At 40.4% G+C, this 144,179-nt stretch overlaps 4 protein-coding genes and 3 long non-coding RNA genes across 19 annotated transcripts; 5 read left to right on the top strand and 2 right to left on the bottom strand.

Annotated features, from left to right (window-relative positions):
• Positions 1 to 631: 631 nt before the first annotated feature.
• Positions 632 to 10,809, top strand: LOC114564516 (uncharacterized). Its single transcript, XR_003693762.1, has 3 exons — positions 632 to 757; positions 1,479 to 1,527; positions 10,097 to 10,809. It is a non-coding gene; the product is annotated as an uncharacterized LOC114564516 (long non-coding RNA).
• On the top strand, positions 2,949 to 4,391 carry LOC114564515 (uncharacterized). Its single transcript, XR_003693761.1, has 3 exons — positions 2,949 to 3,527; positions 4,104 to 4,168; positions 4,301 to 4,391. It is a non-coding gene; the product is annotated as an uncharacterized LOC114564515 (long non-coding RNA).
• Positions 10,810 to 33,721: 22,912 nt separating the features above from the next.
• On the top strand, positions 33,722 to 64,593 carry LOC114564181 (probable phospholipid-transporting ATPase IH). 8 transcript variants are annotated; one of them, XM_028591401.1, is made up of 31 exons: positions 33,722 to 33,872; positions 33,972 to 34,211; positions 42,782 to 42,904; positions 43,160 to 43,249; positions 44,912 to 44,992; positions 45,611 to 45,718; positions 48,139 to 48,267; positions 49,057 to 49,160; positions 49,283 to 49,333; positions 49,482 to 49,546; positions 49,659 to 49,740; positions 49,847 to 49,997; positions 50,101 to 50,298; positions 50,415 to 50,588; positions 51,300 to 51,466; positions 52,651 to 52,722; positions 53,747 to 53,820; positions 53,933 to 54,036; positions 54,196 to 54,377; positions 54,867 to 55,100; positions 55,852 to 56,029; positions 56,126 to 56,228; positions 56,657 to 56,802; positions 57,212 to 57,271; positions 58,328 to 58,455; positions 58,561 to 58,696; positions 59,191 to 59,214; positions 60,023 to 60,088; positions 60,380 to 60,483; positions 60,576 to 60,741; positions 63,567 to 64,593. In XM_028591401.1, exons 2-31 carry the CDS (start codon positions 34,173 to 34,175, stop codon positions 63,837 to 63,839), a joined length of 3,612 nt encoding a protein of 1,203 aa, XP_028447202.1. In that variant the 5' UTR covers positions 33,722 to 33,872; positions 33,972 to 34,172; the 3' UTR covers positions 63,840 to 64,593. The 8 variants fall into 8 exon arrangements, with proteins under 8 accessions (XP_028447202.1, XP_028447201.1, XP_028447206.1 ...); XM_028591400.1 differs by having other exon boundaries at positions 33,722 to 33,880; XM_028591405.1 differs by adding an exon at positions 61,357 to 61,471 and having other exon boundaries at positions 33,722 to 34,211; positions 63,567 to 63,653.
• Positions 64,594 to 67,092: 2,499 nt separating this feature from the next.
• Positions 67,093 to 119,767, top strand: mcf2lb (mcf.2 cell line derived transforming sequence-like b). Of its 5 annotated transcripts, XM_028591795.1 has the most exons (34): positions 67,093 to 67,182; positions 69,537 to 70,138; positions 93,269 to 93,352; positions 96,806 to 96,920; positions 100,955 to 101,045; positions 104,448 to 104,567; positions 104,775 to 104,891; positions 105,331 to 105,480; positions 105,594 to 105,718; positions 106,763 to 106,877; positions 106,985 to 107,104; positions 108,647 to 108,838; positions 108,929 to 109,120; positions 109,644 to 109,803; positions 111,173 to 111,234; positions 111,336 to 111,421; positions 111,607 to 111,673; positions 111,759 to 111,874; positions 111,976 to 112,045; positions 112,124 to 112,216; positions 112,300 to 112,392; positions 112,481 to 112,606; positions 113,130 to 113,351; positions 113,458 to 113,550; positions 114,051 to 114,129; positions 114,317 to 114,374; positions 114,523 to 114,629; positions 115,413 to 115,505; positions 116,674 to 116,739; positions 116,904 to 116,981; positions 117,461 to 117,570; positions 117,779 to 117,888; positions 118,046 to 118,149; positions 118,674 to 119,767. In XM_028591795.1, the coding sequence occupies exons 2-34, from the start codon at positions 70,060 to 70,062 to the stop codon at positions 118,751 to 118,753; spliced, it is 3,573 nt and encodes a 1,190-aa protein (XP_028447596.1). In that variant the 5' UTR covers positions 67,093 to 67,182; positions 69,537 to 70,059; the 3' UTR covers positions 118,754 to 119,767. The 5 variants fall into 5 exon arrangements, with proteins under 5 accessions (XP_028447596.1, XP_028447598.1, XP_028447597.1 ...); XM_028591797.1 differs by lacking the exon at positions 115,413 to 115,505; XM_028591796.1 differs by lacking the exon at positions 116,904 to 116,981.
• On the bottom strand, positions 114,979 to 120,860 carry LOC114564453 (uncharacterized). Its single transcript, XR_003693747.1, has 2 exons — positions 120,741 to 120,860; positions 114,979 to 117,912 (listed from the first exon to the last, which is right to left on the bottom strand). It is a non-coding gene; the product is annotated as an uncharacterized LOC114564453 (long non-coding RNA).
• Positions 120,861 to 121,321: 461 nt separating this feature from the next.
• On the top strand, positions 121,322 to 131,006 carry phf11 (PHD finger protein 11). Of its 2 annotated transcripts, XM_028591802.1 has the most exons (18): positions 121,322 to 121,617; positions 123,180 to 123,284; positions 123,389 to 123,522; positions 123,641 to 123,675; positions 123,765 to 123,850; positions 124,277 to 124,347; positions 124,472 to 124,521; positions 124,600 to 124,682; positions 124,786 to 124,808; positions 126,016 to 126,092; positions 126,720 to 126,808; positions 126,934 to 126,941; positions 128,472 to 128,506; positions 128,594 to 128,658; positions 128,963 to 129,089; positions 129,394 to 129,528; positions 129,625 to 129,696; positions 130,125 to 131,006. In XM_028591802.1, exons 1-18 carry the CDS (start codon positions 121,507 to 121,509, stop codon positions 130,199 to 130,201), a joined length of 1,383 nt encoding a protein of 460 aa, XP_028447603.1. In that variant the 5' UTR covers positions 121,322 to 121,506; the 3' UTR covers positions 130,202 to 131,006. The 2 variants fall into 2 exon arrangements, with proteins under 2 accessions (XP_028447603.1, XP_028447604.1); XM_028591803.1 differs by lacking the exon at positions 129,394 to 129,528.
• Positions 131,007 to 131,749: 743 nt separating this feature from the next.
• Positions 131,750 to 142,413, bottom strand: LOC114564451 (RCC1 and BTB domain-containing protein 1). The gene is made up of 12 exons (XM_028591801.1): positions 142,272 to 142,413; positions 139,758 to 139,998; positions 138,476 to 138,626; positions 138,224 to 138,390; positions 136,873 to 137,031; positions 136,676 to 136,783; positions 135,225 to 135,367; positions 134,937 to 135,127; positions 134,272 to 134,398; positions 134,017 to 134,168; positions 133,782 to 133,912; positions 131,750 to 133,314 (listed from the first exon to the last, which is right to left on the bottom strand). The coding sequence occupies exons 2-12, from the start codon at positions 139,881 to 139,883 to the stop codon at positions 133,174 to 133,176; spliced, it is 1,596 nt and encodes a 531-aa protein (XP_028447602.1). The 5' UTR covers positions 139,884 to 139,998; positions 142,272 to 142,413; the 3' UTR covers positions 131,750 to 133,173.
• Positions 142,414 to 144,179: the final 1,766 nt, after the last annotated feature.

Below are 144,179 nucleotides of genomic sequence, written 5' to 3'. Positions count from 1 at the left end.
TGCTAACTGTTGCACAGACTGGACTAAAACTTCTCATTGGTCAAGCACGCTCGTGACAAGTAGTTTATGGGTTACTGATGACTCATCAGAATTTCAAAGCTGTAGATTTTGTTTGATTTTGGTACCTTTGTTAAAAACCACCTTCATTGCGGATCAGACGTGTTTAAGAAAAAAAGATCCCCATGTCGTTCAGATTATAAATCCTTTCAAAATAATGAAAAATTGTTCTGACTGTAGCTGGTTTTGACATGTACATGTTGATTGCCTGTAGGCCTCATAGATACAGGCTAATAGCCATACACATGCAAATGAGGGAAATGTATGCCTACTTAGGCATTTTGAAAAATCAATTAATCTCAAATACATAGTTAAAGGGTCTATTTCACACTGATGAAGACTTGCATGGTATGTCAATTAAACCTGTTAGGCCTCACAGTAAAGCGTGTAACGTCTGGCTGCGCATTAATCTGTTGAATAAAAATCAGAGGAACAATGTCTGGAAATTAGTTTAAATTCCAAAACCCAAAACATCCGCATGGAGACATCTCTCTGCACAACGGCGCGTAGCGTAGTATGGAATGGGATGGCCTCCTCGTGTGTTTTGCATCTGTTTCTATCTTATCTGTTGATGTGAAGAGATGCGGATTAACACTGAAAGCCCGGAGAGGCGGAGCGCGTCACGGCGCATCGCCAGGCTAAAAGAGGAGCGTTCTGGCAAATTTAACCCGAATAAATTACACCTTGAGGTGGAAGAGGGGTAAGTGTAGGGTGCAACGTAAAAGGCAGATGTCGCAGTGGTGTGTGTGTGTGTGTGTGTGTGTGTGTGTGTGTGTGTGTGTGTGTGTGTGTGTGTGTGTGTGTGTGTGTGTGTGCGTGAGTGTGTGTGCGTGTGTGCGCGTGTTCATGTGTTTAGCTGACCGGCCAATAAATCTCTCCACCGTGCGATACTCTTATCTTGTAGCCACCGATATATTCCGTGCTAGGAGGCCATCAGCTCCAGCGCACACTCGGTTGCTCGTAAAGCCCCGATCCCTTGCACTCCCTGTCCTAAATGGGGATAATTAGCGTCACTTTATCACGCCTCTGCATATTTTCTCCACGTCTACCCCCCTTTCCTAAAAAAATTACCAAGCAGGCTGCTCTCGTCGCCCGCTCTGTCACAGAAGATTATGGAGACAGATTGCACAGAGCAAATGTGCCGGGCGAGATTAGCGCGGAATAGAGAAAGCAACTGGGCCAATGAATTCCTCGGAAGGGCCTTATCGTGCAATTACACGTTGACATGTTTAACAATCTTGCTGCCTCTTAATCCTGCAGTGCTGACTATCTACCCACAGCTACCACGCTATATGCCGGCACACAGACTTAATGCACCGAAACGCAGCACAAATGTCCTGAAAGTTATGAGAAATTGCTTTATTTTCAAACTTTGGCACGCATTCAAACGCTTTTTTTATTTTCTATTTTTTATTTTTCAGATTTCTCCGTTGTTGGAATAGCATCTGCACTGGAACTTTTTGACAAAAGGTGATGTATTAAAATGAAAAAGATATATGTTTGGTTTATTGTTGACCATAAATCACTTAAACAACTAATGGAAAAGTGACAAAAAGTCAAGAGATGTTTGTTCAAGGTCCAGCCAGAGTGGCGATACCGCAAAAAGTGGCCGTTTTGTTCGGAGTTAAATGTAGACTTTTCCATCTCAATGCCCAACACACACTCACCACCACCCCATCCCGTCTCACCGCCCCCCTCCCCGTCCCTCATGTCTGGCGGTATATCGGGGCCTGTGTGGGAGTGATTGTGGAACGCCACTGTAGGAATTTGGCAGCGGCCGTGGTTTGGAGAGCCGCCCCACGCTGAGCCCCATTCAGCGGCCAGCGCGCTGTGAGGTTGGGAAGTTTTAGTCAGCCGTACAACTCAATGGCCCCCACAATGGCGATTACAAGCCCCAGCGCATTCCTGTAGGGACCTGGGAGCAGCGCAGGTGCGAGGGGGACCGGGTAACTCGTCAGAGAAGTGATAAAAACGGGACAGTGCTGGGGCCACACAAAACCAGCCACTCCACAGGAACCGGTGAGATTTTTGAGGAAGGAGGAGAAAGGAAAGAATAAGTTTGAAGAAGATGGAAGTTTAGGGGGTTGGGGTGCAGCATACTGAGTGGGCTCACTGTCCATCACTGAATGAAAAGAGAGGAGACTCTCAATCAGCAAGGATTTTACTGAGGTCATGAGTCCAAAGTCCCCCAGCACAAACCCACCCACTTATGAAAGTTTAACTAGCGATTAAATATCTCTATTTTAAAAAAAACAAACACACCATTTTATTTATTTATGTATTACGTGTTCAGTTATATTCCCATTAAACGTTATTATGGTCTAAATATTTCAAAGCTTTTTCTACGAATGTTATTCTGGTGAAAAATACTTTTAATACGTTTTGATTTTAAGAAACTTAGTCTGAAAGTATTAGAATCTCAAAAACCCAACATGTGTTGAAACAGAGTGTAAACTCCTGCTGTCAATAAACCCTCCAAATTCCCAAAAATGTTGGAGAAATTTAGGGGTTGTACTCAGTGGTATAGCTTCAGCCCGGTCGCTTCTATGAAACAAACAAGTGCTCTGAAAAATCTGCTGAAAATTAACAGCTTTTATATTCAATCTGCAAACTATTCAGAGTGTCCATACTGGATATAATTATAACTTTCACTTAATTTATTTTGTTTTCCCTATAATATTTGAAGAATATTTAAAGAAGGTCAAGATTTGTATGTGTTCAACAAGTCTGAACAACATAACAGATCTACATCGCCTTCCAAAACAATGCTTATGTATATTATTCATAGTTTTGATTTGCCACCTCTGTGCTTAAGAATGGTTAAAGCTGCACTAATCAACATATTTATAGGAAGAAGTTGATCAAATGGCTGTGTTAATCATTGAGGTCACTCATGGTGACAAATCCACCGGAACTTATCACCGAACTATGCAGTTCCTCTCATCTCTATCCGCCAATTTGCCTGTTTAAATTAACTATTTTGGTTGTCGTGCCCACTAACTCTCACCAACTTTATTGCTAGCCCCAGCAGGGAGTTTTTTTCGTCAAACCAGTTCTGATAAACCCACTACCCGTACTCTACCTGTCCAGCACCTGACAGCAGACGGACAAATTTAGCGACCATAGCTGGTGAACACAGGGGAGTATTTAGCAGCTAAAGAGACAAATGTTTCCCCTCCGGCAACAGGCAAAAGTTTGCTAAACTGTTTGCCAATTTTATAAGTTGATAACGTGTTGTGTTTTGCAGCTTGTTCCACTGCCCCCAAGTGGCCAAAAACGTATTCATGCAGCTTTAAGTGGAGTAGCAAATAGCTGCAGCACCGGAGGCTGCACTTTCACACATTTTCAGGATCACAATTCTAGGACCCTATCTAGAGGGCGGGTCTTGCAAAGAAAGCGAGTGGGATTCATAATGACGCAACAGGACCGCATTTCCACCAAAAATGGAAGAAGAGCACGTCAAGCCAAGTGTGAGTAACATTAGCTACTGATTGTGAATAACGTTATTTTTATTTGTTTAACGTTACTGTGAAAACCGTTGGTGTCTTGAATTGGACAGTAAAGTAACGGTAGCTGTGTAGCCGAAGTGTGAGTGAGTTAACTAACATAAACATTCTATTAAACGTCTTAAAGTTCCTAACGTTACAATCATCGTTAGCTTGCTTGCTAACTGTTAGCCTAAAGTATTTGTTTAATGAAACGTAACACTTTAGCTATCTTTGGTGAGCCCAACTAGGTGTATTATATTACTTGTTAACTTTATGACTATAATAATTAATTATAGCCGGCACCTTACTTCAAAAGATATAAATGCCTGTCGTTAGGATTGGTCTTCACTGTCTTCAGTGTACGTGACTTGTTTAATGTTCATTGTTATACCTGGGACTTTTCAGTTTTTTTTCACACAATGTCATGCAATCTTTATCAACTATTCACTAATATAAGTTAAGACCTTAATTAAGAAGTAGTAATGAATGCATCTTTTTTAAGTGTTACCAATATGTTTATAACCCATCACTGATTATGTTGTCCACTTACTATTTCAGTGAAGTGGAGGAATTCTGCAGACGATCGAAAAACAAATGAGAAAAGAAGACCACTCAATTAAAAGGTAGTGCTCTTAACTTCTTCATAATGTGGATTTCAATATTGAAGGGTCAGGAAAAGTCAAATGTTAATAAAATGTAATTTATATTGTTTTCTTGCATCTCTCTGTCTCTCTGTCTCTCTCTCTCTCTCTCAGAAACGGCAGACAAGAAATAATTAAAACGGTCATTCTCCTGTTTGTCTGTATTTCATTTGGAAATTGCCAAAATTAAAAACTTTTTGACTTATTTGCTTGCTTTTTTTCTTTGTTGGGGGGTGGGTTGTGCAATGTGTTTAATATATTGTTCTCAATTTAAATACATTTTGCCCAACATGCAACTCTAAGCAACAAAGTTGAATTGCAAGACAGAAAGTGGTATCTGGGTGGAAAAACCTTTTTAAACTTAATATTTGGACAGAAAGTAGCTTTTTGATGGAATTAACCTTTTAACCCTTGAGAAACTAGGGTCCTAGAAATGCAGTCCTGAAAACGCAGCCTCTGGTACGGCGCTGGAGTAAAGAAAAAACGGTAACACTTTACTTGAAGGTATCTACATAACAGTGACATGACACTGTCATGAACACATGCCACTGTCATGACACAGTCATGACCATAGACTGTATATTAATGGACAGCGCATGTGTGGCGTCACCCATTGGTTTGTGGAGATCTGCTATCCGTCGTTAAGTTTCCCGTTACGGGCACAGCCATCCTGGTTGCGGATGTGATGATTTTAGACGAGAGGGAGTGAGGGAGAAGCCACGTTGCGTTACACACTTTCACTGGCAATCACATCATAGCCACGCCCTAAAACACCCCCTGCTTTATCGGCAGTTTTAAAATCAACAAGACCATAATTCAAAAAATGAACATCATTCTGTGTTGCAGAAGACTTAAAACTAGCGATTGAGACCATAAACTCATTATGAAAATGTTTACTAAGGTAATAAATCAAGTGAGAAGTGGATCACTTTCTCATAGACTTCTACAGAAACCAAACTCCTTTTGCAACCGCACGTGTCGCCCCCTGCTGGAATTCAGATAGAATGCAGGTTTAAGGCACTTCCGCATTTGCAGCACTTTGCCAAACCCGGATGCGTTGTCCATTAATATTGACAGTCTATGGTCATGATGACACATGAACCCTAACCCTAACTATAACTTGTTATGACAAAAACCAAATGACACTTACTAAAAAAAGCATTATGTCATAAACGTTTATGAGTTGTTTATAATGTTTATGACACGTTCATCATGACAGTGTCATATCACTCTTATGTAGATACCTTCAAGTAAAGTGTAACCGAAAAAACTAAGGTCCTGAAAATGCGGTCATATAAATGTGGTCCTGAACATGCAGCCTCCGGTACTGCAGGAACATACTATTGTTTAAGTGTAGGCAGCTATAAACATCTTGGTTAAGATTAGGTAAAGATCATGTGTAAAAGAAACCAATGTTGGCAGTTCGTAGGAGGAACAGCAGTCTCCAATGTCAGAGTCAAACACTTTGTATGGCTTTCAGTGTCCGAGTTGTGTGTTTTATATGCCAAACCATCCACCCCAAGCTTCTATGACTTCTTCAAATATTAAGCAAATAAAATCAGTAGTATACACACAGGTTTATAACCAAAGATACAGATGGTTTTATTGCACACAACTATGAGCTACTGGTAAGAGTGGGATTTATTTTAATAGCAGCACTACAACTAGTGCAAGCAGCACAACGACAAGTTGATTTTTGCTGCCCTTAAAATGCTGTTTGGTATTTTTGTGTTTGGTGCAGAGATGGCACACAGGCGAGAAGAAAGGTGCAAAGAAGTGGGCATTTCATTAAATTCTTTGTGTTTTTTGTGGTGATTAGTCTCGCACTGCCAGACCTATCTTAACAGCGCTGTGTCAGCGCTGGAGAAAAGTCTGGCTGCACCGGTTAACATTCTGGGCTAGGGGGAAAAACATTCTGGCTTGTTTTTATTTCTTTATACCAATCACAATTGTCTTGGGCAGCGCAATGCCCCGGATGCAGCAGCAGTGCCCTTGCAAAATAGATATCGGAGATAGTGGAAGGTTAAGGAGAATGCCAGCTGAAATAGGTGGCCAATGGCAGACTTTATCCCTACGGTCAGTGAGTCAGACTAGGTGGTAATTGAGTCTTTGACATTGCACTGACAACAGATGTCTCTCAGCTGAATATGAAGTGATTCTTCCGTCAAAAATGTCAAACTAAATACTAAAAGGAAATTTGCCACACAAACAGAAAAATATAAACAATTTTGTTTTTAGGTAGCATTACATGTACATGTGGTATTAGCAGGAATGTCAGTAAAGCAGTCTGTATTGATCTGTGAAAACCTCTTTCAGTCACTAGGCTAGCAGGACGACATACAGTATATGATAAACCTCCAGTTTAAGAAGTGCCATCATCATGCACAATGATCCAGTGTGTTCAAATCATGTGGGTGCTACCAAATAACCCCACTCACCTCCACACATATCAACCTGGTGGCTAACAGCTCAGTATTCTCTTAGTTCATGCAGGAGATGCCGGACTCATTAATCATGTGCGCCATGGCCTCCTTTCCAACCTCCCTGGAAAAATAGCATTTTGTGTTTTATTCTCAAAATGCAATTTTATATAGTAGTTATATGAAGTGAATTATTTGAATTATTTGAATTAACTGAACATTCTTTTCACCATTATTGATGTAAAAAGCTTAAACATATTGTTGCTATTATTTATCTATATATATAATAGATAAATATTATATAATTTATATTTTATTGAAGCCTAGAAGAGAGTCAGCAACTGCATATAACAAAAATTCCGTTTATACAATTTTAGATCGCTATGTGTTGCAAAATAAAACTGGCAACGAAAACAGAATGACATGCTCTCCGCAAACAAACTCAGTTGCAGAAGCCACCATCTGCCCTTGGCGGCAGATGTTTTCAGGTCTTGCTGCTCTGCACCGTCACAACAATGGTACTCTCTCGAAACCAAATGTCTCTTCATTGGGTGTGCCATTTTTGCCATATCCCCTCGTGATTAACACAACTTTATTAGTGGTATGAAACCAGTAACGTGACTGGCTGAGAGGTTAGTGATTATTTACCATATCCTTCAATTTAAATTGTACTTTACCCATATATTTTGTATACAGCGCTGCAGCTCTTAGCATGTGTCTTGGAAAACTGGAGTTTATTACAACTTGGATTTTTACTTTTGTAGCTCTGGTCGTCAGTTCTATTAACATTGAACTCACCAAAGTAATTGATGAGATCTCCGAATGCAGGTAAGTTGCAAAAAAATAAGTCCAACAAGGCAAGAAACACAAGCAGTCAGACAATCAGACAAGACCCCAAGGACGAGTAATCAGTATAACTAGAGCAAGGGTACCTCTTGTCCCCCACCAGAGTATCATAATGAAGTGGCATGGATCGCATGAGAATGACCCGCACTGGACTACCTTGTTGGACTCACATAAATCTATAATATGTGACATGAAAAGGCACATGAACAATGAAGTATCTCCTATGAAGACAAAATCAGTCATTTGCCATTTAAAAACGTATGCTGTGAATCAGAAGAATTATCACAGGAGCGTGGGTCTCCATGTGCCTTTTTCAGTTCAGTCAAACACTTTGATACCAGTCATCCGAGGCAAGCGAACAACAAGGAGGGGTCACACCATAAGTTTTAAGTATCCTCTGCAATCCTCCTAATTTGTATGCTTGAAGGAAGGATCTTTGGCCCAGTATTCACTGTTTTTTTTTCTCTTTCAACATGAGTGGCTACACAAAGAGTTTCTTTCATGTAGACAAACAAACTTAAGGGTTGTTTGACAACGCTGGTCGGACTACTACAGGTGCCCATGAGCAAAAGTAGACATCAAGAATAAAATGTCAATTACGTGAAGTGGCTTCCTGTGGCTTCCTTCCTCACTTAACATACACAATAGACCCTGAGTCGGAATTGCATAACCAGAATTTTTTATTATCGCTTGCAAGAGTAATTCTTTTTTCAGACTGACCTAAATGTATAATCCGCATATTAAACGGCGCCTCCTGCAGACTACTATTACTTTCTTTCTTACTGCTTTGTTTTTCCATATCTCCCATTTGAACATGTATAATTTCAGCAGGTGAAATGCTTTAATTCAGTTTCTCTGTGAGTAGATGTCTGTTTTTTGCCGTGCTAGTATGGATGGCAATGTTTGTTGGTTGGTCCACCACTTTGGTCCAGACTGAAGTATCTCAAAAACTATTAAATCTTGTCATGAAATTTTGTTCAGACATTCCTGGTCCCCAGAGGATGAATCCTAATGATTTTGCAAATCCCGACTTTTACTCTGGCGCCACCAACAGGTCAAGGTTTCCACTGATCCAGTGAAATATCTCAACATCTACAAGATAGATTTACACAACATTTTGTGTTCATGGTTCATGGCTCATGGCGGGAGCATAAAGTAAATACAGAAAGAAGGTCCTGTGTGCATATTTTGTATCTCCATGGTCAAACCAGCTCATTTCATTTAAATAATTTCCCTGTCATTGTTTGGCGAGCAACGTTACTACATCTGCTCTGCTCAACCAGACTTCGCTCTGTCGGCATCTGTGTCCAACCGACAGCTGGTTTGACCACAGAAATGCGACTGAAGGCGAGCTGGACCGCAGTCTATTTCACACCTGACTACAGGAGCCATTTAGTTTAGACTTGTGGAATACACATATTTGGGGCATCTAGGTGGGATCACCTTTTCACCACAAACCAATCACTCCAGAGTTACTTTGAACGCGTTTGGTGGACATCCACATTCTACTTGACTTCTAAGGTGATTTTGCTGCACCTGTATCCAACAAATCTGAATCTGAAACTCCAAGAATATAAATTTATTGATTTTGCTATACTACAGGCAGAAAGGACTATAGCTCTCATTTGGTTAAAAATTGTATTTGCAATGAAAATTAATAAAAAAACGATTGGATGGATAGCTACAAAAATTGTTACACAATTGCCACTTAAAAATTGCCTGTTAACAGGTGAATCTGTCCTATCTCTACGATCCATCCCATATAATGCGTACGCATGTTTAGCGTGTTAGTATTTTCATTGTGAGAGTGTTAGCTTGCTGAGGTTAGCGTTTTGCTCAAAGCATCCCTGTACCAAAGTAGAGCTTTCTTGTTCTTATACACATTGCAACCGGCTCACCGACAGTCTTATACTCTCGCTGACTCTCACTAACTCGACAATTCACTCAATAGAGTGTGGTGTTCAACACACCTGCAGTGTTTCTCTATCACTGGCTCGCACACATGCGTTCCCACCAGATGCTGTAAAGGATTTCTTCTCCTCTGTGGCAGGTGATCATTCTCGGTGCAGTAGAGAATGAGGTTAATGTGGGGTCAAAGAGTTCAAATAAGAAACAGCAGTTTTATAGTGCCTGCTGCATGCTGATAGCTATTAGAACCAGCTGACCTTTAAACTCTGCAGGGTCAAGTGATCAACAAACTGGGTCGTTTAGATAGGTCAGATTGGAACAAGTGAAAGATGTGTATGTCACAGCAATATGTCCAAGAGGTACAGATAAATTGTTCTTAATGATTATAAACCTACTCAATTTGTTTCCAGAGCCATTAGATTGTTGTCAGCTATCAGGCTGTTCAAAGTGTGGGATAAATTTGAATAATTTGTAATTGAATTGATAACCTGCTGGCTATTATGTTTTCAGCTAATTGAACAATGTTCTTATGTGTCTCTTTCTATCTGTGAATATATACAGTACATGTACATATTGTGCATTTGTTATATTATAAAACTATATATGAAACTATAGTGTTCTGTTTGCTCTGTTCTGCTGTGTCTTTATTTATTGACTTTTGACATTTGATATCCCTACGAATCAATATCCTCTCTTTGTCCATCTCCCTCTTTCTCTGTCTGTCTCTTTCTTCCAGCAAACTGTCCATCATGGCTATCACCAGTGGACATGGATCACTGTGGGGCCTGTGATTAACAGATAGCACCTCGTCTCCTCTGCTGGCAGGCCATCATTACGGAAAGCACTAGAAGATAGGTGCTGTGGGCGAAGAGACCTTTAGGAAAATGTCAGCGACAGTCAGAGCCCCAAATTTCCTCTATTCACTCTTTCCCATGTGGTGCTAAACCCCTTAATTACACAACCCATTTCTCCTATTGCCTAATGTATCTAAATACAGTGTCTGATTTCAGAGCATGTGGAGATTTTATTTTATCTTATGTGGCTGTTAAATAAAAAAAATAAAAAAATAAACAACCACAGCCGTATATTTCACCCATTTCAGCAAAGAACAAAAAAACACCCAGCTCCCCTTTCCCATTCCCTTTCACTGGAGCCAGCTTCTCTGTCTTAATACTCTTAGTCCCTCAGTTGGCATGTTTTCCAAGAACCCGCTGCATTTTCAGATTTGTAAAATCCGTCAAAATGCCTGTAATGAATATTTCTACAGCAGTGAGTGTATTTAATGTGCTGTGTGACCAGCCCAATAAGAAACCTGTACTGATCTGGCACTAGGAACCAGAGTGTCAGTAGACAGAAGCCTCAGTCAGTGTAGAAAACAGTATAAAACAGATAATTTTCATTCAAACACAAACCTCTTTTATCAAGAGAAGCTGAAAGGAAAACATTTATTATTCACATATCATCTTAGGTGTCAATTAACATCTTTCTAGTGCATGAAGCTACATGTCATGTATATTTCTATTTTAAATTTTCAAAAAAGAAACTACTATTAGTAATTCTTTCTTCATGGATTAACGTCATCTTGTGAGCCAGGTCTTTGTTATATGCTTACAATGTACGGTGTGGTTTACTGTTGTCTTAGCTTTTGCTGAAAAAAAGAGAAAACATATTAAATAAAATATTGCATCTTATTGCTGCCTAAGACAAAAAATATTGTGCTTCCTGTCCTTTTTTCACATCCAATTTGGGAAGTAAATTAACACTTCAAAGTGAGAAGTTATTGGAAAGTTTTAATGTTTAAACTATGTATTAATTTCAAGGCCTAAATGTGCCCTCAATTATTTTACCATTGCCCCTAAGTAATTGATTTTAAGTAGAGAGAAAGAGAGAGGTGGGGGGTGATCTGTGTTGATGTGCGAAAACCACAAAAGCCAACAAATGAAAAATAACTAACAGCATAATTGCTATGGTGACCTCACTCTTTTTTCAGCAAGGCATTTTGCTAACCTCAAAGTTAGGCCCATAATAACACTAGTTGTTTCACCGCTGGCTGTGATCATTTATATTTTGTCCACTTGCTCAGCCTCTTGGTCTGTCGTTGACTCGTTCAGGTATGTGCAGCAGGCGCACAAAGGCAAACACTTGTGAGACTTGAGTCCAGCAGTGTGTTGTGTTTGCTGAGGTAAAGACTCAGTGAACAGACACAGACAGAACATGTACGGGGACTAGATAATGAGTATCTCAGGTGACTACATGCAGTGATTACCAGGTTGCTGGTGTTATAGGAACTATATCACATAAACATACACCCCCACTCTGTGCACACACAAACACACACATTCAGACACACACACACACACACACACACACACACACACACACACACACACACACACACACTCTTGAGAGATCCTTGGTTATCACACCCTTCCAGATTGTTCTGAACTACTTATGGAAAACACACACACACACACACACATCTCAAGATGTGGCCACTCTTGCCAATATGAGCCCAGTGTTAAGAACAGTTGTTGTTGTCGTTGTCGTCGTGTGGTTTTTTTTTAGCATCTCTAAATTCCTAGCGTTGCTAAGGTGCTTTGGGAGGGGATTAACAGAGGCTGGCGCCGATGAGCAAGCCTTGCAGATTTCCAACTAGCAGGAAAAAGACAAAGAAAGAGGGGAAGGAGGAAAAACAGCAGTGGGTTAGACAACAGGGAAATGGCAGTAACAGCTTGTGTAAACATGATGACTTGAGAGAGGTAAAGAGGTAGAAATGAATGAGGGCTGAGAAATGGAAAGTGAGACTAAATAACAAGTATCCTTAAGAGGAGGCCTCAACTTTCACACAGATGAGGCAGAAGAGACTCTCCCCTTCGCTCTTTCTCTATGTCCTCTTTCCTTTTTCTCTGAATCTGCTGAATTTTTCTTTACCCTGTCTCTCTACATATCTCCATCTCCTTGCTCTTTTTTTAATGTGCTCTCTCCTCTCTATTTCTTCCTATCTCTTTATTCCCCCAAGGGGCAGTAGTTTCGGATCCAGACATTTTTGTCTTTCTTTCTCTCTGTCACAACTTCAAACAGCGGCGGCGTTCAGGTCATACTGATGTGCCCGGAGCATCAGTGACTGCGCCGTCTCAGGTGAACGTCTCCCAGCGTGTCCTTAATGACACTCTCTCCCTTTCTCCCATCTCGCTGCTTTTAATTAGTGTAGTGAGCAGTGGAGGCAGCAAAGACAGCTGAGCCACATTTACCAATTATCAACCTGCTCGTAGGTGCCTCTGCGACGGCAAAGCAATGCTTTTAATACTTCTGCGGTTGAAAAAAAACACAATTATTCATAAACTGACTCGTAACAATAGAGCATGTCTTGATTTTCACTAAATCCCTGGATACATGCTCAGAGAAGAAATCAGAATGTATTTTCTACGAGTGAAATCTCCATTAGCCAAAGAAGGCAAACCAAAGGGAGGGAGGTCCACATGCTTTTCTTTGAATCCTCTCCTCGGGCTCTGTGTCTCAGGTAAAGTGTAACTGGATGCGGGCTGTTTGTGGAATACAAGGCACTTGACCAAGGGCCAGCACTGCTCCTCCCTCCCCTCCCCTCCCATCCCCTCCCTCCCCTCTCCTTCCCCTACCTGGGTCAGGTTACCCCTCAGCGCCCCCCCACCTCCTCCTGCTTTCCTTGAGTGATGGCAGGTAGTGTGTTTTGCAGCCGCATCGGTGTCTGTGGATGTTGAAAAGCCTGTGTCTGTATGTTTGTACTCTACCCAGACAGGTGTTTGTGACTCTGTTTGGGCTCGGCAGCTGGGCTCCTGTAACTTTGCCCGTCTCGGGCGCGCTGGCTAATGTGACTGGGTTGGCTGAGGCGCGGAGGCGGCTGTCTTTCAACCACTGATCCCTCAGAACTACTCATCTGATCAGGCTGGATCTGCGCTTCACGGCTGCCAGGGTCACACAACCCAACCCCAGGGTCAACCAGCTAATTACAGACCCCTGTGTCCTCCGTCTCTGTCACCACCGGGGAGGTGGGGAAGGTAGGGTAGAGAGGGAAGAAGCCTGAGAGGGAAAAAAGAGAGAATATTGACATAGACATCAAAAGGTCAACAGTGAGCATAACCAAGCTGTACACATTTCCCCCCTTCAGTTCTGTGAACAGAGAAAGAGTGTGAGGCTCTGGTTTGCAGCATCTTGGTCACACCCTTCCCAGCCCTCAGGCAGAGATAGAAGCTTAGACCCATGGGAGCAGAGTTGCGTCAGTGTATGTGGATTTATGTATCAGCCTGCCACTAACTTCACATGCAAGCGCTGTGCCAGTTTTCTGTGTCTTTGTCTCCAAGATTTACTGTTGCAAGAAAAACCCAATATTTCGCCCCTATCATGACTCCACAGTGAGACAGACTCTGCTTTTAAGACATGGAGAGTCCAAGTGTTTGTGCGTGATTTCCTCGAGCCTGAACTTTGGCTGTGACCATTGACTGAACTGGGATTTGAAGGATGCTGCACGCTGGTAACAGCCATAGAGAGAACACACATGCACAAGCACACACACACACACACACACACACACACACACACACACACACACACACACACACACACACACACACACACACACACACACACACACACACACACACACACACACACACACACACACACACACATACACACAAACAATATGTACCAAACCATCATTATATTATATTAGGCTGCAGGTTCATTAATCACAAATGCGACGGCTTCTCAGCCAATGTAGGAAATGAATCAAAAAAGGGGACATTAATCACATGCATGAACAGCAGTAGTTACACCTGTGACAATGCCATCTGATTTAAACGTGTTACTCCAGACTGTGTTAATGATGCCACCCAGGGCCAGGAAAAGCAACCTCTCTGTGATCACTGAAACAATATTGCACTAACTATGAAGTAATTTTCTTACATGTAGTCACGGTGTATGCTGGTGCACATTGCACAGGGGTCAGTGGGTGTTGCAGTAATTATCAGGTGCAGCTTTTTCCTCACAGCTTGACCACTGGGTTTTTCACTCTGACTGTTGAAATGTCGGTACAAATTAAATAAGTCATACTTTTTTTGTCTCTCTCTCTCCAGCCATTTCGTCTTGACAAATATCATTTGAAAACAAAAAATAAGTTGCTACTTGAAAAGTTTGATTTGCAATAAAGAAGAGTGCAACTAAAATAGATGTACATGTGGTGTATATAGTAACATTCTAAGCGAGATATAATAAAATAGAGGAAAGCCTCAAGCAAACCCTTCATGTGTGGTTACACTGCCCTCTTTCGAATGCACTGCAGTGCATCCTTGTGATGTGCTGCAGCTTAAACTTAATCAGAATCCAACACTGCTCATGGTATTTTAAATGAGACAGACTGAATGAGTCTTTAAGGACAAATGATAATATCATAACAAATGCTGCACAAGAAAATACAATTCTAATTGAAGTTGTAAGGCAGTAATACTGCTACATGTGCTCATGCAAACACTTCCATGGGTTTCCTCTTTTTGTCCCTGACTTGCAGAATTTTATATCTTGTTCCACTCGAAAAAGAAAAAATGTGCCTCAGAAGAAAGAAATCCTTTAGTTTTCAGATGAGGCTTAAATCTATTTTAGGTGAAAGATGTTCGGTGCTAAACTCCTTGTACACGATGGAACAAAACTGTAACAAATGTAACATTGTAAATAACTAATTTTTTGCGCCCAATGTCATAATGTCCAGACATTGTTCTACAGTGGTCATACATTTAAAACAGGTGTTTCCTGAATTATTCAACTCAAAGCATGAGACAAAACTAAATATTTGAATAAAAAAATGACAAAACTGTTCCAAGAAAGAAAGAAATAGTCGAGACAACCTGTATTTGTGTTCCTTCAGAAAGGCCAAATTCTCTAGTATCAATTCATATAAATCTTTCTGAGAATAGAGAATAAAACCTTCAAATAAAAACAGCAAAAATGAAGCTCAAGTGATGTTAGACATCAGTCATCTTCTTCTTAGTTTTTTAAACAGAAAACTACAAAAGGTCAAATACAAACAGACTATTTACTGTTTGATGCCCGTTTTGTTCAATACAAAGTGCTTGAAAAAGAAACTGCAGGTATTAAATTAAAAATCATTTGAGGGATAAAAGTGAACCTTTGAGTTCTCAGGGAACCTCTTTCTTTTAAAGACTAGTCTTCAAACATAAAAAGTGTTCAGCAGAACACTTTTCTATGAAAATCTGTGAAGTGTTTTTATTAAATGTCACATCACATACAACATGAGATAATCTTTAGCTTTATTCAGTTAAGCTTTGAATGAAATAGTAGGTCTAGTGGTACTTGCTATGTTTACTGCTATTGTAGTGGTAATAATGAAACGGTTACATACTGTACAGACAGTAGCTGTAATATCATTAAGTAACCCCATAATGAATTCTCGTCTTCTGCTGAGCCTTTTAGCATGCTCTGAGCTTAAAAACAAACCACATCTCTTTTAGTTCTGATCTGTCAGCTGGTTTGCTTTTCTCTCATGGCTGAGTTTGTGCCGTGGCTCAGGCTGCAGTCTGGTGCAACAACACCGCTCTCTGACCCCTTCAGCCTGACAGACAGCTCTGATAAACTCATATCACACATGACAGGGAAACCGAAGACCTGGCCTAATTAGCAGGTGGGACAAGAAAGATGGAGTGAGAGAGAGGGAGAGAAAGGAAGGAGAGAAGATTGAAAATCAAAACGAGGAAGACTTTATTAACAGAGCTGGTGACCCCTGGTTATTTATTCATGGGATTACTAAAGAGGACTTTGGAACAGAGTGCCCTGCCAATTTCCCATCGACCATTTTGTGCCTTGTGTTTACTGTTTTGCTCTGGATAGGTTGCTAAGCATTACAGACTATCCTCTCTTTCGTTCCCTCTCTCCTTCTCGGCCTCACATACAAACACATGCATGCACTTGACACCTCCCTCAGTTGACTTACCTGTCCAGGTATTCCAGTAATCCAGGCCAAGCCTTGTCAGGTGGAAGAAAGTCTATCCCAGGGTGGAGACAGAGGTGGTAGGAGGAGGAGGGGGGGGCAGAGTTGCAGTAAGTCTAGCCGGTGGTAGGGTGGAGGAGGGAGGGAGAGGACCAGGGACAGGGGGCAGGTAAAGGGGATCGTATTCAGGCTCCTGGGGACAGGAGGTTTGGCGTGGCACCACACTGCCCACCCAACATCAACACTCTCAGGTTCCCTGGCTCAGATGGGCCAGATAATCACCCTCTCTCCACAGGGACCATCTGGAGGCAGGGAGGGAGGTGAGGGCCATATTTTATTTCCATAAAACATAAATTCACTCATCTGCTGGCGAGTTAGATAAAAAAAAAAAACACTTTCTTTTCTCCCCTCTACCTGACACTTGATTCACACACAACATCAACACATGTAACGCCGGGTCTGGAGAAAATATCATACACGTGTTCACGCTCACAGCAGTGTTCCCTCTGATCTCTGAGTGTCTCCAGTTTGATTGACGCTGCTATCCCTGTAGAGATCAGAGGACAGCCACTGTGATTATCATCTCACTGTGGTAACCGAGACACCCCTAATCCCATAATAATCCTTCACAGTCGTCAGCACAGTAGTGTTCTGACCTCCTGCGAAGGAAAACAACATGCACACAAATACATGTGTGCACACACACACACACACGCACGCACGCACGCACGCACACAAGAAGATCCACACACTTTTTTACACATTTAAAAAGAAACTAATACTAGACAACACATGCACTGCCTGACACTAGTTTTTCACGTCTCTAGTACTACCATTTAATTCTATAGATGCCAAGAACTGCAGACATGAAGCAACACCTCTATTTTTGTCTCATTTTGTCTCGTAGTGAGAAACACCTCCTCCAAACTTTGGTCATAGCACAGCCAGGTTCTGAGCAGACACTTGCCTGCTGCCTCTTATTTCCAACGACAACATCTGCTGTATTATTTATTACTCTGGCTGTAAGGTTTGACACGTCAGAGATACTGTTGTACACTTACTGAACATAGACAGTAATGCCTGTATACATTCTCCCAGGTAAAATATCATGAAACTTCCTTTTGACTTATCATAAATAAGACATACATCTATTGAAAATAAGTACACAAATAAGTAGATTAAATATTGCATTCCATTAGCACATATGAGCCGTCAGTGGTCTAATAGCTTTTAAGTTACTGAAGTTGTTTACGTGATGTTGAGAGCTTCGGATGTTGATAAGAGTGGTTCCATCTTACAGACTGTAACATCACCAGCCTAATTGATGCAATCAACCAGCACACCTGTTACTAGCTGCTTTTTCCTAACACCTCTACGCGCTCCTGATGATGGTTTGAAAGTTAAATTGAAAACTTAAAACTGCAGCAGTACCTCTGTCCTTTTTTTGGAGTAACTCTAACAACTTTTCCCAGCATGGAAAAAAAAACATTATTAGCATCATAAGTAAAGTATTACTGTTGGCTGAATACATTTGACAGACTATTTCTTTAATCCAAAAAAACATTAGAGCCTCCCCTCTTGTATTATACAAAACAATTTCAAGATGCTTGTAATGTTTTCTCATGTAATACCTTTTGAAATACAATCTACTTTAATACGACTCCCTTTATTACTGTAAGACCAGTCAGTCAGTTGAGAGTGATACCAGGTTTAAATTCTGTGTTTTCAGTTTTAAAACAGGGGCTACCTCATACATATTTCAATTGTGCATTTAGGTTTTTAATATTTGATTATGCTACTTCTATGTGCCTTTATGGACTGGGATGGCAACTTTTGAAAACTGGTTCAACTTACAGTAATTATGATTGCTGTAAAGTCTTATTCAGTTATTTTTATTGTGTAAGACATACATCCTTTCGCAGTGCAGTGTGCAGTGTAGTGAGCCAGAGTAAGACTGAGACTAAGTATGACTTTCCACTAGGGGTTTAGTGAAGACCTAAAAACCTAGAAAACATCACCAGTATGTTGTGAAAAGAGGGCTAAGATTTCAGATTGTACACTTCATTACTGATTACCATAATAACCACTACATATGCATGTTTCCTTGTTGATTCAGTTGTTTTCAGGTGTGACATTGGATGTGTTAAACAGGTAAGGGGGCCCGCTAAGGCAGCATATGTTTGGGGCACAGATCTTTGTGCTTTGCCACTCTTGTTATGTTATGTTATGTTATGTTATGTTATGTTATGTTATGTTATGTTATGTTATGTTATGTTATGTTATGTTATGTGTTATGTTATGTTATGTTATGTTGTGTTATGTTATGATATGATATGTTATGTTATGTTATGTTATGTGTTATGTTATGTTATGTTATGTTATGTTATGTGTTATGTTGTGTTATGTTATGTTATGTTATGTGTTATGTGTTATGTTATGTGTTATGTTATGTTATATTATGTTGTTATGTTGTGTTATGTTATGATATGTTATGTTATGTTATGTTATGTTATGTGTTATGTTATGTTATGTTATGTGTTATGTTGTGTTATGTTATGTTATGTTATGTTATGTGTTATGTGTTATGTTATGTTATATTATGTTATGTTATGTTGTGTTATGTTATGATATGTTATGTTATGTTATGTTATGTTATGTATGATGCAATCAATGAGGAGTGAACCTATTAGGAAACTGTGGGATCTGAATTTAGATGTAAAAAAAGCGTCAGAAACAGCAGCAGTGTTAAGACAAGCTGTTTTATTTAAGTGGCAGTAACATCTGTTAAATTATTATACTCTTTTTCTTTTTGTATTGTCTTTTGTGCTTTAAAAAGTGGACATTTTGAATAATACTTTAGATAGTAAATCCACGAAGAACCTCTGTGCATTAGCAGCGAATGAACAGGGAAACACGAGGTGAGAAGTTCAGATCAGTCTGATAAAATCCTAGGAGCGACTATTCCATTTTGAAAGCCCAAATAAAATGTATGCATAAATATAAAATAAATACATTGCACTGCACATGGACTGGTGAAGTCAAAAGCTGGTGGCTTTTTTTCAGACAACTACATAAGTTTTAATTCTTGCAAATTCACATTGATAATAATAAAACACATTTTATGTTACCAGCAGCAGTAGCAATTTATTTAAGCGCTGAACTATCATTTTCTTGGTCGCGGTTCATCCTGCTAGCCAAACATTCTTCTGTCTCCCAAGCAGGTGTAATTTAGAGTCGTCATTAAGTAACAAAACAATCGGGTCAGTAGGAATATGACATCCTATCACATCAGATATTATTGATGTTGTTTAATTCCAAAACTCATGCACCTGTTCACACTCCCAGACCATGTGCAGGAAAGTTCCAGTTTGTTCGGGTTGGCAGAACGTGCAATAGGGAGTAGGAATGGCTTTAGAGACATATCTCTTCTGAGGAGTCCAATATGTCCTATGGCATATGTTGAAGTGGATCTGCTGGTGATTTGGGTTTTTGGAACAGTGGGAAATGTCCCAAACTGTTTCCCAATTAATTACGTTCCCCTCCGGGCTCAGCTTTCGCTCCCATTTCTTTAGTATTGGGAGTTCTCCTACAGATACTTGTATTCATTTAGCATAAATCCTGGACACTAATCCTCTCACCGGAGAATCAACAAGCCATTTAATGATTGGGTGGGTCTCAAGACTGTTCCCACATGGTACTCCATAACATTTTAGGGCTGATCTTAAGCGAAGATAAAGAAAGAAGGATGTCCTAGGGATCTCAAAGCTAACTCTCAGGTCCTCAAAACTTAACATACCTTCATCTTTGTATAGCTGGTCTAGAGTATAAATACCTCTGTCACTCCACTGGTTATAAACAAAAGGTTTGTTACCAGACATTAAGTGTATGTTGTGCCATATTGGGGTGTTCAAATGCCACTTATTGGTGTAGCGTAGTTGCTCCTCGACCTGTTTAAAGTTGGTCAATGTGTTGGTGATAATAGAGCCATAGGCTAGCATACACTTTTTTTTAGACACACACCTGTAAAGGTGAGGTCTTGCAGTCTTAGAGACTACTGACTTTCTGAAGAAGTGGAGTGATGAAGCCCTAACTGCCTTTGACTAACTGCAGAGATAGGTGCCCAGGGTCTGGGAATCAATGGATGTCAGTGTTTGACCAGCATTGGTCTATAGACAAGAAAACCTACAGAAAGACCCTGCATGTGTGTGTGTGTGTGTGTGTGTGTGTGTGTGTGTGTGTGTGTGTGTGTGTGTGTGTTTGTGGCTATGGTATTAACACGTGACTAAGGTTAGGAAGCTGAAGGGGCACACACCCTATGCACACACTATGGGGGGTCCAAATGGGTCATTATTTCACCTCCTAGGAAGAAATTGGTTGCCCTGCTTTAAACATCTCTTGTTTTAGTGGCAAAGTAAGCCACAGTGGCACTCTTGATGTCCAGAGATACCTGTGATTACATATGACAATTTGGATTTCACTACAATATAATTTAATTACAATACTTGAGAATTTGATATCCCCAAACCCAAAAGATCTGCATCTATGGAGACATCTCTCCGCACTACAGCGCATAGCGTAGTATGGCAAGGGATGGCCTCCTCGTTTTGCATCTGTTTCTATCTCATCTGTTGATGTGAAGAAATGCGGATTAACACTGAAAGCCCGGAGAGGCGGAGCGCGTCACGGCGCATCGCCAGGCTAAAAGAGGAGCGTTCTGGCAAATTTAACCCAAATAAATTACACCTTGAGGTGGAAGAGGAGCGAGTGTAGGGTGCAACGTAAAAAGGAATATGTTGCAGCGGTGTGTGTGTGTGTGTGTGTGTGTGTGTGTGTGTGTGGCTATGGTATTAAAACATGACTGAGGTTAGGAAGCTGAAGGGGCACACACCCTATGCACACGCTATGGGGGGTCCAAATGGGTCATTATTTCACCTCCTAGGAAGAAATTGGTTGCCCTGCTTTAAACATCTCTTTTTTAAGTGGCAGAGTAAGCCACAGTGGCACTCTTGATGTCCAGATATACCTGTGATTCTTTATGACAATTTGGATTTCACTACAATATAATTTAATTACAATACTTTGACTTTGAGAATTTGACATCCCTGCTGTTCTTTTATTCCTTACACTCATGACATTGTAAAGGTTGATTCATTCTCATTAAGTTTTCTAGTATTGTAGAAGTTAATGGTACACACAGAGAGGAAACTTATGATGGTGGCTTGAGATAGATTCCTCTCACAGGCTAGATTAGATTGCTATAAATGATTACACATCACACACAGAGTAACATAGAGCAGTAAAGCTGCCAAAACTATATAGGTTCTGCAGTGTTCACAAATAAGTAAGGTGAGCATTCACTCATTTTCTTCCTTTTAAATAAATAACAGTCCACTTACACAAACACAAATGTTTTTCTGATTCTGCTATACTTGTATGTTTCCAAGGTTTCTGGTATCAGTGATTATAATAACTTGAGCTCTGCTCCTCAATAATCAATCTGAGCCATCATCATTTCTCAACACACATTTTTCAAAGAAGTCAAAGGCAATTATGTTCTACAATGTTCCCATCCATGTCCACCAAGTTAGGTTTTCTGGAATTTTGTCTGACTGACTGAAATTATCTGTTGACTAAAGTGATCAAAAATGTGTGCGATTTTGAGTGTCTTTTTCTGCCCATGGTAAAAAAAATAAAAATCATACAAATGATCGCATATGTTAACATTTGTACTGAATTTTCAAAAACATTTTGCCTGCAACAATTATTAATGGGATATTACTTTTACTTTTAAAGTCAGTAATTTCATGTAACAATTTGCATGTTTGAACTAAAGGGCTGCAGTAACTGAAAAAGTGTCTCGGGATTCTAAAAAGCCTACCAACACTCTACTTTTATTTTTTTTACAAAGAATGTAAAAATTTAACAAGTGGCACCACAAAGGCTTACGTGTGAGGTTTTCAAATTTAATACAATTTCATTCACATGTTCTTGGCAAAAGTAATGATACATAATAATTTATCTTACCAGTGCAAATGGATGTGATTATTCTTTCTATTCTTTTTTCTTTTTTTTTTATCAAGCCATTGGCCTGAGTCATAGCTTTTAGTAGTGATTTATGAATGAAGGTGCATAACCCCTACAGAGTTCAAGTGACGTCAAAGTTGGTACATGTAGAGTATGTAGCTCCTTAAGACAGGGGCACTGTTGTTGAGGAAAGAAAATGTGGAGCAATTACCGGTTGTGTGATTTGATATAAAGTTTTCAGAGCTTAAATATACAAATTATTTTGTTGAAATTATGAATTAATTATCAATTCTGATTTAGAAATGCCAAAAAGTACAAGAAAACTATAATTAGCATCCCTTTTAAGATCATGGACAATTGTGTATTCTTTTCTCGCCTTTATAAAACATTTGCCTAACATAATATTGTTGGCTGTTTTCATTACATGCTTGACAAAACTACATCTGAAGAGATGTAATTTAGCCACTTTAAGCTGATACTGACATTTTAAAATATCAAGAACAGTTTTCAGTTTGCATGATGGTGACTTTACAATGCACCAGAAAGAAAGTTGAGGTTTCTCTGAATTATATGATATATAACACAGGATAATAACTGAAAGAATTACCCCTAACCCTAACCCTAATTCCACATAGCTGACGAATTGGTTGATTTGTCAACCAGGATTTAAACTGTGGTATAAATGCTGTATTCCAAAGCATTAGAAATTATCTCTTAGCTATTATATTCAATACTGAACTGCTACAATATTATATTATACATTAATATACAACCATCACCTTATTGTGGTGGAGAGGTTTGTGTGTCCCTATGAACCTGAGGGCTGTGTTGTCTGGAGCTGTGTGCTCCTGGTAGGGTCTCCCAAGGCAAAGTGGTCTCAGGGGAGGGGCCAGACAAAGAATGGTTCAAAAACCCTATGAAACAACGTAGAAGAGGTGAAGTTACCCTGCCCGGAGGAAGCCCGGGGCCCCCGTCTGGAGCCAGGCCCAGATGGCGGGCTCGTCAGCGAGCGCCTGGTGGCCGGGTTTGCCACGGAGCCCGGTCGGGCACAGCCCGAAGAAGCAACGTGGCAACTCCCTCTCCATCCCATGGGCCCACCACCTGTGGGAGGAACCGCTGGGGTTGGGTGCGCTGTTACACGGGTGGCAGTGAAGGTCAGGGGCCTCGACGGACCAGACCCGGGCAGCAGACGCTGGCTCTGGGGACGTGGAATGTCACCTCTCTGTGGGGGAAGGAGCCGGAACTGGTGCGGGAGGTGGAGTGCTACCAGTTAGATCTGGTGGGGCTTACCTCTACGCACAGTCTCGGTTCTGGAACCATACTCCTGGATAGGGGTTGGACTCTTTTCTTCTCCGGAGTTTACCCCAGTGGACGAGAGGGTCGCCTCCCCATGCCTGCGGGTTGTGGGGGGGAAAACTCTGACTGTTGTTTGTGCATATGCACCAAACAGGAGTTCGGAGTATTCGGCCTTCTTGGAGACCTTGACTGGAGTCCTGCATGGGGCTCCAGTGGGGGACTCCATTGTTCTGCTGGGGGACTTCAACGCGCACGTGGGCAATGATGGAGACACATGGAGAGGCGTGATTGGGAGGAACGGCCTCCCTGATCCATCTTTGTTGTTGGACTTCTGTGCTAGTCATGGATTGTCTATAACAAACACCATGTTCGAACATAGGGATGCTCATAAGTGTACTTGGTAGCAGAGCACCCTAGGCCAAAGGTCAATGATCGATTTTATAATCGTTTCATCTGATCTGAGGCCGTATGTTTTGGACACTCGGGTGAAGAGAGGGGCGGAGCTGTCAACTGATCACCATCTGGTGGTGAGTTGGGTCAGGGGGTGGGGGAAGACTCTGGACAGACCTGGTAAGCCCAAACGGGTAGTGCGGGTAAATTGGGAACGTCTGGAGGAGGCCCCTGTCCGACAGACTTTCAACTCACACCTCCGGCGGAGCTTTTCGTGCATCCCTGTGGAGGCTGGGTGCATTGAACCCGAGTGGACAATGTTCAAAGTATCCATTGCTGAAGCTGCGGCGAGGAGCTGTGGTCTTAGGGTCTTAGGTGCCTCAAGGGGCGGTAACCCACGAACACCGTGGTGGACACCGGTGGTCAGGAAAGCCGTCCGACTGAAGAAGGAGTCTTTCCGGGATATGTTATCCCAGAGGACTCCGGAGGCGGTTGCAGGAGAAGACATGGAAAAGGACTTTCGGTCGGCACCAAGGTGCTTCTGGAAAACTGTTGGCCACCTCAGGAGGGGGAAGCCGGGAACCATCCAAGCTGTGTACAGTAAGGATGGGACACTGTTGACCTCAACTGAGGAGGAAATAGGGCGGTGGAAGGAGCACTTTGAGGAACTCCTGAATCCGACTAATACGCTATGTTAGAGGCAGAGCTGGAGGATGATGGGGGATCATTGTCAATTTCCCAGGTGGAAGTCACTGATGTAGTCAAACAACTCCACAGTGGCAAAGCCCCTGGGATTGATGAGATCCATCCAGAAATGCTCAAGGCTCTGGGTGTGGAGGGGCTGTCCTGGTTGACACGCCTCTTCAACATTGCGTGGAAGTCTCGGACAGTGCCAAAGGAGTGGCAGACCGGGGTGGTGGTTCCCCTTTTTAAAAAGGGGGACCAAAGGGTGTGTGCCAATTACAGGGGTATCACACTTCTCAGCCTCCCTGGTAAAGTCTACTCCAAGGTGCAAGAAAGGAGGGTTCGGTCGATAGTCGAACATCAGATTGAAGAGGAACAATGCGGATTCCGTCCTGGTTGTGGAACAACGGACCAGCTCTTCACTCTCGCAAGGATCCTGGAGGGAGCCTGGGAGTATTCCTAACCGGTGTGCACTCACTGGATCGGTTCGCAGCCGTGTGTGAAGCGGTTGGGATGAGGATCAGCACCTCTAAATCTGAGGCCATGGTTCTCAGCAGGAAACCGATGGAGTGCCTACTCCAGGTAGGGAATGAGTCCTTACCCCAAGTGAAGGAGTTCAAGTACCTTGGGGTTTTGTTCGCGAGTGAGGGGACAATGGAGCAGGAGATTGGTCGGAGAATCGGTCGGAGAATCCGGTGCTAAATCGATACTTTTAAAACGGTGCCGGTGCCTAAATGGTGCCTGAACCAGTACTTTTCAATAAAGTTAAAAAAAATAAATAAATAAGGGTAGTAAACAACAGTCAGTGACTTGTTTATTGCTAAGGCCATGGTCAAAATTAAAGATTTAATAATAACGTAATAACTATAACAATAACAATAACTTATTTCACCAGTAAATTGCTGTTGAACCCCAGATGGGAAAAGGGTATTTTACAATTACTGTCAATGCACCACGAGGCTACCAGTTTTAAGTGAATCTGTGTTGTTTAATTCCGACAATGGCAGCTGCAAGTGAACGCCTCGTCTGTGTTGTTTAATTCCGACAACGGCAGCTGCAAGTGAACGCACCGTCTGTGTTGTTTAATTCCGACCATATAAACATACTGTATATCTATGAATTGCGCATAACGGCAGCTGCTGCGCTGCAGAGCAGACTGTTACATCCCGCTGTTGAAGTCCTCCACAGTGAAATACAGTCACACTTTACACTGTTTAACGTTAGCTGTCAGCATTTTAACCGTGATTAATCCAGCTGCTAGCTAAAGGTAGGCTAACGTTACATGCTGTCAGGTGTAGTGTAAAGTCAGGCACTGAAATGAGGCACCGAAACTTTCGTTCTTATTCGGTCTCGTTACTACCGTTTACGTCGGCACCGGTTCCCTATTGGCACCGAGTTTCGGTACCCAACCCTACCCCTGGGCGCCTCCCTAGGGAGGTGTTCCAGGCACGTCCAGCTGGGAGGAGGCCTCAGGGAAGACCCAGGACTAGGTGGAGGGATTATATCTCCAACCTGGCCTGGGAACGCCTCGGGATCCCCCAGTCGGAGCTGGTTAATGTTGCTCGGGAAAGGGAAGTTTGGGGTCCCCTGCTGGAGCTGCTCCCCCCGCGACCCGACACCGGATAAGCGGATGAAGATGGATGGATGGATGGATGGATTAATATACATTCTGCTCATTTTGGATCTGGACTGAATTCCATATCATACATGTCAAAGTAGTACTGGAATACCTCTGACCAGAGATATTTTGGGACAAAACCAAAACTGGTAGTGATCCCTCACAAGACCTGCAACTTGATATTGTCTCACTGGTTATCATTCTTCCCCCCACCTGAATCCTCTGAAACCTGCAGCTGTTGATTGAATCTACACTTTGCAGATTAACTTTGATCACAAATGCAAAACTCAGTCCCCTCGCATGCTATAAAGGGCAGAGCATTGTGCAAAATAAAATGTGTCAGACTGTAACAACTGCTAGACTCAACCAGCATAGTACAACTCATTTATTTTGGCATGGTGCAGACCACACAGACACATTTATTAAGAATGATCAGAACCGGCCTGAATTAAACAAATACAGTCCACTTGGCATATGATCTACACGTGCATTTTCTCTATATTGACAGACAGTATGTGATGCTCAGCGTCACTTTGTTTCGCTCCCCTCTTCTTTCTGTGCCTCAGGTACACACACAAACATGCAGAGACACACTTTGGGAAAAGCATGCACATGCTCAATTACACCACAGGGTATCACATTTTTATGACTGGTCTCAGTGGTGTAACTACAGTACACATCCATCTCTTAGGCATTAGTGTGATAGATGTATTTTTCATGCTGCCATTAGGGCTGATGCAGTAAGCTGTGCAAGGCTTGTGTATGCTAATGTGCCCTCTCACACCTGCAGTTTCCAATTACCCCTGAGGAATGAAGCCAAGACTCGGTTTGCAGCCACCAGCAATAATATGAGTAATGGCAAAATTGCACAAGTCCTTTGTGGAAATTTGAAAAAAGAAGAAATCATTCAAGGGGGGTTGGAGAGGGCATGGAACAAGAGGCAAGAAAAGGAAAGAGAAGTGAAGGCTGGGAGAGAAAGAGGAAGTGTGAGGAAGAGAGTGATGTAGGGGTTCCACTGTTTTGCCTTGAAATTTCTGTCACCACACTTCTGCTTTGTGCTGATTTTCCCCTCTTTGAACAACATTTACAGCACAGTCTAGCTCAGAAGCTATCAACGTTGCGGTTTGGTGCTTCCCTCAGATCAGAATTCAGCACAGAGATAAACAGAAATATGTGATCAGAAATAGAAATTTCCAGAAGCATACACTTAGATACATCCTTCTTGCTTTTCTGAATCATCTCAGCTCCTTAATCATCTGTGCTCGGGTTTGTAACTGATTTTGTTTTCCCTTTCTTGTGCTCTGTCAGCTACAGGCAAACTGAGCCAACTATGTTTTCTCTTTCTTCTACTCTCTCTGCTCCATGAGAGCCAACTATGCTGATTAGATATTTGTTATGACAACGTGAGAGAGAGAGAGAGAGAGAGAGAGAGAGAGAGAGAGAGAGAGAGAGAGACAGAGACAGATGAGACTTGATAGGCCTATTTTCTGGGTATTTAGCTGCTGATAGTGTGTGTGTGTGTGTGTGTGTGTGTGTGTGTGTGTGTGTGTGTGTGTGTGTGTGTGTCAGACAGGGGGGTATTAGGGGTCCTGGTGGCTGCTGGCCTCGATAACAAGGGGCGGAAAATCAATCACTCCTTTTGACAGCCATGTGAGTAGCCCCGCCTATCTATTTCCCCCCTCCTCCCTCCTGTTTCTCTCTGTTTCTTGTCAACCTCTGTCTGTAACTTATAGAGGATGATCTAGCAACATGCATGCAGAAACCATAAGCCCATATAGGCACACACACACACACACACACACACACACACATATATATATATATATATATATATATAAGCAGGCACGGGGCACCTGGTAAAAGCCCTTGCAGGATTAGTGAATTGTATAAGTTGGTTACGGTGAGGAACACATGTTCAGGTCACCGTCTCTCTGACTACACTATGTTATTGCTCCAAACACTGTTCCTCTTAGTATACTCCCCTCTTTGCTTTTCTCTCCCTCTACATCCACAATTCCCCTCTCTTTCTCTCCCTCTCTGCACATTAGTGTGTGTGTGTGTGTGCATGCGCACAAGCTGAATATGTTTAAGGGGTGAGGAGGGGAGCATCAAATCCGTAGAGAGGACTTGGCAGTTGCTCTTCTCCCGCTCGCTTCATTGCTTCGGTCCTCCCCAAATCCTATTTCACGGTGCCAAGCATCCGCTCCCTGGGATCTCCACAGCTCCCATCTCCAGACGCAGGTTTAAGCCCCTCTACTGGCACCCGGACTGGGCATAGAGAGAGGAGGCATGTGACGCACATCAGCACCGCGAGAGACACAAACACACCTATTATCTCTGCTCAGAGAGGGACCGGCGTCTTGCAGTGTACGCAGTGCTTACTCACACAACCTTAGTCTCACAAGCTGTGTTAAGCTACATTCAGTAACACCTCTGACATTAGTCAGGAGGTCACACATGAACCTGTAAAGCTGGTTCACTCAAATGCACATTCACTCATTCGTCAACTAAATCACTCAAGCAATCACCAAAAACTCATTCAGTCAAGTAACAACAAATCTGTTGAAGCTTCATGAATAAACAGTAGACAAAACACTATAGGCCTAATTGTTACCTTCTGTTAATTTGTTCCCCCATGATACAGGGTGAACTCATGCTTTAACGATACTCCAATTACAATTAATCAAAGCAATTAATTAGCTGCCAAATTACCTGAATCTACACAAACAGGGCTGTGTAGTAGATCTGATGTTGCATTTAAGAGGCAACTATTGTGTTTTGGGGTACCGGCCACTAGATGGCACCAAATACCTGAGTTTATTTCTCTGTTGCACATAAGCAGCCATCAAATAAGGTCCCTAAATTGCCCTAAATAATACATTATTACCTGAAGTTGATTTGTGATAAACCTTTCAGTTCATTTGCAAGCTCATGATGCAAATTAATGAAATCAACTAAGGCAGTCCTAATTTTATTTAATTAACAACTGGATTTAGATTCTTGTAGATATCTTCACCAAAGCAAGATCAGACAAACTAAAAAAAGGGCCAGTAAGGCTCTGTTGAGACAGAAAACACCTATAAATACTTATGAATTTAAATGAATGACCAGGGAACCCAATGAGTTAGAATTTACTGAGTAAAGTTACTGTTAAAAAATATGAATAAATATGATATATTTGCTCTTTCAAGCTTTCTGTTTTACTTTAAGCCTACCATTCAGAAGCAGCAACCACAAAGTCATGAAACATTTGTCTGTATGTATTCATATGTTTTAGATTTTAATTTGGTTTGTTATTAGGCTGTTGCTATGAAACATGCTGCAAATATCCAATCAGTTATACAAAAATATCCCTACCACTTTTTGTACCCAACAACTGATGTATGGTCAGTTTAAACTAATATTAATCAAACTAATTCCCAATTGATTGATAGACATGAATTATGTATACAAGCCAGGCACCACAAACACAATAATCTCTTTTGAAATATAATGATAGAACTGCAGTCATCTCTGTAGCATTTTATACTCAAGGCTTTTATGCTTTTGGGTTTGAGGAATATCCATTGATCCCTTGCAGCAATATCTGCTGATCCAAACTACCTGCGGCATGTTCCTCACAAACCTCATCCCATGCCCCATATTCTTTATTTTCCACAGCCAGTGAGTTGATACAGGGATAAATTCAAATCTACAGCATAATAGGATCCGCTGATGGTGCTGACAATAGTACAGAGTCAGCTGCTCGCACTGCAACAAGAGCTGTAATGATTAAACTACACATGAACAAATGATGCTAAAAACCTGTTTACCGCTGAAAAAACTTCACTGGAAAGCAGTTTGATGTTTAAGCTAATAGAAAACAAGTCAGCATTTAGACATCAGTTGATTTGATCTATGTTGTCTTAAGTTTTATATTATATTATAACAAATGATGATCTTTGAACAACATATCCAGTAAATTATCCTGTAAATTAGCAATCTTAAGTCAGCACATATGTTTTATTGAATTGAAATACCTTTTAAAAGTTTTTGCACTTTAATGATGCTTATTTTACTTATCAGCTATGTGTATTGTAGGCTATAGACTGTATATATAAAAATGTGTTTGGCCCCTATTGACCCCTCCTTCTGGCGCCCTATGCGCATAGTGTATATACCCAAGTTCCCAGTACAAACACAGCAGACTATGTATGGAAACCTTATATGCTCCAACACCTACATTCTAATCAGTACTCCTATATTGGAATACTACAACCTGGCCCCAACTTTCCTGTGTGTCACATAGTTGGTTGACATTTGATTGAAATAATATGCACCATGTGAGCACTATATAAACTAAAAGATACAGGGGATCTCAATATGACATAATGAATAATGAATTGTAGTTATTAATTGTAGTTAATAATCAAATTACCAAAACCCACTGACATGCAGTGAACCTTTTGGGTTTTGAGGCACCTGGGAATATATCCACATGTCTAAAAAATGCTCAAAAGTTTATGCTTTACTGAACCAATAATTGAAACCTGACATGTCAAATATTAAATATTATAATAGGTTGTAAACATGACTTATTATTCCACCATCATCTGCAGTCCTGAGCGTGTCCCCTGAATATCAGCAGCTAAATCTATTTGTAAACTAATTTCCCATGTCTTGATTACTACCATAACACTCATTACTATGTCTTATTAATGTGAAAAACTATTCCAGATATGCAGATGGCAGATTCTTCCCACGCAGAACTGATGGCAACATGAGGAAAGTAACCCACTGCCCCACAGAAGACAGTAGGAAGGAATGAACAATGACCCAGTTCCTCCACTCAGATGGAACAGTAATAGTCAGTCAGCTATGTGATAATCATAGCAACAGCAGTGGAAAACATCAACCTATGCTTCAAACTGAGCAGCAATTTTGGCCCAGTTCATCTGGAAATCAAGGCCAGCTGCTTTCGAAGGAAGAGAAAATCAGCTACAATCAGATAAGTATACGATCTGATGTTTTAGAAATTTAGATTCAAACAAAGAGTTAGAGACGTTATTCAGCCAGAGATTTAAGATGCTTTTATTGCAAAAAGTCAGCTTTTCTGGTGTTCTTATTATAGCACATTATGGCATTCTTATATCTGCTGTGGTGGCACTGTAAAAGCTATCTTTGATTGCTATTGTGCTTTTTGTATGTGTGACCAATAAGTAAAAATGAGAGGCTCTCCTATCTCCACAACACGACAATGACATAAAACACAACATGCATATAATTATCACAACCCATAAACAAAGAGCATGTTGTAATCTGTCCACTGAGGCAGACTCATCACGAGACACTAAGTGCCCCGGGGTCTTGAGGGAGGTAAACAGCAACATCAAGCATTAGTCGATCAGAGCTGAAAGTGCTGGATCCCTGTGCATTATTAATAGTGTCTGTGCTAATTGAAAGTCATAACTCCGCAAATGAAACGTCTGGGGCAGACATCACGCCCTGCCGCCCTGCAGCCCTGCAGCCAGAGGATCCCCCTAGATGGAGATGCAGCTAATTATAGATTTTCTATTTGCTAATATATGATTTTGTAAGGTTCTTGTGAGTCACATTGTGTCACAACAGGCACAACAATGGCAGGATTGCTGTTATGTAGCTGCAATAAAAATGAGCTCTGTTATAACACAGACTGTGAGCTTTGACTTTAATGCTTGCTTAGGAGTAATTTCGTTGATGATATTTTTGATTTTTTTTTTGTTCTGGTTGGTTTTTTGTTCTATTGGATGTTAATAAATCACCTGGACTCCTGAGTTCTGCATCTTTGTTTGTGATTTCCATTGTTGTCTCATAATGTTAAATAAACGTCTGATCAATAAATAAACAACACATAAGGAAAACTGTCGCAACAGAACAGCTACCACTTTCTTTATTTGTTTACAGGTTGTATCTAATGACTTTGTTAATGGTTAATAAATAATGTACACATTTTTATAGATCAATTTAAGGAAATTAATAAGAACAACTTTTGGGTTGCCAGGTTGTGAAAACTCCCTTTGACTTATTTGACTGAGCACTTACAGGGGCTGAGGTGATCTGGACCAAAATCTAATAATTAACACACTCTTAACACTTACAACTGCAGAGCTGATGATTAAAAGCCCCTATTAATGACTTATTAACATTTAAAACAACAGACGTGATGGCTTATTAGAAAGTGAGAGACATATGAGCATGTATTAATGGATCGTATTTTTCAGAACCTGGCTACACAAAATTTGTTCTTATTAATGGCCTATAACTATAAAGCATTAGTAAATGATGAATTAACCATTAATAAAGCCATTAGTTACTAAGTTAAAGGCTTAGAGTTGTAAAGGACAAATGCCTTAATAGAAAGTGTTACCAAAGAACATTACAACACAGTAAATCTACTACGAGCTCACTGCTGAGCACAGATACATATAATGTAGGATTATTACTATCGTAGAAATATTACAGTGACTCTCTATGTGTATGTGCATGAGAGAGAGTGTGCGCATGTGTAGTCGGAGTATGTTGTGGGACCAAGCTGTTGGCATTTAGAGCATAGAGCATGTGAAATGTCTCTGCCTATATATATATATATATATATATATATATATATATATATATATATATAAATAATTATTTTACATAACAATTACTTTAAAGACTGAGACCTGCAATGCATTGGGCACACTAATTTAGTACATTTACTCAAGTACTGTATACTAAAGTACTTGAGTATTTTAATTTTATTCTACTTTATACTCCACTTTATTTAAGAGGGAAATAATGTACTTTACCCCACCAAATGTATCTGACAGCTATTGCAATTTACCACTCAGATTAAGATTGAAAAACCTATAGTCAGCATATGAATTATGTTGCATTGTAATGCAGTAAATTAAACCATCAGCAGTTTAACACAAATCATGTAGAATCACCTCCACCTCTGCCAGCTAAAGTACAGCATTAAAATGCTGCTTACATGTTAATGCATCAGTAGGCTAATAACAATCAAATAATGTCACTAATGCTGTTTTGCCTGAATAGTGAGCACTCTTTTAAACTTGTAAATTTGGCTGATAACACCTCTGTACTTTTACTTATATGTAACTAAACAAGATAATGCAGATCTTTTACTTGTAATAGGGTATTTTACACTGTGGTTTTACCAGGTTTGTATTTAAAAATCCCTCATTACATTGGCAAACCACAATAATATTGACATTCTTTAGATTTTGTTTTGGCTAGAGTAGTTTTGCGCAGATTTTTGGACACTATTATGAGTTTAGATTGACGCATGTCCAGAGGTGTGGAATAACCACAGTGCGCATGCGCCGCGTAGTCATCTGACGAGTGAGCGGCTGTGGACGTTTTGCGTTGCCGCTACATCGACGGCCACCGCTGTAAAACAGAGCGGGACACACAGACAGCCTCCAGGAGGGGTCGTCTCCTGCAAGAGAAAAAAAACAAAACTGTTTAACAAACGAGGAGTAACCAGGAAGACTATCCAGAGAGGTTTGGAGGTTTGCATGCGGTGAAATTTCTTCTGAAATGTAGCCAGCAGCGTGAGTGTGGGTTATTGTAATCGCTTGGTCGCTGCATGGCTCTTCACAGGGATGCCATGAAAATCAGATCAGCCGACTGAGAGACCGCTGCTCCTCGCTATCACAGACACGGCGGCGGTGGCGGCGGCGGTGGAGGTGGTGAACGATGGATACTGGTGAAAAGATCCACGTTAGGTAGCGTTTACGAAGATCCGAGGAGAGCTGAACGTCTCTGTTGCACAGTTTACTCGCCGCCAGAGCTGTCTGAAGGATGGATTTCACCCAGCTCCGGAACATCATCAGTAGATACGTAAGGGCCCCCGTTTGTCAACACTGTCACAACTGTAGCTCTGTGTCTGCAAGTGCATCAATATATAATGCATGTAACATGTGTAGCTATGTTTTCTACAATACAGTAGCCTATGTGTTGGAAATTACCTTGCACACAACTGCCTTCAGAGGGTTGAGCGTGGACGCGCAGGATGATGAACACTTTGCTCATCTGCAATGATAAACATTTCACTCTGGCTGCTTTGGCAGGCCATTGACTGTGGGCTTTACAATGTATTTTGTGGAGCTGAATGGGGAATGTGCCAGTGGCTACAGATGCAGTGATGGCTGGTGAATGTGCAGAATAGAAATGAACTTGGCTGGCCCAGTTACATTGCTTTAGTGAGCTACAATATGCATGCATACTTAACTATCTCATGGCTTCCAGTTGCCATGGTCTGCAGGGAAATAAATCCCAATCAGGACTCAAAGCTTGGGACTCTGCAGCACTGGGTTGTACACCTGCTTGTACCTGCCTCCAGCCTGGTCGATTGATAAGTTGTGCTGGTTAAACTAGAGCAGCTTTAAAGTTGTCACTTTCAGTAAAAAAAACAAAAAAACAAAACACTTTAAGAAAAAAACAGCCATGCCTTGTCATCATTTGTCATCAGGGATCTGTTTGTTAGCAGGAAATGTCCACATAATAACAAAGTAGATGATGGTGAACTGTAACTACATTACTGGTTGGTGTGGTCTGAACAGGCCTGTGCCATCAGCAGTCTCTGCTTTTCAGCCAGAGCAGGAAGCAGCTAGTTGGTGGGTGGCTGAATTAGAGAATACAGTGTCTAGTGGGAACTAACTCTGACAGGTCTGCTGATGTTCATCAGACTGGGCACCTCTGGAGTATCGTTACGTCTTCAATATACAGTCTGCGAACCTTTCACCTGACCTTAAAACTGGCTCAGGTGCTGTGAAGATAACTATCTGCGTGTGTGTGTGTGTGTGTGTGTGTGTGTGTGTGTGTGTGTGTGTGTGTGTGTGTGTGTGTGTGTGTGTGTGTGTGTGTGTGTGTGTGTGTGTGTGTGTGTGTGTGTGTGTGTGTGTGTGTGTGTGTTTTTAAAATGTATGCTCATCAGACTTGTACCAGTGAGCGAGTGTGTGTGTATTTGCATTTGGTGACAGTGTGTAGGGAGCTTGACGGATGCTCCAGCAGGTCTAATATCAGGGGAAATCAGATCCATGGGTGAGGCGGAGGTGAGGAGGGAGGAATGGGGTCAATGAACACGCCCCTCATCTCTCACCCTTCTCCCTTTGCATCCTCACTCTGCAACGTTATGAAGTATAGGAATGAATCCTTAATTCAATTATCCTGATATTGATTTAGAATTGAAGGGATGTTTTATGTAAATTTGGTCCTCCTATTACTTGTCTATCCCCCTCTATTAACCCTGCCATATTCTGAACAGCTGCTCCCTTAATGAGGCTACATAGAAGAACAAACATTACATCATGCAAGGTGATTAATGTGTGATAAGCAAGGCGCCCAAGCCTTTTCTCTGGACAGAGAGAGCCGTAAACTCCCAGCAAGGTTACTGCCCAAATGTAGCCAGCCTCCCATACTTTCATAATTTTGCAATAAATAAAGAAAAAGCTGAATTATTCACTTTACTCCACCGGGCCAAGTTTATGAGCCTTTCGCCTCATATCTTGTTCCCGTATTATCACTGTGTCATTGATTTGTGACTTGTCCTTGATGTACTTTGGGTTTTTTCTGTTATGTTGCACCGGCCAACTCTGCTTTGCTGTTGTTTTGGTTAATTGACAACATTGTAATATATTTTAATATACAACTTTGTTGGGCACAGAAGGATGAAGTCCTGGAATAATTTCAATTGCTGTCCATGGTACAGACATTTAGTTTTTGAAAACATACAACTTGAACAGATGATGAACAATCAATGAACATTTTTTTAGGGAGTAGACCAGTTAAAAAGTATTGTAGACATAAAAAAGAATGGCTTTAAGACATAGTTCCAGATGCTTTGCTAGAAAATCAGTTCAAACTAAAATTGTGTTTATTATTTGAGATATTATGATTTGTCTAGACAGTCATTCAGATCTATCCAGTAAAGCACTTTATATGAGAAAGAAATGTAATTTTCTGAAGGCAGTGTACTCTCTATTTTCTGACTGAGAACAATTGCAGTTGAATTGAGCCTGTACAGTTCAGTAAATAGTTTTTGTGAAGAAAAATATGGTGTCATGCCATGGTGTTTTGCAGTGTGTGAAGTTATGGGACATTTTTTTGCGTAATAACTTGAATCTGTTTAACTTTTTTCTCTGTTGGCATAAAAGAATGGCCAAGCCTAAATTCAATAATATATAGTGTGTGTGTGTGTGTGTGTGTGTGTGTGTGTGTGTGTGTGTGTGTGTGTGTGTGTGTGTGTGTGTGTGTGTGTGTGTGTGTGTGTGTGTGTGTGTGTGTGTGTGTAATATGTGTCCACTGTTCCCACTCCCTTGTCTCTGGTGCCTTTTTGTCGTCTGGTAATAATAATAGCGATGGCGTGATGCCTCAGACTGGTGCAAAGCGTAAGAACTGCATGAGATCATGATCTGGATAAGTAGGATGCCGATGGTCATATTTAAAGATATATGATATCTTGTGGGGACTTGAATATGTTCTCTTATTTTTAAAGTTTCCCTTTTCACTTTCACAACAGCCTCTTGTGATAACAACAGTTTGATTTATATCCGCCACTGCTTCTTCCTGTCCTTAGCTAGATTTACCCTTGTCCCCCTCTATCCTCACCCTCCTTTACATCTTATCTATGAATATATGACTGTTATTCTTGCAGAGACCTCTCACAACCTCAGCAGATAAAATAGAAATGCCAGCCATGTCACCCTTTGATCAAATGGGTGCCAGCAGAGTCCCGGAGTGCTGAAGGGCTTTAGAAAGGTTTCTTGCAACTTTACAGCTCGTTGAGTCCCCTGGCTGGTGTTGAAAGGCAGAACACAACCTGCTAGATGACTGTTTGCCACATTAGCTACTACAAACGGTTAAGGGCAATCTATTCCTGGACACTGCTCCCCTCAGAGACGGGGCCCTGGTGGGGAAGACAGAGGCTGTAGGTGACAAAAAGCTTTGCCTGCTTGCCTGTCTGTATATAAAAGAAAACAGCCATGCATCTGCGTGACGGCTCATAAGAATTATGCATCCTGCTGCATTTAATTATAAGACTGTTTTTAAGCTTGTATTACAAGGTTTTTGTTGTTAAAAGCAGACAAAATGAGAAAGAGGTTTTTTTTAGGATTCTGATTACGGTGGCGGGAGAAAAGGAGAGAAGAGAGAGAGGGGAGAAGAGAAGTAGCACAGCTGGATTAAAGACTTATGTAACAGTTGGATCACAGCAAGTCAAGTGGGAGAGGAAGCTGGGGCAACAACAGAATACAAATGTTGTCATTTTATTGTAATCTTTTCATATTCATCCTTTGATTTTGTTGCAGGTATATAGTTATTTGTGTCATCAATGACAGCAGTTGAGACAGTATGTGAAGGCTAAAGGTCAATATGTTTTTCAAATTTTCAAACCAGAATAGGGGTACATGTGTGTTTTCTGTCTGCACCTGTGTAGCAATGCCAAAATATTATTGTCTAAGAACTTAACTGTCACGAATGGCACTACTCCCCGTCAGCTACGTTCCCTCTCCTTACTTCATTAGTTTCGTCCTCACTGCTGCTTTTAATGTTTACTCTTTTCATCCTTTCAGTGCTTTGTTCCAAAAAAGGGGTTGTCCACAGAGAATATAGTTAAAAAAAAGTCCTAGTGGAACCAAATGAAAGCACAAAAAAGATTTCAAGGATATTGTCTGGAACAGTAATACTTCACATTTTTCTTAAAGCCTAATAATCTCTTGTCAAATCGAGTTCCACAGCTTTAAATTAATGAGAAAATCCCACACTTTTGATCTTCAGTCTATACTTAATGAAGCCTCTGTGTGGTGCTTTGCTTATGAACCTGCAGACACAGCATAGCTGTCTGTTGCTGTATACTGTGTTGCTATGGTGATTAATGGCAAATGAGTAGCAGTGGAGTGCATGTTGAACAGGTAGCCTCCTTCCTTTTCAGCTGATCAAGGTCCCAAGGCTCCTTTTATCTCTACTTAATGCAAATCTCATAGCTTGTACTAATAGGAATATTGAAATACTTCAATATTCATACCCTTAATTTAATTTACTCAGGAAAGATTTTCTCAGCAGCTCCTTTCTCTCATTTGAATGTAAAAGAAACACTGTCTGGTAGATCAGTAAGACTTGGCTCATACCATTGGGTTGCACCAGCTATTGGTAAATACATTATTTAGACTGTAGGTAACACTACTTAAGCTAGTTGAAAACTAGCAGTTTATTACATTGACTTGCACCAATAAAATGTAAGCAATGTCTTCGCTAGTAAAGACTTTAGTAATGTGTGAATGAAAAGCTGGAACTCACTGTAGCGTAACATAACTGCCAAATATAACAGTTGGGGGGCGAACAATGTTAAATTTAACTGCCCATTCTTCTTAGAATGAGTGGGAAATACCTGATGATGCTAACCTAACCCAATGCTATCTAGCTAGCCATTTAGCCTGACGTTATTAGCATGATGTTTTGTTATTTGAGGTATATTTGTGTTATATAAAATCTTTCCAGTTTGTCATTATTAAACAGCATTTTATTAAATGACTGGTCAGCGATGTCCACTATACACACTCAATATTTCATATTATAGCCTATATTTTACCCTCTAATCTAAACCAGTTATATGTGAGGGAGCTAACGTGAGCTTGCCTCGTAACTACGTAGCAGCTATATCTGGCAGTAGTTAGTAGGTATAAATATGTATTGCCAACTAATTTCCACGTAAGAATTAGTTTGTGTGGTGTAGCCTAACTCATTTTAATTTAATGATGTGTAAACGTCCACTTAGTAAACACTTATATCTAGGATAAGTTTGAACTTACTGCTGCAACCTGCTCCAGGTCTTTTCAGAAATTTTCATGCATTCACTTTTTTAAATACTCTCAATTAAAGCTTTAGTGCGGAACTTTTTGATATTAATTAACATTCAAGCCATTGACAAATGAGTTGCTACAAAGCTAATTAAGACTATCAGCTCCACACAACTAATTATTTATTTAATATTTTCCCATAACACTGAGCGTTAAATTGATACTCTATGGGCTAAAAATGTACATCCTGCAAATGGGTGTTGTGTAATCAGGGTTTTTACGTTTCAACATCCCCTGTATAGCTAACATGGGTAGTTCATTAAGGGAGAGCTCAATCAGAGAAAATTGAGTTAATGAGGGATACCTGCTCAACATGCTGTGTGCTTCTGCAGTGGAGGAGGGATGAGACACAGCTATTTAATCAGGCCGGTTAATGGTGTGTACCTTTTTATTACACCTCTGCGGGAGAAAGGAGCAACACCATGGGGATAGATCATGGCACTGCCATGTTCAGGTGTTGCTTTTACACAATGAAAATATAAACATCCATAGTCCTGCAAAGTGCTAAGATAGAAAGCCAGTGGAAAATGCTAGAACTAGAGAGACTGTTGGGCTTTTTAAACCTTAAAAATAGCGGACCTGCCTCTGTTCTCTAACATTGAATACAGAGTTCAAAACCATCTGCCCGACTTTGTGCGCCACTAGAAACATGAAAGGAGAACTTGCAGTGATGGAATTTTTGCTGTTATCAAATCCATCTTGTAGTTGTTGATGATTGATGGTTATGTAAGACCAGCCTCTCTACTAGGAGGCTGTTTCAGTGTTGTTAATAAAGACAAAGCCTCCACATCTCGCAACTAACCAGCCAGCCACTTTGTCTGATGGAGCAGTGGAGTGAAGAGGGAACAGTGGACTGGAGGTTGATACGGATCAGTGAGGATTAATGAACAGATAACTACAAACCACAACGCAATCTCTCTGTGTCTTTCTCCGTGACACACACTGCCAGGAGATGGAGGGAACAAAAGGGAGAAAGTGATGATACAAATATGACGGGACAAATCGGGGAATTGTGGGTTTAGGAGGAAAATGTTTGAATAGAAGTGGAACGTGGTGGATATGCTGTGTCATAATCATGATATTAATAAGGACCAGTGATGAACGATTAGTCGATTTATCAGACAAAAAAACCAAAACATTTTGAATTTGCACCTTACTGTCTAGTATGACACTTAACATGAACCTGTTTACATTTCTGGTATTGTGTACAATGGTTAATTGCACCTTATTGATATTGATACTTTATGTTTATTTGCACTCTATGTATTTGCTAAATATATAGGCTAAATCACATGATGTAAAATAATCAAAACAATGTTTCACTGTAACACTTGTCATTTTCAAATTGGAGTGAATGGTTTCATCAGAAGAACCATTAGAAAAATGATTAGAGTTAGGATTTTACATACAAACATGTAAATTATTGACAAATCATCAATCTGTTGGTGTAACTATCACAATTTCCACAATCAGCATTTAAAGCTGAGTATTAATAGGATATTTTAATTGGCTAGCATGATGTCAGGCAGGATTATTTGAGCCATGTGTGAGGAACAGAGCCATGGAGTTATTTTTGACTTTCTATTGACACTGTGTTGTTTTGAGACCAGTGAACATGAAAGTCTATATTGGGGTGTGTTTTTAACTGTTTGGTTTGGTCTGTCACCCTATACCAAAATAACTAATGCTACATCTTTCTGGTCAACATCTCAGCAACTACTGCTTCTATTTTTTTTTTACTTGACATCAGCCTCCCTCTCTCCCTGTTAGTCAGTCTTTCTCTTTTTTCTTAACACATTTTCCTCCCTCCTTGTTACCTTTTTTCACAGTTTCATTCTGTCGTCACTTTTTTATTCTTTTGTACTCCTCAGTCTCCTTCTCCCGCTGTTCGCTCCACTTCAATCTACTACTCTTTTTCCGCCTCACTTTCCATATCCCTCTCTTTCCATTTCACTGTATCTCTCTGGGTCATGTTGCCCCCCTAATGTTTTGGAGGGGTCTTAAGTCAGCTGACGCTGTTGGCTCGATGTCTATTTTTATCCCAATGCCAAGCGCCTGTTGATAACTGTGGATAAGTTTAGATCGGTGACTCACAGCTTTTCGCTAGTGAAATTTACTATTTTGACACATTCTTATATGGCAGATTTCATTAGGAAACGTTACAGTAGCCTTAATTTTATAGTAGTATTTAAGTGTAAACTTTTGAAATGTATTTTGAATTTACAAGGTTACTGAGGAGACATCTGGACTCTGAACAATAAAAGATTTGGTCATTGGCAGTTATGAGCTGCATCCCTGCCAAAATGTTGAGGACATTTTAAGCAGTGAAGCGCTGCTTCCACTGAAGTGCTTGTTCTAGAACTTTTTGCTAATGGTCAACACTTTTGCTTTGAGCCGTGTCAGGCAGGCTGCTTTGCCAAAGGGTATGCTCACGCTGCCCACTCAGGCCAAAACATTAAGAGTCATGTAGGGAGCCAGATGGAAACAAACAGCTGAATGCTGTGGTCTCTTAACTCTTATTTATTTATTTTTTATTTTTTGGAAGGCTCTCTTTCCACAATAGTGTTTGTTGAAGGACACCTTGAAAAAACTATGTGCTGCACTAAACTCCCATAGTGTACTCTGTTTGTCCCCGGGGAGCTACTTAGATGTAATATAGATGAGAGATGGAGGTTTGCATACACACGATCCAATCTGCATTATTTTGTATCAAGGCATCGGACTGTTATAGTAAAATCAACAAACATACACTCATCCTTCAGTTGTTAGTTTAAAAAAGTGACTGAAGTTGTGTAACAGCCTTGTTTCTTGTTAAATCCAGGATGGTTAGTCAAGCTTCTTTATTAGTCATTCATTCTTAATTCATTTGAACCTTATTACATTTAAGAGGATTTTGATTGTTGTTTAGGGTTACAACTTTCATTATTAAAATAATCTGCAGATATGTTTTTTCATTTAATCATAGTCCATTTATCGCCACAACAATAGGATACACATCCATCTCAGTTTCGCATTGTGACATCTTCAAAGTGCTTGTTTTGTTTGACCCAACAGTCCAAAACCCAAAGATATTCGATTTACAATTAGGCCTATATAACATAGAGAAAAGCAGCAAATCATTATATTTCAGAAGCTGAAACTAGTGAATCTTTGGCATTTTTTTCTTGATAAACGACTTAAATGATGAATTATTTAACTTTCCGCCGATCAACTAATTAGTGTTGTTAGTGCTGAGAACAAAAAACTAAATTATACATCCAGTAAACTGGGGCATACTTGGCTTAAAAGAAGCAACATTAGATCATTAATTCTAAACTATAGATGACGCATACACTTACAGTGGACTTTGTCAGTCTGCATTTAGTTTGTGTGGGCGGATGACAAAGTCTAATACATATCAATGTTATTATATTTCATAATGATAGTAGATAGTAAGTAGCTTATGAGTTGAAAGCAAACACATTACCAAGGCTGAACAAAGTGCTTTAACCCCATTTTGTCTCTCCACCTGTATTATTATTTATAACTATACATATATCTCTCTCTCTCCCTCAGTGTGTAGGGGAGGAGATCTGGGTGGACAGTCGGACGGTGTACATCGGGCATAAAGAACCTCCTCCGGGAGCTGAGGCCAACATCCCTCAGCGTTACCCTGACAACCGCATTGTCTCCTCCAAGGTGAGCGAACCACAGCCCCTGAGTCAGAGCCATAACATTGTTTATCACCATGCTGTTGTTTTGTTTAATATTTAGACAACCATGTAATCTTATTTGTGACTGTGTTTTTAAGGGTGACACATTTCACTTTGCCTGTATTCATCAAGCTGTGCGGCACCAATTCTCTCGCCAGAGGGACCGGATGATAATGTGCCATTGTTTCCTTTTCTGTTTTTATGTGCGTGATAGTAATTCTGCTGTCACTCTGTCCCACAGTATACCTTCTGGAACTTCATTCCCAAGAATTTGTTTGAGCAGTTCAGAAGAATCGCTAACTTCTACTTCTTGGTCATATTTCTGGTCCAGGTGAGATTTTTATGAAAACCATAAGCAGTGGTAATTTTTCCACCTTTCTTTGTTTGATCCGAAAACACAACAGTGAAACTCCAAGGAAATACTCTCCCAGCTGTCTATTTGTTAAAACAAAAATGCATTCTGGGTCCATTTTGTGCTTTATTTTTTTAATACCTACTTGGCATGCATGGCTTTGCATCACAATATTTTCAGGGCAGCTGTAGAAGTTTGACAGCTGAACACTGCCCCATTTTTCATACACAGGTAACTTAATAATGTCAATTAGATAACTGAGATGATTTTCCAAGATTGGATTTTTCAGTATTTTTAAGCAAGTTTAAAATAGATGTGGCACAAATCTGAAAACATGAGGATTATTCAGAGTTAGCTGAGAGAGTGTCTTACTTGTTATTGGATCAGTGGAACCAGAAAACCTGGTGAAAACACTGTAACTTTGGAGATAATTTGGTAAAGTTTCATTTCATTATTAGGATTCCCATTAGCTTCCCACAAAAAGACTTGGCAGTTCATCCAATAGGTGACATTTCAGACATTTCAGAACCCAGTAAGTTTACTTTACTAACTTTTCTTATAGTTTCTTATAGAATTAAAATGTGTAAACCTTGGAAACAGAAGAAATGTTTTGGGGTTTTGTTACTTTTAGTGATCAAGCTGCACATACAACCACATTAAAACTTTTTGCTTGATAAGATTGGTCTATGTTACAGTTTTACATTTTCAGACATTGTTTTAGCCTCATAGCCTTACATTAACTGCATAGCTCATAGAGCACAGGTGTTGCCAGGGTCTTCCACTCTACTAACGACACCCCCTGCCACGCCCACCTACAGTACCTGCAAGGAAAGCAGCCACACAAACAAAGTAACAGGCAGACATGGCGGAGAGAAAAGGTGTAGGATTCATAATAACACCTCATTGTTCTCTGATTTCAAAATAAAAGCAATTATCCCAAGATTAACAGTGAAATCCTGCCCCTCTGGTGAGGTAACCTGGATGAGGATTACCAACATAATTTAAATTTGCTAACATCATATTTTCCTGAAATAATGGGTGCTGTACCGCTCTGTGTATGTCTGTCTAATACAAAATCAAAAAGAATGAGCCACTATATTGCACCAAATGTTGAATAATCATGCAAGGACAAACTCATTATAGAGGAAGAGGAGGATACAACCATTTCTTTACCAGCAGTTGCCTTGGAAGACCACAATGCAACATAGCCACAGCTTGGGTCTTTGTCAGTAGCATGTGAAATACTACACCATCTTAATGGGGCAAACTGGACATAGCACACAGCAGCAATGTTTGTACTCTCCTTTTTTTTTTGTCGACTGAAAAGGTCCCACTTTGTTGGTGTTACTTTCTACATACCGGTATGCACATGTTCTGGCTAAAAATAGGGAAGAAAACATGACAAAGTTAACTACCCCAGAATGGATTTTTTCCTGTAAGTGCAGATGGGGGAAATCAAACAAGATGTGATTACTTGGGTACTTTTAACATTGCCAGATTGATGCTTGATTCCTTATTACAGAAGTTTTTCCCTGATGCACTTCCTACTACTCAGCATTGCATTACTTGGCATCCTCTTCCTTCTTCTTTCTGTTGTCCCCTCCCCCTGCACCTTCCTCTCTCTCTTCCTTTCCCTTGCAGCTTATCATCGACACCCCCACCAGCCCAGTCACCAGCGGCCTGCCCCTCTTCTTTGTAATCACTGTCACTGCAATAAAACAGGTAGGACACACACAAACATGTTCACATTTCTGGGAAATATTGCCCACAACAATCCCCGCTCACACACCAACTCCCAGCCTCAAATACACACTCTCTACCAAACGGCTGCTCTATGATCTGTATATACACATTCCTCTCTCAGCGAAAGGACATGCCATTGAATATGTCTGGTGATGTGAGAAATATGATAATGAATGCTCTCCTCTGTTAATCACTCTAGCTGAGGATCACATGCCCCTGGGAGAGGCATCCTCTCTACCGCGTCCCCGTACTGAGGGATGGGGTACTATCAGTGATAGATACTGTAGAGCTGTTCTGGCTGAGGAAGCCTGCATTTTGCTGGGACATAAATCTAAAACATGACGTTTTAGCTAGAAATCCAGGAAACAGGTCACTAACACTAATCTCAGGGAGCACAATGCTAATTAATTACAGTGGATGACTTTCACCTCCCCCCCCCACCGTCTCTATTGATGTCATACTATGCTCTGGCCCCAATTCTCTCTGCACAATAATCTATATTCTGTTTCCCCCTGCCAACAAACACTTTCTCTTCCTTTTATCTTACAATCTTGTTGTCTATCCCTCTCTCTTGCCGCTTCCCTCTTGCTCTCTCAGGGCTATGAGGACTGGCTCAGACACAAGGCTGACTGCTCTATAAACGAGTGTCCGGTTGACGTGGTGCAGCAGGGGAAGGTGGTGAGGACACAAAGTCACAAGCTACGGGTAAGAATGGCCTCATTAGAGGAGCATAGCACCTGAGGCCACAAAGCAACACTACGGTACTGCTGCATAGCTCACTTTTTCTATAACTGTCTCTCACACTCCCCCCTTCTCTTTCTCTCTGCAGTCCTCTCTAACTTTCCTTTCTCTCTTGCTCTCTCTTGTCTTTTCCACCAATTAATTGCCCTGAAACTGTAGTAGAGGAATGTTTATAGTGTCCCCTGGTGCACCATGCAAGCGTCCCTTTGGCAAGTGAACAGGGCTGATGTATTTCACAAGTTAGGATATTCCTGTCATCATCCTGTGGTGTTCTCTTATGTCATTCTGATGCAATAGCAGATCACTGTTCGGTATTGTGCCTCAGTCTCATTCATCAAAATTGATTAGACTTATATCAAAACCCATTTTTGCTACTATTAATGGCTGGCATTTCTTTGGCAATAACATTCAATATTATTTGGAAGGCCCCCTAAAGGTCTGATCCTAGAATCGCCCCTGATATGCACGTGAAGTTACCACTAGTAACCAAAGGTGTTGCTAAATCGACCAGGACAGCAGTCTTAAGAGGATAAGACTGGAGCCATTATATATCCTTGTTTTTGTCAACAAATTCCATGAAAAGCAACAATGCATTAGTCCACCTCTCAATATTTTCTGACTTCTCCCCTCTGTCTGTGTCAGTCAAGCCTACTCCTCCTTACTGAAAACGTACATCTTAAAAAATGTGTCACAAATATATACTTTTTAAAACTAAATAATCTCCTAAAACAGATGGACACTAGTTTTTAGAAAACATTACAGCAGTAAAAGTGCATTTGTTGGGGGAGTTTAACTGTTTTTAGCGTTTACAACAGCAGGGCAGACTATGTGGGGTTGACTCATAATAAACTACAGTGCCCATGTTCATTGTAATAAATGAACACGTAGGGGAAAACAGTGCAGCTGTGTGGCTCATTGATATGTTTTGAATAGTTTTTGGACCACAATGGAGGTTATGGCACAGAAGAATAACCAGGCTTTGCCTTTACAGACAATACTTGTTAGTCAGGTCAGTTCATTGTTGGTTTTGGTCTTTTTTATGGGGTTTTGTTGACAATGTGTTGTCGCTTTCTAAAACATCATGTAAAATTGTAAAAGCACAAAATAGAAAAGTGCTTATTATATCTTATTATCTTTTTTTGTACCTGGTTTTGTGCTGTCAGGAGCCGTTATGCTTATACAAGTAAGACTCATGCAACAGTGGATTGTGCATGCATGAGGCTGTTCAATCCTTTTCTGGGGATTTCCAGTCAGTGCCTTTAGACCTGCAGCTAATATGGTTGCTGTCTTTAGCCACAGTAGCAAGAATACTTCAGAAATTCATGCAGTTAATAAATATTGTTGGCCTTATTAACCTTACAAGTTTTCTGTGATTTTCTGACTGGTATGAGTTTGAAAAAAGGTCTTGAAAAGACTGCAGAAACCCTGATTCTACGATGGAGATGAATGATTCCAACAGTGTTGGAAGTCAGTTACTTTTTCAGGACATATTGCAGAGTGCTCAACAGAATATGGCAGAAAGAATGGTAGCAAAATGATTACGTAGAATAAATAAGATGCCAATTAATATTGTTTTGTTTTATTTAGTAGTCCTATTCCTGGTAGCAGGTTTAGGGGGGAAGATTTCTCTGGAAAAACATGAACCAGCTTCACTGAGCTGGCATATTACTCTGCAGATATATATCTCATATCATCCCAGCGTGAATGAAAACGGAGGTGTCAGACTACATAACATGAGTGTATAGATACGGTATATCTCAGTCTTCACTTTTGTGTTGGAGGGTATATAAAGGGTGCAGGTACATCTCCTTTCTTCTGCTCCTGCTGCTCCTGTCCAGCATGCAGACTGTGTGGGATGTTGAGGTTCATCTTAGAATAAGTCTTCAATACGGCTGCCCAGCCTTAAAGGCTACAGAGTCTTATAGATTGTGTTGCCATAGCAGTAGTTTTCACTGGATGCCATTAGTCGAGAAAGACTTTTTACAGTAGAAACTCTCATCCTCTCTTGTTCAGTCTCCCTTTATACGTCGTCCAGCATTTTCTGTACCAAAGGTTTCTCACTACTGTAGATCAAACAGAGAGGATTAGAGTGTGAATTGGGAGCAGGAATAATGATGAATATATTAATCATGCAAATTCAGAGAGCGTGTGTCATGTGTATGGTCACCGTGGAGATGGGATTTATCAGAGCTTAAGCTGCTCCGCTCGCATTATCCGTTATGCAACTTCTCAATCCTTTGGAGAAAAAAAAGAAAAGGAATGGTAAAGGATGAGCAGATTGTCTGTCTGTTTGTCTTTTACTATCTGTGTCAAAATACCTGTTCATTTATTATTGACGTGAAAGCCATTACAGGGTGTGTGTTGTGTCTGTCCTGCTCTGTCAGGTAGGGGACATTGTCGTGGTGAGGGAGGATGAGACTTTCCCCTGTGACCTCATCCTGCTCTCTTCCAGCCGCCATGATGGGACCTGTTATGTCACCACAGCCAGCCTGGATGGGGAGTCCAGTCACAAGGTGCTAGTGCTGTAAAAGTAGTAGCAATTTAAAACATACCGTCTTTGATCCTAAAACAGGAAAGATTTATGATTCATTAGGTCTTTACAAAACAACTCAGCTAAATATATAGTAAACCATCCACTGTATCAAACCGTTCCAGCTTATTAAATGTGAGAATTTGGGGCTTTTCTTTGTCATACACTGATAATACACTGACAATATTTGGTTGTAGCCTATACTGTTATTCAGACAAAACAAGCAATGTAAAGACATCGCATAAGGCTTAAGGAAACTGTGATGCATTTTTCAGTAGTTTTTGACATTTTCGGACAACAATCAATCGAGAAAATAATTAGCATATTTATCAATAATGAAAATAAGATACTTATCAATCAGCACATGAATTCAGACACACATGTTTAATGATGTAAGCGACACAACGCCACATACATCATTTTACATTTTCCCTTTCTGATGCTCATTGCCACCACGTATGGCTGAGCGCACACACACTCACACACACACACACACACCTCCCATAGCGTATGGTAGAGTACTCCACCCAATCTCCTCATACATGCCCCCGGGGTAACCCCCCGATGTGCTCACCATCCCAGCATGCTGTCCTCTGCTGATCCAGGGCGCGGTCTGTAACGGTTCACGTCCGTGGCTCGCCCAGTCATTTAGAAAATCAGCTGGAAGCCAGACAGAGGAGTCAAATGAACCTTGCTCTCATTAGTGGCTGCGGGTGACATTTTCCTCTGTTGTCTTCTTCTTCTTCCCCCTTCCTCCACCTTTCTATCTCAGACCTATTATGCTGTACAAGATACCATGGCCTTTAGAACGGAGCAGGAGGTGGATTCATTACATGCCACTATTGAATGTGAACAACCACAGCCTGACCTCTACAAGTGAGTGTGACACAGCCTCACTGATTCATCTCCCTACACATATTATCATCCACAACCTTTTAGAAGCAGATATTCCCTTGATGCTTCTCTTGATTTCATTTTGCTGTGACTTTTTTTTGCAGATTTGTGGGACGCATCAATATTTACAAGGACAAAGAAGAGCCTGTGGCTAGGTGAGTACTTTTTATTGTAATCAGGTACTTTTCTGTTACCGGGTAAAGCTTGTATTGACAAGGTCAACTCATTTGTTAAATTAAGCAAATGTCTGTAATGTTTTTTTCTGAAATAAAGACAGCCAAGAATTCTGTTTCATTCTTGCAGACCACTTGGGGCTGAGAATTTGCTCCTTAGAGGAGCCACACTGAAGAACACACAACATATTTATGGTAGTAATATGCGGATTCACTCTGTTTAATGTCTCTTGAATGTTTGAGCCAAATTAGAGGAAAGGCTGATGTCGTTATTTTCTTGATAACTTAGCATTTTCTCTCCCCTCAGCTGTTGCAGTCTACACTGGTATGGAGACTAAGATGGCACTTAATTACCAGTCTAAATCTCAGAAGCGCTCTGCTGTAGAAAAGTATGATTAACGTCCCCACTCCTTCAAAAGCATGATTTGGATTTATAGTGGGATTGGTACATTTTCAGTTTTCTCTTCCTAATCTTTACCCTGTCTTTTTTTGCAGGTCGATGAATGCCTTTCTGATAGTGTATCTGTGCATCTTGATCAGTAAAGCGGTGATCAACACTGTTCTGAAATATGCTTGGCAGTGGTCTCCAGACAGAGACGAGCCCTGGTACAACCACAGGACCGAGAACGAGCGCCAGCGCCACATGGTCTGTTCATCAACCTCTAACTTGAAAACAGTCTTGACATCCAGTCCCAAGTCTCATTTACGTAAAACTTCATAGTTGTTGTCTTTCTTCCTTACTTCTTCAGGTGATCCGAGCATTCACAGACTTCCTGGCCTTCATGGTCTTGTTCAATTACATCATCCCAGTGTCTATGTACGTGACGGTGGAGATGCAGAAATTCCTGGGCTCCTATTTCATCACCTGGGATGAGGAAATGTTTGATGAAGAGCTGGGAGAGGGTGCTCAGGTCAACACCTCTGACCTGAATGAAGAGCTGGGACAGGTACATGAGTACACGCACACACACACACACACACACACACACACATTTGCATACAGTATCTGAAACAAATTTGCAGATGCGCCCTTACTCTACTTTTTTTCTTCCTTCCCTCCCAGGTGGAGTATGTGTTTACTGATAAGACAGGCACTCTCACTGAGAACAACATGGAGTTTATTGAATGCTGCGTTGATGGGAATGTCTACATCCCGCATGCCATCTGCAACGGCCAAATCCTCAGTGCTGCCTCCAGTATAGACATGATTGACTCCTCACCTGGAGGATACAGGAGAGTAAGTATGTGTGTTTGACAGTAAACAGGTTTCTAAATCCAGCCTGAATAGACTCTTGGCTGCGCTAACTCTGCTGCCAAATAGAGATGAAAACAAGAGTAAAGAAAACTCTTAACATATTTTAGTTGAAAATGTGAGTAAGCCACGCTCACAGATAAACCAACATGTCACGTTTGTAGGCAGGAGGACCATTAAAGTAATTATCTCTGACATTTATATATTACCAAATGTTTGTTTTGCTGATACACACAGTAGGAATACAGCCTATATATCTAGTTCATGGAAACTTTGACATTTTCTTTGTAATCCCTAAGTGTTTGCTGTGTCTTACACGGATGAAAACGTCCTCTGGTACACAGAAAAGTGATGAGGCTTGCATTTCTGGCAGTGGCAACAGTGATTTGTTTAGATTTAATAGAAGAAAAAGTGTGTTGTCAGCATGAGTAGCAGAAACCACCGCAAATGACCAGAGAGAGAGAGAGAGAGAGAGAGAGAGAGAGAGAGAGAAGAACACTCCCTCCCAAAACTTAAAGTGGAGAAAACTTGCGATGACTAAATTGCACCAAACATGTCCATAAAATGATCTAAAGGATAAGAAAATAAAGTTTGGAATGTTGGGTCTTTTATATTTCATTTCAGTTATGCACTTTTGACTGAACAGTTGCATTTGTAAAAAAAAAAAGTGTACAATGTATGATTGTGTGTCTTAAGGAACACGAGGATCTGTTTTTCCGGGCGCTGTGTCTGTGTCACACGGTGCAGGTGAAGGAGGAGGAGACGGTGGATGGCATCAAGAGGGGCATCCACCAGGGCAGGCCCACCTCCTTCTACATCTCCTCTTCACCGGATGAGGTTGCTTTGGTGGAGGGAATGAAAAGGTTAACACTCTAAAACCCACAATTTGCTAAATTACTTTGCAGTCCTTATAATAGGACAGTGTCTTTTGGCTCAGCACTCTGCAAGTGCAGACGTTCAGCTTCAATTTGAGGATGAACGGTGCAAGAACTGTAGCTCATTATATTCATAGTGCCCCAATTTTAGGGGACCAGAATGAATTAACCTTTAATGAATCATTGTGTTTGATTATTGGTTGGAAATACTTTGCTTTCAATCACTATCTGAAGTGACACACACACACACACACACACACACACACACACACACACACACACTAATAAAAAACGTGTCTTGCATTGTGAAAATCTGCCAGGCCCATAATGCAGCATGCTTGTTTTGGGGGCTTGTGCCTTCATTTAGTGACATAATTACATTCAGATTGAGGACAGGAGACTAACTTAGCCAGTCAAGAACACGCGACTGCTTGACCATGAAAGACGTGATAACTTTTTCTGTATGTAACTTAGGGGGGGAATCACCAGAGGCCTTACGATACGATATCATCACGATACTTATGTCACGATACGATATTATTGCGATTTTAAACATATTGCAATATTCTGCGATATATTGGAATTCATTAACTTTTTTCCAACTTCAAATTTTTCCCAATTTCAAATTATGTCCCCAAAAGGAAACATTGTCAACATCCGTTTTATCTAAAAAGATACATTTCTCGGTTTGTTCATCTCACTTCAATTGTATTGCTGCAAAATCTGATTGTTAAGCAGACAAACTGACCAACACATATATAATAGAAGATCGATACTTGGCGTCTGTGTATCGAAAATATTGCAATACTATGCTGTATCGATTTTTTTTCCCCACCCCTAATGTAACTGGACTTCCTGGATCATATTTACCTAAAGCAACATGCCCACACCAACACAGACCCTGATTTGTTTTTAACACAGTGCTATATTTGGTCTGCACTTGGCCTTAGACACATGTAAGGCACATGGTCCAACATGCCAAGTCACAGTTTGTTGCTCTAACATATTGCTTTCACAGATGTGTCGTACTGTAAGTGTCTGTGCTCAGGTTACGCTAAATGCGTCAGAACACCTTTACAAGTGTGATACAATTGAGTAATACTGCTTAGTGTATCTTTACTCAGACTTGAATGAATCCTTTCTCTCTCTTTCTCCTTCACTCTTGTTGCCAGGCTGGGTTACACCTATCTGAGACTGAAAGACAACTACATGGAGATCCTCAACAAAGACGATGAGATTGAAAGGTTGGTCTGTTAAAGGTCTGTTGTGGTTCGCCACAGGAGATAAAATAGGAGTAATTTAGTTGATGGGGTCATATTTCAGCTGCCTGGAGAGAAAGGGCTCTCGGATTGTGTTACCAATCAACAGAGGTTACAAACAAACTACAACCACAGAAGAGTTGGCAGAGTGTTGTTTTTAGAAACTGCTCAATCAGAGCAAAATTCTCCAACTGATCTGGGAGAATGAAAGGCGGCAAGATTCCATTAGAGTGGTTTTGTAGAAAGGGTCTAATGTTTTGATCCATAGGAAGTGCTCATGTACCCAGCCTCTCTCTCCATCACTCTCTGCAGTGGCCTGTCAATAGTGAGCTATTTTGAGGAAGCAGGAGAGCTGGAGAGGGGAGGGGGGGGTGGCATCCAGCAGACTTTGCAGAGAATGGAAAGGCAGTAGGTTCTTGCAAAAGCATCTGTTTTTCACCATTTCAGGGAATCTGAATCTTTTGGCCCTTTGCACAAACTACTAGACTAAAATGCACTTAATGCAAATGTCAAACCTAAAGATATTTAGCCTGTATTGTGGTTCACTTCATTTGAATTACAGTTTGGTTTGGTTTAAGGATCATCTACAATTCTCAAAAGTAGAAACAGAAAGCGAGTCATTCAGTTAGCTTGATGCAAGTGACTATCAAACGTCATTTTACTTCAGATAATTAATGTTGTCTCTTGAAGTCACTATTTGCCTTGAAAATCTCATCAAACCCTGCAATACCTGTTTCGCTTTCCATTTTTTTTTTTATGTTATCAGCATAAGCATGAACAAAACATAGAGTGGGTACTTACCAAAAATGTAGGACCTGTTAAAAAAGCCTCAGTCCACTTTAAAAAAAATGACAATGTGCAATGAGAACTGAGCTGGTCTGAAGTGGACACATTTTACATCCATTTGTAAGACTTTAGGTAAACCCGCTAAAGAAGATCAATTAAAAATGAAAACAGAAATTAGAAAGTTTACCAAAAAAACAACAACCTTATGTCTCTCCTCCTGCAGGTTTGAGCTCCTCCATGTACTAAACTTTGACTCTGTCAGGAGGAGAATGAGCGTCATAGTCAAGTCAAGCTCAGGTAAGATGTGCTCAATGCTATGTTCATACATTTTATAAATCCATGATCAGACACTAAATTGTTGAAGTTTGTTTGAAATGGGGTTTTTTTCTTTGTGTTTGTGGGATCTCAGGTGAATACCTGCTGTTTTGTAAGGGGGCAGACTCGTCCATTTTTCCTCGGGTAGTATCTGGGAAGGTGGAGCAGGTTAAAGCCCGGGTGGAACAGAATGCTATAGTAAGTGTGCAGTTTAACTAGTACAAATATATAATGGGATTGACGGTACATTGTATCACGCCACTTTTGAAATAAATATAGAAATTTTCATAGTTCAAAGACATTAATGTATCTTTATGTGATGACCCTCCATCTCTTTCTTCTTCACTGTTAATGCAGGAGGGGCTGCGAACTCTGTGCGTTGCTTATCGAAGGCTGTCAGAGTCCGAATACCAGGAGGCGTGTCATCACCTGAACGAAGCCAAGCTGGCCCTGCAGGACAGGGAGCAGAGGCTGGCGCAGGCCTATGACATCATTGAGAGGGACTTTGTGCTTTTGGGTGCTACGGCAGTGGAGGACAGGTTGGTCGCCATGGAGGGAGGGATGGAGGGAGGGAGGGAGGGGGGGGAGAGAGAGAGAGAGAGAGAGAGATTTTAAAACAGTGCAGCAGCGGGGGCACAGAGGGGAAGATTAATGAGTCATGAAGCTGTCTTCAAAGCATTGTATTGACTCATGAGGGCAAAAAAGATTCAGTGCGCTCTGATAGGTGACTCACTACTGTTACTGCTGTGCCTTTTTGTTTCCTTTTTTCCATTTTATTTCCTTTTTCCTTAAAATATGAGATGTTTAAGCTCTTAGAAAGTAGGCTTCAGTATAGTTTTCCCAAACCGATCGATCAGCTGCCCCTGACAGTTTGACTTTCTTGTAGATAAACTGGTGATGGGCAGGGTCAGGGGTGGTCATGCATTGATAAATTATCACCAGTTGGTAATTGATTGATTGATGTTTTGATGGATGCTTTAACCTAACCCACTGGAGGCTGAAACACTTATCGACTTATCGATGCGCAGGCTCCAGGAGAAAGCTGCAGACACCATTGAGTCACTGCACAAGGCTGGGATGAAAGTCTGGGTCCTGACAGGGGACAAGATGGAGACGGCAGCAGCTACCTGCTATGCCAGCAAGCTGTTCCGTCGCAGCACCCAAATCCTGGAGCTGACCAAGAAACGCACAGAAGAGCAGAGTCTGCATGATGTTCTGTTCGAACTGAACAGGACGGTTCTCAGACAACGCTCTATTTCTGGGTATGACAGGGTTTTTAAAAGTCTTAAAAAGTCTAAAATTTCAGTATTGTGTTCTAGGTCTTAAATCATTTTAAACAGGTCTTAATTTTCCTACATCCATGCAACGCTACCTCATTATGCACATTTTTTTTTAAATTCTGTGGTGTTGTAGTTCTTTGCTTTTGTTAGTCCAAATATAATTTTGCTATATTACAACTACATATGAGACCATCATGTAACTTATATTTCAGCCAATCAACTTTTGTGTTATTGGTGCGAGTCTCTTTGGGACTGTACCACAGACATAATATGCATCATAGCTGAAGAATAAAATCCATTTAGCGATACTTGGCTTGAAAAATGAATTTAGAGCTTAGTTGATGTTGTGATATACAGTAGGTCTTAAATTGCATTCATACTGGTCTTAAAAAGGCCTTAAAAAGTCTTAAATTGACTCGGTGAAACCTGCAGAATACCTGGTATGAATACGGTTGTCGATTTTTTTTCTCAATTAATCAGTTGGTTCATACAACATCAGAAATTTGTGAAAAATGTCCATCACAATTTCTAGTGTCCAACGTGACATCCTCAAATATCAAATTTTGGCCAACCAGCAGTCAAAAACCCAAAGATATTCAATTCATTAAAAAGTAAGACCATTGTTTTTTTTTTCATCACAACTTTGAACAATTACTTAAATCAGTAGAATATCAAGACTGCAGACTGATCTATACTTGCTGTGTGTTGATGAGTCTGTGATATTTTCTTCCAGGTTGTCGGTAGACTGCCTCGACTTTGGCCTGATCATCGACGGGGCCACTCTGTCAGCGGTACTAAAGGCCAACCAGGAGCGTGCCGGTTCGGGAAATTACAGAGAGATCTTTCTTGAGATCTGTCGCAACTGTAGCGCTGTGCTCTGCTGTCGCATGGCACCACTCCAGAAAGCACAGGTGAGAGAGCTGCACTTCACTTGACAAATATACTCCAGGCACATTCCTCAATGACAAACCGTGGTAGTGACTGAAGTTGAGTCTTTGTTTCTGCAGATTGTGAAGCTAATTAAAGCTTCTAAAGAGCACCCCATAACCCTCGCTATCGGCGATGGGGCCAACGATGTCAGCATGATCTTGGAAGCGCATGTGGGCATTGGTGAGCTCATTTTACACCATAATGACTGGCCATTAACATATGAAAGTTTCTGCTTCTTTTAGAGCCCAATCTGATTTCTAAAGCCTTCTGATATTGATATTTGAGAATAAACTTTTATTATCGAAGACTTTTGAATATTAAACCTCAAAATTTAACCTGAAGTTACATAATTATAATTAAGAACTATATAAAAACAATATATTAAAAGATTCAGTTAATAAAACATAAATGCACTAGATTTCATTTTGCATATTTGCCAACACATACAAGTGATACAATGTATTGGTGATAAGCCAGTATTGGCTAATCTATATAGTGTATATTAGTTGGGCTCTAGTCTATATTTAGAAAACCACCTTCTCGGGTTACACTCATAGCTGTGTTACATTCCTCAGATTATATGTAACCAACCTCTTCTTTTCCTGAAGGCATCATGGGTAAAGAGGGCCGACAGGCGGCCAGGAACAGTGACTATGCCATCCCGAAGTTTAAACACCTGAAGAAGATGCTACTCGTTCATGGCCACTATTATTACATCCGAATTGCTGAACTTGTTCAGTACTTCTTCTACAAGGTACCTGTACAAGACGAATGCCTCGAGCGCTTCACTGGCTCACACATTTTAATCACTTTATCGTAATTCCCAGTGAAACACTGAATTACAAAGAACCAGATTTTGCAGCTACTCTGACAGATTACCGGATTCATGAATCCATGGTGCAACATTCTCTCCTGGATTCATGGCTATGATGATCAGTGTGGGCGGCTTCCACAGCAAGCAATGCCCTGCCAACTGATTCATTTTTTTCCTTTTGGCAGGCCAGCTCTTTGCGGCCCACTCAGTGAGCTTATAGCACACAATCTCTGCATAAACAGAAATGTGTCGATAATAGCATTTTTAGATTCTTTAAATCTCTTCACGTGTACTTGTCACAAGCTTATCACTTTCTCTGTGTTGTTTTTTTTTCCTTTTTTTTCTCCAGAATGTATGCTTCATCTTCCCTCAGTTCCTCTACCAGTTCTTCTGCGGGTTCTCCCAGCAGGTAAGCAATTTATACTGACACAGCGTTGTGGGATCTCAGGCACAGTGTGTATACATTGCAAGTACATACCCCCTCACATTGTCATGCATTAAACTAGCTTCATATATTAATTAATGCTTTTTTAATGTTTACTTTTAAAGCTGCATAATTGGTGTCACTTATAGAGATGAACCCCCAGAGAATCATCACCCTACACTGCAGTTCCACTCAGCTCTACTGAGGATTATCACCTCTTTTTTGTTTTAATTTTAAGCCCCACAAACTCCCTTCTCATCAATCTTGTTTCCAGCTCTAGTAAACCCACTGCACCTGCCCAGAACCAAATGGCTCACAGACAAAGTTAGCCACTAGGTGGAGACTAAAACAGAGATAATTGAATGTTGGACTTGGACTAGTCTAGATCCACAGCGTTCCACTTCCGGGATTGCACTGTTGCCGACAGAAATTCTGCCGGATTTTACTCTTTTTGGCCGGATGTCTGTTATTTTCCGCTTTCTTTGTGTTGTAATTTTAAACTCCGGTCGATATATGAGGACTATGGTTAACTGTTCCTCGGATCTCTGCAGGATAAATCCAGACAGCTAGCTAGACTATCTGTCCAATCTGAGTTTTCTGTTGCACGACTAAAACAACTTCTGAACGTACACATGTTCCACCAAAACAAGTTCCTTCCTGAGGCTATTTTGCAGAGGCACTGTCCGGGGCTTAGCGCCGCCCAAGGCGATTGTGATTGGTTTAAAGACATGCCAATAGATCACAGCATATTTCCCAGAATGCTGTGCGGACTAGCCAGACCCTCCTCCGCTGCGCTGTGGAGGAGGGTCTGGCAAAGCGAGACTAGATTTGGACCAAAACTGTAAATGAAAGTAATTAGGCAATTATATGCATTTAATGCATATGCATAACATGCTCATGATAAGAACTTTATAAAATGATAATTTCAATATTGTCAGCTTGTTCTGCTGCCCCCAAGTGGCCAAAAAAAAAGAATATATTAACGTAGCTTTACATTTTAAGATGTTTGATGTCGTCTGTATCGTCTTTGTCCCTCTGCAGCCTCTGTACGACACCGCCTATTTGACGTTGTACAACATCAGCTTCACCTCGCTCCCCATCCTCCTCTACAGCCTGGTTGAGCAGCACATCACCATGGAGACGCTCAAGAGGGACCCCTCCTTGTACAGGTCGGCGCAGTTCTGCTGAAATAAATATTATTTGTACCTTTTTTGTGACTTTTATGGTTTGGTGCTTGTACTCAACTATTCTTTTTTTCTGCCTGTCTTTCTTAGGGACATAGCGAAGAACTCCCTCCTCCGCTGGCCTGTCTTCCTGTATTGGACGTGCCTGGGTGTGTTTGATGCTGTTATCTTCTTCTTTGGTGCCTACTTCCTGTTTGACAACACCACCTTCACCAGCAATGGCCAGGTGAGATCTGTAGTGAAACGAGTACAAATAGAGCAGTTTATGGGGTGTCTGAGGTGTCCTTTAGGGAAATTAAAAGAGAATAATGTACAGAAAGTTAGTGCTTCCTTTACAAACACTCATCCATCTCCATTGGATTCTCATGAAAGACGAGTTAAGTGTTACAGGATGACTTTGTGGTCATATATGTGTTTATTATGGATCTGTAACAGTAAGATTTCTGTCCCAGGCCCCCCTATTAGGTCAGCAACATTGGATCTCCATTCATATCAACAACGCAGTAGCATCTTTCTCTGTATTGTTAATCATGTCAACTGTTTTCAATTGCCTTTGGTCCTGTTTTTTAAGTTGAAACATCCTGAAATTCATTTTACCCTTTGTCCTGATTCCTTTCTCTTTTCTTCCCCCTCCTTCTCTCTGCTTCCTCTCTCTCTTTATTTTGCTCTTCTTTTTTTCTTATTCTTGTTCTTGTTCTTCTTCTTCTTCGTCTTCCTCAGCTTATGACCACCAACACACAGATGGTAAGCCTGTCTCCCTCCCTGTCAGCTCTCTCTGTCTTTCATGCTTTTTTAGTTCCTGTCGTACCGTTTAAGCTTTCAGTTTGACCGTTTCATCCAGTTTCATCCCTGCTCACTTCACATCATCCATGCACTTTCATTTGAATGTGTAGTTTTCTAGTCCTCCTTATTCCCATAATCTCTGTAAAGCCCTGAATCCCACACAGTACCTGATCTTAACAACTCCACTGACACAGTAGAAACCTTAGATGCTCCCCCACATTATCCTTGTGTTTCGTTGTGGTAGTAAATAGAGTAATGCTAGTATGTGCTATAGAGTAAGATCCAACATCTGTTTGTTTTTCTGTGTGACATGTTTGTGCATCTGTGTGTGTATTTGTATGTCCATGTATTTGTGGTAGCAGTTCTTGGGGTTGGTGGGTTTTTAATGTTATTGCTCCAGCATCCAGGGCTCCAGTTGACTTGACTGTTTTCATCCCGTACTCTTTGTGTACTGGTGACAACAACAAAAAAATAAAACTGGTTTAAAATGAAAATTCTCACTATTATTTTTTTATAATTTCTCATTCATAAAGGAAAAGATTAATGATTGGGAATTCTATCAAAGATAGGTGCACTGGTACCAACAACCAGCTGTGGTTATTAAATCAATTCCATGCTTTCTTTGTCTTGATCTCTCTATCTTCTCTATCTTTCTCTCTCTCTCTCTCTCTCTCTCTCTCTCTCTCTCTCTCTCTCTCTCTCCACAACCCCCCCTGGGGTGTGTGATTGATGTGGCTGGCAACCCTCTTCTTCCTCTCTTACCTCGCAGATGTTTGGGAACTGGACCTTCGGGACTCTCGTCTTTACTGTGCTGGTGTTCACCGTTACGCTCAAGGTGTGTGAGCATATGTCTTTGAAAATGAAATGGGGTGTGTGTGTGTGTGTGTGTGTGGGGGGACATTCATGTCTATTGTATTGCATAAGTCCTCCATTTAAATGAGTTCATTACCACTGAATGTGTGCCTCGTTGTAGTAGACAAGCTTGTGGCATACATGTTAATTAGCATGTTACCTAAATGAGCTACTACACTGGCCGCTCGGTTTGCACAACAGTGAACCCTAAAGGCAAAGTCATTGACTTAATTGACTGGTGTGTTTACTTTGTATATACTCTTGTTTGTTTCAGCTTGCCTTGGACACACACCACTGGACCTGGATCAATCACTTTGTCATCTGGGGGTCACTTCTTTTCTATGTTATTTTCTCTCTTCTCTGGGGAGGCATCATTTGGTATAATAAGCTTTGTTTTTTCAACCTTGTATAACGTTTACGTTTTTTTAGGACATTTCTGATCCCCTTTTCTGTTTCATGTTGCTGCTCAGGCCCTTCCTGAACTACCAGAGGATGTACTACGTGTTCATGCAGATGCTGTCTAGTGGTCCGGCCTGGCTCAGCATCATCCTGCTCATAACGGTCAGCTTGCTGCCAGATGTCATCAAGAAGGTCCTCTGCAGGACCATGTGTCCTACAGCCACCGAACGTGCACAGGTAAGATATTGCCACCAGCTCCGCAGTGAAACAGAAGCTTTAAATTGTTCTGTTTCCAGGTTAGGTGTTAGATGTTTGTCATGTAGTGACTTCTGCTTTGCTAAAACCATTAACCAATTATTGCTTTCCTCTTTTTATGAAAATTAAACCTGGTATAGTAAGTAGAACCCTCTCCTATGCTAGCTGATGCCTAATATTTTGACTGTAAGAAACCATATGAGCAAGCTGCAAATCTATTCCACTCGTTAATCATCCAGAAAGACCATTAGGATCCCTAATAGCTTTGAGCAACTGCGTGATTTAGAATGACTATCTGTTCCCTCTGGCTTAGCCTCACCTTCCCATGAAGCAAGCTTCAATGGAAAAATGAATGAAAGGTCTGACAGATTTCTCCCTGCTGTGCTCTTTCTTCTCTTTTCTCCCCTCTCACTGCAACCTGATGGACTACCGTAATTCACACCATCCTCCATCGTTCCTTTCTCCCTTTTCCTTTCATTCACCTGCCTTATCCTCCTTTTTCATTACCGTCTCCTCTCTCCTCTCCTCTGTTGTTTCCCTCCACTGCTCCTGTGACTCTGCACTCTGCACTCGCTCACTCTTTCGGGGTAACTGCAGTCCAATCGCCCGTGCCTTACTGTGGAGCCATCCACCATCTTCATGCTTTCTCAGTCCTCCAGCAGAATGAGTTTCTGATTGGCCCAGAGAGACGAGAGAGGAGCAGGAACAGGAGGTGACTCTCTCTTTTAAGCCCTCATCTCTGAATGCATGGTGGCATGTCTCAGTGTACACCACTTATCACTGTCTCAACACCTCGCTTAATGTGAAACTAACTACTATGGCGCTATTAATGACAATAGAGACACAGTGTTTGGTTTGTAAGCCAGGTTAGAATTTTCTTCTTCTAAACATGTTTCCTGCCATTTTTGAAGTCAACTTTTCCATTATATATTTCATGTGTTTTGTGTTCCGTTTTATACTGCTTTTGGTATGTGGGACCACAGTTTTTCTAAGATTGTTTGTCAGAAACAGAAAACACTGTTGGATTTGCAGAATTTGTTCTATGTAAAACAAAATTTGATGTTTCTTTTTTAATGGGGAGTTGGAAGGAATAGTTGATTAATTAATTATTAAGCCAGTCAACCAAAAATTATCATAAACTGTTTTGCTAAATTATTGTTTCATTTTTAAAACAAAAATCCCCAACCCCCTCTCTTCAATCTGAAGATTTGCTTAGTTGAGAAAATAAGCTTTAAAAGTTGTTATTGTCAACACTAAACCATTCCAGACCATGTATTAGCTTTTAGATAGCCTGAATTTGATTTACAGAAAAAGTTTGCAATCCCAAAAGTGGGGTTAGCAACCACATTTTCAAAGATCCATGACAGTGTACAGACTTAACTCTGAAATGTGTCCGTGATGATCAGATCCTATTCTGTAGCTGCATGGATGGGTGGAAGTTTTCCACAAACAAAATCAAACACATAGTTCGCCTAGGCAACTGGGTATATCTGGACACAACACACAAGGTGTGAAAAGGTTAAATTGTCTCAGCCTTTCCTTTAACGTCATCCACAGAAGGTAAGGACAGCGGGGGCCCTGGATGGCTGTGTGGCTCCTGGCACTGCTGGTGGAGGGGGTAGCAATGAGAGGAACCCACTCCACCCTGATAGGACCTGTGAGGGAGACAGTTCAGAAAAAGCTGCTAGGACCTATGACTCCATGATGTCACACAGCCACATCACCCTTCTCAGCAAACCCTAGAGTACACCCCGCTAGGTGGGCTAGGGTCACCATGGTAACAGCATACAGAGGGCGCTGACTGTGGGGAGTCTGGTTCTTAATGCCGCTGCCATGATGTTTCCTGCTGCTCTGCACTGCATGCGGCATGCTGTCGTGCTATGACTCTGGCTGCGGGGGGGGCTATATAACTGCATCTACACAAGAAATTTCCTTGCGTCAAACCTACTTTTACGAATCACAATCTCCAATTGACTCTGCAGTGCTGGTTGCAAAGCATGCTGTGCTTCTCACTGCATGTGGGATAGGAATTAACTTTATCTGGGTAGCAGCCAAATGAGACATTTTATCCTCTCTTTGTTAGACCCAGGCTACTTAAAATCCATTGACACTTGTCATGTGGGCTCCAACAAGTAGTAGGCGTGTTGTAACTCCTTTTTTGGTCCTGGACTGTAGCTTAAGAGAGATGGGAAAGTAAGCTAGAGGAGCTCAAACTAAAGGTTCTGGGTCAGAGGAGGTTTAGTTGAGATGACTGTTAGGTTTGAGAGCTTCATACACACATTTACTTATTAACTGAGGTCATATTTTATTAGGCAGGTTCACTAGTAGGTTAACTAATCCAAGATTGATGACATGGACTGATCTGGAAAAATTCCAGGTTGCCCAGGCAGCTTGTATCTGAAAATTGTCATCTTTTATCAGGAATACTGATGACATCTGGTGTTGGAAGATGGAATAGCAAGTGTACTATTAATCATAATGGGAATTTTCAGAAGGTTTCCCATCAGTGATCAGTACATTATGTCCAGTATCCACACTTAATGGACTTGTTGTCCTGTTTGTTCTGTAAGTTTGATCTAAAGGTCCATAACTGGGTGTAATTAGTCATTAAAACTAAACATTTGGATATATAAAACAAACTTATTAAACCTTTTGAACATAACCCTGCTGTTTGATCTTATGCATCAAGCTGTCTCGACATCTGTCCCTTGATTTGATCTGCATGGTGCAATTCTTTTGATTTCCTTTTCAACTTCTGTCTGTGTTTTGGATTTTCTTGTGCTGATGTGTCCTCCATCTCTCTGTAGGATCATGAGAAGCTGTCGTGGGATGGTGTGGCTAAGTTGACTCCGCTATCCTCTCGTCGATCCCTCAAAGACACAAGCACGGACTCCTCTCAACTCCACCTCTGCGCTGCGGAGATGCTGTCGCTCCGCAGGTCTGATCCCTTTCCCCAGAAACTACTGGTCCGCTTGGCAGAAGGTGGAGGGGCAGACTTGTGCTCTCTCAGCCCCTACGTGCTCCGTCTCTCAGGGGCAGGATTTGCCTACTACGCTCCAGGGCCGGAGACCTCCGTGTGAAGACAAACGCAGAGTCTGAAACTATTGTGTGTGTGGATCTCGTGGGCTGAAACAAAAAGTACATCCCAAGATGTGCGACCAAGATTCTGCGTCTCAAGGGTGAAGGATTTATAGAGCAAAATATGAACAAACATGTTCATACACATCAACCCCCATGCTGAGTTCACCATGTGCATTTTCTGGGCTACACCTGAGTGAACAATCCTTTAGATAGATATTACAGCCCTGACGCCTCATCTTCATACTTTGGTAACATCTTTTTGATTCAGTGTCCTCCCAGTCTCAGTCTCATCAAAGTTCCTACCCAAACTCTTACTTGAAAAAGTCTAAGAACAAAAGGGGAACCATGTGGGAAGTTGTTTAATGCACTATGGAACTGTCCTGTTTCAACATGTCAACAGTCAGGCCTTTTTGTATTCCTTGTCCTCATTTCCAGTCACTTTCTTGCCTGTTCCTCCACTTTCTTGTACTTTTTTTGCTTCTTCGTTGAAAACATTTATGTACAGTATGTGGTCTGGCCAAGTAAGGGGCAGCTGTCGAGCTCAGCCCTTTAGGTGTGCGTGTGCGTGCATGTGCGCGAGTGTATGCATGAATTTGCCTGTTACTGTTTATATGTGACACACCTTTGCCTTACAGGTAGCCACACAGCAGCAGGCTAGGAGCCAAAGGAGAAAGGTGTAATAAAAAAGAAAAAGAAAAAAAGGCAGAAGTGGTGTATTACGAAGCCTTACACACACAAACAAACAAACAAACAAACAAACAAACAAACAAACAAACAAACAAACAAACAAACAAACAAACAAACAAACAAACAAACAAACAAACACCCATCAGCTGAAGGAGAGAAACGGAGGAAATCTGAAGAGGGATGTGCAGTATTCTAGCCACCCTGCCTTAATTCATAGATACTGATACTTAGTGAATTATATTTCTAGGTCAGTTTAAACATGTTTGTAGGTGGACAGGGAGGTTCAGAGGGCATAGATGTCTGGTACAGTGTGTCTATTATTCCTCTTCCTTTTCTTTTACTCTCACGATTGTGTCAACTTTTGTTTTTCTTATCTGCCAGTGTAGCATGTCAGATCTCTGCTGCATGCTGATCTGCTCTTGTCTCAGTTCTTCCTTATCCTTTCTTCGTCCCAGACATCATTCATCATGAACCATATCTCAACACCTTTTCATTCATTCCAACAATAAGCATACTGTACCCACTCCTGCCTCCATGTGGCCATGAAGGGTAACAGCAGAAGCAGCAGCAGCAGCCCGAGACACATGGAGTCTTAATTTATGGATGTCCTAATTGACTTGCTACTCCTCACTGTTGCATTGTGCTTGTGTGTTTGCTGCCATGCTCTGTGTTATGCAAAAGTTAATATAAGAATGCTAATGTCATATGTTGCATTATAAGGTTTTTTTTCTCTGTCTTGCATTTATCCATGAGTTTTTCTGTATTCTAAAATTATTGATGGCGGTCACTGTTGATGTATGGATGTAACTTAAACTTTTGATATATATTGTAGTGAGAAGGAGTGTTATATTAGTCTGTTGTAAGTGGGGGGGAGACTTGAATCGGCGATGTCACAATCAAATCAATAGAATGTTGAACTGATTTGGCCATCATGTTCTCCAGCTGAAGATTGAAGCTCATTATGGATGAACCTCTTTTCTGCATTTCCAACATCCGAAGTCCTCTTTGTCCAAAGCATATCTGTCTGGTTGCACAGCAAGTAACTGACTGGGGAAGTCTTGAATGTCAGATTCAGAAGCTTTTTTGTATGTTTATACAGTTTATTTTCATACACATCACCATCTGCCAACATGTATAGATTTAATAACAGGTGTTCATTATTTTTTTTACTGGGGCACAGATGATTTATCAATTTGGTTGAAGGTCTGGATTTTTCTCTTTCATTTTTCACTCAAAGCCCGCAAGCCTCCACAAGTGTTTGGACTTGGGGGCTCAACATCCTGACCTCAGAAGATTAAATGAAGGGCCTTGGTGCTTGTTATGTAGTGTCCCACCTCACTGTGCTGTTGCCATACTGTATCCAGACATATTCTACATGTCACATACCAATTCTACCACAATAATGCTATAAGGTCTATTTTACTTTAATAATGTAATGGGGAATTCTTTGGAGTCATTCTTCAAACATGGTTTGTTATCTAAGTCCTCCACAGCTCGGTTTTTCTTACTACTTGTCATTTTTGTGTTGTCCATTGTGAATATTTCTTTTGCTACTTTTGTATCCAAGAGAGAATACTATATTTTAAATCTGTTAGAATGTGTGTTCAAGTTTGTAACCAAAATTAGAGCAACATATACATTATATGATTCATTAGAGATTTACCAATAGGTCTACACACTGCACTTTGTTCTACAACAGATCAGTTTTCCCCTAAAACAAGGTCTATTGTCTGTCGACTGAGGTTTATAGGTGTTCACTCTTCCTCACAAGTTATTTTTCTAAGAAGAATGTAGTGGGTGAGGGGGAAAAAAAGTGACCAAATAATTTGACTAGGAACGGACTGTCTGTAGCCTCTGTCTCAAATGGGTTTATCGCACCAGCCTTCTACTGCTGATCAGAATGTCAAACTGCTTTTTCTAAGTCCATCAGCAGAACAGCAGGTCACTCCTGAGCTTGGCAAAGGTCTGAAATGTCGACTTCTGTGCTCTGAGCAGCACGCATCATATCATACCTTCAGTGCAGCACTGTTTGTATTACTAAACAGGTTTTGAGAATTTACTCTTTTTTTTTTTTATAAAGATTTTAAAAGTTCACTTATTGACTTTTTTGCCAGTATGTAGCAAAATGAGGGCAAAGCACTGTATTGTCATTTTGCTTGAAATAAAGAAAGAGTGAAAACACTTGTCCTCTGTGTTATTGTTGTATATTATTAATGTCATGTCATTTTTGTATTTTGTTTATCCATGCCTAATAACTTCTCGTCATTTCAGACCCTGTCATTCCCTGCCTGTCCAACAGAAGTCCTCAGATAGTTTCTTACTTTTGTGGTTCACTATTCCCCAGTCCTTAATTCCCGTTTATCAGTCATACAGTAGCCTACCTGCCCATAAACAGTAGTTCAGATTGTATAGCCTAGCATTGCACTCCAGAGTGAAAAAAAATAATACCAAATTTGTAAAAAAAAAAAAAAAAGGCCTTGCTCTCTCTCCTGAGATGATCGACCAATCAGTGACGAGAGTCATCGCTTTGATCTCCTGTCAATCACTTGCGCTCAGGTGGGAGAAGGGCAGACCGCAGCGGCTGTAAAACGGACTTTTCTTTATCTTTTCTTTCCCGTTTTCGGACTTGTTGAAGTGATGTGTGTAGCCCAGAACGTAAGTTTAAACTATTCTGTAGCTTGCTAAACTGCCATGGGTGTTACTGCTTCGTTATCTGTGTAAATGTTAAAACTACGTTTATTCATATTTCAATACGTGTTCTGCTACGATGTGGATAAGTTTTGTCCGTGTTACGACATTCACGTTCATTTGGAGACTGATATATTATCGCCTTGATAATATTGCTGTTGCTGTGTTTCTTATTGCATAGCTAATAGATGTGCATATTAATATTATTTGTGCAGCCACGTGTTGATTTTCAGGTTGTGTTAGGGCAATTTGCTAGTAACGTGCAATCACCAGTAAACAGACTAGCAATGTGGAGCCACGTGCTCAGCTATTAAAGGTGTATTACACTGTTTGCACCGTCATGGATACGTGTGCTGTAATAGATGTGGCTTATTCTTAGTTTGTGTTACTGAGCAATATGTTACATTTATGTTAATTATTACTGAGAAATGAATGTAATTCTTGGTATTGTTTCTTGTTATATGCTGGTGGATAACATTTAGTTTGGTAAATAATATTCATAGTAATGCTTATTAAAGTGCATTATATATTATTTTGCTTATATTTCAGAACCACATTAAAAGTTTACATGTAACGCTTCATAGTTAAAGGTCCCATGACATGGTGCTCTTTGGATGCTTTTATATAAACCTTAGTGGTCCCCTAATACTGTATCTGAAGTCTCTTTCCCAAAATTCAGCCTTGGTGCAGAATTACAGCCACTAGAGCCAGTCCCACAATGAGCTTTCCTTAGGATGTGCCATTTCTGTGTCTGTAGCTATTGAGGAGGAGAGAGGGAGGGGGCAAGGTGGAGGTGTCTCTCTCTCATGGGTGGGCCAAATTCTCTGGGTGGGCAAAGCAGAGAAAGGGGAGGTAACCTTGCTCCTTATGACCTCATAAGGAGAAGATTCCAGATCGGCCCATCTGAGCTTTCATTTTCTCAAAGGCAGAGCAGGATACCCAGGGCTCAGTTTACACCTATCGTCATTTCTAGCCACTGGGGGACCATAGACAGGCTGGGTGAACTCATATTAATGTTAAAAAACCTCATAAAGTGAACGTTTCATGCCATGGGACCTTTAACTTCATGTTCAAGTCAAATAAATCTTCCTGGATCTCAAAGTCAGACATCTCTGGTTCAAGTCCTTACCAGAAACCCTACAGCGGGCCAGTATTTCAGTAGCCAGAATTTTCAGTAGTTTTTAGAAAACTCGATGCAGCAGAATCGTCTTTTTATCCATGCATTTGACTTCCTTGACAAAATTGCTCCTGCATTACCCACAATGCAACTTGACCGCCGACAGTTTGCTTCGGAGATTCAGGTGTGTTATGCTAGTAGCGGCTAATGTAGCCTTGAGTAGCTATCATCAAGCAGAGATATGGAGCAGGCTACAGAGGTCTGGTAAGCTCACTTCTTTCTAACTTCGCACCCCCAGATATTTTTTATTTTCAAACTTATAGTCTTCTCACCCAAGGCCCCAACTGACGTTGACTTGAGGACATTTTTCAGATTCCCAGTAAAAAGTTTGTATACAGCTTTTGTTTTCCACAATACCTGCAAACAGACTTTGTAAATGTGTAAAATCGGTGTTCTCCTTAAACTAGGCGCTTTTTCGCGGAAGATGTCACAGTAGGCAGGGTTGGCCACTTTCAACGCTGGAGACAGATTCTGTTGTTTTTTGTTTGTTTGTTTGTTTTTGTGGGAAATCTCACAGATTTGTCCCAATAAAATGGAGATTTTCAGGGGGCAGTTTAATACGGACGTTTCTCCAATAGAAACATTTCCCATGAAAATGAGACGGTTAATTGTGTGTAGTATAGTTCAGCTCCATTGGGCGCTGATTCTCTCATTATCATCTTTTTTTTTTTTTATCAAGACAATTCTGCAAAAGCCCAAAACGTGACATCAAGCAATTGTAGATGCGTTCAACTCTGTGGAATATCTTCTTCTGTTCATATTACCTGCCAGAATTTTCTGGTCTGTGTAAACGTGTGTGTTTTAGAAATCTTAATCTAAACCTTGTAGCTATATAAACAGTGATACCAAAAGGAGCATAAACCCTCATTTGTTTATAAAAAAAAATTATTGCAGTCTAGTGCAACTCTTGCCCTCATGCAAAATAACCCAACCATTTTTGTCATAACCAAATGTGGTCACATGGTGGCAATGCAGCATAATCAATGGTGCATGACCAGTAGTACTGTATTTCTACAGATGACAATGTTCCATGACACAGCAGCTGTCATGCCTTGCCTCCACACTGGGTGTCACTATTAAATCAGTTGTTTGTGTAAAACTGCAACACTGACCTTCACTTCCCCTCCCCCTCCCTGTCTGCAAGGTCTGCACAGGTTTGCACCATCATGCGTGCTGAGGCTGAAGAATGCATGTGCGAATGAGGCTGCCTCCTGCTCCACCTCTTCCCCATCTCCATCGTCGGCATCCTGCGCTCTGTATCCCTCTGCGGAGGACTCGTTACTGCAGCTGGCGCTGTCACAGTCGTAGCATCAGCATCATTTCCTCATCCGTCTCTGTAGCCTCCTCGAAAGCATCCATTTCTTACAAGCATCCCAGCACCTCCAAGCTGCACACACCCCCTCTCTCTCAGATCTCTTCTCTTCAGCATCCGTGTGTCATACAAGACAGCAGCCAGGCAGTCACATCCTGGGCTAGTTTACCCTGCTGCCTCCCTCTCATCCCTTCTGCTCGGCTGGAATTGCCACCACAACAGTTCCCCTCCCCTGTCATCTTCACCATCATCCGCTCTCCAAAGCACCGCTCAGCAAAAAGCAGGCAAGCTGTCTCTTTTTCCCGCAGAAGTGTCTGTTGGCTGGGCAGCTGGTCTTCCACTGTCCCTTTGGAGGATGATTCTGTGGATGAATACAGAGGAAATGGCCCTGGGGGAGCTGCTGGAGAGACTGAGGACAGTCACTCAAGGCATAGGTGGGTGACAACAACACACTTAACACCAACTACATCATATAACTATATCCTTGATTGCAGAGAATGAATGCATGTTTGTCTGAAACATAGAAGTAGGTAAATACTAACCTGTATACACTATTGTATCATTTGTTTGGTTAATTATTTAGACCAAATAAAGGTGAAACAAGGGTTGATGAAGGAAAATGCACGATCCTCATGTGAATGAGCTAAAAATCTTTATTTGTGCAGGAAAGCACACCATGTTTGATGTGCTGCTGTTCATGCTGTGTCTGCCTCGATCTAGGGAGGCATTTGGCCAGTAAGCTGTGTTTTTGTCACAAGACCTGAATAGAGTTTATGCTTGCAATGGTAAATTTGATATTGAGTCATATTATTTGATTTAGTAGGAGAAAAGGTTGTGCATGGTGTTGTTGTGACACTAGTTTACATTATTAGTAACACAATCAGACAGCCCAGTTATCACAGACCAAGCTTCCTATAGTATATATTTTTATTGTCTTCCTTTTTTTATAACATAATATAACTTTGTACAGCACTTTGTTCAGCCTAGGTTGGTTTTAAATGTGCCCTCTAAATAAATTGACTTGACTTGACTAGTATAATTTTATATTTATAATGTTAAATAGCATTAAATCTTATATGTAATCTATACACAGATGTGTGTAAAATTTGTAAAAATACAGGCTACAGACAGGCTGATTTGTGTTGTGATACTGTACCCTGCTGGCCTATTTCCTCAGTACTCCACCCTAATCAGTTACAGTATTGTTTGATCGGGAGATGTGTTGAGGGCAGAAATGGGAGACGGTGAATAATATATATCATCATATCCCTACTGTTACCCTGTACTGATTACTTAAGTTGGACATGCCACTTCAGGTAGTCATATCACCTCTTAGATTTGCTGTCAGCGCTGTGCTATTGTGTTTTCTCCATCTTGTAAGTCCATGGCCTTTCATATTTGCTCTGAGCAGTCAAACGGCTGCAGGGAAACATTTTAGGCCCTTCATTTCTGACTGCAGTGAAAAGTAATTACGCAGTCATGGAAATGAAAGCTATTTTAGTTGTTTTAGTTGACATGAGAACCGTTTTCCAAACTGTAGATGTCATGTCCTGACGTTGCTCCTGCAGCGTCGTGAATTATCGCCACAAATTGAAGGACAGATTTTTCTCCTTTAGCAAACTAGTGCCACTAAGATAAGTGATTGAATGATATTTCTGATGATATTTCTGATGGGTGCTAATCTTCTCTTTTGATCCATTTATAGAGATCTCCTCTAATCCATTCACTGCCAGCACACAGCCACTCTTACAAGCATGAATGCACACACACACACACACACACACACACACACACACACACACACACACACACACACACACACTTGTTGTGTTGATCTTGTTTCATTGGAGATCAGTGATGCTGGTTGCATTTAGTGATGCCACAGCTGCTCATTTAGTGTCATATCATATTGTAGTTTTCAGATCATAATTCATTTTAGATGTATTTGTTGCAACTGTGTATGTATGCAGAGTAAAGGGTAATACTGTCTAATATATGTATTATTTATTGTTATACTTTAAACACACTGTCCGTTTTACTTTAGCTTGCATTTTTTAGCATTTAATCTTCTATGATGGTGAGGCTCCTGCTGTAATCATAAATACAGCCCAGTGGGCTCTAGTTGCCTTCTTCTCCTCCCTAGCACCAGAAATGGTGGCAGTATGGCAGCAGTGAGTGGGTGGACTTGATTGAGGAGAAAGGCATGGCTATGCAGAAGCAGAAAAATAAAACTGAACAATCTACAGGTCTAAAGGAGAATTATGAGCTGCACCACTCTACTCCAGACATGATAAAAACAAAATAAGATACATTTGTGAAAAATTGTCCTATTTTTCTTTTTCCATGTACAGGCATTACGTGCCTAACATAATACTAAACATTTGCAGAAATTGCAATCATTTGTAGCCAGGGTTTAAAATTAGCACAATCAACTAGCCCAATGCTGGTAAAATATGCAAGTGGCTGGTAGATTTGCTTTACTTACCAGCCAAAAAAACAATGATAAGCTATTGAGTGGCTAGTAAAATTTGAACATTCACTAGCCATTTGGCTATTAATTTGATCCCTGTTGGTACCACTCTGTTTAAAAGGAAATGTGACTGGAATGTGCTGTGGCAGGACGATGAGAGCAGTAATCAGCTCAGAGAAGAGACTAACACTGATCACAGAAGACAGCAGAGAGGAAGAGAGAGTGAGGAAAAGAGAGATTCAGGGAAACAAAGTCAACTGAGGATGAAAAGGATTTAGCATTGTCTAATCTGGCGAACTGCTCGTTTCTCGTGAGCTGAAAAGGAGGTGCCATGTTGTACAATGCAAAAAAACACAGAACCCTTTTCCTTTTCCCCAGAGAACAAGTTGCAAACAGATCTCATCTCTGAATTAGCTCCTGGTTTCTGACTGACTGTGCTGTGCTATAAACATGACTGAACCTGCAATATCCTCAAAGTGATGTAAAATCAGGAAGATCTATTTGCATCTGACTGTATTTTCCTTCTTTTTGTTAAATATGGCTAGTGGCAGTGATCCAATCCATCCATCTATCAGTGTGGTCAGTCAGTAGTGAGTGGGCAGAGCCTTTTAGCACAATGTATCTGTGTTAAATACACATATAAAACAAAAATAATCCATGAAATGGAAACGAGCATTTCTTCATTTAATATTAATGAATAACCGTTTTACTGGTTTTGGACTGTTGGTCAGACAGAACAGCAAGGATAATACTTACCATGTTCACCATCTTAGTTTACCATGTTAGCATGGTGCTAATTAACACTAAACATGAAGTACAGTTGAGACATTTTTGCAAGTTTTTGGTCATAAACAATAGTAGTAGTATATGACAAATTAAGATTTTGACCTGTTGATGGTGCTAGATGAAATTTTAAGGGGTCACCGAAGTGATTACAATTTTCTTAGGGGATTATGGATGGACATTTTATGGTAATCCATTCATTAGTTGTTGAGATATTTCACTCATACCCCCAAATGTCAACCTTATGGTGGTGTTAAGGGAAAAGTCCGATGATCACCAAAGTCATTAGAATACATTGCCTGGGAAACGTGAATGTTTGCACAAAATGATGCGCCAATATAGTAGATGTTAAAATATTTTCCTGGATAAGTGAAAAAAATTACCTGCTGGTGGTGCTACAAGAAAAGTCAGGGGATCATCAATGTCGGTATGCTTTATCCTCTGGCAACGATGTAAATCTGTGCAAAATGACATGGCAATTAATCCAATAGTTGGCTGAGAAATTTCAGTCTGAACCAAAGTGGTGGACCGAGTAGATTTTTAGTTTAGCAGATTTTAAATTAATCAGTGAAATGAAAATAATTGTTACTTGCAGCCCCTATCACAGGCAGCGTCTCCTCGACTCTCTAACTGGGCATTTGACCTACTTCCACTTGATTTAATGGGACACATCCAGTTCAGTGAGTAACAGGTCTGAGTTTTTCCAGCAGGAATGTGTTCATCTCCAGCCGGGATGCTTGGAGGGCTGTTTTATTTATCGTGCCGTACTAGTGACATACAGTATTATGTTATGGTTGCTGTTTTTTGTGAGCTGAGAATGGCTAGTATGTATTTACACCTCTCTGCTTGTGTTTGAGAGACTGTCTAGTGCTGTATTTGCTGCTGAGCCAAGCAGGAGCTGAGGTTTCTGAAAGTGTATGAGCTTCAGGTAGCCCAGCTGTCTCATGACTTCATGGTTGCTATTAGATCTCAGTCATTTGTTATTGATCAAATGTTCCTCTGTTGCATTGTTTGGATGAAAACCCCAACAAGGAAGGTTGCTTATAAATCAGATGTATGTAAGACCTTTTTATTACCATAATGTGAGTGTCCGGTTCCTTTTTAGCTTGAGGTCAGGGGTTCATCCAACCTGCCTGAGTGAGCTGTGCTGTTCATCCCTAAAGTCAGAGCAGGTGTATAGCCAGATGGATCCAGCAACTCACTATTAGTCTCCAGCTAGTCGGTTGTGGTCAAAAAGACACAAGTAGCCAGAGCCAGGGAGAGTCCTGCAATAATAAAGCATTCTCAATTTATTTTATTTTTATCATGTGTTTGTATATATATATATATATATATATATATATATATATATATATATATATATATATATATATATATATATATATATATATACATACAGTGGGGGAAATAAGTATTTGACCCCTTGCTGATTTTGCAGGTTTGCCCACTTACAAAGAATGCAAAAATCTACAATTGTAATCATATGTACATTCTAACAGTGAAAGACAGAATCCCAAAGAAAATTCCAGAAAATCACATCATATGAATTTATTAAAATTGATAACCATCTGATGAGGAAAAACAAGTATTTGACCCCCTGGACAAACAGCAAGTATTCTGGCTCCTACAAGCCAGTTAGTCTTTCTTTAAGACACAGCCCCAATCCGAACCAATTATCTACATCAAATACACCTGCCTCACCTCGTTACCTGTATAAAAGACACCTGTCAACACCCAAACAACCAGCATCCAACATCACCACCATGGGCAAGACCAAAGAGCTTTCTATGGACATCAGGGACAAGATTGTTGATCTGCACAAGGCTGGGATGGGCTACAAGGGAATCGGAAAGCAACTTGAGAGAAAAGATCAACTGTCGGTGCAGTTATCAGGAAATGGAAGAAGCACCACACCACCGCCAACCTCCCTCGGTCTGGGCCTCCACACAAGATCTTGCCTCGTGGGGTGTCCCTGATCATGCGAACGGTGAGGAATCATCCCAAAACCACAAGGGGGAACTGATGAATCAACTGAAGGCAGCTGGGACCACAGTTACAAAAGAAACGGTTGGTAACACACTACGCCGTCATGGATTGAAATCCTGCAGCGCACGCAAGGTCCCCCTGCTCAAGAAGAAACATGTACAGGCCCGCATGAAGTTCGCCATTCACCACCTGGACGACTCAGAAGAGGCCTGGAAGAAGGTGATGTGGTCAGATGAGACCAAAATAGAACTTTTTGGCCTCAACTCCACTCGTCGTGTTTGGAGGGCAAAGAACACAGAGTACAACCCAAAGAACACCATCCCCACCGTCAAGCATGGTGGTGGCAACATCATGCTTTGGGGGTGCTTTTCAGCAAAGGGGACGGGACAACTCCATCGTATTGAGGGGAGGATGGACGGGGCCATGTATCGTGGAATTCTGGACCGACATCTCCTTCCCTCAGTGAGAGAGCTGAAGATGGGTCGAGGATGGGTGTTTCAGCACGACAACGACCCTAAGCACACCGCCAAAGCAACAATAGAGTGGCTGAAGAAGAAGCACATCAAGGTTCTGGAGTGGCCTAGCCAGTCTCCAGACCTGAATCTGATTGAAAATCTTTGGAGGGAGCTTAAAATTGAGTTGCCAGGCGACAACCTCGGAACCTGAATGATTTGGAGGCTGTCTGCAGGGAGGGTGGGCCAACATCCCTGCCGAAATGTGCACAAACCTTGTCACCAACTATAAAAACCGTTTGACATCTGTGCTGGCCAATAATGGCTTTTCTACAAAATATTAACATGCTGTTTGTCCAGGGGGTCAAATACTTGTTTTTCCTCATCAGATGGTTATCAATTTTAATAAATTCATATGATGTGATTTTCTGGAATTTTCTTTGGGATTCTGTCTTTCACTGTTAGAATGTACATATGATTAAAATTGTAGATTTTTGCATTCTTTGTAAGTGGGCAAACCTGCAAAATCAGCAAGGGGTCAAATACTTATTTCCCCCACAGTATATATATATATATATATATATATATATATATATATATATATATATACACTACTGGTCTTAGGTGGTTTTAGAACACCCCAATTCTTCTAGTTTTTTATTGAAATTTTAGCCGTTCAAGTCCAATGAATAGCTTAAAATGGTACAAAGGTAAGTGGTGAACTGCCTGAGGTTAAAAAAAAAAAACTAAGATTACACAAAACTGAAAAATAATGTACATTTCAGAATTTTACAAAAAGGCCTTTTTCAGGGAACAAGAAATGGGTAAACAATGTAAAGCTGTTCTGCAGCAATGGAGGTTGATCAAGCTTTGAAAGTTGGTGCTACCAGTTCCCACAGGTGTTCCAACTTGTCTACTTACAACCCCCTCTGTTTGTATAAAAGTATTGTTGGAACACACTGTGGTACCGTACCCTCGTGAGCATTATTTGAACAGTATTGTACTGCAGAAAGTACTGTGTTGCCATAAAAATGGTGGGAAAAAGGCAATTAACAATGGAAGAGAGACAGACCATCATAATACTTAAGAATGTTGGTCTTTCCTACAGAGAAATTGCGAAGAAAGTCAAGGTGTCAGTGAGTACAGTATTCTTCACCATCAAAAGGCACTTAGAAACTGGGGGAAACTCTGACAGGAAGAGGTCTGGCAGACCCAAAGCCACAACAGAATCAAAAGACAAGTTTCTGAGAGTCAACAGCTTGCGTGATAGGCAGCACACAGGACAACAGCTTCAAGCACAGCTTAATAGTGGTCGTAATAAGCAAGGGTCAGTTTCAACTGTAAAGAGAAGACTTGGAGCTGCAGGTTTGATAGGTTGAGTTGCAGCAAGAAAGCCATTGCTAAGACGTCAGAATAAGAAAAATATGCTTGCCTGGGCCAAGAAACACTGCCAGTGGACTACTGAAGACTGGAAGAAGGTGTTATGGACTGATGAATCAAAATTTTAAATCTTCGGTTCATCACGCAGGATTTTTGTACGCCGTCGAGTAGGCGAAAGGATGGTTCCTCAGTGTGTGACATCAACTGTCAAACATGGAGGAGGAAGCGTGATGGTCTGGGGCTGTTTTGCTGGATCCAGGGTCGGTGATTTGTACAGAGTGAAAGGCACCCTGAACCAAAACGGCTACCACAGCATTTTGCAGTGCCATGCAGTACCGTCTGGTATGCACCTAGTTGGTCAGGGGTTCATCCTACAGCAAGATAATCACCCAAAACACAAGTCCAAGCTATGCCAGAACTACCTTAGGAAAAAAAGAACAAGATGGTAAGCTTAAAAACATGGAGTGGCCAGCACAGTCACCAGACTTAAACCCCATTGAGCTGGTTTGGGATGAACTGGACAGAAAAGTGAAAGCAAAGCAACCTACAAATGCCACACATTTATGGGAACTTCTGCAACAGAGTTGGGAAGAACTTTCTGAAGAATATTTGATTTCCATTGTAGAAAGAATGCCACAAGTGTGTTCAGCTGTTATATCTGCCAAAGGGCGCTACTTTGATGAGTCAAATATTTAGAATACATTTTGGTTTATAAATTGATTCCATGATTTCTTTTTTAACTTCAATCATTTATTTGTTCTATTCTTTCATTTCAGAGTACAATAAGACATTGAACTGCATGAATTTCAATAAAAACCTGGAAAAATTGGGGTGTTCTAAAACTTTTGACCAGTAGTGTATATATTTCTTCTTTTTTATGTATTGTTTAAATGCACTTTTATCATGTGTGTGTGTGTGTGTGTGTGTGTGTGTGTGTGTGTGTGTATATATATATATAATAGAAACAATGTGTTTTGTGTAGTGGCAATACTAATGAAATAATAATGTCAGGTTTTTAGCCACACTAATGAGGTGGCTCTATCATAGACTGTATCAAATATGGACGTAGTCTCCGTGACATCACCCAGAGGTTTCTGAAGAGGCAAAATTAAGCCCTAAGTGTGTGGCTCTAGCCGTCGCCATCTTGGCAGTGCCTGACATCGGCTAATCCAAAAATGGGAAAAGAGGTGGAGCGCGGATGGAGCTGAGGCGGGCTGAATGAAGCCGACAGTCTATGCTTGCCTCCTGTGTAAAGTAATACAAACGAGCCAGAGCATTTTTCCCCTATAGCGGAATGATAATGGGTGCTTCCAGACCTTTCTTTAGCGCTGACACAGTGCTGTGTAGATAGGTCTGAATACACGGGACTGCAGACAGATTTCCGTGAAATTTGGACATGCATGTTCCCCTTCAGGATGACTTAGGAACATAGTGAACATTATACCTGCTTAACATCAGCATGTTAGATTTTACATTGTCAGAATGTTATTATGCTGATGTTAGAATTTAGCTCAAACCATCGCTGTGGCGAAGTACAGCCTGTCGGCGTCACTAACATAGCTGTAGACTCTCAGTCTTGTTGTTTTATGATTTGTGGTGCTCTTTGTGATTTTCAGCTTTGGTCATAACTTGTGGTGAAGAGGACAGTATGAGCTTTGTGCAGATGTGTAGGCCTATATGTTTGTGTCCACACAGGCAGGTACATGTGATTGTGAAGTGAGTGTAGGAGTAAACATGATGAAGGGCTATCAATGAAGACACAGGAGATGGGTGGTGATGCCATAAAGGAGGGATCAGACCTGATTAACAGGGGAACAGTGGAGACAGAGAGATGAAGGGTTATGGGTAGATGGCTAATGTTGTGTGTCTTGTCCTCCTGCAGTCGCCTCATCAGTATGTGTGAGAGTGCAGCTCCTCTTTCAACTCTATTCTAAGCCTATAAACTGCAAGCTGCCTCTTACTTGTCAGCTTTAACCACACAAACACAACCAAACATCACACACAACACAAACACATATACTTAAAAGCCTGCCAGCAACCTCCTCCACTCTCCCATCAAAGTTAATTGACTTTTTTTATTCAATTTTGATGTTGATTTTTTTCATCATTTGATGTCTCTAACCTCTGTAGTTTTTATTATAAAACCATGTTTAATGATATATGTGTTGCTTCCAAATTTATTCTCTACTTCCCATCTAAATATAAGAAGACTTTCCAGTAAATATGACAAATTCATGTATTACTTATTGTCACTTAAATCCGATTTTATTGTTTTTGCTTCATTAGAAACGTGCCTTACAGAGGATTCTGGATAAATATAATCTTGCAAAATAAAAACTAAACTAAAGAGGTTTGGAAACAGTTTGCTCCTCCACCTCAGTTGCTGAAACACCCCAAGCTGTCTATGCATACCACAAAGTTTTAGTGTTGACGATTTAAAATTTTCATGCTTTCCTAGTTCACCAGGAATGAATGCATGAAAGAATCTGGGGACATCGAAAGAGGGAAAGAAAAGGCAGATTAGTTAAGGAGTGGAGGAATATAATTAGCCTGAGCAGCAGAAGGGGATTTGTGCTTCACCGTCTGCCCTCTGATCCAGCTCCCCTCCACCCTCCTCCCCTCAAGTCCTTCCTTGGAAACCTATGCTACTCTGAGCCGTCAATAGTTGCAATTGCAACGAGGTATGCGTGTGCATCAGAGTGTGAGTGTGTGTGTGTGTGTGTGTGTGTGTGTGTGTGTGTGTTTGTGCAGAGCTGAGAAGAGGAGAGCTGGGCCCATTCTCACCTCAAGTGTGAACACTGTTTGTTTCAGAGGTTGTGCAGACTGTGACTCAGCTCTTTTTGATTCTGCACTGCTGTTTCCTCGAAAACCTCAATGTGGCTCTGCAGAGGACACCGGGCTTGTTTTGTATGTAGCAAATGCAGACATCTCACCGGATGCATGACGGCTTGATTACGAGTGACCCGGCACATTACAACAAAGAAGGTCCTTCCCATGCCTGCATTTGGGGGCTGTGATTTGGAGTCTATTAGAGTGTGCAGCGGAGCTTTGCAGGTTCAGCAAGGGGTTTCTCTGGATGAGAGAGTTTGTTTGTGTGTGTGAGACCAGCAGACTGCTCTCATGTCTCTGCATGAGTTTCTGCGGGAGGGTGGTGAGGCGTCGTACCGGATTGTGAACCGCCTCAGTCATCTGATCCAGAACCTCGACGTCTCTGGACTGGGTTCTCCTTTCCCTTTCAACCCTGCCAGCCGCAGGAACTCCTGGAGAGACAGCGATGGTAAGACCAAAAGAGGCAGGGAGACTGTGTGTGTGTGTGTGTGTGTGTGTGTGTGTGTGTGTGTGTGTGTGTGTGTGTGTGTGTGTGTGTGTGTGCAACTTTCCAGCGTATAACGTGTGTATGTGGAATACATTACTGCCTGAAGCTCTGGCTAGAGTTCTGCAGGGCATCACGCCCAGACCCTCACACACAGTGTTTCCTGTGGGCTTTCCTTGCTCCCCACTGGGTTGTTTCTGTGTCTTTGTGTGTATAACAATTTGTGTCTGTGTGTGACAGTGCGTGACTACGCAGCTTAAGCAGCCACTTCATTTTCCAACTTCCAGATCTCGGCAGCTGCACTGATATTTTTCCGTAGCAGTAACAGATTCTTCAGCAAATGCAGAAATTGCAGCAAACAGCACCTCCCCAGCAGACGAGCTGCTGCAAAGGAGTGGAAACTGAAAGCTGCTGAGTTTTCAAGTTGGTGTCCTGTCAGCCAGATTGTTGCCACTTTGAGACCCTAGTGTTTTTCCACTGCATAAAGAAGGACTTTCGCAGGTCTCACTAACACACAGGGAGAAAAGCATGGTGAGAAAAGCCAGGAGGAGTGCTTCTCAATGGGATAGTGGGATGCCGATGGTCCACCTTAAGCCACGTGAGTCATTAGATGTATGGATGATCTTTTTTGTGTGTCTCTGTGTGGGTAGGCTGCTCATGTATTTTTCTGTCTAGAAAAATCTGAACTTGCGTCTCTACGTGTGAGCTATTTCACTGTTGCTCGCAGACACAAGTCTTGCCGTTTCTTCAAACGCACATATCGTTGTCTCTCATTGAGGTTGTCCTCGGATATTTATGTTTTTTTGGTCTCTGGATGAAGGTCACTGTATGCTCAAAGCTATTGGTGTGACTTTTACTTGGATTGATTGTGGTATGGATTGTATGTGTGTCTGCATATATGTGCATACAGTATGTGTTGGAATGCATGGATTCCACATACAGTAGGCTTTGTGCATGATTTTCTTGTCTGCTTTGCTTGTCTGTACCCCAAGCTGTGTGTGGTTTTGGGAAAGGATTTCATTTTTTCCCAGCTCTGTTTAAGTCATTAGCCATGAGGTGAATTTGTAAAGTGGAACTATGTTGTTGATCTACTATAACTGTTGTTTGGTTTAACAGACTGAGGCCACATAGCACTGATCCCACATAAAAATCTCAAAAGAAAGGGATCTTTTTTGATGTGTTAAGTCTTTTTAGAATATTGTGTGTGCTTGCATGCAGTTCTAGGTTACTCACATAAAAATGTTGATCTGCAAGTTTTTCCACCTACAACTGATTCCGAAATTGATCTCAGAAAAAGAACAAATGAAACTCGGTTTCCAAAGCAACCTAAAAAATGTTTTTTAATGGTTAGTGTATTACGTGGTTTCTTGATGCCATTATAGCAATGTGTGAAACTGAATCAGAAACAGGTGTCTCTTTTTATATATTTAGACTAGGGGTGTGCAAAAAAATCAATTCACATTCAAATCGCGATTCAAGCTCTACAGATTAAATCAGATTTTTTTTAATTGTGTCTACTGCAATCACATGAGAAAAGTAACTCCATTTACATACTGTGAATCGTTTTTGAATTGAAAATCGATTTTGAATCGAATCTTTCCGTCATACCATTCCTAAGGTATGAGCTGTTTTTTTATCAGTGGTCAAGGAGAGAATCGGCAGTTTAGTAATCCGTCTCCCTGCCAGTGTGCAGAGTCCATCCATCCATCCATCCATCTTCGTCCGCTTATCCGGTGTCGGGTCGCGGGGGGAGCAGCTCCAGCAGGGGACCCCAAACTTCCCTTTCCCGAGCAACATTAACCAGCTCCGACTGGGGATCGAGGCGTTCCCAGGCCAGGTTGGAGATATAATCCCTCCACCTAGTCCTGGGTCTTCCCCGAGGCTTCCTCCCAGCTGGACGTGCCTGGAACACCTCCCTAGGGAGGCGCCCAGGGGGCATCCTTACCAGATGCCCGAACCACCTCAACTGGCTCCTTTCGACGCAAAGGAGCAGCGGCTCTCTCCGAGCTCCTCACGGATGACTGAGCTTCTCACCCTATCTCTAAGGAGACGCCAGCCACCCTCCTGAGGAAACCCATTTCGCTGCTTGTACCCTGGATCTCGTTCTTTCGGTCATGACCCAGCCTTCATGACCATAGGTGAGGGTAGGAACGAAAACTGACCGGTAGATCGAGAGCTTTGCCTTCTGGCTCAGCTCTCTTTTTCGTCTGGCGGTGCGATAGATTGAATGCAATACCGCACCCGCTGCGCCGATTCTCCGACCAATCTCCCGCTCCATTGTCCCTCACTCGCGAACACAACCCCAAGGTACTTGAACTCCTTCACTTGGGGTAAGGACTCATTCCCTACCTGGAGAAGGCATTCCATCGGTTTCCTGCTGAGAACCATGGCCTCAGATTTAGAGGTGCTGATCCTCATCCCAACCGCTTCACACTCGGTTGCGAACCGATCCAGTGAGTGCTGAAGGTCGCAGGGCGATGATGCCATCAGGACCACATCATCTGCAAAGAGCAGCGATGAGATCCCCAGCCCACCAAACTGCAACCCCTCCCCACCCCGACTACGCCTCGATATCCTGTCCATAAATATTACAAACAGGATTGGTGACAAAGCACAGCCCTGGCGGAGGCCAACCCTCACCTGAAACGAGTCCGACTTACTACCGAGAACCCGGACACAGCTCTCACTTTGGTCATACAGAGATTGGATGGCTCTGAGTAGAGACCCCCTCACCCCATACTCCCGCAGCACCTCCCACAGTATCTCCCGGGGGACCCGGTCATACGCCTTCTCCAAATCTACAAAACACATGTAGACCGGTTGGGCATACTCCCAGGCTCCCTCCAGGATCCTTGCGAGAGTGAAGAGCTGGTCCGTTGTTCCACGACCAGGACGGAATCCGCATTGTTCCTCCTCAACCCGAGGTTCGACTATCGGCCGAACCCTCCTTTCCAGCACCTTGGAGTAGACTTTACCAGGGAGGCTGAGAAGTGTGATACCCCTATAATTGGCACACACCCTCTGGTCCCCCTTTTTAAAAAGTGTGCAGAGTGTTTAAAAATAATCGAAAAACATTTTTTGTTTTTTACCCAGACATTTAGAAAAAGATTACATTTTAAAGCTGTAATTACAATACCGTGAAACAGAGATATTTTTTCTGAAGGTTATCATATCGTCAGAATCTCATACCGGCCCATACCTATGTTCGACTGCTGTATAGTGCAATGCGGGGTAGATTTTCCTTATTGAATTGAAAATCTAAACATTCTGAAAACATCACAAACCGATTGCAAAGTCACAAACTGGGCCTATATAAACAATATAATGTAATGACCTGTAATGACAAACACCTTTGACAGTGTTGGTAGGTGGGAAACCAGTAAGGGATCACGTCCTAGTCACTGTTGATGTTGGAGTTGGCAGTGACAACAACCATCGTGATCGTGCTGAGGGAATTAGCCAATCTTAAAAGAGTACTCCACCGTATAACCAGAGAAATTGTCTGTTTTATTACACACATTCATCTTCCTTGTCAAAACCTGGCGCCTACATTAACCACAATACAACTGGACCACTGACAGTTTGGTCAGAGTTGAGTGTGTTATGCTAGTAGCGGTAAGTGTAGCCCAGAGCTCAAGCAGAGAGGAGGAGCGGCCTACAGAGGTAAGCTCATTTTTTCTAACTCCACACCCCCAGATTGTTTTCATTTTCAAATTTGTAGTTTCAGCCCCAACCAGCGCTGACTCAAGAGACTCAAGACTTGTAAACGGACTTTGATGAGTAAAATACTGGATCTCTCCTTTTTACCTGGGCACAAAAAACAAGGAAAACAATAAAAGGGCTATGTCTTGCAATGAGTGATTCTCTTTGGGTTTTTTATGTTAAACATCTTCTGGCATTTTGTGCCAACTGAAAATTTTGAGTTAGAGGATAAGTATACTTGAAATTCAATTCAATTCAATTTTATTTATAGTATCAAATCATAACATAGGTTATCTTGAGACACTTTACAGATAGAGTAGGTCTATACCACACTCTATAATTTACAAAGCCCCAACAATTCCAACAATTACAGTAATTCCCTCAAGAGCAAGCAGTGCGACAGTGGCGAGGAAAAACTCCCTCTTGGGAAGAAACCTCGGACAGACCCAGGTTCTTGGTAGGCGGTGTCTGACGGGCCGGTTGGGGGTGTGATGAACAGTGGCAATAATAGTCACATTAATAATGGAACAGTGACTGGATGTAGCGGGAAGCTGCAGGGTTCAGCAGGAAGCACCATGACATTGCAGGGCACCGCTGAGCTCAGCAGGGAGTGCAGCAGGACCACGGCGACAGCTGCAACCAGGATCTTGGTGCCAACGTTCTCCAAGGAAATACGCTGGGGGAAAAAAAATAAGGACTCCGGGGAGTAAACTCCCCAGAAGCTAGGATTAGTAACAAGCATTTCTGGGACGGGATACACACAAATAGTAATAGTAATAGTAATAGAAAGGGAGAGGAGAGAGCAGCTCAGTGTGTCAAAGGAAGGAAGTCCCCCGGCAGTCTAGAACTATAACAGCGTAACTATAACAGCGTAACTAAGAGAGACAGGTCATAAGGAGAGGTAGCTTTTTCGGGCTTAGAACTCTCTCCCTGCCGGATTGGGCTTGGCTGGCCTGCCTCCCTTTACTTTGTTATGTATTATTAATCCAACAATTATGAAGAGAAGCAGGTGGGCCAGTTAGGTGAACACTGCAACTCCTCACTCCCTAACTATAAGTTTTATCAAATAGAAGAGTTTTAAGTTCATTCTTGAAAGCGATTACAGTTTCTGCCCCCCGAACCCAGATCGGGAGCTGGTTCCATAGGAGAGGAGCCTGATAACTGAAGGCTCTGGCTCCCATTCTACTTTTAGAGACTCTAGGTACCACCAGTAACTGCATTCTGGGAGCACAGTGCTCTAGTGGGACAATAGGGTATTAGGAGCTCTTCTAGATATTATGGTGCTAGACCATTTAGAGCTTTGTAGGTCAAGAGAAGGATTTTAAACTCAATCCTGGATTCAACAGGAAGCCAATGCAGAGAAGCTAATACAGGAGAAATATGATCTCTTTTCTTAGTTCTTGTGAGAACACGCGCTGCAGCATTCTGGATCAGCTGGAGAGTCTTAAGGGACTTATTTGAGCAACCTGACCGTAGGGAATTACAATAGTGCAGCCTGGACGTAACAAATGCATGGACTAGTTTTTCAGTGTCGTTTTGAGACAGGATATTCCTAATTTTGGCAATGTTATGAAGATGAAAAAAAGGCTGTTCTTGAGGTTTGTTTTAGATTGGCATTAAAGGATATATCCTGATCAAAAATAACTCCTAGCTCCTAACACTAGTTGCTTTCAGTCTTGGTACTCACTCATTGGCTTTATGTGACAACACAATGAATCAGTGTCTCTAAACTAGAGTCAGACTGCAATTTGATCAGCGATCTGTCCCTTTGTTTGACCCTCTTGTTCACTTTTAGCTGTGCAGTTCTTTAACCTAATGGCTCTTTTGTTTATCTCTCAAGGTTTATGACACGGTTTATGACACCTCGTGAATGCCCTTAGTCATAGAGCAAACATGTTAAAAATAATGCCCCACCAACAAACAAAACACACACACATGCAAGCATAAATGTACACACACTTAGTCTATATCGACAACATTCCACTTCCGGGATTGTTCAGGTGCCGCCGAAAATTCCGTCGGATGTCCCTCTTTTTAGGCTGGATCTCCCACACCTTCTGCTTTCTTTGTGTTGGAATTCTGAACTCCGCTCGCTGCAGGGTAAATCCAGACAGCTAGCAAGATTATCTGTCGAATAAGAGTTTTCTGTTAAACGACTAAAACAACTTTTGAATGTACACGTTTCACCAAAACAAGTACCTTCCCAAGATTTTTATGCAGAGGCAATTGTGATTGGTTTAAAGAAATGCCAATAAACCACATCACGTTTTTCTTCCATCCCAGAATGCTGTGTGGACTAGCCAGACCTTCCGCCACAGCGCTGTGGAGGAACGTCTGGCAATGCGACACTAACATACACTTAACACAATAAACATATCTTGCCCAAACATTTTAGCACACTGAACTTGAATTAGAAGACATACTTGTGTCTATTAGCTAATTTTGACTGAAATATATCTTTTATACAATTCCTTGAAATGAAATCTAAATTGCCACATTCTGTTAAGAAACAGTGTCTTTCTTTGAGAGGTCTCATTAGAATTAAGTCTTTCAGTAAATCTGTAAGAAAGGGGTCTTTTGTAAACAAGAATAGGGGCTTTGAATGGATACAGTCTGTGAATGGTTAAATGGGGATGCAGACAGTGTTTGAATGGGCTGTTCAGAATGAAGGCTTTGTACTTTACGTCCACATCTTCTGAGATAAGGCAGATGAGGAGCTTTGTTGGCCTAGGTAAATCAACGCTGGGCAAAGGACTGTGAGCTGCAGTTTTTAACTAACCAATGTGACACAACATGGCATGAAATAACTTAGCATGCATGACTTTTCCCTGTTTCTGACTCAAAACTGTATCCCTTTTTAGAGGTCAGACTAAGTAATGTATTAGCAGGTTAGAGGCATTGCTATTCAACTGGGAGGGGTCAGGTAATTGTCTTTTTAAAGGGGGGTAGTAGAGTGCTACACTGTTGCTTTTGTCTACAGGCAAGGTAACCCGAGGTTGCAGTAGGAAGTCCTCACAGTTACTGAGTGACATCCTGCAGGCTTTAGAGCACCTGCAGCCTGACAGAGAGCAAGGGGATGAATGTGGAGTCTGGTTAAAGGTGGAGTCACAATGAGAGGGAAATTGTTATGGTGATACCTTTTTGCATAGCTGCATGGAACAAGTGTTTAGGAAGAGGAGTGAACAAGACGTGGACTGGGACAGCAGGATGGGGGGAGAGGAGATGGCACATTCAGGCTTCTTGATGGAGGAGGATGATGAGGTGGAGTTGGACTCTGGGTTTTGCCTAGAAGTGGATTCAGAGCTGAGTTTAGCTGGACAGGTGAGCGTAGGCTCAGATGAAAACCCAGATAGAGGGGAGTTGGACTGTTTTGTGCTTACAGGACACACAGATTATTTGTTTACTAGCAATGAGCAAACAGAGGGAAATCCAGGAGGAGATGGATGGATTCAAACTCAAGAGGATGGTGAGATGGAGGCTGATTCAGGGTCGATGGAGAATGAAGACATTAAAGTGGAGAGTGGAGTAGAGATGGATAATCAAAGTGAAGAGGTCAAAGAGGAAGAGCGAGCATTGGATGTGTGTTTGTTGCCAGTAGATGAGCGTTGGGCTCATGTACGGATCTCTCTGGAGGAGGTGGAAAGATACTACAGATTATCTTGCTGCTGCCACTGGCTGTGTGGTAGGTGTCACATGCTATCATTTTCCCTCATCTTTTTTCTCTATATATAAAAATATTATTCTTCCCTTGTCACAGTCTAAACTACTGTATTACTGTAAACCAAACTGTATTTACAGTCTTTGTTTCTGTGAGCAGTTTATCCCTGTTTCCCATCATAAGCACACTTTGGTTCTGTTATGTGAACACAACTTCTTCTACCTGCCCTCTTCTGTTTGGGTTTACCTGCCCTCTACCTTTGCTCTCACCTAGAATTATAACTGGCATATATGATATTTTGAGAATGATCAAGAGTGATGCATTACTTCGCTAGATTTAGTGTTATTTTATGTTCTTGAACAGGTTTGATGAGCTGAGGCAGAACAGAAGGGACCACAACTATGTTTTGTCTATTAGATATATCTTTTAGGGTTATTCAGGTTTTTAGGCCATGCATTTAAAATGTTTGTATACAGGATGATTGCTGTTTTCCAACTTTCTTTTTTTTCTGATCACAAACCATATCCTTATATTTTTATTGTGTGATTAAAGACCCAGTGTAGCAGCACAATCGTTAACCAGCGCCTTAAACATTTCCTTTTTTTAACCCTCATCTGAACCCTCTCACCCCTAATATTATATGGACTCATCTGTCACTCCCCCCTTCATGTCCATGACTGTAAGCCCCTTATTCCCACATGCCCTCCCCCATCTCTCTGTTTGTGGGTTTCCATTCGGTTCCCTCCCAACTACGACCTGTCCAATTCCCAGAGTAAAAAATATTTTCAGAATCATTTCATGTTTCCACTCTTCCTGGCCTGATGAACCAGTTTTTGGCTTCTGCTCTCATCCTTTTTACTCTGTGTCAGTAGAGGCAGGCAGTCCAGGTGTGTGATGTGACCCACTAACGTTTGACTCGTCGCCCACAAACGTGAACGTGTGTGGACAGTAATCCCCATCGTTAAGCCTCTAAAGAACATTAGCGCCTAAACCAGCAGGGTGTGTGTGTGTGTGTGTGTGTGTGTGTGTGTGTGTGTGTGTGTGTGTGTGTGTGTGTGTGTGTGTGTGTGTGTGTGTGTGTGTGTGTGTGTGGGTGTGTGTGTGTGTTGTTGTTCAGTGTGTATATTTTGTCATTAACAGATTTACTGAAAACGTTTAATTCAGTTATCATAGTTTGTATAGCAGGAGTGGTAAGATTTTCATTATTCATTTTTATTTCAAGATTAAAACAGCAAATACTTTGGTATCTTCTAATCATCTACCATGTAATACAATGCAGACAAATATGAGTCAAACAAACACCAACAAGTAGTTAGAGCCCTTTATTTCAATGAGCTTCATAATTCTTGCTTTCTTGTTGGAAGGATGTGGCCCGTGTGTGTCAATATACACAGACTGAGTTTCTTCAGACCAGCTCGTGGACAGTAGTACATTAATTTTATATATATATATATATATATATATATATATATATATATATATATATATATATATATATATATACTTTCCTGTTTTTTATTAGACATCATTGATACTTGCTGATAGCAAAAGACACTTTGGTTTCAGTGTCTCTTTTGTGAGAAATACAGTAGTATCTGTTAACGATTGTATAATACTGTGTGAACAGTGAGTGGAAGAAATGAAAGTAGTAGGAAGACAGAAGGAGTAACAGGAAAGGCTGTGAAAAGTGACTGAAACTCAAATCTGCCGTCTTTCAGGAGGGGATTTTCAGTAACAGAATACCCTATTTCTGGAAACAAAGTGCTATTGCTGACCTGGGTGAGGGGTTTGGTTTTGATATGTGTGGGAGTTGCTGGGGGCAAGGTGTGGCTGGCTAAGTAAATAAGGCTCGGTCAAAAAGTGTGCGCTCTGCAGATGGCTAGACAGTTGCAGCTTTGTGTCCGCAGGCAGTGAGTGGCCATTATTAACATGGCAACACTGCTTTACCAAGTTGCAAACATCAGATATGGTCATTTGTCAAGTCTGTCTGTCTCATTTTTTTCTTGCCTAACTAGAGCCATTTTGGTGCACACACCCTTCCTTTAGGTTAAATTAAAAGAAAAGTGGAATTATTCAGTTAGGTTTGGTTCTAAAGTCAGAATATTTTACTAAAGACAATAAAATTATAACAGAAACTGGCACAGTCCATGATGCTGCACAATATGCTTGTCATATCATAAACAGAAGCCAATGGAGGAGAGAAGGGAACAGATTGATACCTGAGTGAAAATGAATAGGTCACGATGGTTTAACAAGGTGTTAATGCCAGTTTTGTGTGTGTATGATATGTACAATTTACAAGGCTACACATGTGTGTATGTGCCTGTGTGTGTCTTTGTATTCCTGTACGTGGTAGAATAGGTTAATCTGTGCGTCAACATCAGAGGTCTCCTGCTGTCACGCAGGATTTAAAACCACCTGCTTCAGCGAACACAAGCTGTAGAGAAGCATATGTGACGACATAAACTGATGTCACTGAGCTCCTTTCTCTCAGGGACTGTCTGATCTTTTAGTGATGTCATGAACGTATAACTTAATAATAAACATAACATAAACTACATGTATCTCCCATATAGTTTCTCTGTTCTCTAGTAACTCATTATCTACTATATAAATGTAGTCCTGTACTCTGTATTCAGCAGCTAAATAATCAGTTTACAGGTCAATCCTAATTAGTTCATCATTTGTTCTTTAGTAACTACTCACAATTTCCACTTCCTATTTTTGATGACATTAAAGCTATAGTGCATAGTTTCTGTCGCCCCCCATGAGGAATTCTAAGTAATGACAACAACACTGTGGGCGCGTCCACATGATATAAGCCTTACCGCGCACTGCCCCCACGCCCCCTTCACACAGTTGCTAGTAGCCAAGGAGGACATGGTGAATTAAATAACATGATGGGACTCTTCAATTTTATTTAAATGTTTTCTTCAGAAGAGGTAATTATCTTTACTCGAGCTTCTGCGCAGGAAAGTCACCGGACGACACAACCTTCTGAACATTGCCATACTGAGAAATACAGAAAGAGTTGTGTGGAGCTGATAGTCTTAATTAGATTTGTAGCAACTCAAAAATGTAACAAAATATCCAAAAGTCACACACTAAAGCTTTTAGCAATTAATTGCTTTGGACAAGTGTACACTCTACAGTAGTCTTTGCAAAGCCATGATCCAACATGTCAAGTATGGTACTTTACGTCAAGACATACTGTGTGAATGAATGATTTGAATTCTGTCCTTAAACTGTGTGTGTGTGTGTGTGTGTGTGTGTGTGTGTGTGTGTGTGTGTGTGTGTGTGTGTGTGTGTGTGTGTGTGTGTGTGTGTGTGTGTGTGTGTGTGTGTGTGTGTGTGTGTGTGTGTGTGTGTGTGTGCGCGCGCAATGAATGTCAGTGTACTGACCCTAATGCCAAATCCTCTGATAGGTCCCATTGCCATACAAAGAGTTAGCAGCAAGACTTCTTGGTTTGTTTAAACTGGAGTCAGAGGAGGGCTCAAAGTAAAAGGGCTGTGCCTGTAAAGAGACAGTCAGGAAACATACAGGATAAAGAGGGGAACGACACCCATAACGATGACGGATATTTTGTGATGCTCTGAGGTGGACTGACTAGGTGGACGTTCATTTTGGGCTGGCTCTGAGCCTGATGTCAAAGGGCAGGTATGTATGTATGCCATACAGGGAAAGTTGTCGGGACAAATGGGGTATTCATTCATGTCCTGTCAGTATAGTTCTTGATATCTTCAAGACTGTGTTTTTTTTGTATGATTGTGATTTTAGGGACAAAACAAAAGACAAGAGAGACTCTACTTGTTATTTCTACACTATATCTGTACACCTATATCTCCCAAAGTCCTGTTGCCAGGAGCAAAAGTAGTATAGGGACAGAAATGTCTTTGTAAGGGGACTATTTCTTAAGGTTATATAAAAATGTAAATGCAATGGGCAAATTTGTTACATACAAACATTATATATATATATATATATATATATATATATATATATATATATATATATATATATATATATACTTAATATATATACTTAATTTAAATATGTTTTATCCATAATGGTCATGAACTTTACAAATACAAAACTAACCTGTATAAAACTACTCTACACATTTTCCAGTGTGAGAAGTACTTGGTGATTTTGCCTCAGGATAACAGAGCAAACAAAGTCAGACTAAAATGAAAAGTCAATATTGCTCTTTACTGTTACTTTAACTTACTGTTGTATGTTAGCAACCATGCTTACAGGATAGTGTCTGTCACTGTGAGACACTCCCTTCCTGTAATCTCCCTGCTTTGCTGTTCCCTAGATGCCCCTGCTTTGTTGTTTTCCATATCATTTTCCACCTGTATTTTCATACCTCCAGCTTGTTTTTAACTAAAGTAGCCTACAGTATCAAAATTCTGTTTTGTGAATGGAAAAAGATGCATGCAGGAGAACTAATGCTCTCTAGCTCTGGGCATCTTGGGCTAGAAGTACTTTTATACAGAAAATGGAAAAGTAATAAAGAGCTGAAGAAGCCAGTGCTTCATGTATTTCATGACTCTGTATGTGGTCTTTTAGCTTTAATGACATAGACGCCTACAGAGCCCCATTTGGCTGGAACTAGGTGTAACATATGCACATAGATTTGTTTAACATCCGGTTGGCAGATCTGGCCAGTACTGAGCATTTTTTTTCAGGTTGTGATATTCAGTTGCGCTGATGGAAGCTATCTTAACACAAATGTTTGCACATTAAAATGCCCTAAGGGTTGATATTGAAAATTACCTTACAGCAGCTTCTCACGGCAGTATCTGCCCACAATGTGCTGGATTTATTTCTCTTAGGCCTCTCTGTATGACGTATTTGTTTAAAAGAACTGATCACAGATGGCTGCATGAATCCAGTGAAATAAATGTGAGTGATGTGAATATTAATTTATGTTTTTAAGGATAATTCACCTACTGCCACAGATAGACAGAGACACACATTGCAAAGCACAAGCATTATAATCCTCTAGCAAATAACTGTACTTGTGCCAATTTTCATGTATTGATCTGTTTTGCCCCTTGCTGCACAGCTCTCATTTCCAAGTTGAGCTGTGGCCAGTTTTTGTTCAACAAGCAATAATAAAAAATTCCTCGAATATAAATCAATCCAAAAGCTGCATATTGTAGGGAGACGTTTATGTTTAATGTGTATTTATAAAACACAGCAGCTGGCAGAGACGGCTGTTTTTAGTGTAACCTACTTCTTTTCCACATTAATTTTGTCGGAGTAAATGTCTCTATTTGTACGTCGTCTTACCACTCAGACAACAATGGACATATACTGAATTTTCCTGTTTTCACATTTACTGTAACAATGTCCAACATGTAATGCTATTTGGATGATATACAAAGGTATACAGGGCGTATCCCTGGTATAACCAGAATCTTCATCTCCTAATGGGGTAATGAACCTTAAATCTGATTATTTTAATCCTTATGAAGGGAGTCTGTGTGTGTGTGTGTGTGTGTGTGTGGGGGGGGGGCGGGGAGGTTATCTACAACAGAACAGATCTGTGGGATCAACAACAGCAAGTCTCCAGTAATTACCATTACCCTTAATGTGCTGGAAATGTTACTGGCATAGTTTATATTTCTTGGAAAATGTGTGTTTAATTCTGCCTCTAGGATGTATGAAAAGCAGCTATTTATATTGCTTATATCAGTTGGTCAAGTGCCAGATGAATTAAACAGACCTGAGAAATCAACTTCAGGCTCCCTCCATACTGTACATCTTCAGCTTTGACGTCACTAATATTTGCATTTCTCTGTTTTCACCAGATGAGATCATGCAGCTGGACAGCAGTCCGCTCCGTGCTGCTGACATCACCCCTGACCTCAAGAAGCAGTTTGCCTTCCTTTCAGGTGACACTTCCATGTCTGCCTCCGTCTATCTGTCAGTGTGGATGCATGGGGATTTGTGTTTCTCATCTCATCAGCTGTCTGTTAGTTTATTACTTAATTAGGACACCACTAATCATCCGTCTCATCTCTGCCACCTTGGGAATCATTTATATTTTAACTACCCCACTTGATATTTGCATAGTCAATGTGGACAGTTTTCTCCTGACAGTTATCATTTGCTATTCAAATGTCACCTCCCTCCTTTTCCTCTTCGCTGTTTGTCAGGTTTCGGTCCAGATACCCACTGTCTTCTTGCCACTGTTACCTAAGCTTACTGCCTCTACATGTGCAGTTTAAGATCAAATTCATGTTTTGTGTCTTTTCACAACATTTGAGCCATCTTTCACTGAGATCGCCAGGTATTTGTGACAGCTGTTATATCCTTTCCTACAGACCTGTAAATGCTTTGTGTGTGTGTCGGGGGTGACCTTGTGGCTGCAGCAGCATCGGGAACCATTTTGCAGACAAATATCTAAGCAGACGTTGAAACCATGACCATGCACTTGCTGTTGCTATAGCGATGAGAGAAGAAAAGGCAGACAGATTTGATATTCCAGTCACATGCGCTGACAGAGCAGCTGTGTGTGTAAGAAGTGAGATTGAACGTGTTTGTGTCAGCAATCGTTGTGTACAAAACATGTTTCACCTCTTTTTCTCTAATCGTTATTTATTTCATTTTTCTATTGAGTCTAAAATTCCTTTTCTTAAAGGCCCTCAAAACACATTTTCTCAATTAGCTTCTTAATATGAGTGATTAGGTCCGACATGAACACACATCTTTCTGCCAGCATCAGAACGGTTTTGGTTAATTTCACATGAGAGTTTTTTCTGTATTTGTGTATTTTTCTCTGTGCTCTCCTCACTGGTTTGAGGTGGGCGGAGCCCTGTTAGGAAAAGGTCACATACTCCCATGCCCTATGAATTTAATGACAGTTGTTAGGCTCCTGTCAATCAAAACTCACTCACAGATGTAATTAATTACAAGGGACGTTGTTTTTTTCCAAATGTTACCTTTAATTGTTGCTTATTTATTCATGAATTAAAGAGAGATGCTTAAAACCTTAAGGTAAAGATGTGTGGTAAGATGGGGCGTAAGGGGATAAGGGATAAGATAATGTGATCATTAGTTAGTTTATTTTTAACATTTATTATTAAATCAACTGTTGACTTTTGGGAGGTACCTTTTCATTTTCATATATTTACAATACGTTTTTTTTTATTACTTTTAAATGGAGTGTATGAAACTAAATAATTCGTTATGATGGATATTGTAGTTTTTTCTGTACAGCCTCCAGTCTTCAGCAATACAGCTTTAACATCAGTGCCCCCGTGTGGCCACAGTTTCCTCTTCTCAGTGTTCTCTTCCTTTTTATCTAACTGTAATAAACCAAAATACATTTTCTTTGTCAGATTGATTGACAGAGCCCCCAACACAGAGGCTGACAGCATGAAAGCTATGATCAGTTTAAATTGTGTTGTCTTTGCCACATACTGTATATTATACTCTCCTTTCGTGCTCATAAGTTTATGAACCCATGCTAAAGTTGACTAAAAATCATCTTTTGGAAATTGATCTTAATGCCTTCATTAAAAGAAATTAAGAAAAATCCGACCTTTAACTTGTGAATGAATAATGTATCGTAAATAAATAAATGTTCTTCCTTAAAATACAGGGGGCATAAGTAAGTACACCACTATGTTAAATTCCCATAGAGGCAGGCAGATTTTAATTTTTAAATGGCAGTTATTTCATGGATCCAGGATACTATGCATCCTGATAAAGTTCCCTTGGCCTTTGGAATTAAAATAGCCCCACATCATCACATATCCTTCACCATACCTAGAGATTGGCATGGTTTTATTTCAGTTAACCTAATACCTGGTTTGATTTGCATTGAGAGATGATTTTATGGTAAGTACCCCATGCCAATCTCTAGGTATGGTGAAGGGTATGTGATTGTTACGGCCACAGCAAACAAACACAACTTAGGCTAAATGTGACCGTCAACATATTGAACAACACCAAACCCGAGGAATAATTAAAGTAAATCAAAGTTTATTTACAACTTAACTACAGTTAATTAAACCAAAACTATGGGAGTCTGGAGGTCTGGCCAAAAGGAACAAAAGAAGGGAAGAAGCTAAAAAAGTAGTAACTAACTAACAGAAACAAAGTCGCGAAAACTAGACTACCAGAACTCCATCCTCAAAGCAATAAAACACAAAAGAAAGACAAAAGTAGGTAACAAAAGAAACAACAGCGATCCAAGCTGCTTCAGTCACTGCCACAGGCATTCCTGTCTCACAGCCTCTTAGATCCAGGGGCGGGGCCACCCTCAATCAGAGGTCAGGAACACCTGAGATGAAGAGAAAGGAAAAGAGAGCAGGGTGGGGAGCACATAACAGTGATGATGTGGGGGGGCTATTTTAATTCCAAAGGCCAAGGGAACTTTATCAGGATGCATAGTATCCTGGATCCATGAAATAACTGGCCTTTAAAAATAAAAAGCTGCCTGCCTCTATGGGAATTTAAAATAGGGGTGTGTATACTTATGCCTCCTGTATTTGAAGGAAGAACATTTATTTATTTACGATACATTATTCATTCACAAAGAAAATTGGTGTCCTTAAAGGTTGGATTTTTCCTATTTCTTTTATTCCTCTTTTTAGTCAACTTTAGCATGGGTTCATGAACTTATGAGCACCACTGTACATGAGTTCTGTACTGATATGCAACATCCCCAAGGAGATATACAGAAACATTGTTATGTAATTCTTATATATATATTTATGTCAATCCTATCAATCTTTTTTTATTTTCAAATTGTTGCACCAGCCAGCTTCCCTACCGATGTCTTGTGTAGGATTTAATGCTGATGTACATGGTTATAATACAAGACGGCAAATATTTACACCTTCCAATGTTCCGTACTGGTCTCTCTCAGTTCTCTATTACTATGGAATAGTTATATCCACACTGCATTTCAGTCAACTTCTGTCAAAAATTATATAAAAAAAAGGGGGTGCTTAGGACCTGTCTGATGAACCAAATGTACATGTCTGTACTGATCTGAACTGTTCATATCTGATTTTGTTTGGCCTTCCTGTCTCTCATAACCACTCCCACATACACACACATCCTCATAATATCTATATTCTTTAATTTATTTTATGCCTTTGTTGTTTCATGTAGCCAACCTTATCCTTGTTTTTTTAATTCCATGCTTACTTGTGTTTAATTTGTAAATTTCAGGACTTTTGTAATTGCTAATTCCTTCTATAAGCTTCTATGGGTTTTCGTTATCTCACCTGCACAATCTTTCTTTTTTCTTGTTGTGTTTCTGTTGCCTTGATTTTATTGTGCAAATAAAAAAAGAAAAGAAATGACTGTTCCTCTGTTTTTCTATTTTTTAGGAGGTAGAGGAGATAATGGCAGCCCCATCATTGTGTTCCCAGAATTCCCTGCACTTGGAGAGATCACGGACGGAGAGTTTCACAACGTGCTGACCTACCTGACTAGTGTGCCCAGGTATAGTCCCTCACTGGCTGATTGTCTCGCACAGAAATCTGAAATTGTAGATGCATTAGTGCAGGGGTGTCAAACTCATTTTAGTTCACGTGCCACATACCCCTAATTTGATCTCAAGTGGGCCAGACCAGTAAACTACACCAGAAAGATCAGAAACTTTATTTGCCATAGAGTTTCTTAACAGTTTAATGTTGGCAAATGCAAGTTACTTCTGCTATGACAGCGTTCTAAGGCCATTGTATGAAAAAAATAATAATGTTACGGACCCGGGAGAGAGGGGTAATATTCAGAGAAAAACAATCTGAATTTCTAAGATTAAAGTGGTAAATTTGGAATTGGCATTAATTACTTCTCTGCAATTTTCACACTTTGCAAAGTCATCCAGTTGTCCTGATTGGACCCTTTGGCGGTCTTGTTCTGGCCCACGGGCCATATGTTTGACACCCCTGCCTTAGTGTATGAAGTCTGCCAGTAGGTGGCGGTGGATATTTTAAACACAGTTTGACCACATAAAAATGTTAGCTGCAGAGGATTTGTGCAGTGGATGAGACATTCAGTGTATTGCATAGATATCTGTAAGGGTAAAGCGATTCCTTTATTAATAAGCTGGCTAATTAATAATCCCAGGGTCTTTATCAGTCTTCTGCAGACTGTCTTTGTTATATGAATAGACCAGACAAGGGGGGAGGGGAAATGCGCAAAACCATCCCTTTCTCCAACTATTCCTCCAGAAAACCATGTCCTGTCCTGTTTTTCTGTACATTCTAAGTTTTTCTTTGATAATTTCCTCACAATGTAGTCTTGCGTTTTCTTGATTTAGCTCCCCCCCTGTTTGTCCCACCCTTCCTTCATTGTGCCCACACTGGCAAAGCGCATAAAAATAGAAACTGCAGCAATTCTGGCAAATCTGTTCGAATCTAAATAATGCATACAGACAGCTAAGCAGAGCAGTGTCCTGAAGTGTGTGTGTGTGTGTGTGTGTGTGTGTGTGTGTGTGTGTGTGTGTGTGTGTGTGTGTGTGTGTGTGTGTGTGTGTGTGTGTGTGTGTGTGTGTGTGTGTGTGTGTGTGTGATGCATTTACATGACCCTGTTATGGCCCAAGTATGTGTATGTATGAAGGTGTGCTTATGTTTGTAGGCCTTTAAAAAAAAAAGAAATGTAATATTGCTTTTGTCATGTCACTTTCTTCTGAACCAGTATACTGTAACTTTAATCAGCTATTATCAATAAGGCCAGCCTGCTATTATCAATAAGGCCAGCCTGTTTTAGCATGACCAAACCATTTTTTTGCTCTTGCTCTTATGTAAACTGCGTTACAGTTCAACCTCTGGGCCACGAGGATGTTTTTTTTTCTCCAAATCCAAGCTGAAAACCAGCTGACAGGCAGATATGATTTGTATCCATTCTGAGTGTACAGTATTAAATAACCTCCTTCATGGTACGGCTGAAGGAGGGTCATCCACAGGGGTGAGATGGCGTTGAGCCTCAAGCTGTTCTGAATACAGAGGCAGATGGCTGCAGCTACCTGAGGGACCGACACCCCCGACAGGGCTAACACAGTCCACAGCCAGGGAATAGCTGCTCCTAGTTTGAAACAAATACCTTAGGATTGATAATAATGGCGTGAAAATAAATGACTTGTTCATGCTTTTTATCATAGTATGTAAATATTATTTGTTTATTAAAGCTAAGATGTATTAAGTATTGAATTAATTCCAGCATGATTTTCTGGATCCTAATTCATTTACCTTCGGCTTTGCATCTATAAACACACTCAGGAAATAAGTTGAATAGCTATGTTCTTTGTCAGACCATGTTCCCATCTCGCTCCCTCTCTCTTTTTTTTTATTTCTCCTTGGCTTTGCAAATGGATGGATCTAGTTTTCCTGATGGTTTTATGTTAAAATTATATAGGTGACTAAGATATTATCCCAGAATTGGAAACACATTCTGCACTCATCTTATTTAATCTGTTTCTCATTTAATATACCAGTGCTCTTATATTCAATTAGTCACTTTCTCTGCTCTGTTTAGTACGACAGAAGAAGGGGAGGGTGCAACAGTATGTGTTTGCTACGTCTGCATATGCATTCATGCAGCAAATTTCCTTCATCACTGCATCGCCATTAGGCATGGCTTTTTCACAACTCACAGCTTAACACTATGGCCTGAGGAATCCAATTATTATTAGGACACTCATGCATGTGCACTAGCAACATCACCAGGCGGTTTATAGGGATATTTGAATATTAAACACTTTATATGCAAGACGGTGTCTGCTTACAATATGAAAACTATACAAAGCATTATATGATTTAAAATGTCCATTTGCCCATTTACATGTTTATACATTTTCAAAATCCTTCCTTTTAGAACCCAGTCCAACCCAATCCAAATATTTGATTATTTGTTTATTTATAGGGTATAGTGTGTGTACTTAATCAACCTGACATTTAAAAAAACATCAGTGTAAATGTGTTATGGGCTCATTTTCACCAATAGTCCCAATAAAAATTAAAGCAGACAATAAAACGGACAGAGCTGGTTAAACCAATATTATTGTATAATTTGACATATATTGAAAATCAAATGGGACACCAGCAATAGCTAGTCATCTAACACACACCACAGAATGGGACATTGTCTTTTAGCAGCGACAGCATAGAGTCATTTCATCCTGTTCTTTAGATATATTTATTTCAGCCTTAGGTGCTCTATGTTCACCAGAAACCTTCCTCCCATCAGCAGCCGTTAATGTCTCAGAGGCAGTAAAAGCTCTTGTCCCACTCGCCCGCTCTCCTCCTCCTCTGCTGCTGGGATGTAGAGCAGTTTGTGCTTTGAAAGCCCGAGTGGCTGTGAGAGTCTGTGTATGACTGAGTGCAGAGCTGAGAAGTGGGGATGTTGGAGGAAGAGACAGGAAAAGGGATGAAAAGGGGAGGGAAAGGATAATAAGTGCCACTATTAATGTGAATGTTACAGTGAGAGAAAGAAGAGAGGCGGACATGGATAAACATTCTGTATTTTTCATAATAAATGTAACCCTCATGATTACAGTGGTGTCCTCTTTGAGCCTAACCCCCTCTCCCCCTCCCCCCACATCTGTAAAGATCTGCTGACTGGCTACTAGAGCTGCTCGTCACTTTGTAGCCATCCTGTGATAGGCTCGTATCTCAGCAGCTCCCAGTGTCTCATTGGAAGGCTGATAGATTCAGTGGGGGGCAGGATGGACGCTGTGGTGGTCTGAAGCATTTGGCTCCCTCCCATTCAAACAGCACAGCACGCTAGGATCTACCTCTAAAGGACATCCCCATCTCCGGTGCTTTTGTTTTGGCTTTATTTTCCCAAGGACTGCTCTTTTTTATCTGCTGCCAACCGGTTTGTGCTGTATGGTGGACATGAAAGCCATTGCTTAAGGATTACAGTGATATTTCTGCATGAACGGTTCTGACAGTGCTGAGGTGCTCATGTGCCCCTTTGCAGTGGGTGCATCATGTTTTCAAGTATGCCCAGGGGAGTTTGCCGGTGAGCTGCACATGCGGTTGTCATTGATTGTTGGTGCTGTGTAAACCATACAGCCCTCCACTCTCCTGGGACCAGAGAGGACGGCAGGGGGAGGGGGGCACAGGGAGAACTGGGGGCCGATGGCCAAGAAATCTGGAGGTACTTCACAGCATATCCTTTTATGGACTGCACCAGCTGTCTAAGAAGATAAAGAGCAGCCTAACAAAACAACGAGCTGTTAACAAGCACTGAGGTTCTCTACTGTCTCACTGTTCACACGGCGTCAGAAAACTTCCTGTATGTTTTATGTCTTTGTGTGTTTGTTCCTCTTCGAGCTCTTGTGTTTTCTGTCCTTAAGAGTGTATGCATATATATAGTAAGTGTCTGTGGCCCTTCAGTCTATGCTGCAGTGTGTGATTTATTTAATACTTTTTTATCAGTGTGAGGTAAAAGTGAATGTGTTATCCTCTCACCATTTACTGTGCTGTTACAACTGTTTATTTGTGGTGAATGTGTTGCTCTGTGTGTTCCAGTTTGTCTTCAACGGGCGTGGGTTTCATCTTGGTCATCGATCGCCGGCAAGACCGATGGGCGGCCGTGAAGGGGACCCTGCTTCGTATCGCAGTAAGTTGCCCTTTGTGTATGTACATGTGGCCGTGCACTTACTTCCTGTCTGTGTCGTTAATGTCTTTGTGTCTGTGTGGGAGAGAAAAGCCCTTTTAATCAACTGTTGAAATAAGAGGACCCAGTTTTGCGAGGCACTGGCCTTGCACCATCACCAATAGGGGGGAGGAGGTTTGTCAGGCCAAAGAAAGGTGTTGGAGCGTCCCCATCTCTCTGTCTCGCAGCTCCACCACTAATATCACTATCACGCTGGGGGGGTTGATATGAGCCAACCTCATCCTTGAACTCTATCCCATCACCATCACAGCCTGCCATGTGTTTCCAAAGCCTCTGGGACAAATAAGCAGCCACATGCCAAAAAAAGAACATTGTGTTTATTTTGTTGACTCATTTATTGAAATGTCTCACTTATCATCTCTGCGTCATATTATGACATATTAGACTTTCATGCTGTGATTCAAGAGACATAGTTTGAGTTACTGCACTGTAATCAGTTGCTGCATGCTCCTGCAGGAAGATAAACAGTTGTCCTTAATACAAAACTTATTTTCCTATCATCTCTTTCATTGCTACTTGATGATTCATTAAAAAAAAAAAAAAAAAAGTACTTTACTTAGAACTGATACTAGTCATGGAATTTATGTTTCGGAATAAAATGCAGTGGTAGAGCATCAGAAGTAATCCAGGTTCTGCTCTCTTTTGTTTATTCCAGTTGTTTCAGTCTTCTCCTCTGGGAGCTGGTATGCCTATCTGTTCATCTGTACTTCATGTTTTGTGTAGGAAGGGGATAAAGCACTGGCAGCTCTCCTAATACATGTGCGTGGATAAGAATCACCCCATCACACAGTCTCCCAGCATATTGCTTTTTTGGGCTGAAACAATGGGCAGTTGACTAGCACCATGATTCATGCTGAATTAGTCAGTTTTTAACAATTTTTCCAGCTTCATTCATATCAACATTCAGCTTCTATTCCCTGCAAGTGTAGTACAGAAATATTTATTGTTGTTGATATACAATACAGGTAAGAGGAACGTTTGTGTTGGACAGATCCTTACAAGTCTACAGTATCATTAACTAAAGACAGCAAAGTAATAACTCAACACGGAGAGGGATGTAGGAAAAGATGAAATGTCTGAGAGAGAATGAGAGATAAATATCACCATGCATGGTCTCAAGAGACATGGGAGACCACATCACTCATTTCAAATTAAATCAAGCTTTATTATTCCCACAAGGGGGACTTTTAAAGACTGACAGGCTGGTAATAGGGGGCATTCAGTCATCCCTGCAATAATGTCCTCTTTGGGGTGATCCAGCCAGGCTGCTAAATGGATGATGATGAAAACTGGCACTTTTCAAGCTGCTTATACTGTATGTTTTTGTAGTGGAGACTAGTTCATTGGTAAAATCAAATTATATTCAGTGCATACTGGGATGTATTCACTCAGTGAGGTTTTTCAGTCAGTGTGTACATGTTATGAGGGTGTGTGCCTGTGTGTGCAAGAGAAAAATATACGTGGGCATTGAATGTTCATCCTGTCTAAGGATTCCCTTTGTCTTTTTGTGTGCCTATGTTAATGAGCACACTTGTGCTTGTGTAAATTTGTGGGTCAGTGTGTTTCAAGAAAAAGCTGCCCGTCTCGGTGTATGGCTTAGTTTGACCTGATGACAGACAGAAAGTGTGTTTATAGACTGGTCCTAATTAAGTCTGCAGAGTTACTGTCAGTCCCTAAAGCAAACCCTCCTCCCTCCTCCCTTGTCATTTGTCTGGCTTTTCTTCAAAGGCTTTGTGTGTGTGTAACAAGAACAAGTAGTAGACCATGACCATGACTGCAAGCGACCACATATCCAAGCAGCACGGTTGAATGGTTAGAAACTGCAATATACATTCAAAGGCTGGAGGCATGTCAACAAAACCAATGAAAAGACAAAAATTCACCAATGCCTTAGTGCATCTCTGAATACTTTCTGAATACCCTAAGCTCATTCATTCTTACCGGAGACGTATCTTTGGTCATGAATATATAGTTTCATATTTAAAAAAAAAAGGCTAAATCATTTTCTAAAACAGAAGGGCCCTGTAGTTTTTAGCAAACATTACTCGAAAACCCAAATAGTGTATTAATTGGGGACTATTTTAAGCTGCAGAATGAGGATTTATGGTACCTGGATGTTTGTGGGATTGACTCAGAATAAACTACACTGCCAATCTTTATTGTAATAAAGGAACATATTACCCAGTGCAACAGTGTTCTCATTAATGTTTTTTTTTTTCAATAGTTTTTGGACAAACTATATGGCACAACGAATAAGATCAGGCTTTTTTGTATCCTACAAGTATTTCCACAGGAAATACTTGTAGGATACAGTAGGATCAATTATGATCAGTTTTTAATTTGGATTTTTTCATGAGTTTTGTTGACATTAAGCAAAATAAAGACTTCCCAGACTTATCCTTTGAAAACCAGTTTTTGAGTGTGCTGCACATCATGTTCAAAACAATTAACCATGAATACACTGTATATAACAGCTGTTGTATAGTAGCACCTACTACTACAATGATATAAAAACAGCAGTATGTCCCACAACCATTTTCATTTCTCCAAATGGTGAGTGACCATTTTCACAGTGATCCTCCTGTTTTTGGCAGGTCAGCAAGGACAAACACTGAATTGATTTATTAATTCCATTAACAGTGCCTATCCCAAGTGGTTTTTATTAACAATGCATTCATTGTCATTTCTGCTTAGAGCAGCATTCCCCAACTCACTCGGGAAGGGATGCCAATCGTACGAAGCAGCCGTTTAGGTCATTAGCTAATTAAAGTAACATTAACAACTGCATTGCCTCAGGAGGAAAGATCAGTGTCCACCCTCAACCATCATCCAACTGCTTTCCCAGCAGTACTTAATCTGTCAGTGTGTGTCAATCGTGACATTTTAATTGGCATTTTATTGGTTGTATTGGCTGGGCTGGGCTGAGCTGAGCGTGTGGTATTTACATAGCATGATAAATATGACGAGGATGTTCAGAAAGTATCTAACAAACAATTTTTTCGCTTAGTTAGGATATCTTAATGTATGAGTTGGTGGTGACTCTGTCACCTCATTAGACATGCAGAAGCCTCCCAGGGACATGAAGATTAATGGGTGTCTGACATCTCCCTCATCTTTCCCATTCTCTTGTACTCTACACACTCCACGTACATGCTTTAATGTGTTTGAGCGAGATTTATACATGGGATACCAGAGCAGAGAATAATATATAGGAAGTGCAGGCTTTCAGCAGAAGGAACAGAACCTGTCCAACAGAAACGTGATGTGAAATCACAAAACTCAGAGCAGCGGATTCTGTCTGCTCTGTTGCGTAAGTGACCGTTTCCATCCACTCTCTCATTTCAGGGCTCCTTTCCGGGGAACCTCCAGCTGGTTCTGATTCTGAGGCCCACGACCCTCCTGCAGCGTACACTCTCTGACATCCTTTTCAAGTTCAACAAGGATGAGTTCAAGATGAAGGTGCCGGTGCGTACAATAACTCCTCTTAGCTCTGGAAACACTGCTTCAGTGATGGAAACACTACTTCAGTGACTTGTATTTCTTCCCTTTGTGGGACCAATCCAACTTATTTAAGAAAGAAGATTTTAATAGAACGCTCATAAAAGTACATAAAATGCTAGTTAATATGATTATTATCTATGTATATAATAGTTTCAGGTGTTTCTGTTTCAGGTGATCATGCTGAGCTCAATAACGGAGCTGCACTCCTATATCGACCGCTCCCAGCTGACCCACGAACTCGGAGGAACGCAGGAGTACTGCCATGAGAAGTGGATCTCTCACCGCACTGTATGTACACTGTACATACCTGACCTTAGTGGTCAGCATGGACAACATAACGCTGTTCCACATTACAAGGCACTTTATGAGTGACATGAATTAATATATACTGTGAAAAAGTACATGTAAAAGGACAAATAAATTAAATTTGAGATGCTCAAGCTCCCCTTATGTCTGTGTCTTGCATATATGTCAACATACTATAGTGTAATAAAAGTTAATAAATTATAATTATATCATCAAAACATGGCCAATACTTAAGAATTAAACCCTCCATTAATTCTGTCTAATAAAATCAAGAAAAGACTACTGTAAAAATTCCTACAAAGTATACTACATCACGATCACCCGAATCTAAAAAATGAAGTCACTGCAAATTGTTGTTTTTTCTTGATCACATTATGAGCATTGCATACTGACAATCTTTGTTGTGGCTTCCATGCATCAGGCTATTGAAGGCTTTGCATTGATGGTAAAGAAAACTGCACAGACCCTGCAGTCGTTTGGGACTGAGCTGGCTGAAACTGAACTCCCCAATGAAATCCAGGCCACAACCATCCTGCTGAGCATCCACACCAACAAGAAAGACAAAATGAAGGTAACACTGTTAACATACACATACATTGTTTATATGTATACACTACATTAGGTATGTATATTAGTTATGTATTTGGATTATATCACCCCATCTGTCTGTATGTATGTCTGCAGGAGGATCTGCTGGTGGCTCTGGGTCAGGGCAGCAGGCTGCTGGAGAGCATCAATGAGCCTGTGGTGCGAGACCCCGACCACAACATGAACCAGGATGAACTGGAGAACCTGGCTACAGTGCAAAGGTTAGAACCACTAGAGCTGATAAAGCTGCAGGATGGATAGTAAACATCAGACTCTGTGTTGTAATTATGTAAAAGAACAAATAATCCAGACTATCAATGGCATAAAGTAACAAGAGATAATTATGTTATGATGTTTAACACATCTGGTTCTGTCACATACAGTAGTATACATATCAACTGAAAATGATTATGGATACAGTAACACTGTATTTGGGTTACTGTTGACACTGAAATAATATGGTGTCAAAACTATTTATTAATGACACTCAGAAACTGAATGTAAAGCATGTTTTTGTTTATTATCTTAAGTGAGATAAGTGAATTATTAAAACAGTTGAGAGAAAATAGTCATATCAGTCATTCAGTTTACAGCTTCTTAATGTGAGTGTTTGTTTACTTTTCTCAATTACATATAACTTTCATATCTTTGTGTTTTTATTGATATTGGTTTGGAAAGGTTTGCGATTTTGAAACATACTTTTGTCATTTGTGATGGGTATTTGTCATTATTATTTTTCATATTTAAACAAACTGATCTGTACTTCTCTATCTCTAACCATTACATAACATTACTAAACATATAAGATACACACTGTAGTTATTTCAGTCGAGTGTCAGTGCCAGACTAAAGATATCGTGCTGTTATTGTTGTTTATCGCTCTGATTGATCCATGTAACAAAGATTTAAGCCAGTAGACTTTGTTTGTTGTTGTTGATGATGACAGATAATTTGTTCACAGCTGTCTCAGCTCTGCCTTCAGTAGAGTTGTAATAATAGATAGCAAGGCAGTGTGCTCTGAGGTCAGTCAGTGCGGTATTTTAAGGAACACTGAGGGCACTGAATCCCGTGTCAACGGGCATTAGCTCTACATAACATTCACACACACACATACAGAAAATATATCCAAATACCGCAGTCAGAATCCCCACTGCATTTTCTACTCTATTCATTTCTCTCTTCACTGCTTTTGGTCTCCTGCCTGTTTTTTAACAATCCATCTTGATCTCTTGCTGTCCCCATCTCTTTCTCCAATCTTCTTTCAGACTGTTGTCTCAGCTGGACGAGACAGAAAGGGCTTTTGATGAGTTCTGGGTGAGACATCAAACCAAACTGGAGCAGTGTCTCCAACTGCGCCACTTTGAGCACAACTACAGAGAGGTGAGCTGGAGACTGTTAGCTCAGGTTAAATTGTCTATAAAAGACTTCAACAGAGACCACATGATCCCCGTTAAACCTGAAAACTGACTGTGGTATTTCTGCTGCAGGTGAGGGCTCTGCTGGATCAGGTGTCTGAGAAACTTGCAACCTTCTCTGAAGTGGGGATCAGCCCAGCCCATGCTGACCATATCCTGTGTGAACTCACCACGTATGAGGAGAGAGTGTGTGTAAGTAATACCCCACCCCTCACAATTAAAGCTTGTTTAACCATGGCATGAATAGATGAGTAATATGTTTTATAATGGGGTGGGTTTGTTGTTGGTGGGATAAAACAGACCAGTCGGTGTTACAAAATAATGTGTTTATTATAATCATATTCATAAAATCATAATACATAAAGTATCTACATAGTACTTTCTTGAAAAAGGTCTAAATGAGCATAATTTAATTTTCTTTAAAAACACACACACAGTGTATTGCTCTGCCAAGGCTGCACAATCATCTAAATTTGCTTAGAAAATATTTTTATTCTGCATCAAAATACACATTTCAGTCATGTTGATTGGCTGATGGTGGCCATGCTTTTGGGCCAGTACTTAAAGGAACACACCGACTTATTGGGAATTTAGCTTATTCACTGTAACCCCCAGAGTAAGACAAGTCGATACATACCCTTCTGATCTCCGTGCGTGCTGTAACGCTGCCTGGCGGTTCCAGCATTAGCTTAGCCCAGCACAGATCCTGCAGGTAACTGGTTCCAACTAGCCTACTGCTCCCAATTGTGACAAAAGTGACAAAATAACGCCAACATGTTCCTATTTACATGTTGTGATTTGTAAGTCTGGCGTGTACAAAAAAAACCACGTAACATGAGTCACAGCTGTCTTCTAACAGTAAACAAACCGGGAACTATATTCTCAGACAGGCTTGCTGCGAGCATATCACTCCGCCCAAGTACTATATTCTTCCACCTGAGAATATAGTTCCCGGTTTGTTTACAGTTAGAAGACGGCTGTGTCTCATGTTACGTTGTTTTTTGTACACGCTGTGACTCTATAAATCACAACATGTAAATAGGAACATGTTTGCGCTATTTTGTCACTTATTCGGAGAAGTAGGATTGCTGGAACCATTCACCTGCATGTTCTGTGCTGGCCTGATGCCGCTGGAGCCGTCAGACAGCCTTACAGCACGCACGGAGATGAGAAGGGTATGTATCGACTTGTCTAACTCTGGGGGTTACGGTGAATAAGCTAAATTCCCAATAAGTTGGCGTGTTCCTTTAAATCATCTCTGGGAATGTTGCAAAAAGTCACATAACCACTACAGTATGGCCATTTAAATGTGTCTTGTTGCTATATAGTGCCACCTATTGGCAAAATGCCATCACATTTTGCTGGACCTCTCAGAGATATGGTGCATATTTGTTTATATTTTGGTTGCAATTGGACAGTGCATTCGTAATAATATACAACTCAAAATTCAGGCTCATCCAGGTATGAACAATTTGGCGAAAATGACTTATAGGGGTCCCTGGGTAGCTCACCTGGTAGAGCGCGTGCCCATATATAGAGGTTTACGCCTCGTCCCAGTGGCCGTGGGTTTGACTCTGACCTTCCTTCGGCCCCCTCTCTCTCCCCTTTCATGTCTTCAGCTGTCCTATAAAAAATAAAGGCCTAAAATCCCTAAAAAATAACATTTAAACAAAAAGAAAATGACTTATAGTTAGAAGGAATACTTAACAAGTATGACTCTACACTGGTCCACAGGAGGTACTGAACAGAGTTTCGTCGTTGGCCTGTGAGGGTGACGAACTGATCCAGAACTCCCACTATGCTGAAGACTCCATTCAGCCCAAGTGCAGCGAGCTCAGAGCAATCAATGAGGATGTGAGCAGCAACCTGAGTGCCAAGAAGGACCACCTCCTCAAAGCCATAGAGCTGCACCACTGTTTGGAGAGAGTAAGAAGACCACACACTTCCGGTGTAGTTGCTTTGTCTTGTTTGTTGTTGTTTTTTTACTGATTATTTGTCCTCTGCTGTCTTCCTCAGGCTTCTAAATGGGTTGATGATGGTATATACCTGCTTGCGTCTCAGCCAGTAGACAAGTGTCAGTCACACGAGGGGGCGGAGTTAGCCCTTAAGGAGCTGGAGCGTTACCTGGATAACTCAGGCCAGAACCAACTGACAGACCTCAGTACCATCTGGAGAGATTATGAAGCAGTGCTCAACCAGCAGTTCAGAGTAAGACGACCAAACAAAGATTAAATGTGTTGCATTTTTAAACATCGGTCTGTCAGTGTCAAATGGAATTTGACAATTAATACATGTGTGTATGTGAAAGTTATTGAAAACTGGTGTGATATCGTTTGTGCTAGAGTTTATCAAAATGTTTGACCACATTTTCAAAACAAAATAAAAAACAATGTTTTGTTTCACAAAGAAGATGTTATGTCTGTTAGTTTTATCTATTGCTACATAGAAGAGGATGAACATTTTGTGCAAGTAATTTCCATTGCTCTTTCAGTAATCTGATTAGATGTCTTAATCGTGACATTAGTTGTGCTGGGAAAAAGGCAACCAAGAGGATTTTTTATACTGTAAAGCTATCCCAAAAATATATTACAGATGTAAGTTTTTTCATTGTATGTCTTAAAATGAAGATAAGATACTTGAGATAAGACATTTATGTGAATTTCTAATGATATGCTGACAGAAAAAATACTCACTCAAGTATTGACACTCCTCTAAACTTCTTGTGTATGAGGACCAAGTGGAGAAGGTTTTCCAGAAGCAGTCGTCCATGCAGGAGATGTTTGACAAGAGGAGGGTAAGCCTGAAGAAGCTAGCAGCCAAACAGACAAGGCCGGTGCAGCCAGTCGCCCCCCGACCTGAAGCCTTCATCAAATCCCCTCTCAGCTCGCCTGGTCAGTCTCTACACATCCACACCTAGTCCATTTATTTCACACATTGCAGAGCCTTTTAGAGGCTTTTATCCTCTTCATTCTTTGCATGGCCCCAATGCTATTCACATGATGTACCTATATCGCTTAAATGTACATTATCAGACTCTACCTTTAGACTTTAACAGCCCTTGATAGAGTAGCTGGATAAAATGGGCCTCACTAATGGCGTGTACTGTACCTTACCTGTCAAACAACATGGACGCTACATTTTAGAAACTTTCACTGTAGACACAAATAACACAGACATTATAACTGAGGGATAGGTACTTGAGAATTTATGAATATTAGTGATGTCTTAGCATCTATAAGCATACACATTAATGGATGCTTTTGATCTGTTTTATGGTTTTAAAAGATAACACAACGCATTCATGAGGACTGTTATGGTCTTTATTTTCCTGTATGAGAAGATGAACTCCTGTGAAAAGCTTCAGTAAAAAGCTCATATCAACATAATTTCATCAAACAAGAAATAAAAAACGCATTATTTTAATGTCTGTTTCTTTGCATGTCAGGCTTTCTTCAGGTCCCCTTTTGCATTTTGCAGATCATGTATTGGCAGCATAATGTATATTGTAAACTTCAAGACACTTTTCTACACTTTATCTCATTTGTTTAAAAAAAAAAATTTAAATTCATCGAGATTTGCTGTTGCTGACTGAAAAGGCAGCAGAAATAATTTGAATGCTTTGAATTTGTAGAATAGATTAGTATAAATTCTGAAATGTGTAGTTCTCTATCAGCACAATAAAGACTCAGTGCAACAAAGGCTATACTTAATCTTGCACACTCCACTCACTTCATTTATAGGTTATATTAATATTCTTTTAAAATGTATTTTAATATTTACTGTAATAGAAAACATTGTATATGTCAGACTATTAAAACTCCAAAACCATGTAATTTTAACAAACATATCTGGTACTAGATCTATTACACCCCAGTAATTTCTAATAAAACAAAAAAATGTTTCAATCATCATTTCTTAATTCATGTATATCTGTTTCCTCACTCATATGTTCTAATTCTAGTTTATACGTAGACTACCAAGCATGTTACGCCTCAAATATTACTTCTACTGGCTGCTGTAATATGTTTTATTTGTTCTTTGTTTTGTGCAAAGTGGAGAATTTTGTTTGTGCACATTTGACTGAAAGCTGTGGAATGAATTACTCTTGTATTGGTGTCATGTAATTCTGTGTGGGATAGGCCACTTAGTGTCATGACTTGTAAATAAAAATATCAATCAATTTACAATAAGATGGCAGTAGATGGATGCAACATTTATTTATTTCCCTACATTTATTCTGACTGTCGTCCCCTTCCACAGCACACAGAGCACAGCAGGACAAAAGGTGCTCAGATACAGACTCTGGGAACAACTGTGAGAAAGTGAGTGTAGAGCATTGCCGTGACTCTGTTTGTGTCTGCACGCTGTCTGTCTCTAAAGTTTGTATTGTCTGTCCCTTATCATGGTGGGTTTTTCTTCCCAGGGAAACGGCCAACTGCAGAACGGAGACAGTAACAGCAGACATGCCTCTCTGTCGGAGGAGGAGGAGAACCTGGCGGTGCTCAGGAGGTGAGGGATCAGCCGTCGCTCTTTCATCTGTAATCAAATTACACAGCAGATGGACTGTGTGAAAACGGTTATCTCATTATCTACAGAGCTTTGCATCTATCTTTTCTGAATCAAATCCTTCGTTTGATCTCTCCTTTGTTTTGCCCTTCTCTCCGTCTCACTCTTTATTCTGTCCTTGTCTGCAGGCATGTTATGAACGAGCTGCTGGAAACTGAGAGAGCCTACGTGGAGGAGCTGCTCTGTGTATTACAGGTGTTTATTCACTCCACTAAATGTGTATTCTTCTCTGTCTTTTATTTGTGTCTAGAGTTTCATGTTTTGTTTTTGTGTGTTGCAGGGATATGCTTCGGAGATGGACAATGCAGCAATGGCTCACCTCATCCCCGCTCCTTTGCAGAACAAAAAGGAGGTTCTGTTCGGCAACATGTCAGAAATCTACCACTTCCACGAGAGGTGAAGGAGCGCCATCTGCCTGTCATTGATGATACTGACCTGTTGTTAGTCCCCCAAAGCTCTATCTCTTTCATCAATAACGTGATTTTCGTTGTTTCCAGGACATTTCTGAGGGAGTTGGAGCAGTACACCGACTGCCCAGAGTTGGTTGGAAGGTGTTTTCTAGAGAGGGTGAGTGAATGATGAGATTTTCAGCACAGAGATGTGAATGTTTCTTGAATAAAAATTGTTTTCACTGCCGTCCTCTAGATGACAGACCTGCAGATTTATGAGAAGTACTGTCACAACAAGCCTCGCTCTGAAAGCCTTTGGAGGCAGTGCTCAGACTGCGCCTTCTTCCAGGTGAACACAGACAGAAACTATTAAATTTTTAAATAAATATTTACTGTCTTTTATTTGACACAATTATTTTGTATTCCCATCAGGAGTGTCAGAAGAAGCTGGAGCATAAACTGGGCTTAGATTCCTACCTGCTGAAGCCTGTTCAGAGGATTACCAAATATCAGCTGCTACTGAAAGTATGATACTATCTCTTGTCTTTTGAGTAGAATTTTTGGTCTTCAGTCATTGCTCTGAGCTGCATGTTTATTATGTTTCTGCACATAGGAAATGCTGAAGTACAGCAAGAGCTGTGAGGGGGCCAATGACCTGCAGGAGGCGCTGACCGCCATCTTGGGCATCCTCAAGGCTGTCAATGACTCCATGCACCTCATCGCCATTACAGGATATGAGGTGAGACGTTTAACAGGACGAAGGTGTTTATGAATCACAGAGCAGAAGCTTTTTATAGGTCACTGACGTAAAATAGACAGAGACATGCTGATCATTTGTGGTGAGGTTTAAGTGTAATGTCCTGGGCTAGCAGCACCTACCATATTGGATTTCTTGCATGGTTGTCTCAGTCATATACAGGAGAAAGGATAAACACAAAGTATGAACAGGTCAAACATTGATTGAAAAAGAATTCAAATACAATTTTAAAATACGAGAAAACAAATGATAAACAATATGTACTGTGCCTTTGGTGTTTAGGTGAAATTAAATGAGCACATCTACCGGCTCACTGCAGGTCAGAATGCAGAAACTCCAGATGAACACTGGCACATAACACATCACAGAGACTAGGCAGAAAAGAGATGCATTGATGGGACAGAGATTGAGTTGTTTTTAATATCAATTTATGGACTATAGAGCAAAAGCAGCATGCGGCCGACCGGCTCCATCTTACAGCATCTTTAACTCTTTCTTTTCTCAGGGTAATATGAGTGAGCTGGGTAAGCTGTTGATGCAGGGCTCATTCAGCGTGTGGACGGAGCACAAGAAAGGTCATGCCAAAGTTAAGGACCTGGCCCGTTTCAAGCCCATGCAGAGACACCTCTTCCTCCACGAGAAGGCCCTGCTCTTCTGCAAGAGGAGGGAGGAGAACGGGGAGGGCTACGAGAAAGCTCCCTCATACAGCTTCAAACAGTCTCTGAATGTGAGCACCTCCACAGTTGCAATGTTGAGAATTTTGCAGTGTTTGTCTCTAACACTGCCATCTACTATTTATAATATACATTTCTATCTTGCTATCTTTTTAACAGATGACTGCTGTCGGCATTACTGAGAATGCAAAGGGAGACAACAAGAAGTTTGAAATCTGGTGCAACTCCAGGGATGAGGTTTATATTGTTCAGGTACAATAACACATACAAGTCTGTTGATATTCTAAATTTTTTTTGTAAATGAACCAATGAAATTGATCCAACTAAGCACTGTGTTTGTATTCAAAGCCTGATTGCTCTGTGCCATAGAGCTCAGTCAATCCTTCATCTATATCCTGTAAATTCTCACTTGCACTTAGAAATATGAAGCTGAAAATTAAGACCAAAAAATGCAGTTGTTTTAGTCATGTTTGCTCAAAAACTGACTGTACATTTTGAATGCCTAGCTGTTTTAGGAAATTGAGCTTTTTGAAAAAAAAATTATTTTGAGAGATGCAATAACACATTGCTGGTTTTTAGTCTTCTTTTATGGAATTTGTTGACAATTAGAAAAATACAATATAACGACAGGCTTACTCATGAAGTACAATGTACTGAACAATAGGTATGCATATGGTCTACCTCCATGTAACAGTGGTAAGCATAATACAGTTTACACTGAGCTTTTTAATATTTGTTTAACCCTGTTTCAGGCGCAAACTGCTGAAGTAAAAACCACTTGGGTAAATGAGATCAGGAAGGTTCTGACAACCCAGCTGGAAGCGTGCAGAGGTACAGAGAGAGGATGTTCTTTCAAATCTATTACTAAATGTCATGTTAATACTGATATCCATGTTTAACCAGACAATTGAAACACTAGTATTCTCATCAGTAATGATTATGAAAGACATTTATTTTCAAAAATGTTTCATCATGGGTGTTTTTGAGGTGGTTGTTCTCCCTCTCTGTGTTTCAAAAGCCAGCCAGCAGAGGGCACCAGATCAGGTTTCCCAGTCCCCTCCTGGGTCCAGCCTCAGGTAAGTCTGTAACAGTCCCCACCTCATTTTGTTCTCTTTCACAATTTAAACAGTTTGATTTGTGACAGCCTTTTAAAATTAATCTGCACGTGATCAGGAAAAATCTGTCTGTTGAAGCATCTTATTCTCCGCTTTTGTCCACCCACAGTCCATTAAAGTCCGGTAAGGAGAGCTTAAAGAGGGGAGAGGAGAAGAAAGCTGAGCCCTGCAATCCTGATGCCAATTCCTCTTCGTCGCCAAAGCCAACAGGAAAAGGTGATAGGGAGACTAAAAGACTTCCAGTCAGACAGATGAAACCTTTTACTTATTTATATGTTAGGTATAAACCCCCAACACTTGTAACACAACCTGCACACAAGAAAGACACAGAGAATTGGGTAGTTTTAATTGCAAGGAGAGTGCTCGGAGACTGTTCAGTTACAATCCTCCCAACTCACTCTGAAAAAGTCTCCGCTCCTCTTGCTTTTTATTTCATTAGGAACGCCCTAGGTACATAAGGTTTCAACTGCTAAAGGGGAAGGGTGCACACATAAATCCAGTTGAAACCAGTTTGAACATTTCCATATTTTGGGTATGACTGCTTGCTACTATACGCTATCTCTTGTTCTTGCTTGCTATCTAAGCTTGACAGCAGAGTTGTCTTTCTCAGCCTTATGTAGCCAATTCCTCTTCGCCGGGCACAACTGCAACTGTCTGCATCCTCTCACCTTGAGCCACAGTTCCTGTAACAAACTCACACAAACACATATTATAAAGGCAACAACAGAATAGTATCTTCATTTGGTATGTACTATTATAACAGTAATAGAATATAGTAAACGAGTGGAATAACTTATGTACAATTTCTCCAACATTATATTTTTTCGTGCATGTATTGTACAAACTACAGTACACTTATTGTATTTTGTGATTAACCCATCTTTTCCACTGAATCATATAACCCCATAATTCCTTTTCTTCCTCTACACTTGATTAATTTACCCTTCCTTCCTTCTTCCTTCCTTCTTTTTGTCTGTCCCGCCTTATTGTCTGGATCAGATGAGGCTGTGACAAGCCCTACCTCAGACAGAGCTGCTGTGGCTAAAAAGCGCTTTACTTTACAGGGCTTCAGTAACCTCAAAGTTCAGAAAGGTAACTGCAGGATGTTCATTCAATTTCATATCCAACATATCACATCATCTCCTGCATTTGTGAAATTAATTTCCAGTTAGTCAAAATCAAAGAATTTTGTTGTTTTGTTTTGTTTTGTTTAAAGAATAGACATTTTGGAAAATCACTTATTTGCTATCTTGCCTACAGTTAGATGAGAAGTTCGATACCACTGTCATGTCTCTATGGTGACGACAAGTTACTGAAAAGTCAGTTACTGATCTAGGCCAAGAAATAGTCTGACTCATACTTCCCCGTTGTTGTTTTTGCACTTTCAGATTTTGTACAGATTAAACAAACCAGATATGACGTGTTATCTGGTTAGTTTGCTGTGCTGGTATGCAGATTTTTGACAGAGCCTGTTTCCAGTCTTTATGCTAAGCTAAGCTAACAGCTGCTAGCAGTAGCTTAATTTTTACTGTACAGACATAAGAGTGGTATCTATCTTCTCATCTAACTTAAGACAAGTAGGTTAACCTAAGTCTCTGAAGGACAACATGAACAAATATGTAATATACTTCAAAGACATTTCATCAGTAGGTCAAATACTGCATGCTTCCCTTCACAGAGCCCTCAACCACTGATGATAAAAGTTTTACATTACCATTCATGATGATCTTCCTGTCATCAGGTATCACACAGCTCTAGACCCTGGTTTCATTCAATCCAGCACAATGCCTCTTTCTCAGCTTTGACTTGTCATAGTGGGAAAAGCAAAGGTGTTACTAAAAACATTAACAAGGATTCTGTTGTTTTAACGTGCCCCAGTAAGCCATTACAGTGTGACAGTAAGACAGCATGCGAAATACCAGGACACTGAAACTGAAGCATCTAAATGGAATTCAGCCACCATTCATTTTATTAGTTGCCCCTGGGCTTTCCCGGCTTTGACATGTCAAAATATCTTCTCCGAAGAAGGCCTATGTTGCTGAACTTTGAGGTGCATTTTGCAGGTGCTCTCCTTCTTAGAATTAGTTCACCGTACGTCTGTGTCATTGTACTCAGAGCTGAACATTTGCAGTTCACCATATAACGAAAGCACTTTTTTCATCAAAAATTTCCTTTTGAATGTCAATATTTTGGTCTTGATTTCTTTCTTGCCTCAACAACCATCCTTGTCCCTCCTTTTTCTTTTTTTTTTTGACGGCAGGATCTCCCACGAGCCCCGATCACAAGACGAAACGCCAGAGTGACCCCACGCCATTCGGCTTCAAAGGTAGCTAGTCTGTTCAACAATAACTGCGTACTCTCCCTGTCTGATTGCTTGTTCATCCATGATGCCTGAGCACAGCCTAAGTCTCTAACAATGATACGTTTCATTGGCTGTAGCTGCTGCAGGGTGAGTGATTAGCTGTGTGTCTATTGCCTCCTGTCCCTCAGATGCAGGTCCTCCCCCTCTCCACCTGAGCAGGGCCAGGTGGTTCAGCACCCCTAGTCTCTTACAGACAAAGTGGAGAGGTACACTGTGTTGGGCCCACTGTTTCACTGCGATAAACCTAAAGTCTATAGCCTTTTTCAGTTTTTGCTTTGCTGTCACACATCGCCACACTGCTTTCAGGCTTAATTAAAAAATCATAGAAATAAACACTGATATGGAAGAATTTCTGCCTGACACTTTTTCTGTTTGAGTCAGAGATTTTAAAATATAAAGGTGCATGCCTGTCTCCCAAGTCTCAAAGTTTTTTGGTAATAGTTGTGGAACTGATTGTGTCATGCTGGGATTCATGGGATTAGCTGTGCTTCCTTCTCTGTTCAAAAGAGCTTTTTGTGGTTCTTCCTCTCACTTTTTCACTCTTTGTAGATATCTCACTGCAGGTCACACATGTTTGATAGCAGCTGAAGATGAATGTAGCTGTAAACTAAACACCTGTGTGTGTGTGTGTGTGTGTGTGTGTGTGTGTGTGTGTGTGTGTGTGTGTCCGTCCGTCCGTCCTCAGGCTGGAACAAGGCCTCCCTGTCGCTGGATGCCTCAGAGGAGCATGACGGCTATTCCAGTGCTGAGGATCCTCTTAACTCTGACCCAGAGGACGACAACGGCAAGAAGCTGGTGAGTCATTTTGTCTTACAGACAGGTGTCAACCTGCCTGCACTTGTATTCATCACATTGTGCAGACAAAATCTGATTGGTTTGTCCTTTCATAGCACAGAACTATCATACATGTTAATGTAATTCTCGATAAATTTGACTTAACTTGACCTAATTTTCAAATTTGAGTATGTATCCTTTTCTGTTTCCTTATCTGGACTTTGAACAGTGTGCCGGAAAATATACAGTGATGGCTGACTATGAGAAGGGGGCTCAAGAGCTCTCAGTGAAGAGCGGAGACATGGTGCAGCTGGTCAAGGAGGGGGATGACGGACAGTGGTGAGAATTCAGCCTTCCTGCTGCCTACGAGAAATAAAAAAAATAGATTACAGTAGAACTGCTAAAACAGTACTTTGTGTGTGTGTGTGCGTGTGTGTGTGTGTGTGTGCGTGTGTGCGTGTGTGTGGGTGTGGGTGTGTGCGTGTGTGTGATCCAGGTTTGTACGTAACCTGAGCAGCTCTAAGGAGGGCTGGATCGCAGCTGCTAATCTTATCACGCTCATTGGAAAGTCCAAGTCGTGCCAGTCCCTCACCAGCTCAGGTATTCAAACAAACAATCCCAAATAAAGTGTGTGACACATGAACACACATGTTATACCTCTCTGTGATACCTCTGTGTGTGTGTATGTGTGTGTGTGTGTGTGTGTGTGTGTGTGTGTGTGTGTGTGTGTGTGTGTGTGTGTGTATATATATATATATATCATATAATTATGCATATATTCATTACTACGTTCTTTGTTACATTCAGTCTTATTCATTGCAATACTGTCTACACAAAATTGTTTATTATATAATTATACTACTTCATATTATATTTGTTATATTTAAGCCTATCTTAACTTGCACTATTTTACTTTTTTCTTTTGTCTTAGATTGAGATTTTGATTTTATTATGTGTTTTGTTGGTTATTTAATGAGCATTGTTAGCAGTGGCTATGGCCTAAGATTTTCATCGCCTGTTATTGTTGTGCACATGACGAATAAAGAACCTTGAGCAGATAGTTGTTAAGCAAGAATACTACACCTGACATGAATCCTCAACTGATGTGTGTGTGTTTCTACCAGAATGCAGTGGCTCTGGAAACCTCAGCACATCGTCCAGCTGCAGTGAGACCTACACAAGCTTCTCTGACATTAAACCCTGAACTCCTCATCACTTCCGCCATCACCAAACTGCCCTCGCGAATGCTAGCATCATGTGGCTATCCGTGCTGTATTGCCAACATCTGTACTTTTAAAGAATTTTGTCAGGTTTCCAGGGAAAGCTGTATTTTTTCAATTTTTTTTTTAAATCGTGCACATGCACCAATTATCTGTTATGTGCACATGTGATAGACTTTATTGTGGTACAATTGTGCAGTGAAGATACAGAATACTGGATAGATAAATACATCACAGACACAGTATAGTAAAGTGATCTTCCTCTAGTCATACACGTCTGTATATTTTTTTTTTAATGAAGAACAGAGGATCCCTGTGTTTATAATATAATAGATGTATGAATAGGCCAGCGGGACTGATCTCAGTAAATGCATCTATTTGTGTTCACATGAAAAGTGGAGAAAGATTGGGGATTATATGTGGATGACCGTTGTCTTTGTGTTCAACCAGGTAGGAGTTTGTCACTGTAAATAAAACACAGGGAGAGAGATACATGCATACAGCTTGTTTAGCTTGAATTAATGTTTTCTGAGAGTCTAATCACCCCCTGTCCTCTGCTTTTCCCTTTACATGTGTTAATTTATTTGTAAGAAACGAAAAAGCCCACATACACATATATTTAGTCTTCTTTTCTTACTGGGTTTTTACTCTGTTCCTGTCTTTGTCATTTGTCTCTCTGTTGTCTTTTGAAACCTGTTCTGCCACCAGCTGCCCAGACTTTGTGTATAAGCTTTTGGTCTAAGGGCCTCATGGTCTAACTCTGTGAGTTTTCATGTATGCTATGGTTAAAAATGTTTCTCCATGTAAATAATCAGAGATGACTGTATAGCGCTAACTTATTATGCGTGGAGGGATCATGTTCTGAATGTAGATATTGTTTATTAATATCCGTCTGTCATGAAATGTTTATTTGAGATGCTATATTGTACATTAAGTATGGTGACGTCACTACTTTGTGACCTGTCTAATTTTTTTTTTTACATAAATGACTTGTTGATAATTCAGTCACTGTCTCTTCTTTGGTCTCGTTTATAGATGAAGGCTTGATACCTGATTGACACTACGAGGTACACTTATGAGTACTGTAAATAAGTACAGATTTTAGATACTTGTATTTTATTTGAGTCTTTTCTTTTTCATCCCACTTCAGGCTTTTACTCCACTATATTTCAGAGGAAAATATTGTACCTTTTACTAATTAAAAACTAATTAATTTTTTTTTACTTTAGTTTCTAGTTCCTTTACAAATTAGGATTTTTCAAATAAAACATCTGAAGAGCTTAATAAATAAGTTTTGTTATAAATTAAACTAACCGTACAGTAACAGTATAGAGTAGACAAAGTAGAGCTGAAACGATTATTTGATTAATCAATTACTGGATTGACAGAAAATTATTTGGCAACTATTTTGGTCTTTGTTTAAGTCATTTTTAATGCAAATATGCCAAACATTTTCCAGCTTCTCAAATGTAAGGATTTGCTGCATTTCTTTTCAATTATTTTAATGCATTTTTAATAATATTGCGGTTTGTACTGCTAGGTGGAAGAAAAAAAAATGCAATGAAGATGTCATGTTTGGCTCTGGGTGATTGTGATGGGCGTTTCTCACTATTTTTGAATTTTTACAAATCAATCAAAAATAATCAGATTAATCAATAATGAAAATAGTCATTAGTTGCAATCCTGTACAAAATAGTTAAACATGACTTCCACCTCAACCAACTACAATTCTGCTTTTATATGAATACATAAGTAATAATAATCTAATTCTATAATAATTTATAGTATTATGTAAGTCACAGGGGCCGTTTTTCTCCATTAAGTACTTACTTTTCTAATAAGAAAATTTTCCTGTTTATACTTATACTTTTACTTAAATAGCATATTTAATGCCGGACTTTTAGTTGTAACGTAGTATTTTTAAAGTGTGGTATAATTACTTTCACTCAAGTAAAGGATCTGAATACTTACACCACTGATCTTTTTTCATTATCGCCCTTTATAGCGTAATACCGATCCATTTTTCTATAGCTAAAGTCACTTTTTTAGAAAACATTCGTGGGTGTAGATAGCACACATAAAAAGGCCTCAGATAGCTTGAGGGAAGATTACTTGTTTGGGACCAGAAATGAAAGTGAAACTGTTCAACTGGGTTGCCAAGTGTTTCAAAACCCACCATGTATGCTTAAATCCGAAATCTCAACGTTGCAGTTGGGAAAAAAACCTACTGTAATCTTTTGTTATTTTCATTTTCCGACATAGGCATATTAATCATAGTAACTGTGAATTATGAGTTTTGGAGCTCTAGTGACCAGAAAATGTGTCTGTAAAGCCATACACAGCAAAGGAACAAGTGTATGTAAAACATTTTAAAATTAAAAAGATAATAATATTGACGTTGGATTAAAAAAAAGGATTTTAATCATCTGCTTTCATATAACATAATACAGTTGTGTAAAATTCACACAAATAGCTTCGTTCTCAAGAGAATAAATGAACCTGTGGGATTTTGGGAGGTCTGCGGGGGATATTTCGCAGTATTCAACCTGGCAACCGCGAACCAATACAAAGTGCGGTGAAATAAACGCAAAGAAGGAAGTTGTTTACGATCATACTGTATATACTGTCTATGACTGTAACAGCTCTGAATGAAGGTGGACGTGTGTAGCTAGATGGACTGCTATTAAACACTTTATTTTAGACCAAAAGGAGTTCATCTTTCCGTTAACAGGAAGAAATGGGCGACGGTGACAAAGTTTGCTGTGTGCTTTGTCAACGGTCTGAAGAGACGGAGATAACCGGACCGTTATCGACTAATGATGAAGTCACGGCTCATCAGAACTGTTTGGTAAATATTAGCGAGTATCTCTTTTGATTTTTTGTATTGACTTCTAATGAGTAACGTTAGCTAGTGAGCTAAAATGAGCAAGCACCGGGTTGAAGACCCTTGAAGACACAGGCAGAAAGTGAACGATATCGTTGTTGAGCTAGCTAAAAGGTGGACATGGAGACAGGTAAGAGAACAGAAGCTGCAATAGAAACTTCATACACAGTGTGGAGCTCCTTCGTTCATACCGGGTTGATAAAGGATAAAGGATTTGGTAATGATGTCTAAGATGAAGGGCATATTTTGCATTCATAAGAATCTGAGTTTTTTAGCAAATAAGTTACAAGACAGAGGTCTGTCGTACTCACACAGGTGAGTAGAGATTTGAGTCAAGTCATCCACTTCAATACGATATGTAATGTGCCTTTTTGTAAGGATGTTGTGATTTGTGGTGATCTGCAGCCAATCAGAATTGAGTATTTACCCAGACCATGGTATAAAGGGTATAACACAAGTTCCTACTTTTACTCTACTACATTTCCAAGGGAAATATAATAATTTTACTCCACTACATTTGACAGCTGTAGTGACTTTACAGATTAAGATTGTACAAACAAAACCTATGATAAGTTTAAGAAATATGCATGTTATACACTAAACTAAACTATTAAACTGCTCAGATTAGATAATTTTACACTGAAATGGGCCATTAGCTGCATATTAAAGGTGCTGTAGGTAGGTAGGATTGTGAAGATCCAGGATTTAGCCCAAAAATTTGAACATCAACAACTTCTCAGTCCCTCCCTCTTTTCTGCTAAAGCCCAAAACGGTCTCCTAAGCCCCTCCCCCCATAAGGGATTATGAATGCATGTGCATGAGCAGTGATTGACACGCAGTTAGACACAAGTTTATTTTGGGACACAATCCCCCAAATAAACTTGTCAGTGCTCTGTGAGGGACAAGCAATTTAATGGTGACCAGAGATCCACAATTAAGGTAGTAGATTAATCGATGAGTCAGTTGTCAGAAAATTAATCATTAAACTATTCTGATAATTGAATAACATTTGTAAGGAATTGCTTAAGCAAAAATACCCAGGTCTAAGGTTTTTGCTTCTCAAATGTATATATATTTTCAGGTTGTCTACTATAATAGTAAACTGAATATGTTTGGGTTTTGGACTGCTGGTCGTCCCCCTGGGAACTTGTGATGTGCATTTTTATAGGCCAGACTGTGGTTTCTTGTTACATATCAGCTGACATATAATACTGGTATATCAAATATCAGCCAATACTGTAATTGGCACTGCTCTTTAATCGGTCAATATTACTACAGCTTGAGATTTCATGTCTTAATGATATTTCACAGCTTTGTTGACTTTTACTGTATCTATATATCCAATAAAGCCTTTGTTTACAACTGATGTTCATTCCTTCTCCTACAGTGAAACACACAGGTTTTTCTTGAATAACAGTGTTATTGTCCCAACTCCTCACTCATGTTGTTTCTATTTGTGTGTGTGTGTGTGTGTGTGTGTGTGTGTGTGTGTGTGTGTGTGTGTGTGTGTGTGTGTGTTTTTCCAGTTATTTTCCTCAGGTCTTTATTGCCGGAATTCCCCACAGTTTGACGATCTTTTTGGATTCTCTGTGGAGGATGTGCTGAGTGAGGTGAAACGAGGAAGCAAACTGGTAAATATTATTGATATTTATCATATTTTACATATGCATAGGCCTAATACAATAATTGTGTGCTGGAAGCTATTTTAGTTGTGTTACTCATTTGTTTGCATTAGATATGTAGCTTATGTAAGTTAAAGGGTGCCACTGCTGGGTGTGAAGTCCGACGCTGCAAGAAGTCCTACCACTACCCGTGTGCTGTTAAAGATCATGCGGAGATTGTTGAGGATGCAGACCGGGGGGAATATGGGTTAGTCCAACATAACTCTATACCTGTCTAGAAAATTGTCTTGTATTCTAAATCATCCTGTACTGCAGTATGGCGAAATTATATATTGATTGTAAAACTATGTGTTTTCATGCTACAGGCTGTACTGCCTCAATCACTGTCCACAAACACAAGGTAGGTGGGAATTTTCGCCCTTCTTCTTGTTAACAACTTTTTTCAGTTTAAGATATATTATTTGTTGAATTTTTCTTTATCATTTCTAGAAAACAATGGCTCCATAAACGGAAGTCCCTCTTCCTCCACAAAGTCCAGAACTTCCAAAAGTTCCAGTGAAGCCGGATCATCTAAGGTTAGATTGATGGAACTATCTACTACATAGATTTATGACAAATCTCTTGAAATGTCAAATCTTTCAAAATCAAAGGCTCAGTAATTCCCTAAAACAGTTGGGCTCTGTAGTTCTCAGCAAACTTTACTCAAGCAGGAGGACATAGTGCATATGTTGGGGTCTATTTTCAGGGGCGGATTAATACACGTTTTGTGCCCTAGTGAGTCTTTACGGCAGCAGAATCGTGTATATGGGACTCAAAATAAACCTCAGTGGCTGGCTGTGTTAATGATGTTATGATTTTAGTATTTCTCAATATAGAACCATTTTTCTTTACACTTCTGTATTAATTTCTAGAAATAAATGGTATCTAAAACAAAGACGGAAATGTTTTATCTGGCCACAAACTTTGTTCAGCAGGTAACAAACTAGCATTTTCAATTTCAGAAATATTGCCTTGCCTGTAAGAAGGTAGAAGGAAATATCAGCTTGGAAAGTTCATATTCTAGCGTTGTTATGTAAGTATGTTCACATTTTCCAAACATCTTTCTTTGTAAGCCTAAAGCTAAACATTTATACGTTTCAAATCTGCCCTTAACATCAAAATTTGATCATATAACAACCAGGCATGTGTGTTTTTAGGTTATATTGTGACAAACATGCTCCTGCATCTCATAGGAGGAACACCAGCGGTGAGTCCAGCTCATAGTGTGTTTTAAGTTGTTGTTTTCTTAGTATTACAGTAAATGAAATGTTTTTCTTCTTGACAGGTGGTTCTACAGCTGCCGGACAACCATCCGTGTACAGCAGTGACTCCAACTCATCCAGCAGTGCGGCGCGTTCATCTTCCAAGGTACACACATTATTCATAGTCACTTTAAATAAAGCTTTTTAATTCTATGTCATTTCAGAATGATTCAATAATTTTAATCATTCTGCTTTTGCTTTTGAAACAGAGACGATTGAATTCCACTAACAAGTAAGTGTGTGATAATTTGCACGCTGGATTTTGCTACGTTTTCAAACGTTTGTGTAAAGTTATAGCATGTCATGCGTTCAGCAATTATTATTTGTATTACAAATGTATTATATTGATCTTCTGGCACTTTATACCTTCTGCTCGCAATTTTAAAACAGTTCTTGCACACCATAAAGTTTTAGTGGCAGGTGCGTCAAAAACTCTTTTTATTTTTTTTATTTTAGATTTAGATTTTTGGGGCTTTTCTGCCTTTGCTGGACAGGACAGCTAGGTGAGAAAGGGGAGTGAGGGGGGGAAGACATGCAGGAGGCATAAACCTCTATGTAAATGTGCACCTGCTCTACCAACTGAGCCAACCCGGCCACAGGATGAAAAACTCTTGACTTAAAAAAGGAAACAAAGAATCCTGCACACTGTCTTGTACTCACTTTCAGTCCTCAGACCTTTATCAGGCAAAGTACATGTAGACAAACAGCACCAAACATATACATAGGCTACAGGCTCTCACTGTAAAAAATCCACTAATCGGAGGACGCCAACACTGCACACAAATTCAGGTCAACATTAGATAAGAATTGTTTTATTTATTTATTTATTTTACAAATGAGTCCCATATTATCCAGTGTAGCCTGTAGTCTTCAAAAGACACTAAAGGCAATCTAAAATGAACATAAGCATAATCAGAATCATATGAACAAGGAAAAAATACAAGGAAAAAATTTTATAAATAAGTGCTTTCAGAAAGTATTCAGACTCCTTCACTTTTTCACAAGTATTCAGAGCCTTTGCTGTAACACTTGAAATTTAGCTCAGGTGCGTCCCATTGTTTCTGGGACAGCTGCCAAGACTATTACCAGCAGGCTGTGAGGCGAGTGAGAGCCTATAGCCTTTATATGTAAGGTGCTGTTTGTCTATATGAACTTTGCCTGATGAAGGTCTGAGAAATGAAGTGAGTACAAGTGACGGACAGTGTGCAGACTTCCTGGTTGTCTTTCCAAGAAACCTCATACCTTGACCTTTTTTTTTAGTGGTGGACAATTTAAATCAAATTTGCAATATTTTTGATTTGCCAATCATTGACAATTTTTTTTCTTTTCAATTACCTCCCTCCTTTTGTTTCATGTAGTCCCATCCCTTTTTGCTTTCCATAAACTGTTCATAGAGTGTAAAAGTTACGATTGTTATAATGGCTGTCCTCTCTCCTCAGTCACAGACAGGAAGAGACCCCCTCTAAACGTAAATCTAAAGGCTGTAAAAGGATCGTATCGGATGATTCCAATTCAGGTTTGATATCGGGTGATGATTCAGAAACGATGTTGGGAGACCTCAAAGATGACGACCAGTCCGATGATTACAAATCAAGTGCAGCTTTATTCAAACAATGAACAAACTTTCATGACACTGGGACAACCATGAGTATACAGACACGTCTGCCCAAGGATGAACCACATGTACATCGTAGTGAATACCTTTTAAACACTTTTTGGGCTTACACAGCATGAGACATCTATTTCAGTTGGAACAGTTTACTCTTAAACTACACCTTTTATGGCACGTGCTCCTAATAGATTCTCACATTCCTGGCTCCAATTCCTCTGTGTGAAAGTTGTGCCCATTCTAAGCTAGGTTTTACTGTGAGACCATATCATCTTAAACTGACTGGTCTCTAGAAAGTTCTTAGAATAGATAAGATACATTCAAACGTCTGCATGCAAACATACCAAACCTATCAATCCTCCCTTTTTTATCATGGTTGAGATACAGTCTAACATGCAATATACTGTCTGCATGCACACATACCAAACATATCAAGGTTAACCCACTTAAAATACATGAGAGAATTTAACCTATTTAACAGTCTTGTTTGAAACAATTAACATACTGATTTATTCAATTTTCCATCTTCTACAGTTGATAATGTACTTGATTCAGAAATGGCAATATTTGCCCCTTTAGAGATGGATTTAGACGAAAGTGCCAACTCTGTTCCAGAGCCCCAGGTGAGTCTAATCTTTAATTATTCCTCAGTAACACCATCATTAGAGGCTGAGGATGTTCAATAAACTGAAATACATTTTTCTTCTCTCTTTCGTTTATTTTTCCCCTCTTCTCGACTGTGCCTCAGTTGATCAGGTGAGATCAAACCTCTTAATTTTTAGGATATTTATAATGTGCAGCATACATTGCGTGACCTTGCTGAAGCTGCTACTATAGTTTTTTGTGTGACTCATTTCTGTGGTAGGTTTTGAAGTTTGAGGTGGTGTAGTGTTGTATTGCATTATATTAAAATGATGTTGCTTTTTTACTGTACGTGAAAGAACATAAATATCACAAACGCCTCACTAGTAGTAATAAAACAATTAGTAAATTAATCAATTAGTGAAATTATTGTTTACGTGATTTATTCAAGCAAAAAGTAAAGTATTTGCTGTTTTCAGCTTTTTAGATGTTAGGATTTGGTGTTTTTTTTTAATTATATTGTCAATCGTATATCTTTGGGATTACATTAAATTCAATCTAATATAACACCACCACAAACTACAGCCTCTAGCATGACAAGTTTATCACCTCAACAGAGTCAACAACTATGCAAAACTGATGCAAACCAACTTCCTCCAACTAAACTACAATAAATATGACTTGATCATCGTCGGCCCGAAATCCCTCACAAAGAACACCCATAACTTCATATAACATAATCTTCAACCGCATTCTCACTTTTAGGGGTGCAAGATATATCGACTCAATATCATCATCGCAATATATCGAAAGTGTCCACTACGTGACAAACCCTATGGAGCGTACCACGTGTGTGCATGTTTCGACAGAGTAAGTGAAGAAATTAATAGAGACAACAAAACGGAACGAATCAGAAGTGAAAGAAAAGTTGTGTCCTGTTCTCTTTATATATTTTATACTGTCCAACCAGTAGAACATGTCCTGTTCTGTAGACATGGTCCTTATTTATTTATTCATGTTGTACCAGTCCAATATGACCGTCAGTTGAAATAAACCTTTTGTTTGTTATGAATCTATTTTCATGCGTTTTCCCGTAACTTTTGTAATTTTACATATGTTTAAAAATATCGACATTAATATTGATCTCGCAATATCACATTTTGTCAATATCGTGCAACCCTACTCACTTTTGAAAACCACATCAACCAAATAACCAGAACTGCCTTCTTTCACCGCAAAAACATTGCCCGTCTCCGCCCATCACTCACCTTCTCTGCCGCCGAAACTTTGATTCACACCTTCATCACTTCCAGAATTGACTACTGCAACAGCATCCTCTATGGTTCACCTGCAAAAGCCTTAAATAAAGTCCAGTACATCCCAAACTCTGCTGCCCCTCTCCTCACACACACCCGTTCCCGTGATCACATCACTGCCGTCCTTCGGAACTCCCGTCCTTGGTTTTATTGCATATCTGTTTTTAATGTGCTATATGTGCTGGGTTTACTGTAAAGTGTCTTTGAGTACCATGTAAAGCGCTATATAATTAAAATGTATTATTATTACTATTTAAAACTAAATAATAGTTTTCATTACAGGGATGTTTTATTGGATTGCATTCAGATGTTCAGTTTCTTTAGTTGTGTGGTCAGTCAGTGTAAAAATAACAGTAAAGCATAATAGTTTAATATCCTCCACTCACAGAAAAGACACTGAGAGTCCCATTGGGTCCACCTCAGGTAGGCTGCCACCGCAGATTCAATGTATATGTAATATGTGACTAAGACATAATAAACAAATGGTTTGCAAACTCCTGTCTCCCATAGGAAATCACCTAGAGGAAGAGAACAAATATGACAATAAAGAAGAAGATGAAACATTCATACATTCAGTGAGTCGTTACATATTGTCTTTCCTTCAAAGTGTGTCTCTCTGTTTTTTTACATAACAGCTATAAATTATTATTACTTTAATCTCTATTGACCATTTCTTCTAATTTCTCATTTAGTCCTGGAGTAGATTTGGTCTTCATAATGCTAATTTATGGTTTCTTAAAGCTAATTTGAGTTAATCTGCCTCTGTGGGATATTTAATCTTAGAATCTATATAATTTTTTTATGTAATTGATAAAGGGTATATCACCGTGACTTGCAGAACAGTATTAACTCATCTGTAATGTGTTTGCTTCACCTCAGGATGCTGAATCAGAGAGTCTGCTACTTCCTGTGTCTCGGCCATGTTTAGTGACAGCCTCAACTCAGACTGCATCAACCTTACTTCCTGCTGTTTTGTTGAAGACAGAGGCACAGAAGGAAGATGAAGGTAAAGTTTAATGTATTCACACATATTTCACATGCGGTTGGATAAGATTAACTTTTTCAGTGTGTTAGGAAATTGGAAAAGTACATTCAAAGTCAGGATAGATAGATAGATAGTAGGGCTGCCACGTCTTAGTCGATTAGTCGACTAATCGGTCGTTTTAGTCGACCCCATCCCTCTCCTGACCACTCCAAACCTCGCAGTGTTACCCGCTCACCTCCATGCACCAGCTCAGCCATTTTTCCAGCTCCACCTGGACCAATCTGTGTATCCCTCCTGTCCTCCCCTTCCCTTCCCTCCTACCCAGAGCCAAGCACCTACTCCACCAGCTTCTGGAAAAACTGCAACGTGGCAGGATGCACACAGGCTATCTTTACTGGTTTCATTAATGAGATGAACGATATCTCCAGCAGAATCCAGGCAGACCAGGCCACCCAGGAGGGTGAGGGAGGATACAAGTTACTGTGTACAGCATCTGTCTAGCCATTATTTATGTTTCAAACACTGGAATATAAAGCTCTTTCTGTTCTTTACACAGATTGTGATATTGCACTAACAGTGATGATGGCTTCTAGGAAACTGGCAGAGCTCGTGGCCAAGCAGAAAGATGGTATACTATGACACTTTTAATGACTTTTGTTATGGCATACTATACAATAACATTTTATGGCATACGATGACTTTTTTTAATGACATACTATAACGTTTTGTCATACTTTACTAAGACTTTTTATGACATTCTATACTATGGCATTTTTATGACTTATGATTTACTATACTAACACATTTTATAGCTTTTTTTTTTTTTTTTTTTTTTTTTTTTTTATGACATACTACAGTATACTATGCATTACTTTTTTTTACTTTTCATGACATTATATACTATGACTTTTTCAATGACATACTATACTATGACTTTTATGACATGAGTTTTTATGACATACTACAGTATACTAAGTATGACTTTTTATGACATAGTATTCTATGACTTTTTTGACATGGTGTACTATTAGTTTTTTTGTGATACATTTTTTACAGAGTTAGAAAGGAAACAAAAGGAACTGCAAAAGGCGGCAGCAGCTATGGAGGAGGCTGCCTCGGCACTGAGGAGATGAGTTCATCAGCAGCTCCCATAACAACATGGATGTCAGTGTTTACTGTTTTACTGTTACTGTTTTTCTTATTTGTCAGTGATTCCCACTGTTGGTTGTATTTCAAATGAATAACATTGGAATCATCATGACATAGTATAGTATGACATTTTATACAACCACTATTTGTATGTATAGTTAAGACAGTGAAAAAAGGCTGGATGTGGAAACCCAAAACTGTAACAGTATTTGGCATTGATAATTCAAAAAGCACTGAGAGTTAAAATGTTTAATTCTTACAACATGATCTAAGATTTCAGCCTGTGATCATGATGCTTTTAGAATTAAGTTGTAAATGGTGTTCCAATTAGAAAATATGTCACAGGAATGTCATATTACATGACATTACATTTTCACTCAACAAAAGGGTTTAATTTAAAAACCTGTACTGAACATGAACAATTGGAAAGAGTAGTCTTGAAAATGTTCCTCATCCAACACTAGCTGAGTTGAGCTTGGATGTTTTGTACCATTAGCTCTTTTTTCCAGGTAGATGGAAATGTTGAAATACCAAAACCGTATTGGATTTAAGTCTTGATTTAACAAGTTTACTATAAATAGTTCAAATTAGTAATCAAAGTACAGAAGAGCTGAAATGATGCAGCAGGTTACAGTTGAGTATTTGCAAAGAATTTTCTACAGCCTGATCGCACAGTGGAGTCCAAAGTCTGTTTCGTCCACGTCATTATCAAAGAGGAATTCATGTTTAGTCTTCTTTGTTAAGGATTACATTTTTTCCGTTAGATTAAAATTGATCTTTTACATGAAACAGGTTGGTGTATATTACTTTGCCTTGAACCTTTTTATAAAATGTTTGCTCAAGTCACATATATTTCAGTCAAATAACTCATGCCCCTAATACACCGTGAATCGGTCCAATATTTGAACTATTCTTACCAGTTATTGACTATATGTAGCCCTTTGTGCATTTTTGTTTTCATTTAACCAGGTTATTAAAATCTTTTTCAAGGAACACCTGGCCAATATAGCACACCATTACAAGGTTACAAACATAAAATACAGAATGTCACCAAACAGACAATGGACAACAGATACATAATACAAAATCCATTTTAGGAATAGCAATTACCCTCTTCAGTTAGTATTTTTTATTTATTTTTTTAAATCAGAGTGTTGAACTCACCCAGGGAGACCAAATCATTATGCTGTAATGTGTTGTGAAGGTTATTTCATGACCAGGGTGTAGACATTTCAAAATCATCACCAGTAATGCTTTAAAAACGTTTTAGCTGAAAATGATTTTCCAATTGTTCAACATCTTTAGGAAAGCATTTCTAGATTTTCTGAGTGCTAAAACAATTCTCACCATTAATACCAAACTGGAGATAGATTTTCACAGACCATATTATCTCAACCAAACAGCCGAGCTTAATACAGAATCCCATTTGCATCCAAGATACAAAAGCCAACTGTACGAGAGGTTACTTAAAGTACACTGGAAAGGTGAAACTGCAAGCACAACACTGAAGCATCCACAGAAAGATTTAAAAATATTTTTTAGTGCTTTTCCTTTATTGTGCTTTCTCAAATATTACTATGATACATGAAGATCCCCAGCTTTTTCCAATTAGGTTTATTGCAAAATATTTTGCAATATATTTTTGAATACTTAACATACACAAGTCTTAATTTGCTCGCAAAGGTCAAAATTGTACTGGCAATTCACAACTATAATATAAATCAATATCATCAATCAATCAATCACATAATTGATTTTGAAGTAGATATGTCCTGCATAGAAATGAGCAATATATTCTTCAAAATACTCCCAGCAGTATTGCAGAAAGATGTCACATCAACTTAATAAATGATAATATTGTAAAATATTGTTATCAACATACAATAGATGTCATGGATGAAAAGGTATTTTTTTTTAGAAAAGTCCAGGCCCATACAACGTAAGCTTCTGCAAGGCTACAGGCCTTACTGTAAACAGATTTTTAATGGCTCTATACATTTTTTGTCAGCTGGCAAACAGGCGAGTTTAACTGCCAGTTAACAACAACTGGATTGTTTTATGTGATAAAAAATAGACAAATTAAATAAGCTTTTATGGAGTTGTAGCTGCACAAAATAACACTTTCCAACCTATGGAATCCACAAATGTAGCGGCATCCTTTTCACATCTGTAACAGTTTAAGACTGAATCTCACTTGTAACCTGAGTTCCCCTCTTTGGGTCTTCTTATAGCCTAGACAGAAGATCACACCTCAGCCACTAGGACTGATAATCGCTGACTGGAGTTTGACCTAAACAGACTAAATAAAAAGGGTTGAATCTGCATTCTTGATATGTCAATGTCCAGTCTTCAAAACATTTGTTCTATTCTGGAATCTAAAAGTGCAAAAAGCCTTATACCTCAACCTGTAAACCATGATTCCAGATGGTACATCCAAACTATAAATGTAGTCTTCTAGTAAAGAGGGAAAAAAAAAAAAAAAAAAAGAATCATATTTCCAACAAGTGCAAGCACTTAAGAAGTAACTTGGTCAATTAAACAGAATAATAGAAACAAAAGTGATATCAGGGGACTGGCAAGAATATTTCAAGTTATAGAAACTACATCAAGCGATAGGATGCCTCTCAATGCATTTTAAGTCCTGCTTTACACGATGTGTGTAAAGGAATAGGCAGTCAGGCACTGTGGCACACAACTACTCTAACTGGACTGTGTGATGTCAGCTCAGCCTTTTAATATCGGCATGAACAGCTCACGTAATGGACACACTGGTCTGGAATGAGATGAATAACAGATTTGACAGTGATGGTGATAATCTAAAGATATAAAGTTTGTTTACCACCTGTCAGTAAAGTCTCCTGGAGCCGACTGGGAGAGACCAAGTCCTTTGAGGAGTCGCTCCCGGAGTCGCCACAGCAGCCTCTGCATCTGTGTCTATAATGATCTCGGGTTGAGGTCAGTTTTTGAAGGCTCCGCAGCGACTGGCTCGACATATGAAATCTTTGAGCAGGTTGCCGTCAATCTGCCAGAAAGCGGCGGTCTGGGTCACCTCAGTCAGGTGATTCACACAGAACTTAAAGCAGAACTCTTCCAGGTCCTGAAAGACAAAAGGTAAGAGCAAAATTGAGCAAATTCTTCTTCATGTTGGTCCCATGTTCTTCAAGAAATTACCGAGATACTTGGACGAAGTCGTGGGGCCCCATTTTCTGACCAGCGCAAGCAGCTCCAATCGTTTGGTATTTTCCTGACCTTTAAAATTCTCAAAAATCTATTCCAAAGTTTAAAGGAAGATTATATGAGGCTTCAGTAGTCTGAGTGAGACAAATTAGGGGGATATCTTTCAAAGTTAGTCTTTCAGATACAAAATGCCCGCTTTTGTTGAGCGGCAGTGGAGGGATAGCAACATGGCAATGGGATTTGGTACTTAATAAGACTAACTTTAAAAGATACCCAGTTGATATAGCTTACTCCACTTCTGACCTCAGTGAATATGGTTACACAATTCCAATTGATCTCTCCTTATTGATAGAGATACAAACAATGATAGATGGTAGAGTCACTGACCTCTGCATCATAGCGCACGGCCGCTGACAGCAGAGAGAAGGCGTTTTCAACGGTGATTCCTCTCTTTATAATATGTTGACACAGGCGTTTCAGGTGGTTCTCACAATATGACGTGGCCAGGTCCAGCAGCCCTGACAGAGCAGAGACACCGATAACAACACTATTACAGCACTTACAACCAACACGCAAATAAATGTCGGTAAAGATCAGGCTGTGACGTGTGTGTGGTTCTGACCAATAGCATCCTCAGGAAGCAACTCCACATTGTCTGTGTAAAGGAACTCTAGGAAGGAGCGGTACACTGGGTAGGAGAACTGGTCTATTTCAATCACCTCCTTCATGTCTTCGTTCCAGTGCGACTGGAACATGGATCTGAAGTGTTCACACCTGCACGGCCGTTTGTTTCAGGATAGATACGGGTGTTTTTGAATTATTTATGAACAAATGAGTATATAACTTAAACTGACAGCTGCGCGATGAAATCCCTGACCTGATTTTGAGAACCGCTTTGTGGACATAGATATATTTGCCGTCAACGCAGAACTTGAGGTCAGCTGTCTCTGGGTTGTCAAACTCTTTCTTCAGTGACTGAGCCACAGTCAAGAAGTCATCATGCTCTGCAGGGAGAAAACACCCACGCACACACATCAAGCTCGGGCATTAGGAAGATATAAAAACAAAATAATAAGTAAATCTCTTAGCAGTGATTTGAATTACTTTCATTTTAACAACAGAAACAGGTTTTCTTATGTCTTTTGTTGAGCGTTTATTTCACGTTGATCTATGTTGGTCTGTATCCTGCAAAGAACCATGTAACTTAGCACTAATCATACGGTACATTGCCATTTAATGATTCCAATTATTTAATAGGAGTTATTTAATTATTTCAAAATTAAATGCTAGGATAGTCTTTTAGGCAATGCAAATTGGCATGTAAGAACTTGCAAAAAATACGCACAGATGTAAATCAAATATTTTACATGGTTAAAATGAAGTAGTCCTTTCAAAAACATTCCTCTGGAAAGGAACAACAACTGGCTTTGGAAAATCTTAATCAGTAACAGAAATCTAATTTGTTAAAGGAATTAAAACGTAAAACCACTGGTGCAGTCATCTCATTACTACATCACTGGGCACACAAGTCCCTTGTCTTACCCATGGAAAGAAGCCTCCACATAACTGAGGGGGTGGCGAAGCATGCAAAGACATCGTCGGTACAGGTGAAGTGCGTGAGGTGAGGCAGTACTATGGACTGGCCCCTGCACTGGCCCCACATGTACACCTGACCACTCTGAGTCTTGGCAGCCGACGTATGTGTGGAGTGACAGGCAGCGATCTCCACAATCCTGAGAGAGAGAAGAGGGCAGAGGAGAGAATTAGCAGCGTATAAGACTGTGAGGAGACGGTTTGTTAAACAGTATTTGTGGTGATGGGTTAGCTCGCCTCTCTTTCTCAGTCATGATCTGAACTGGGCTCAGCTGGTTGCTCTTGTTGCCGGTGCCCAGTTGTCCATATGTGTTGGCACCCCAAGCGAACAGCAACCCCTCGTCTGTTAGTGCCAGAGAGTGGGCATAGCCTGAGACAATCTGAAGAGGAAAAACAAAAAATGTACATGTAAGATTGACTCCCATTTGGAGCTAACCTCAAGCGGCCACTCAATAAGCTGCAGTTTTTGGCACTTGCGCATTGACTTCATTTTTCATTAAAAGGGTTAAGATTTATTTTGATTAGGACAATGCGCATTAAATCAACATTTCTGTAAATGCACCAGTGTTAGCCATTCGGCTAATTTTCAACTGTAGTCCTAGTTACCTAGCATGCATGTCTTTGTCGCTGGTAAGATCTAGAATTTGGTAACACTTTACTTGAAGTTATCTACATAAGAGTGACATGACTCGGTGACACATGAACCCTAACCATAACTTGTCATGACAAAAACCAAATGACACTTACTAAAAGAAGCGTTATGTCATAAACGTTTGAGTTGTTTATAATGTTTATGACAGTGTCATGTCACGCTTATGTAGATACCTTCAAGTAAAGTGTAACCCAGAATTTTAACATGCCAAATCTAACACATTTTCACAGGCAAAGTCCACTTTACATTGGAAAATAAATAATAAATAATTGTCAAACGTGAGGACTTGCTCGGTTTCATATTTTAATTTTTTTTTTTTAATTAAATTGAATATGTTGATTGTGGATTCTTGGTTAGACAAGAGGAGGCATCACTTTTGTCTCTCGTACTTTAATTAGTTACTAATACGATGGAGGAGGTGGAATGAAAAAAGAATGCTGGGATGCTAAAGATGCATTTTTCCAAACTTTAAATATGAATGTCTAAATAAGCCACAGTCAAAGTTAAAGAACTTTTATTAACCAAGTGGTTAACCACAGAAACGCAGATACAGGCTTCAGTGTAACTAATGATAATGTTATATCTAAATAGGACACGTTTAACTTGAATTTTTTTGTATCTTATAATGCCTCTCCCAGGTGCTTTCACGTTGTATGTTTCTCATTAGTTTTATTCGAGGATCTCCCGCAGTAAACTATTCTTGTGCTTCTTCCTATGAAGTATTTTAGTGGCAAACCATTTGATACTCAAAAATATGAAAGATTCTGAATAAAATGACATTAGTTGTTGCATACATAAAGATTTCTTCTTGTACCCACTCACAGAACTATACAATTGATAAAACTGCAATGGTATTGTTCACATGTTTGCATTTAAATAAGGTGGAAGGGCTGAGTCAAAATGTAGTGATGAAATGGTGTAGCTTAAAAATGTGTATATAAATTGGATTGCATATTTATATGACTTTATAATGATATCAGATCTCACTGGGTGAGATGCACAAATATAAGTTTTGTTTTGAGTTGTAATCCCACACCTGTTGAACACATAAACCCTGCAGAGCTACAAGGCGACAGGGAGTGAGTTGGTTCCCATTATTTCCAAGTCCCAGTTGTCCATTCCCGTTGTAGCCCCAACCGTACACCTGCAGAGACACAAAGAGAACAGGAGTGCTGTGGTGGACGGAGATGGATAACACCGTTTATAGCTCCAGTATAAATTAAAAACAGTCACCTCTCCATTGTCCACTACTGCCAGAGACGAGGTCTGCCCACAGACGATACCGACAGCCACTTTGTTCTGCAGGCAGCTCGACACCCTGCGGGGCGTGGGCTGGTTCGCTGTGGAGCCTGAACCCACCTGACCACAGTTGTTGTAGCCCCATGCATACACCTGGCAGACATGAGGATAAAGGTGAGGAGAAGAGTTAAATAATGCCCTCTCTTCTATTAATTTAAAGAGTAGATGTTATTATTATTATTATTATTATTATTATTATGTAACAAAAAATATTATCTATCCTGCATATACCATAAGGTCTAAATACCAGTTTTTATGTCCCTTAGAGCAGTGTTTCTCAAATTTCTTTCAATATTGTACCCCCTTTGAATTGCTTTTTTAAGCCAAGTAACCCCTGACCAGCGCAAAAACATTTTTGGTAGAAAAAAATAAATAAAAAAGTCTATATATAGAGGTACAATACAGCACCAGCAGTGATAGATTCACTAAACGACAACCTTTTTATTAAACAAAGATAAGAATCCATCACTTCATTCATTATTGTAGTATTATCATTTTAGGAATTATACATGACATATTTTTAAATTAGCATTTTTGCAAAAAACAATTCACATACCCCCTGCAGAACTCCAAAGTACGCCTTTTTGAGAAACAGTGCCTTAGAGGGAGCTAAACTGCTACAAACATGCATTCATGTGTACAGCAGCCAGGCTTCTTAATACTAAGAGGTAACTGAGTTGTTGGCTGCAGCGTTTAACACGTTGCATATTATTTGATTATTCTGTTCAAACACAGAAGTGTAAAAACAAAACAATGCCATATTAATGGGGATTTATGGACTATTTATTGACCAGCACCAGTTGCCAGGCAACCAGTGGAGAAGAACTAGTCTGGTTATTTAAGTCAGCCGGCTGCTGGGGGTAGCTTCTTATTTACATAACAGACATGAGAGTGGTATCAATCTTCCCATCAAAATCTCTGGAAGAAAGCAAATAAGTGTATTTCCCAGAATGTCAAACTATTACTTCAACAACTAACTCTATCTCAATTGAACTATTAAGATCCTTTTTGTGAATTTCAACCACACTGAATAAACACAGTTGTATCTGGGAACCAGCAAGAGCGCACTACAGTGAAAAGCAGACTGTCTGAAGTAGTTTGAAGCACAATAGTTTCCTTAAAGCTGAGGTTAGTTGTTGAAGTTTTCAGCTCAGAGGGATCAACTATGCTGTGCTTGGACTTGATGGTCTGTCTGGCTAAGCACTGCCTTTGGCCAAAGCTGAATCACATGTGTCATTAGAAAGGTTTTAAACAGTTTGCCGTTCTGCTGCATGTACACACTCACTTCTCCTGAGTCGGTCAGAGCCATTGAGTGGTGAGAGCCACAGGCCACCTCTGTCACTTTCTTATTGAGCAGGTTGGCAGACACGAGGACTGGAACTACTCCTTGGTTGGTTGTTCCATTTCCCAGTTGGCTGTAACCATTATGACCCCAGGCGAATAGCTCCCCATCTGAAACACAAAAAGAGGGGTCATTCTTCAGCACGTTTTAATCCAACTGTGAAGAGGAGGATTAAAAAAGGTTTTGTGCAGCTACCCTCTGTGGCCAGCAGGATGTGGGGTCCACAGCCATAGCTCAGGCTGACCACCTTCCTCCCACTCAGGAAGTCCAGCTTCTTGGGTACAATGGTGCTCTGGCTGTCCCCTGTTCCCAGGCAGTTACTGCAGTTCAACCCAAACACATACACCTGAGAGTGTAGAGAGGAGGGACAACAGAGGGAACATGTAATGTGGATCAGCGATAAGCAGGGCTAAGCAGAGACAGCCTCCATTAGCCGAGTGAGTAACAGGTCACATTCCAGACACACAAACATCAACACCAGCGGGCAGCGCTGATAAGAGCACACACACAATTCAGTACAGAACAACAGCACTGATACAGAGAGGTGACAAGCAAGGACAGGAGCACTGGCCTACAGTTTAACATACGTCTTTAAAGAACCATACCAAAGGTTTTGCGCTTTTCAAAAGCTGAAAGACACTAAAACTCACCGTAGAGCTGAGGGGAACTATAGCGGTGGATGATAAATCTCTGTCACTACGAGCCACACCCTTGACATTACAAGTAGTTATTTGACCAATTCGGAATATATAAAAAAAAAATGATTAGTGCAGTGTTACACACATCGCCACTTCACCATGCTACAATACAGTAACTCTGACAGAGAAGAAATAAAGCAGCATAAATGTTAGGGGTGTGAATCTTAACTGGGGTCATGATTCGATTGCGATTATCCTGTCGACGATTCGATATCACAATGCATCACCTCCTTAATATTATTATATATTGCTACACATGGTTTTCATCAACAAACTCAAGCAGTCAGATACATATAAACTCCCCTTTTTATTGTATCTGCTCTTAAAAAAAAAAAAAAAAAAAAAAAAAGACACTTCCTGAATGTAGCAGAATCTGAACACAGCAGACCACAGACAAAGGCACAGAAAAAAAAAGCATTAGGCAATAATCGACGATAGTCTGTCCCTGCATCAATGCAGAATCGTCCAGGTCCGCATTGCAATGCATTGATGCAATGATTAATTTCAACACCCCTAATAAATGTGCTATGTGGTTGGTTACCAACTGTAAGCGTGTTTTACAGCTCAAAATTTGAGCAGGCATGAATTAAAACCACGCTTTCAAAGTAGGAAACCAATCTAAGAACCCACAATGGGCTGAAGAAAATTACAGTAAAACAGTGATGTAAAACATGTAAAGCCAGGGTCCCTTTAAGTATTAGTTAAGCACCAGTGGCGATGACCAGTGACAAGTGATGCATGATTAACTCCACACCTCTGTTTTCCCTCGGTCCGCTCACCTCATCATCATTGGTGATGTAGATGGCCTCATTAGCAGACGTTCCAAACACACATGCTTTTCGTATGGTGGAGAGCTCCTGGGGCCCTAACAGGCTGAAAATGGGCCATTTGGTTACATCCACCATGATGCACACGCTTTGAGTCTGTGGCGTGGGCGGCGGGGTGGAGGGATGAACCTCGGTCCAAAGCCAGGGCAGGGGACAGGGGCAGGGGGAGGCAGAGCTGCCAGTGCTGCCGTCGCTGTTGTGAAAATATACACAGTCAGGGATCATCAAAGACATTTTTCTACCTATATAAACATTATTTCAGCCACTTAAACGCCCTAATATGAGATGGGGTGAGAAGAAAAAGGGGAAAAGAAAAAGAAGCACTTTACAGCGTCTTTAAAACTGTTAAATACTTTGGGACAAACAGGCCACACACACACACACACACACACACACACACACACACACACACACACACACACACACACACACACACACACACACACACACACACACACACACACACACACACACACACACACACACACACACACACACACACACGCGATAACGTTATTGAATATTGCAATGTTATTGAATATTGCGATAACGCTATTTCTTGTGATAAATAAACAGATATTAAAGTCTGCTCAGTTCTGCATTTCTGCTGCTTTTAGTATTCTCCCAAAATACAACAAATTGCTTGTTGAATATTAAAACAAATGAAAGGAAATCATTTCCAACATTCTTGTATTGAACATTGAATTGAATATAAAAGGCACCATTAAAAAAAAAGAAAAAAAGAATGACAGCTACATTTTAAAGTGCAGTTTTCTACTGATATTTTCTTTCAATTTACAAACAAATCTGAGTGCCTTTTGCGATATGTTGCAGCCTTTCACAATGTGTTTATTGCGCCAGTTGATATCGCACTGACGATAAAAAAAAAAAACGATATATTGTGCAGCCCTGGTATGCATGTATAAAGCTCGTCAGAGTAAAATTTTAGTCTTAACTGTGTCAAAATTCTACGAGTGGTATCAATTTGAATTAACAATGTGTGCCCTGCATCAACATTACCAAGACTTGGTCCCAGCTCCCAAATTATTTAAGAGAGCTCTAGAGCTTTCCTGAGCCGGTTAGGACAGAGGCAGGAGGAAACAGGAAAAAACATGTTTGGAAAATAAAAATCATAGTACAGTGATTAAGATTGGTTCATAAGACTATGTCTAATAGGGGTATGCTATATTCAACTTTGGTTTTTGTTAAGGAAAAGAAAAATCACAATACTTAATACCATTGAATTGCAATACTTCTAGAATCGCAATAAATGAAAAATCGCAATACAAATCCAATTGGCACCCATGTATCGTGAAAGAATCAAATCAGGACAAAAGCATATCGTCCTAGGCCTAATGTCGGAGCAGTGAGATAGGCAGGACTCTCATCCTATTTGGACATCCAAGAAGAAGAAAAACCTTAAAATAGATTATATCAAAATTTTATTTTTGTAATACCACACAACTACTAGTTTGTTGATTTGAATCAGCCTCGTCTTAAGCTGGACAGCAGAGACAGGCTGTGACGATGAGACAAATGCTGGAGTTTGCTCCAAAGATGGTGCAGATCCATTGACAGCACCACACACAGCTTTAATATAATATTGTCATCCTTACCAGTAGTGGAAAATACCAGTATTTCCACTTCATGCTACTTTATACTTTTACTTCCATACATTAGAATCAAATAACAATAGGATAGTTATTTAGGTCTTTCTTGTCCAGCTATGATGTTAAAATGCTGCTAAACCACTGTCAACAGCATTTTGTTCTCCATATACAAAAGCCATTTTTTATTTTTATGCAAACCCTTTATACAAAATAACATCCATTTGTAAAGAGGACTTTCCACAAACTAAAAGCATGACATACCATTCAGAAATATAGAGTAGTTCTTAGGTCTTAACTCCCTTGGATGTCACTAGAAACGGAATTTGAATCCAACGGAGTTCCTAGTGACAAACATTTCTGCCCATAGTCATTGTCTTGATGCTGAGAGAGACAGTCGTCTTTGTAGACATGACTATAACTTCACTGTCCGATGGAAACAACGTAGCATCTGCTTTAGGGTGGATTTTATATCATGCTGTATTGCCTGTCTCCCTGAAACGGTTATGGGTGAAAACTGATTATGAAGTCAGAAGGTTTAAGAATTTCTGAGGAAATGACTTAACGTTTGTTGAAACTGTGGGTGTTTAATAACATCGTTGCCTGTGTTATTTTAAGTTAAAACCCCCAGCAAACATTGGCCACTTCACTGAGCTAGCCGGCTAATGTTGGCCTTTGTTACAAACGCGTTATTCAGCAAACTGTCGAGCTGACACATCAAAGTGAACGGAGTCGGTACTAGACTGATCCGTTTGGAAAGTCACAAGAGCTAACTGGCGACCGTTGATTAGCCTGGAAGAAAAATAGCTTTTCAACAACTTCCAAAGCAACAGAAGAATTATGTTACCCTCAAACTCACCTGTTAATATAGCTCTGTTTCTGGTGTCGTTAACGGTTCCGGGCTGACGGTTTCCCCGGGCCACACGGGTCGGTGGCGGGATGTCCGTCCGTATGCTCACTTTCTGCTGAAGCGGCCACACTCAGCTGCACTGACGCTTATTTGCGGAAGTGAGGAGATAAAAAAATGGTGTCACGTGATTAGAAGACAAGAATAATCGATTGCAGAAGGAGTTCAGACTAGATGGATTACTCTGAATCCATTCTACAAGACTGTTAATGTTTTGCACATAAAATCCCTGATAAAATCAGTTTAGCGCACAGTCAGTGAAAACAGTGGTTCAACACAAAAAAAGGGCTCCATTTTTTTTATGTCTGGAGGGAATCAAATAAAAAAAAAAAATGCTTTTTGCCAAAAGCCCCAGAAACCAACTTAGCATAAACCCCTTCCTGACTACATAATTCTGCCAATAACCATCCATTTATCAAAGCATGAACACACACACACGTTTGTAATGACAACTCCCTATCTGCAGAGGAAGATAGTGTATGACAGAAAGCTCCAGCTAAGTAGACCTTGTAGTGTAATTGCTGTTTTTCCAAGGTCAAAAAAATGTAACACACATTTATTTTTTGCAGCATGTAAGCATAAAATACACATAACCGAAAAGATAGCCTTTTTACACAGACTTACAAAATAGGACCTAACGATTAGGTAAAAATTAAAAAGCTGCCTTAATGCTTGATCACTTCAGGTTACATCTTGCTTTTGTATTTCATATACCTCGCCAACCGTAAACCTGGGGCCTGCTAAATCTGGATCACTCTGTGTTAATGTTCCATTTGGAAGCCAGTTATCTTATTTTGCACGTTTCATTTTTTTTAAGATTTTTTTTTGGGTCTTTTTTCCCTTTATTTCAGAGTGACAGTGGATAGACAGCAAAGTTGGGAGAGAGATGGGGTATAACAAGTAGCAAAGGGCCGCAGGTCGGATTCGAACCCGGGTCGCTGCAAAGGCCTCAGCTAGAGGTCCCCATTTTGCACGTTTCATTAATACAGACCCAAATAAATAAACCCACATCCAGTGTCTGCAGGGTGAGTTAACCACATTAACTGTATAGGTTAATCATTGACCTCGAATCAATGGAAACTGTGCCACTTACAAAATAAACATGTTCATTTCACAATGTGACATTTGAAGTGTCCGCTGTAACCTAATTTTTAGCTTTTAATTTGCCCTGTGCAAATTGATGAAACTGTGCAGTTGATGTACCCGGGCTGTTGGGCAAATTCACAAACATCACCTGAAGAAAGAGAAGAATAAAGTAGAAAATGACTGCCGTCCTGTTATGCTGACAGATCTCACCTGTAATGTAAAGGATGTGCCAGAAAAACAATAGTAAGAGTACTTAAGATTTATCTTTCACCAGCTATGATGGTCAATTTTGCTCTACCCATGGAGAGGACGTGACAACAAATTCAGAGCATAAAAACTCACGAGCTCAAGGGGGGAAAGGTTTCTCTCGCTCACGCGAACACTTGAATCCCATACTTGTTAAAAGCTTATTTCACATCCACTCATACAACTACAATTTGACTAAAAGCTATTGTACGTGTGAATCACAACACTTGCAAGCACGAAGGATTCAACGGCTAAACAGCAAGTTTATTTTGGTTAGGATCAGAAACACAGATTATGTCCTGAGGGTGAGATGAGGAGATGATATCAAAATCCCCTGAAATATGGCAATGATTATTTGTGGGGTAAATGAGTGGGAGAAATGGTGTGTTACAATGGTCAGTGAATAAGATTGGAGGGGAGCAGTTACTCTCAACAGCAGAGAGCAGCATGGACCATTCCCATGGCAAACTCCAAAATTCTCCAGTTGCTCAAAGAATCGTTTCTATTCAATAAAACCTAGTTTTAGTT

This window comes from Perca flavescens, chromosome 11 (genome assembly GCF_004354835.1).
Source record: "Perca flavescens isolate YP-PL-M2 chromosome 11, PFLA_1.0, whole genome shotgun sequence".
NCBI classification, from domain to species: domain Eukaryota; kingdom Metazoa; phylum Chordata; class Actinopteri; order Perciformes; family Percidae; genus Perca; species Perca flavescens.
The sequence above is the reverse complement of the archived record's forward strand: the minus strand, read 5'-3'. Positions and strand labels throughout refer to the sequence as shown.

Coding starts and splice junctions, on each gene's coding strand:
- LOC114564181 (XM_028591401.1), top strand. CDS start 34,173: ATGGATTTCACCCAGCTCCGGAACATCATCAGTAGATAC. Junction 49,547..49,658: donor GAACACACAACATATTTATG/GTAGTAATATGC, acceptor CTCTCCCCTCAG/CTGTTGCAGTCTACACTGGT. Junction 50,589..51,299: donor CACCTGGAGGATACAGGAGA/GTAAGTATGTGT, acceptor GTGTGTCTTAAG/GAACACGAGGATCTGTTTTT.
- mcf2lb (XM_028591795.1), top strand. CDS start 70,060: ATGATTCTGTGGATGAATACAGAGGAAATGGCCCTGGGGGAGCTGCTG. Junction 104,568..104,774: donor AGTTCAAGATGAAGGTGCCG/GTGCGTACAATA, acceptor TTTCTGTTTCAG/GTGATCATGCTGAGCTCAAT. Junction 116,740..116,903: donor CACGCCATTCGGCTTCAAAG/GTAGCTAGTCTG, acceptor CCTGTCCCTCAG/ATGCAGGTCCTCCCCCTCTC.
- phf11 (XM_028591802.1), top strand. CDS start 121,507: ATGGGCGACGGTGACAAAGTTTGCTGTGTGCTTTGTCAACGGTCTGAA. Junction 124,522..124,599: donor TCATAGGAGGAACACCAGCG/GTGAGTCCAGCT, acceptor TCTTCTTGACAG/GTGGTTCTACAGCTGCCGGA. Junction 124,683..124,785: donor CGGCGCGTTCATCTTCCAAG/GTACACACATTA, acceptor CTTTTGAAACAG/AGACGATTGAATTCCACTAA.
- LOC114564451 (XM_028591801.1), bottom strand. CDS start 139,883: ATGGTGGATGTAACCAAATGGCCCATTTTCAGCCTGTTAGGGCCCCAG. Junction 136,784..136,872: donor CAGTAGTGGACAATGGAGAG/GTGACTGTTTTT, acceptor GTGTCTCTGCAG/GTGTACGGTTGGGGCTACAA. Junction 133,913..134,016: donor GCTTCCTGAGGATGCTATTG/GTCAGAACCACA, acceptor CTGCTCTGTCAG/GGCTGCTGGACCTGGCCACG.